General features: G+C 44.7%; 6 protein-coding genes and 2 pseudogenes across 10 annotated transcripts in view; 7 read left to right on the top strand and 1 right to left on the bottom strand.

Annotated features, from left to right (window-relative positions):
• The first annotated feature begins 14,552 nt into the window (after positions 1-14,552).
• LOC106606233 (GTPase IMAP family member 9) lies at positions 14,553-19,800 on the top strand. Its single transcript, XM_014202381.2, has 2 exons — positions 14,553-15,921; positions 17,509-19,800. Exons 1-2 carry the CDS (start codon positions 15,701-15,703, stop codon positions 18,296-18,298), a joined length of 1,011 nt encoding a protein of 336 aa, XP_014057856.1. The 5' UTR covers positions 14,553-15,700; the 3' UTR covers positions 18,299-19,800.
• Positions 19,801-25,773: 5,973 nt separating this feature from the next.
• Positions 25,774-29,508, top strand: LOC106601838 (GTPase IMAP family member 9). The gene is made up of 4 exons (XM_014194239.2): positions 25,774-26,046; positions 26,343-26,374; positions 27,488-27,538; positions 27,672-29,508. Exons 2-4 carry the CDS (start codon positions 26,359-26,361, stop codon positions 28,658-28,660), a joined length of 1,056 nt encoding a protein of 351 aa, XP_014049714.1. The 5' UTR covers positions 25,774-26,046; positions 26,343-26,358; the 3' UTR covers positions 28,661-29,508.
• Positions 29,509-31,174: 1,666 nt separating this feature from the next.
• On the top strand, positions 31,175-40,629 carry btr02 (bloodthirsty-related gene family, member 2). 2 transcript variants are annotated; one of them, XM_045719702.1, is made up of 10 exons: positions 31,175-31,523; positions 34,681-34,814; positions 35,115-35,265; positions 35,471-35,554; positions 36,559-36,678; positions 37,155-37,295; positions 37,939-38,086; positions 38,316-38,342; positions 38,914-39,073; positions 40,140-40,629. In XM_045719702.1, exons 2-10 carry the CDS (start codon positions 34,684-34,686, stop codon positions 40,522-40,524), a joined length of 1,347 nt encoding a protein of 448 aa, XP_045575658.1. In that variant the 5' UTR covers positions 31,175-31,523; positions 34,681-34,683; the 3' UTR covers positions 40,525-40,629. The 2 variants fall into 2 exon arrangements, with proteins under 2 accessions (XP_045575658.1, XP_045575657.1); XM_045719701.1 differs by having other exon boundaries at positions 31,187-31,523; positions 38,911-39,073.
• A 2,885-nt stretch (positions 40,630-43,514) lies between these two features.
• On the top strand, positions 43,515-47,685 carry cld6 (Claudin-6). The gene is given in 2 exon segments (NM_001140452.1): positions 43,515-43,761; positions 45,608-47,685. A coding segment is annotated over 1 exon segment (645 nt). The 5' UTR covers positions 43,515-43,761; positions 45,608-45,906; the 3' UTR covers positions 46,552-47,685.
• Positions 47,686-49,977: 2,292 nt separating this feature from the next.
• Positions 49,978-93,164, top strand: LOC106606314 (hepatocyte growth factor-regulated tyrosine kinase substrate-like; annotated as a pseudogene).
• A 3,252-nt stretch (positions 93,165-96,416) lies between these two features.
• Positions 96,417-104,966, bottom strand: LOC106593308 (methyltransferase-like 26 B; annotated as a pseudogene).
• Positions 104,967-105,029: 63 nt separating this feature from the next.
• Positions 105,030-123,387, top strand: LOC106591238 (39S ribosomal protein L12, mitochondrial). 2 transcript variants are annotated; one of them, XM_045719699.1, is made up of 5 exons: positions 105,030-105,233; positions 112,790-112,982; positions 118,385-118,459; positions 119,657-119,794; positions 121,150-123,387. In XM_045719699.1, the coding sequence occupies exons 1-5, from the start codon at positions 105,175-105,177 to the stop codon at positions 121,264-121,266; spliced, it is 582 nt and encodes a 193-aa protein (XP_045575655.1). In that variant the 5' UTR covers positions 105,030-105,174; the 3' UTR covers positions 121,267-123,387. The 2 variants fall into 2 exon arrangements, with proteins under 2 accessions (XP_045575655.1, XP_045575656.1); XM_045719700.1 differs by lacking the exon at positions 121,150-123,387 and adding an exon at positions 120,134-120,175.
• A 7,637-nt stretch (positions 123,388-131,024) lies between these two features.
• The window catches only part of LOC106606247 (mitochondrial dicarboxylate carrier), a 15,393-nt gene continuing 2,238 nt past the window's right edge, over positions 131,025-144,179 (top strand). For 2 of the 3 annotated variants that reach the window (XM_045719698.1, XM_045719697.1), the window contains exons 1-10: positions 131,654-132,602; positions 134,430-134,549; positions 136,943-137,057; positions 137,480-137,528; positions 139,537-139,578; positions 139,694-139,737; positions 139,839-139,909; positions 140,011-140,103; positions 140,434-140,511; positions 143,785-143,841. In XM_045719698.1, the coding sequence (XP_045575654.1) occupies positions 132,513-132,602; positions 134,430-134,549; positions 136,943-137,057; positions 137,480-137,528; positions 139,537-139,578; positions 139,694-139,737; positions 139,839-139,909; positions 140,011-140,103; positions 140,434-140,511; positions 143,785-143,841 (759 nt within the window). In that variant the 5' untranslated portion in view covers positions 131,654-132,512. The other variant, XM_045719696.1, reaches the window with a different exon arrangement.

The following is a 144,179-nucleotide window of genomic DNA, read 5'->3' as shown; positions in this document are numbered from 1 at the left end:
CTTTATGTAGAGATGTGACCACTGAGCACCATATACAGCTGGCTAATCTCATCTCTAACCATATTGTAGATCGGGAAATGTCAGATGTCTCCAGGCAACAGGTCTGAAATGTAAGAGAAATAGAGCCGTAGCAGGAGTTTGACTATCTAGACGATGTGGATGTGTTCACATGGACCAAACATCATGTTTGGAATCTGAGACGACAAGAGCTACATGGCATTTAAAAAAAATATATATTTCACCTTTATTTAACCAGGTAGGCTGGTTGAGAACAAGTTCTCATTTACAACTGTGGCCAAGATAAAATAAAGCAGTGCAACAAAAACAACAACAGAGTTACAACATGGAATAAACAAACATACAGTCAATAATACAATAGAAAAAGTCTATATACAGTGTGTGCAAATGAGGTAAGATTAGGGAGGTAAGGCAATAAATAGGCCGTAGTGGCAAAATAATTACAATTTAGCAATTAAACACAAGTGATAGATGTGCAGAAGATGAATGTGGGCCAGGCTAGAGTCCCACCTCCAAAAAACACAGAGGTGATCCTGAAGATGAGAGAGACATGGAGAGAGAGAAAGAGAGAGAGAGGGGGGGAGACAGAGAGAGAGACAGAGAGAGAGAGTTAGAAAGAGACATGGAGAGAGAGAGAGACAGGGAGAGAGACAGGGAGAGAGAGAGAGAGACAGGGAGACAGAGAGAGAGAGACAGGGAGACAGAGATACTGGGGTGCAAAGGAGCAAAAATAAATAAATAACAATATGGGGATGAGGTAGTTGGATGGGCTATTTACAGATAGGCTATGTACAGGTGCCATGATCTGTAAGCTGCTCTGACAGCTGATGCTTAAAGTTAGTGAGGGAGATATGAGTCTCCAGCTTTAGTGATTTTTGCAATTTGTTCCAGTCATTGGCAGCAGAGAACTGGAAGGAAAGGCGGCCAAAAGAGGAATTGGCGGTGACCAGTGAAATATACCTGCTGGAGCGCGTGCTACGTGTGGGTGCTGCTAAGGTGACCAGTGAGCTGAGATAAGGCGGCGCTTTACCTACCAAAGACTTATAGATGACCTGGAGCCAGTGGGTTTGGTGACGAATATGTAGCGAGGACCAGCCAACGAGAGCATACAGGTCGCAATGGTGGGTAATATATGGGGCTTTGGTGACAAAACGGATGGCACTGTGATAGACTGCATCCAATTTGCTGAGTAGAGTATTGGAGGCTATTTTGTAAATGACATTGCCGAAGTCAAGGATCGGTAGGATAGTCAGTATGTTTGGCAGCATGAGTGAAGGATGCTTTGTTGCGATATATGGAAGCCGATTCTAGATTTAATTTTGTAGACTAATGGAAATGGAAACATCTGTTTCTATGGAAATAAATGGAAACATATATTTCAATGGAAACAACTATTTCTATGGAAACAACTATTTGTATGGAAACATCTACTTCCATGGAACCAAATGGAAAATCTATTTCTATGGAAACAAATGGAAACAGCTATTTCTATGGAAACAAAGGGAAACATCTATTTCTATGGAAACAAAGGAAACATCTATTTCTATGGAAACAAAGGGAAACATCTATTTCTATGGAAACAAAGGAAACATCTATTTCTATGGAAACAAAGGGAAACATCTATTTCTATGGAAACAAAGGGAAACATCTATTTCTATGGAAACAAAGGGAAACATCTATTTCTATGGAAACAAATGGAAACATCTATTTCTATTTCCACATACTTTTAGAACACACTAAAGGCACCCGTCAACATTGTTGAGAAAGGTCTGTCAATCAATAGAGACAGGCATATCATTTATGACCCTGTTCTTCTCACAGGATCAAACATAGTTTGCGTCACAAATGACACCCTATTCCCAATCAAGTGTACTACTTTTGACCAGGACCCATTGGCTACCATTTAGGACAATGGGTCCTGGTCAAAAGTAGTGCACTATATAGGGAATAGGGTAGAATTTATGACTTGTCCATAGGCTACGGCTACAGTAGATAATAAGTTATTGATCTGTCACTCCTGATGTAGAACTGTCTGCTGTTCTGTTCACTGACCTGTTCTGTTAGTCTGGATAACCTGGCTAAATGACTACCGCCCCGTAGCACTCACGTCGGTAGCCATGAAGGAACAACTATGAGCTATTGATCTGTCGCTCCTGATGTAGAACTGTCTGCTGTTCTGTTCACTGACCTGTTCTGTTAGTCTGGATAACCTGGCTAAATGACTACCGCCTCGTAGCACTCATGTCGGTGGCCATGAAGTGCTTTGAAAGGCTGGTGTCACAGGCCGGCTCATAGCCTGTGGCAAAAATGAGGGGACATCAACAACAGGTATAGGCCAATTCAAAAGGTTCTTTATTGTAAAACAAAACTATTAACTTTAAACAAAGAAAAAGGAATGAGGTGTGGAAATGTCATAATGTAGGGTGTATGTAAGGTGCATGGATGCGTGAATATGTGTGTGTGAACATGACTGAGTGGAAACTAGATAAACCAACAAAGGAACAAACAAAACAGGATCATACCTGGAGGAGCAGAGAGAGAGAAAGAGAGAGGTTAGTGGAGCAGTTTTATACCCTGAGCCCAGGTGGCTCCAATCACGCCAGCTCCAATCACTAATGACCCTCCTCTGCCTGCAGGAGGAACCGCCGATGCACTGCAGAGGAGGAGCCGTGACACCCCCCTCCTTAAAATGAGGGTCCCACCCTCAATCCAAATTACGACCCAACATACTCAAAACAATCCAAACCCCCCCCCCAAAAAAACCAGATACCAGTCCCAGCTCCTAGTAGTAGCCCCGTGTCCCCTAGCTGACTGTCCGTCCTCAAACTCAGCAGCCCTGGTACCTGGGGAGCAAATTAAGAGGAAAGAGGCGCAGACAGCCCGCAGGGGTCAGCAGAGAGAAAATACAAACTAGGCTAATGGAGCACGGGACAGAGCATCAGCAATAATATTATCCTTACCCCAAATGTGTCTAATATTGAGGTTGAATGGTTGCAAGAACAAAACCCAATGCATCAGGCGCTGGTTGGGATTTTGCAGGGACTTAGAAAAGTAAGTGGGTTGTGGTCATTGAACACAGTTAAAGGGGTTAAACCAGAACCAACATAGACCTCAAAGTGCTGTAAAGCCCAAATGAGACCTAAAGCCTCCTTTTCAATTACAGAATAGTTTTGCTGATACTTCTTAAATTTCCGGGAAAAGAAACTGACTGGACACTCAACATTGTTATCATTTTCCTGGAGAAGCACAGCCCCAGCACCGATTTGACTGGCGTCTACCTGCAATTTGAAAGGTTTCCCAAAATTTGGTGCTGCCAACACAGGTGCCAAACACAAAAGAGCCTTAACTGCATCAAATGCCTCTTGACACTGGGTGGACCAGATAAATTCAGCCTTGGCCTTCAGATTGGTCAGGGGGGACACTACTACCAAAAAGTTTTTCAAAAAGCACGGTAGTACCCTGGCATTCCCAGGAAGCGCATCAGTTCTTTCTTTGTGGAGGGCTGTGGGAACAGCTTCACAGCCTGAACCTTGGCTTCCACGGGACAGACAACACCCTGACCAACAACCTTGCCTAGGTATGTGACTGTAGCTTTGGCAAACTCACACTTGGCCAAATTGATAGTCAACCTGGCCCACACCAGTCTTTCGAACAGGGCTTGCACTCTACAGACATGCTCCTCCCAAGAGTCTGAGTAGACGACCACGTCGTCCAAGTACACGGCACACCCTTCCAGACCTGAGACCACCCGATTCATCAGCCTCTGGAAGGAGGCTGGAGCATTCCGCAACCCGAAAGGCATCACTGTATAAGAGAACAAACCAGATGGAGTTATAAAGGCAGCAATCTCACAAGCTCTTTTGGAAGGGGTACTTGCCAATATCCCTTTAAAAGATCAAATTTGCTAACATACTTTGCTGACCCAACTTGATCAATACAGTCCTCCATCCTAGGAAGAGGGTAAAGGTCTGCTTTAGTAACATTGTTAACTTTTCTATAATCAGTGCAAGGTCTGAAAGTGGAATCAGACTTTTTGACCAGAAGACAGGGTGAAGCCCAATTTGAATAACATGGCTCCGCAATACCATTGTCCAACATATACTACACCTCTGTTTCCAATTGGTCTCTTCTCCTGAGATACGATAAAATCTCTGTTTGATAGGCTTAGCATCTCCGATGTCTATGTCATGCTCAATTAAATGGGTTTTCGATAGTGTCAGAAAACAAAACATGGTAGCTTCTAATAAGAGCTACCAATTCATCACATTTCTCAGAGTCTAAATGATCTACCAAAACCCCAAGGTTTTGCAAAGTCTATGAGTTTTTGAACCGACCTTGTAAGATCTCATCCGAAACCCTAACTACCTCCTCTTCTCCCCCCTCCACAAAGTTAAAGCCACAAGATGCAGTGACTGGAGCAGCAGTCAACGCTGACCTCACCACTGGAGTGCCTTCCACTTTGCTTCGATCACGGGAGTGATAACATTTTAACAGGTTCACATGGCATAATTTAGAGGACTTCCTATGACCAGGGGTTTCAATAAGAGTTCAAATCTGACACTTTGCGCAACACAGTGAAAGGACCACAGTATTTTGCCTGAAAAGGTGAACTTACAAGAGGCAAAAGAGCAAGTACACGATCACCGGGACTAAACTCACGTAGCTCAGCCTGTCCGTCATATTTCAGTTTCATTTTCTGTTGAGAACATTTTAGTTTTTCTTTTGCCAGTTCACCAGCCCTATACAACTTCAACCTAAAACCATTTACATAGTCAATAAGGTTCCGAGGTGGTTCCTCAGGCAAACAACCATCCTGCAGCACTGCTAAAGGCCCACGCATCTTATGACCAAACACTAAGTCATTTGGGCTAAACCCTGTGCTTTCCTGCACTACTTCACGAGCAGCTAGTAACAGCCAAGGTAACCCCTCCTCCCAATCTGCAGACAGTTCTGTACAATATACACGAAGCAAGGATTTCAAAGTTTGATGAAAACGTTCCAAAGCTCCCTGACTCTGAGCATGGTACGCAGTAGACTTATTGTGTTTAACTTTAAGCTGTTTGAGAACCTGAGCAAATAAATGGGAGAGGTCCCGGGTTCAAATCCCGGATGAGCCCCCACTTGTCACAGGCCGGCTCATAGCCTGTGGCAAAAATGAGGGGACATCAACAACAGGTTTAGGCCAATTCAAAAGGTTCTTTATTGTAAAACAAAACTATTAACTCTAAACAAAGAAAAAGGAATGAGGTGTGGAAATGTCATAATGTAGGGTGTATGTAAGGTGCATGGATGCGTGAATATGTGTGTGTGAACATGACTGAGTGGAAACTAAATAAACCAACAAAGGAACAAACAAAACAGGATCATACCTGGAGGAGCAGAGAGAGAGAAAGAGAGAGGTTAGTGGAGCAGTTTTATACCCTGAGCCCAGGTGGCTCCAATCACGCCAGCTCCAATCACTAATGACCCTCTGCCTGCAGGAGGAACCGCCCCTGCACTGCAGAGGAGGAGCCGTGACACTGGTCGGAAACCCTAGACCCACTCCAATTCGCATACCGCTCCAACAGATCCACAGATGACGCAATCTCAATCGCACTCCACACTGCCCTTTCACACCTGGACAAAAGGAACTATGTGAGAATGCTGTTCATTGACTACAGCTCAGCGTTCAACACCATAGTGCCCTTAAAGCTCATCACTAAGCTAAGGACCATGGGACTAAAAACCTCCCTCTGCAACTGGATCCTGGACTTTCTGACGGGTTGCCCCCAGGCGGTGAAGGTAGGCAACAACACATCTGCCATGCTGATCCTCAACACGGGGGCCCCTCAGGGGTGGGTGCTTAGTCCCCTCCTGTACTCCCTGTTCACCCACAACTGCGTGGCCAAGCACGACTCCAACACCATCATTAAGTTTGCAGACGACACAATGGTGGTAGCCCTGATTACCGACATCAATGAAACAGCCTGTAGGAAAGGAGGTCAGAGCCCTGTCAGTGTGGTGCCAGGACAACAACCTCTCCCTCAGCGTGAGCAAGACAAAGGAGATGATCGTGGACTACAGGAAAAGGAGGGCCGAAGACACCCCCATTCACATCGACGGGGCTCTAGTGGAGCGGGTCGAGAGTTTCACGTTCCTTGGTGTACACATCACCAAAATCTATCATGATCCAAACACACCAAGAAAGTTGTGAAGAGGGCACAACAACGCCTTTTCCCTCTCAGGAGACTAAAAAGATTTGGCATAGGTCCCCAGATCTTCAACAAGTTCTACAGCTGCACCATCGAGAGTATCTTGACCAGTTGCATCATGGCCTGGTATGGCAACTGTTTTGCATCTGACCGTAGGCACTACAGAGGGTTGTGCGTACGACCCTGTACATCACTGGGGCCAAGCTTCCTGCCATCCAGGATATATATACCAGGCGGTGTCAAAGGAAGGCCAAAAAAATTCCAGTCACCCAAGTCATAGACTGTTCTCTCTGCTACCACATGGCAAGCGGTACCGAAGCACCAAGTCTGAGTCCAAAAGGTTCCTTAACAGCTTCTACCCCCAAGCCATAACACTGCTGAACAATTCATCAAATGGCCACCTGGACTATTTGCATTTACAGACCCCCCCCCCCCCCTTTGTTTTTACACTGCTGCTATTCGCTGTTTATTATCTATGCATAGTCACTTTACCCTTACCTACATGTACAAATTACCTCGACTATTGACTCGGTACCGGTACCCCCTCTATATAGCCTCATTATTGTTATTTTATTGTGTTAGTTAAAAAAAATATATTTACTTTAGTTTATTTAGTAAATATATTTTCTTAAAACTGCATTGTTGGTTAAGGGCTTGTAAGTAAGCATTTCATTTTGATTTAATTTGATACTGGTACAGTTCAACTGAATGATCTCTAGAGGAGTTTACTGATCTAAGCTGCTATACTGTTCAACTGAATGACCTCTAGAGGAGTTTACTGATCTAAGCTGCTATACTGTTTAACTGAATGACCTGTAGAAGAGTTTACTGATCTAAGCTGCTATACTGTTTAACTGAATGACCTCAAGAGGAGTTTACTGATCTAAGCTGCTATACGTTTAACTGAATGACCTCAAGAGGAGTTTACTGATCTAAGCTGCTATACTGTTTAACTGAATGACCTCAAGAGGAGTTTACTGATCTAAGCTGCTATACTGTTCAACTGAATGACCTGTAGAAGAGTTTACTGATCTAAGCTGCTATACGTTTAACTGAATGACCTCAAGAGGAGTTTACTGATCTAAGCTGCTATACTGTTTAACTGAATGACCTCAAGAGGAGTTTACTGATCTAAGCTGCTATACTGTTTAACTGAATGACCTCTAGAGGAGTTTACTGATCTAAGCTGCTATACAGTTTTTATTTTTGATTTGACCTTTATTTAACTAGGCAAGTCAGTTAAGAACAAATTCTTATTTTCAATGACGGCCTAGGAACAGTGGGTTAACTGCCTTGTTCAGGGGCAGAATGACATTTTTACCTTGTCAGCTCGGGGATTCGATCTTGCAACCTTTCTGTTTAACTGAATGACCTCTAGAGGAGTTTACTGATCTAAGCTGCTATACTGTATAAAGATGTTATGTACAGTAGGTCACACTTTAAACAAGCAACAAACTGTACAGGCTTCATAGAGCATTCATAAAGGCTTCATAGAACATTCATAAAGGCCTCATGGAGCATTCATAAAGCTACTGTGCATCTGTATCTGCAATGCTTTCTCTTTGGGGGTTTAGGCTGGGTATCTGTAAAGGTCTGTGTGACAACTGCTGATGTAAAAAGTGCTTTAAAAAATACATTTGATTTATTGATTGAGCACTACATAGATTTGTAAGCAAAATCATACTACGTAAAGGGTGATAAAATCCTACTACTACTATGTAAAGGTTGATACAATTATACTACTTGTCAATGGTGTGCGTACTGGGAGCGGAGTCAGGTGCAGGAGAGCAGAGAGTTGTGAACAGGCGCACACTTTATTTAGGCAGGAAAAACCAACAGACGGGCGCCACTGCGTCGAAACCTCCATCCAATATGCCAAAGTGCAAAAACGCGCAAACAGTCACAATAATAAAGTACAAACAAATAAACATACCTCGTGATATAAAACACGGAATAAATGCACACCAGAAATAGCACGTCAAAAATGACACGTAACACGAAACAATCACACACAAAGATATGTGGGGGAACAGAGGAATAAATACATGTAGTGTGATTGGGAAATACAAACCAGGTGTGCAAGGAACAAGACAAAACGAATGGATAAATGAAAAATGGAGCGGCGATGGCTAGAATGCCGGTGACGCCGACCGCCGAACGCCGCCCGAACAAGGAGAGGAGCCGACTTCGGCGGAAGTCGTGACACTACTACTACTAAAGAGTAATACAATCATACTACTACTACATAAAGAGTAATACAATCATACTACTACTACATAAAGAGTAATACAATCATACTACTACTACATAAAGAGTAATACAATCATACTACTACTACATAAAGAGTAATACAATCATACTACTACTACATAAAGAGTAATACAATCATACTACTACTACATAAAGACTAATACAATCATACTACTATTACATAAAGAGTAATACAATCATACTACTACTACATAAAGAGTAATACAATCATACTACTACTACATAAAGAGTAATACAATCATACTACTACTACTAAAGAGTAATACAATCATACTACTACTACATAAAGAGTAATACAATCATACTACTACTACATAAAGAGTAATACAATCATACTACTACTACATAAAGAGTAAGTAATACAATCATACTACTACTACATAAAGAGTAATACAATCATACTACTACTACATAAAGAGTAAGTAATACAATCATACTACTACTACATAAAGAGTGATAAAATTATACTACTACTACGTAAATGGTGATAAAATTATACTACTACAACGTAAAGAGTAATACAATCATACTACTACTACATAAAGAGTAATACAATCATACTACTTCTACATAAAGAGTAACACAATCATACTACTATTACATAAAGAGTAATACAATCATACTACTACTACATAAAGAGTGATAAAATTATACTACTGTAACGCCCTGGCCATAGAGAGGGGTTTTTGTTCTTTATTTTGGTTAGGCCAGGGTGTTACATTGGGTGGGCGTTCTATGTGCATTTTTCTATGTTGGTTTGTTTCATTGATTTTGGCCGTGTGGCTTCCAATCAGGCACAGCTGTAGAGTGTTGTTGCTGATTGGGAGTCACACATAAGTGCCTGTTTTTCCGTTGGGGTTTTGTGGGTAATTGTTTCTGTTAGTGTTTTGCACCTGACAGGACTGTTTGGCTGTCTTATTTTTGTATAGTGTTCTTTAGTACATTAAACTTCTATGATGAACACTAACTCCGCTGCGTATTGGTCCACTTTCTCAGACGATGACTTCTCTGTTTCGTCTAACGACGAAGACAGCCGTTACAACTACAAGTACATAAGAGTGATAAAAGCCTAAATCGGGTGTGCTGAATTAATGTTTGGTTTAAAGTAGGACAATGACATATAACATTGCATAAGCCAGACATAATCAGGCCATCATTCTCCCTCACGCTACCATCTTTTTAGCCGTCGATATCGGATATGACAACATGCATATGTGTCACAGGTGAATTCAGTCATGCAAACCAAATGCTCTCCTGACATAACATTGATCTCTGAATGAACCACACTCTGGCTCTATGGAGGATGCTCCATAGAAACACTACTTACTGTAGACCCAGTGACTTTGGATATAACAACATGTCACTGGTGAATTCAGTCATGCAAACCAATCAAGCTGTTCCCAAAATGCTCCTTTCCTTAACTCTGACCCTTGCACTCTGATTGCAGATCTGTAGGGTCTGGAGTGTTTCTATAGAACCACACATGCGGAGATCATCCGTTCACCTACTCTGCATCTCACAAAGACACGGCGGTTGGAACCAAAAATCAAAAATCTGGACTCATTAGTCCAAAGGAAAGATTTCCACCTGCCTAATGTCCATTGCTCGTGTTTCTTGGCCCAAGCAAATCTCTCCCTCTTATTGGTGTCCTTTAGTAGTAGTTTCTTTGCAGCAATTTGACCATGAAAGGCCTGATTCACACAGTCTCCTCTGAACAGTTAATGTTGAGATGTGTCTGTTACTTGAACTCTGTGAAGCATTTATCTGGGCTGCAATTTGAGGTGCAGTTAACTCTAATTAACTTATCCTCTTCAGCAGAGGTAACTCTGGCTCTTCCTTTCCTGTGGCGGTCCTCATCACAACCAGTTTCATCATAGCGCTTGATGGTTTTTGCAACTGCACTTGACGAAACTTGAAATATTCTTGAAATGTTACGGATTGACTGACCTTCATGTCTTAAGTAATGATGGACTGTCATTTCTCTTTGCTTATTTGAGCTGTTCTTGTCATAATATGGACTTGGTCTGTTACCAAATAGGGCTATCTTCTGTATACAACCCCTACCTTGTCACAACACAACTGATGGGCTCAAACGCATTAAGAAGGAAAGAAATTCCACAAATTAACTTTTAACAAGGCACACCTGTTAATTGAAATGCATACCTGAAGTTGATTGAGAGAATGCCAAGAGTGGGAAAAGCTGTCTTCAAGGCAAAGGGTGGCTACTTTGAAGAATCTCAAATAGAAAATATATTTTGGTTTGTTTAACACTTTTTTGGTTACTACATGATTCCATATGTGTAATTTCATAGTTTCGATGTCTTCACTATTATTCTACAATGTAGAATATAGTAAAAATAAGGAAAAACCCTGAGTAGATGTGTACAAACTTTTGACTGGTACTGTACATATATTTACTGTAGACTCAGTGACAGTGCCATATATATTTACTGTAGACTCAGTGACAGTGCCATATATATTTACTGTAGACTCAGTGGCAGTGCCATATATATTTACTGTAGACTCAGTGACAGTTCCAAATAGATTTACTGTAGACTCAGTGACAGTGCCATATAGATTTACTGTAGACTCAGTGACAGTGCCATATAGATTTACTGTAGACTCAGTGACAGTGCCATATATATCTACTGTAGACTCAGTGACAGTGCCATATATATTTACTGTAGACTCAGTGACAGTGCCATATAGATTTACTGTAGACTCAGTGACAGTGCCATATATATTTACTGTAGACTCAGTGACAGTGCCATATAGATTTACTGTAGACTCAGTGACAGTGCCATATAGATTTACTGTAGACACAGTGACAGTGACATATAGATTTACTGTTGACTCAGTGACAGTGCCATATAGATTTACTGTAGACTCAGTGACAGTGCCATATATATCTACTGTAGACTCAGTGACAGTGCCATATATATCTACTGTAGACTCAGTGACAGTGCCATATAGATTTACTGTTGACTCAGTGACAGTGCCAAATAGATTTACTGTAGACTCAGTGACAGTGCCATATATATCTACTGTAGACTCAGTGACAGTGCCATATAGATTTACTGTAGACTCAGTGGCAGTGCCATATATATTTACTGTAGACTCAGTGACAGTGCCATATATATCTACTGTAGACTCAGTGACAGTGCCATATATATCTACTGTAGACTCAGTGACAGTGCCATATATATCTACTGTAGACTCAGTGACAGTGCCATATAGATTTACTGTAGACTCAGTGACAGTGCCATATATATTTACTTTAGACTCAGTGACAGTGCCATATAGATTTACTGTAGACTCAGTGACAGTGCCATATATATCTACTGTAGACTCAGTGACAGTGCCATATATATCTACTGTAGACTCAGTTACAGTGCCATATATATCTACTGTAGACTCAGTTACAGTGCCATATATATTTACTTTAGACTCAGTGACAGTGCCATATATATTTACTGTAGACTCAGTGACAGTGCCATATATATCTACTGTAGACTCAGTGACAGTGCCATATATATTTACTGTAGACTCAGTGACAGTGCCATATATATCTACTGTAGACTCAGTGACAGTGCCATATATATCTACTGTAGACTCAGTGACAGTGCCATATATATCTACTGTAGACTCAGTGACAGTGCCATATATATATGAAGAAAATGAATAAACATTCTGATTCAGTACACTGTGTGTTGACTAATCTGAGTTAATTGGCTGAGTCATTATCCACCCACTGTTACATTGACATAAAGAGACACGTTTTCTACTGTTTTCACTCACTGGGACTACATGACGTAGCTTTTCATTTAAACTGAGACTCAGCTATAAGACAGGTTCTCTTGTGTCTCCTGCAGCAACGTGACAGCTGATGCTGACTTATGCAGCAGCCTCTCAGTACATACGCTACGTGTTCCCAATGGCACCCTAATCCCTTCATAGTGCAATACTTTTAACCAGAAAGGCACCCTATTCCATATATAGTGCACTACTTTTAACCAAAATGCCACCCTATCCCCTATATAGTGCACTACTTTTGACTAGAGACCTATGGGCCCTGGTCAAAATAAGTGAACACTCTTTTCACACTACTTTTCACACACTCTTCTAAAGGCTCCTTAGTGCTGAGTCTACCTTTAAATTTGACACTAAGGCGAAATAAAAAAAGGGACGAGTAAATTTGTGCTGCAGTGTGTGTGTGTGTGTGTGTGTGTGTGTGTGTGTGTGTGTGTGTGTGTGTGTGTGTGTGTGTGTGTTTGACAGTACTGTTCTTATTTTAGCTGGCTCCTGACCTGAGGGCATTTTCCACCTAATATGAAATCGGCTGAGAGGACAATCAATGAGGACAGTGGGAGAGAAGCGAGGGAAAGAGAGGAAGAGAAAGAGGGAGAGAAAGGAGGGATGATGTACAGTATCTATCCAAATCCATGGAGCCAAAAGGGGGGGGGAGAAAGAGAGAGATGAGTGAGATGAGAGAGAGATGAGAGAGAGAGAGGTACTGTGCAGCACAGTATCAGTAGGTTCTGCAGCCAGAGATCCAGTAGTCATCGTGGAAGGCTGGACACCAGAGCCCTGCTAGAGTGGATTAGTGCAGCTGTGTAGGAGTTTAGCTGTGTAGCCGTGAAGGAGTGCAGAAGGGAGTGCATCTCTGCAGAGCTACAACCTGGCCTGTGGAAGAGCTGTCCTGGAGTGTTTCTCTGTCTGTACCATTAACAGCCTGGGAGAGATGGACAGTCACAACCACAGACACAGGAGGCAGGAGGGTGAGTTTGGAACAGAATAATGTATGTATCCTTTTTGATTGTCATATAGTAGGCAGTTAATCCAAGGGTGAGTTTTCAGTGGAATGTACAGTATGTATGAACCCTTTCTACTGTGACCCCAGCGTCCTGTCCAGGGGGTGTCCAGGGGGTGTCCAGGGGGTGTCCAGGGGGTGTCCAGGGGGTGTCCAGGGGTCCATCAAGCTGCCTCACGCTACAGAAACAGAGGAAACAGCCCTGTAGGTTGTTCTGGCTGGGACAAGGCTTCCTTACTCGACTGTAATGCTGCTGTGAGCCGTAAGCGTGTTAAATGTCAGGGTATAAACATGTATAAAAGGTCCATGTTTGACCTAAACACTAAGCTATACTTTTGTGTTGTTGGTAACCTATATGGATGGGTTTCTATGTTGATCTCTGGCTACGTCCCAAATGGTAACTTATTCCCTATGCAGATGTAAAGGAGAGTACATTAAGTGATAAATACACTATTTTGGGCATCTTTGTTTTTTGTAACTTTTTATTTTTCATACATATTCATTATAAGGTTGAATTATTGTACAGTATTGCATTGATTCATGATCGTTCTTGTTTGTTGTTCCAGCAGCATCCCACTGATATGTGGTCTGAATGTTCTTTTTAGCTGTTAAACAGGGTTGGGGTCAATTAGAATGTTCTTTTTAGCTGTTAAACAGGGTTGGGGTCAATTAGAATGTTATTTTTAGCTGTTAAACAAGGTTAGGGTCAATTAGAATGGTGTTCTTTTGCTGTTAAACAAGGTTGGGGTCAATTAGAATGTTCTTTTTAGCTGTAAAACAGGGTTGGGGTCAATTAGAATGTTCTTTTTAGCTGTAAAACAGGGTTGGGGTCAATTAGAATGTTATTTTTAGCTGTTAAACAGGGTTGGAGTCAATTCGAATGGTGTTGTTTGCTGTTAAACAGGGTTGGGGTCAATTAGAATGGTGTTGTTTTCTGTTAAACAGGGTTGGGGTCAATTAGAATGGTATTTTTTGCCGTTAAACAAGATTGGGGTCAATTAAAATGGTCTTTTTAGCTGTTAAACCGGGTTGGAGTCAATTAGAATGGTGTTTTTTGCTGTTTAACAGGGTTGGGGTCAAGTAGAATGGTCTTTTTAGCTGTTAAACAGGGTTGGAGTCAATTAGAATGGTGTTTTTTTGCTGTTAAACAGGGTTGGGGTCAATTAGAATGTTCTTTTTTATCTGTAAAACAGGGTTGGGGTCAATTAGAATGGTGTTTTTTGCTGTTAAACAGGGTTGGGGTCAATTAGAATGTTCTTTTTTATCTGTAAAACAAGGTTGGGGTCAATTAGAATGTTCTTTTTAGCTGTTAAACAGGGTTGGGGTCAATTAGAATGGTATTGTTTGCTCTTAAACAGGGTTGGGGTCAATTAAAATGTTATTTTTAGCTGTTAAACAGGGTTAGGGTCAATAAGAATGGTATTGTTTGCTCTTAAACAGGGTTGGGGTCAATTAGAATGGTGTCTTTTGCTGTTAAACAAGGTTAGGGTCAATTAGAATGTTCTTTTTAGCTGTTAAACAGGGTTGGGGTCAATTAGAATGTTCTTTTTAGCTGTTAAACAGGGTTGGGGTCAATTAGAATGGTGTTGTTTGCTCTTAAACAGGGTTGGGGTCAATTAGAATGTTCTTTTTAGCTGTTAAACAGGGTTGGAGTCAATTAGAATGTTATTTTTAGCTGTTAAACAGGGTTGGGGTCAATTAGAATGGTATTGTTTGCTCTTAAACAGGGTTGGGGTCAATTAGAATGGTGTCTTTTGCTGTTAAACAAGGTTAGGGTCAATTAGAATGGTCTTTTTAGCTGTTAAACAGGGTTGGGGTTAATTAGAATGTTCTTTTTGCTGTTAAACAGGGTTGGGGTCAATTAGACTGGTCTTTTTAGCTGTTAAACAGGTTTGGGGTCAATTAGAATGGAAGGCAGTCAATTCAGGTGATTTGAATTTAAAATAAATACATTTGAACTTTTTAAGTAAATAGCTTCTACTTGTTAGTTTATTGATGTCATTGAAAATAGATGCCCTTTCTTTATTATTGAATTGTAATTTCAGTTTACTTCCTGAGTTGACTGCCTTCAATTTGAATTGACCACAACCCTGTTGGTAAGGATCTAATGGTCTTTATCCAACTTTTTTGTTTCTCAATAAAGAGACGTCAACATAGCTGTGATAGTGATAATAGTTGATGAAAGGTAAAGGAATCTTTTGTTGGTCTTTGTTGTCCTGATAACAAGTGCTAATATGAGGTCTGACTTACCTTTCCATAGCTGTTGATGATCAAATGGTCTTAGCATGATGAAAACATCACGATCTTCTCCGGACACTGATACGTGGTTAGACTGATCTTTAACTGACCTTAGTAAACCTTTCCATAACATCAAACGGTCTTTGTTGTCCGGGAAGCTCAGTCCACTGACATGGAGTTGAGGATCCTGGTGGTGGGGTCCAGTGGACCGTCTCAGTTCTCCCTGACCAACTCTATCCTGGGGAGGGAGGAGTTCTCCAAGGACGTCACCAGCATCGTCCAGAGCAGGAAGAACCTGGGGGACCTGGCCGGGACGCGTGTTGCTCTGGTCAACGGACCCAACCTCTACGGGAAGCACCTGTCCCGCACCAAGATGAAGACAGAGATGAAGAGGTGGCCGTAATGCTGTATTTCGGTTCTGTGTCTATACTCTTCTGTCATGTATTCTGTAGTGTTAACGTCTGTACGCATAAGAAGAGGTGACTTTAACTTTATCATGATTGATTCTTGCTCACAGTTCACAGAAATTGAAGAAATGCTAAATGTAATATAATAATAATACATGCCATTTAGCAGACACTTTTATCCAAAGCCATTTACAGTCATGTATGCATACATCTCACATATGGGTGGTCCTGGGAATCTAACAATTCTGGCGTTGCAAGAGCCATGCTCTACCAACTGAGCTACAGAGGTCCAGAAGTCCATCATAAATAGTGACATGTTAGACAAAAATACAACAAAATACAATACAACACAATACAACACAGGACTATACAACACAACACACAATACTATACAACACAATACAACATTATACAACACAACGCAACAATATACAACACAACACAATACAGCACAACACAACACAATACAATACAATACAACACAGGACTATACAACACAACACACAACACTATACAACACAATACAACATTATACAACACAACGCAACAATATACAACACAATACAGCACAACACAATACAGCACAACACAACACAATACAATACAATACAACACAGGACTATACAACACAACACACAACACTATACAACACAATACAACATTATACAACACAACGCAACAATATACAACACAATACAGCACAACACAATACAAAACAATACAATACAACACAACACTATACAACACAACACAATACAACACAACAATATACAACACAACACTATACAACACAACACTATACAACACAACACAACAATATACAACACAACACTATACAACACAACACAACACTATACAACACAATACAATACAACACAACACAGTACAATACGATACAATACAACACAATACAACACTATACAACACAATACAGTACAATACAACACAATACAATACAACACAACACAATACAACACAACACAGTACATTACAACACAACACAATACAATGCAACACAGTACATTACAACACAACACAATACAATGCAACACAATACAATACAACACAACACAATACAATACAACACAACACAATACAATGCAACACAATACAATACAACACAACACAATACAATACAACACAATATAATACAACACAATACAACACAGTACAATACAACACAATACAACACAACACTATACAACACACCACTATACAACACAACACAATACAACACTATACAACACAACACAATACAACACAGTACAATACAACACAATATAACACAATACAATACAACACAATACAACACAGTACAATACAACACAACACAACATAACACAATACAATACAACACAATACAACACAACACAATACAACACAGTACAACACAGTACAATACAACACAATACAACACAACACAATAAAAAGATATTGTTCTTTCTTGATTGAAGTCACTGTATTGTCTCCCTGCAGGTGAAATTGTAAGCGTTTAGGCTGCACCTTTTCTGTAAGGTGTTTTGCAGCCTTTTCATGTGATATAACACTGTAAATAACATTTGATTTTATTTAGGTGCAAGTGTCTGTCAGCCCCCGGCCCTCACGCCCTGCTCATGGCCTTTGACTTGGAGCAGATCTGCCCCAACGACGTCAAGACGCCTAAGCTGATGGTGAAGCGTTTCGGTGAAGATGCACTTTCCCACACCATAGTCCTCCTGGCCTACGAGGGGGACGTAGACATTCTGGCCCTGGAGAACCGGGTCAGCACCGACTGGCACCTCCGGGAGCTCATCGAGCAGTGCGGCGGGCGCTACCACGTCTTCAACAAGAACTGGAGGGACCGTTCTCGAGACAAGGAGCTCCTCCAGAAGATTGAACGGATGCTGGCGACCCTGGGCGGGCAGCACTACACCAGCCGCTCTTACGGGCAGGCGGAGGAGAGCGTGAGGAAGGAAGAGAGGAAGCTGCTGAAGAAGAGGACGGCGGAGACGGAGGAGGCGTGGAGGGAGCTGGAGCAGCAGTACCGGGGGGAGGCGCTGCGCTGGCAGATGGACGCCTACAACAACAGCGTGGGAGCAGAGATCAGGGCTAAAGCCGAGATGGACAACGGATGGTTGAGGACGTCGCTCGCCGTAGGGGCGGGGTTGGGGCTGGCCGCGGGGGCCGCCATGGGGATGGCGATGGGGGCGGTGGCGGGGGCTATGGGGATGACGATGGGAGGCGCTATCGGAGGGTTGATGGGCGGGTCGGCGGGTGGGACGGCCCAGGTAGCGATAGAACACCTGGAGGACAGAGTGGGACCACACGCTACTAACTTCAACACTGTTTTCATCAACCGCTTCTTCAGACCACCACGTTCATGACATGGAGGAAGTGTTTATGACTGGAACCAGGAAAAATACATAGGTAGTAGTTCAAATGAAAACGTGGTGAAAGGTATATTTAATTATTGGAACTGGTAGTGATTGTGTGATAGATAGTCTCTCTATCTGACTCAACTCTAAACCACTGCTATAAATACGCTGCATTCGTGACGGAAACTCGGAACCTAGGAGCGAAAATTAACCTAAGTTATTTGCATAGAGCTTCCTATTGGTTAATTCTGATACTTTCCATGTGGGAAACTCAGGTGTCATCTCTCTACGAGTTTTCAAGTACTAGTTACCTAGCAACAATATGTGTGTGTACCTGTATAGAGAATATCCTCTTAACGCTTATCGCAAGTTGAGGTAGTATTTTAGGATTATACTGAGTAGATATAGGTTCACTTGAAATAGTTATACATTACCATGAGGATATTTATTCAGTAGACTGCTATTTGGACAGGTTGAGGCTATTTATTCAGTAGGCTGCTATACTGCCTTCAGAAAGTATTCACACCCCTTGACTTTTTCCACATTTTGTTGTGTAATAAGGTGGGATTAAAATTGATTTAATTGTAATTTATTGTCAACGATCTACACAAAATACTCTGTAATGTTAAAGTGGAAGAAAAATCTAACAATTGTAAAGAAATTATGGAAAAGGAAACACTAATAGATCTTGATTATTTAAGTGTTCAACCCCCTGAGTCAATACATGTTAGAATCACCTTTGGCAGCGATTACAGCTGTGAGTCTTTCTGGGTAAGTCTCTAAGAGCTTTACACACCTGGATTGTACAATATTTGCACATTATTCTTTCTAAAATTCTTCAAGATCTGTCAAGTTGGTTGTTGATCATTGCTAGACAGTCATTTTGGTCATAGATTTTCAAGAAGATTTAAGTCAAAACTATAACTAGGCCACTCAGGAACATTCTATGTAATTTTGGTAAACAACTCCAGTGATTTTTTTGGCCTTGTTTTTAAGGCTATTGTCCTGCTGAAAGGTGAATTTTTCTCTCAGTGTCTGTTGGAAAGCAAACTGAACAAGGGTTTCCTCTAAGATTGTACCTGTGCTTAGCTCTATTCCATTTATTTTTATCCTAAAACAAAACTCCCTAGTCCTTGCTGATGACAAGCATACTCTTAACATGATTCAGCCACCACCATGCTTTAAAATATGAAGAGTGGTACTCAGTGATGTGTTGGAGTTTCCCCAAACATAACGCTTTGTATTCAGGACATAAAGTACATTTCTTTGCAACGTTTTTTGCATTTTTACCTTAGTGCCTTATTGCAAACAGGATGCATGTTTTGGAATATTTTTATTCTTTACAGGCAACCTTATTTTCACTCTGTCCTTTAGGTTAGTATGGTGGAGTACTACAATGTTGTTGTTTGTTTATTTATTTGTTGGGGGGGGGGGGTAGATCATCTTTAATATTGTAGATAGATTGTAGGTTCTATCAATTTAATTGTTTGCATAATTTCCAATCCCCCTTATTTATTTTTTATTTTTTTGCTCACATCTGCGGTACCTGTAGTTAAATAATTATACATATATTCCTAATTTCCAGTAACTGCTCATAGTGTGGAACTGAGAAAAATTGCTTTTATTTCCCTTGGTTTCACAGTAATCTAGTACAGTTACTGCTGACATGACCCCCATTTTCTCCATAACACAATACAATAGAGGCAGGATACTCGTCCACATGATTAAGCATGTATTTACTGTAGAAAATATGACATTAACAAATTTTCGACCAAATGAGCAGTTATTGCCTTTTGCTTGGAAGGGCAGCATATATTGAGCATTCTTTTTGTAGCAAGTATTTTACTGTATATAATAGCTTCAATTGAAATGAACAGATCGATGTGTCAATTGTTGTTTAAAATGTCTGTTCATAGAGTCGTTCAAAAACCTATTCCCAATGTACTTGAATTTTTTATAGTATTGCTGTCAAACACGTTTGACTTTCCTGCTAGAGCCATGATTAAATATATAAACTGCAATATCACTACATAATAAATCAGCAACTCTTCCCATAAATGGATAGGTGTTTCCCTTTCCACAGTTTCAAGATTCTATCTATTTTGCTAAGTTTTCAATCAAAGTTAATAGTTGCAAGATCTCTGAACTATTCCGGGATATGTACATCAAGCACATGGACTTCACCATCTGCCTATTTAATCGGGAGACCTCGTCAAATCAAATCAAATGTTATTGGTCACATGCACGTGTTCAACAGATGTTATTGCGGGTGTAGCGAAATACTTGTGATGACAATTTAAAGTTTGTATCTTTTAGAGACTATATCCATAATATAGTATACTCATCAGAGTTGGGTTTTAGAGAAACTGGAGACATTATCCAGGTCCTCAATGAGTCCCTTCAAGGTTGAAGATTGAGGAATCAAGAGAAATCTTGAATCACCGGCATACATTGATACTTTTGTCTCTAATGCCTTAATTTTTTGGCTCTGAATGTTATCATTAGACCTTACTGTTATCATTAGACCTTAATGTTATCATTAGACCTTAATGTTATCATTAGACCTTAATGTTATCATTAGACCTTAATGTTATCATTAGACCTTAATGTTATCATTAGACCTTAATGTTATCATTAGACCTTAATGTTATCATTAGACCTTAATGTTATCATTAGACCTTACTGTTATCATTAGACCTTAATGTTATCATTAGACCTTAATGTTATCATTAGACCTTAATGTTATTATTAGACCTTACTGTTATCATTAGACCTTAATGTTATCATTAGACCTTAATGTTATCATTAGACCTTACTGTTATCATTAGACCTTAATGTTATCATTAGACCTTAATGTTATCATTAGACCTTAATGTTATTAGACAGTTCTACTACAGTGTTGTTGATCCATCCTCAGTTTCCTCCTATCACAGCCATTAAACTCTGTAACTGTTTTAAAGTCATCATTGACCTCAAGGTGAAATCCTTGAGCGGTTTCCTTTCTCCTCCGGCAACTGAGTTGGGAAGGACGCCTGTATCTTTGTAGTGACTGGGTGTATTGATACACCATCCAAAGTGTAATTAATAACTTCACCATGCTCAAAGGGAAATTTTGTCTTTTTTTTTTTTACCCATCTACCAATAGGTGCCCTTCTTTGCGAGGCTTTGGAAAACCTCCCTGGTCTTTGTGGTTGAATCTCTGAAATTCACTGCTCGACTTAAGGACCTTATAGATAATTGTATGTGTTGTGTACAGAGATGATGTAGTCATCCAAAAAGCATATTAACCACTATTACGGCACACAGTGACTTATACAACTTATTATGTGAATTGTTAAGCAAATATTTACTGCTGAACTTATTTAGGCTTGCCATAACAAAGGGTTTGAATAATTATTGACTCAAGACATTTCAGCTTTTCAATTTTGTATTAATTTGTGAAAATCTGGAAAAACATAATTCCACTCTGACATTATGGGGTATTGTGTATAGGCCAGCGACACAACATCTCAACTGAATCCATTCTAAATTCAGACTGTAACACAACAACATGTAGAAACATTCAAGGGGTGTAAATACTTTCTGAAGGCACTGTATTTGGACAAGTTGGCTTTGCGATTCACACAGGTACGTTTATGTCATACCAATAGATGTCACACCAAGTCGTAGGTAGCTACAACAATGTCATACCAAACAATGCATACAATCCGTCAAAAATGTACATATTTAGGAGTATTTTTGTAAGATGCGAAACTGTAAGATCCCTATGGGTTTCTGTTATGGATCTCCATTCAAATCCTAATAAACTGCCTGACCATTTGTTGTACTATATTTATTGTGTTGAAGCACAGATCTGATCTTCCACATACTAAACTATACAGTCTCACAGACAGGTCAACCAGGAAAGACAATCTATCACAGACGTTGGAGTCTGTCTCTCCTGGTTGACCTGTCTGTGAGACTGACTCCCTAGCAACGAAGGAGTCTGTCTCTCCTGGTTGACCTGTCTGTGAGACTGACTCCCTAGCAACGAAGGAGTCTGTCTCTCCTGGTTGACCTGTCTGTGAGACTGACTCCCTAGTAACGTTGGTGATAAGAGATAGTCTCATATATTAACTTTGAAATTGTCTGTCATGGGTTCTGCCCAATGATGTGTAAAAACATAACTGGTTCTGCCACACGGTGTGCACAGTTATTTCTGCCTGTAATATTACTATGTTTTATTTAACTAGGCAAGTCAGTTAAGAACAAATTATTATTTACAATGACGGCCTACCCTGGACGACGCTGGGCCAATTGTACGCCGCCCTATGAGACTCCCAATCACAGCCGGATGTGATACTGCCTGGATTCAAACCAGGGACTGTAATGATGCCTCCTGCACTGAGATGCAGTGCCTTAGACCGCTGGGCCACTCTGGGGCCCTGAAGGAGTAAACAAGGTGTCAAACGTTTGGTGAGTTACCTTTTGCTTGAGTGTAGATTGAACCCAGGGGCGGAAATCCCGGGGGGTACGGGGGGGACACGACCCCCCCATCCTGGGAAAAATATGATTTGTCCTCCCCAATATATCACTGAAACATAACCTCTTACATCTAGACGTTCCGCTAGCGGAACACCTGCTCCAATATCCAATGATAGGCATGGCGCGAATTACAAATTCCTCAAAAATACAAAAACTTCAATTTTTCAAACATATGACTATTTCACAGCATTTTAAAGACAAGACTCTCCTTTATCTAACCACACTGTCCGATTTCAAAAAGGCTTTACAGCGAACATTAGATTATGTCAGCAGAGTACCCAGCCAGAAATAATCAGACACCCATTTTTCAAGCTAGCATATAATGTCACAAAAAACAAAACCACAGCTAAATGCAGCACTAACCTTTGATGATCTTCATCAGATGACACACCTAGGACATTATGTTATACAATACATGCATGTTTTGTTCAATCAAGTTCATATTTATATCAAAAAACAGCTTTTTACATTAGCATGTGACGTTCAGAACTAGCATACCCCCCGCAAACCTCCGGTGAATTTACTAAATTACTCACGATAAACGTTCACAAAAAACATAACAATTATTTTAAGAATTATAGATACAGAACTCCTTTGTGCAATCGAGGTGTCCGATTTTAAAATAGCTTTTCGGTGAAAGCACATTTTGCAATATTCTGAGTAGATAGCCCAGCCATCACGGCTAGCTATTTAGACACCCACCAAGTTTAGCCCTGACCAAACTCCGATTTACTATTACAAAAGTTTGATTACCTTTGGTGTTCTTCGTCAGAATGCACTCCCAGGACTGCTACTTCAATAACAAATGTTGGTTTGGTTCAAAATAATCCATTGTTATATCCAAATAGCGGCATTTTGTTTGTGCGTTCAAGACACTATCCGAAGTGTAAATAAGGGTCACGAGCATGGCGCATTTTGTGACAAAATATTCCATTACCGTACTTCGAAGCATGTCAACCGCTGTTTAAAATCAATTTTTATGCCATTTTTCTCGTAAAAAAGCGATAATATTCCAACCGGGAATCTGCGTTTAAGTAAAAAGACGAAAGAAAATAAAGCATGGGGTCGACTCGGGCACGAGCCTGAGTCTCACAGTACTGTGACCAGCCACTATCCAAACGCGCTACTTTTTTCAGCCAGAGCCTGTAAAGCCACGATTCAGCTTTTTGCCGCCTTCTGAGAGCCCATGGGAGCCGTAGGAAGTGTCACGTAACAGCAGAGATCCCCTGTAATGGATAGAGATAATCAAGAAGGGCAAGAAATTGTCAGACAGGGCACTTTCTGCATGGAATCTTCTCAGGTTTTGGCCTGCCAAATGAGTTCTGTTATACTCACAGACACCATTCAAACAGTTTTCGAAACTTTGGAGTGTTTTCTATCCAAAGCTAATAATTATATGCATATTCTAGTTTCTGGGCAGGAGTAATAATCAGATTAAATCGGGTACGTTTTTTATCCGGCCGTGAAAATACTGCCCCCTAGCCATAACAGGTTAACTATGTCATTTAAATAATATTAATAATACGCAATGAAAGCAATTGTGCTGATTATAGACACTTAATAGCGCATTTTTAAGTTTCAAAAGATTGCGACCCCCCCGCCCTTTGCCTCACAATGGTTTGATCCACTGCCAGTTCCTTAGTTTGCACGTAACTGCCGTGAGGTTAATCCAGTCAATCGCGCACACACACACTAGCTGAATATGCAGAGCTAGCGCGCAAATATTAACTATTAAGCTAGCTTGTACCTATTCCATTTGTGGCGTCGTCAAAGATGGAATCTTTGCTATCGTCAATGTATTCCAAGATCAGCACGCAGATGATGTAAGTTAGTGCTTCAAAGTCCCTGTGATAAGGTTAGCGATAAACTGATGTCCAAACTGAACAGAACTACACTCTTCTACCATTGTCTTAAATATATTTTATGGTCTCGTTGCAAAAGCTAAATTGTCGCAAGGGAACTTTTATTTATTTTATTTCACCTTTATTTAACCCGGATAGCAAAGATTATAGCAAACACCACTGAAACTGAATTGGTGCTCGCTAGCTTTGCAAATTCAGCTATTGTTGGAAGCCAGCCAATATGAAACAAACTATTAAAATTACAAAAGGTTGCAGCATATGTTGTGTAAATGGTGAACTCATACAGCTGTCAACTCTTGTCATTTTAATCCGTTTCACATTTGCTAGCTACCTTTTAGATCGAAGCCCAAATAGAATGATTGAAGATGATAGAAGCCCATCTCCTACTGTAAATAACCTACACACTGTGTGTGTGTGTAGCCAGCCAGCCAGCCAGGTAGAAAAATGGCAGAAAAATAAAAGACGGACATCAGAGTATTTTTCAATACACCAAAACGCATAGTAAGAACCCTAGTAGCCTAATATCTCAAAGACTAGTTGATAAAATGTTCATAAGAAAGAAATGAAATTCTAATGGAAATGTTTCACAATGATGTCATTAGGCAGAGCAGGCAACAGATGGCACACAGACAGCAGAGTTGGGGACAGATATGCAGGGACAGACTGGCAGAGACAGGGATTCTCAGGTAAGTTTGTTGAGTCTTTGTTTGGCAACATTATGAAAGGTTCTCAATTTTTTGGACTTGTAAAATAGGAACATAATTGTAAAATGCCATGGATACCCCCCACTCTCAACTTAAACTGGTGACTGAACTAAGATTTGTTAAAGGCAATGGTATTGCTGTTGTGATTAGTTGTGTAGTTTTGGGTACCGGTAGTTAGGAGTACGGCAAACACCTTATTTCTTTGGTTCCTCAATATACATTTACCATATTACAATGTAGGCTATGTGTTACAGCACTACTTTTGGTGTCCCCCTCAGGAATTGCTCTTGAGAAAATTTAATGTAATTGTCCCCTCCAAACTTGATATCAGATTTTCGCACCTGATTGAACCAATGGAATGGTCTGAAATTAGTAAAGTATGCATATCCGGGGCACCGGATGCTTTGCTCTAGCCATGGATATCACTTTCGATTTGACTCTAAATTCTAAAGTAAACATTCTAGCCTACAGTTCAAACAGATTTGATCAGATTTGTATATTCCTATATCTTCTAATTTAAATTCTATCGTGAACTGGATTATTATGCAACGATAAACGATATAGTTTGTTATTTTAGCATGTGTGAATAAATAAAGTTTCGGAGCGCTCGACCGAACGACATCGTCGACAGAAATTAAGACATTGAATTCTCCAGTCGGCAAATTCCGTAAGTAATGGACGTACATGATTCCTGCGGTAAAACAGTTCTTTATATTGGTTGAATATTCCTGTCCGCTTTATTATAATTATCCTATGTACAGTATATTGTTATACGTCATGTTTTCCTTCTGTGAAGTACTTGTGATTGTTTCGGTGTACAGTAACTGTACAAAGCAGTTACTTCGTGCGCTTATAGGCCTGTACCCAGCCTTTTGAGAAATGCAAATATAAGTTCTGACCACACCAATTATCAGGCTACTAATTTCCTCCACATTAACCATATACACACTGTTGTTTTAATAGGTTAAGCTGCACAATTATGGCATCCAATGAGAGTGAGTATCATTTCTTATTTTATACATTGTTGGATCCCATTGTGCACAGACGTCAATTCAACGCCTAATCCAGCTTGGTTCAATGTCATTTAATTGAAATAACGTGGGAAACAACGTTGATTCAACCAGTGTGTGCCCAGTGGGATATTGCAATTGTTATTGCTGAGTAGGCCTGTATGTAGTATACAGGTATTATAGTATACTGTATTATAGTCATAAACGTCGTAATGATCGGACCAAACTGCAGCGGGTATGTGAAACATCTTGATTTATTAAAGAAATGAACACTGAACAAAAGCACGCCGAACACCAGTCCTGTAAGGTACTAAGACTATACATGGAACAACCACCCACAAACACAAGAGAACATAAACCCACTTAAATATGGCCTCCAATTAGAAGCAACGACAACCAGCTGCTTCTAATTGGAGGTCATTCCCAAAACTAACATAGAAATAGCCAAACTAGAAAACCCACATAGAAATAGAAAACATAGAACACAAACCAAAAACCCCGAAACACACTAAACAAACACACCCCTGCCACGTCCTGACCAAACTACAATAACAAATAACCCCTTTTACTGGTCAGGACGTGACAATTATAGTGTGTTGTGTTTGTGTACGCTAACTTCTCAAAATTAATTTCCATGTAAATAACAATAAAGTATATTTAAGCAATAAGACCAGAGGGTGTAATATACTACAGCTAAGGGCTGTTCTTCTGCACGACACAACACGGAGTACCTGGACACAGCCCTAGCAGTGGTATATTGGCCATATACCACAAACCTCCGAGGTGCCTTATTGCTATTATAAACTGGTTACCAACGTAATTAGAGCAGTAAAAATAAATGTTTTGTCATACCCGTGGTACACGCCCTGATATACCACGGCTGTCAGCCAATCAGCATTAAGGGCTCGAACCAACCAGTTTATAATATACTTTATATTATACTGTATTATAGTGTGTTGTGTTCGTGTATTTGTATGCTGACTTCTCTAAATGAATTTTCCATGGAAATGGACAGTAAAGTATATTGTATGGTATGTCAGGAAGGGATATGGGTTTACAGTATATTTAGTAGGCCTATAACTTAACATGTTTTCATAGGTTCTAAACCGAAAAGGAGGAGGAAGAGCAGCATGGACGAGCCTCCTTATTGTGAGTTCTATAGATTTTAGTTGTGTATTCATCTGTATATAAATAAATACTTGTGATGGCCAAGAGAATGGTGCATGCTGGTCTAATTGTGTACTTTTGTTGACTGTTGGTTTTGTGTGTGTTTGTTTGTCAGTGTCAGGCGATGCAGAGTTTAGAGTCCTTCTCTTTGGGAGAAGTGGCCGAAGTCAATTTTCTCTGGCAAACTCCATTCTGCGGACAGATGTGTTCAATGATGAGCTCTGCAACATTACAGAGAGTCAGAGACACAGGAGTGAGGCGTTTGAGAGGAAACTAGCTGTGGTCAACACTCCAAACCTCTCTGAGTATGAGGCATCCCAGAAAGAGCTGAAACGGGTGTTCAAGATGTCTGTGTGTATGTCCTCTCCTGGTCCCTACGTCGTTCTCTTTGCATTCGACCTGAACAACATCTCACCAAGTGCCGTAAGCATCCTGGAACTCGTCACAAAGCATTTTGGGGACAGCATCTTGAACCACATGATGGTTGTGGTGTGCCATGAAGAGGAGAAGGAGGATTCAGCTCTTGAGGAGAAAGTCAAGACTAACAGAGACTTCAGGGAGCTCATTGAGAAGTGTGGCCAAAGGTATCACCTCTTCAATGAGAGGAAGGCCCGGAGAGATGAGAAGGTTTCCAGACAGCTCCTGGAGAAGATGGACGACATGGTGAGGGATAACGGATGCAGATTCTACTCCAATCACCAATACCAGGAAGCAGAGGAGAGAATCCAGAAAGAGGAGCGTTTCATGATGAAAGGGAGAGAGAAAGAGATGCTGACAAAGAGGAAGGAGCTGGAGAGCAGGTACACAGGTGAAGGTCTTGAGGAGGAGCTGCTGCAGTTTGAGACAAGGATAAGAGTAGAGAACCGAGAGAAGGCTGAGAGGAAGATCTCAGAGGTACTGGGATTTACTCTAACAGCAGTTGACTATGCTGCTGCAGTAGGTAAAGGGGCAGCTCTAGGGGCTTTATGTGGAGCGGTCATGGGGTTTGAGGGTATGGCGGTGGGAGCCGCTGTAGGTGCCGTTGTCGGGGGTGTCATAGGAGGTGCTGCCAGTGCGGCATGGGGTTACGTCACAAACGCTGCTGCACAAATGAATAGACGTTGAGACGATGGTGCCTACATCGATGATGCATTGCACAGTTTAACAGGTTGTGTCATATTGATGCCGTTCCTGCACAGTTTAACACCACTGTCAGATTTGTAGAGGTTTGAGGCCAATCAGTTCAGTAATGAAACTTATTTGTCATTGAGAAAATATTCAGAGATGTATGTTTTGTAGATAACAGACGCTGTTGATTTTTGGCTGCTGATCTGGTGATGCTACTAGTAGGTTATTTTACCCAGATGTAACGATCATCTGAAAGAGGGGACCAAGATGCAGCGTGGTGAGTGTTCATATTGAATTTTAATAATACAAAACACTTGAACATAAGACACAAACGAACGCCAACAGTTCTGTCAGTGCAAACCACACAACAGAAACAACTACCCACAAAACCCCAAAGGAAAACAGGCTGCCTAAGTATGATTCCTAATCAGAGACAACGATAGACAGCTGCCTCTGATCAGGAACCCTACTCGGCCCAAAACAAAGAAATACAAAAACATAGAAAAAGGAACATAGAACGCCCACCCAATGTAACACCCTGGCCTAACCAAAATAAAGAACAAAAACCCCTCTCTATGGCCAGGGCGTTACACCAGATTCATTGTTGAAATACGTAATCATGAATAAAGGGAGATCCTTTAACGATGGAATATTTAAACACATTCTAAATGTACTGTTGTTTTTGCTGTCTTTGGAATTCCCAATACATCTGTGTACATTTAAATAGGTAAAATGTAAATATACATTCTACATCCATTTATGAAGAACATAGTTATTTGTAATTTTAAATTACTGCTGTACGTGTCTCTATTTTGCCTAATAAATTCCCTGATTTTGAAAACAAATCCCTGTTTTGTTTCCCTGTGTTATTTGTATTGTGTTAAAGCACATATCTGATCTTCCATTGCATACTGTACTGAAACAGTCTCACAGACCGTTCAATCAGGAGAGACCAGTCTTTCTCCCTAGGTTCACTTGCTCTTTCAGCTTCAACACTTCCATCTCAAAAACATTTCACTTAACCTTTCCACCAGCCGTCCCTCCAGCACTCTTTAACGGCTACACAGCTAAACTCCTACACTGCTGCACTAATCCACTCTAGCAGGGCTCTGGTGTCCAGCCTTCCACGATGACTACTGGATCTCTGGCTGCAGAACCTACTGATACTGTACTGTACAATATCTCTCTCATCTATCTCTGTCTCTGTGTCCGTCTGTGTCTGTTTGTGGCAGTTGAGGCTGGGGACGAGGCTAGCCACCACATAGCCTCATCCACAGTCTCAACTGATACAGTACAGAGAGACAGCGCTGGCTAGTGGACGAGACTAGCTACTACAGGGTGTTAGTGAACCTTCAGGGAGGCTCAGCGTTAGCAAGCCACTCTAACACCCTGGACCAGAGCTACTGCTGGGCCTGGTGCTGCTGTTTGACAGCTCTAACACCCTGGACCAGAGCTACTGCAGGGCCTGGTGCTGCTGTTTGACAGCTCTAACACCCTGGACCAGAGCTACTGCTGGGCCTGGTGCTGCTGTTTGACAGCTCTAACACCCTGGACCAGAGCTACTGCAGGGCCTGGTGCTGCTGTTTGACAGCTCTAACACCCTGGACCAGAGCTACTGCTGGGCCTGGTGCTGCTGTTTGACAGCTCTAACACCCTGGACCAGAGCTACTGCAGGGCCTGGTGCTGCTGTTTGACAGCTCTAACACCCTGGACCAGAGCTACTGCAGGGCCTGGTGCTGCTGTTTGACAGCTCTAACACCCTGGACCAGAGCTACTGCTGGGCCTGGTGCTGCTGTTTGACAGCTCTAACACCCTGGACCAGAGCTACTGCAGGGCCTGGTGCTGCTGTTTGACAGCTCTAACACCCTGGACCAGAGCTACTGCTGGGCCTGGTGCTGCTGTTTGACAGCTCTAACACCCTGGACCAGAGCTACTGCAGGGCCTGGTGCTGCTGTTTGACAGCTCTAACACCCTGGACCAGAGCTACTGCTGGGCCTGGTGCTGCTGTTTGACAGCTCTAACACCCTGGACCAGAGCTACTGCAGGGCCTGGTGCTGCTGTTTGACAGCTCTAACACCCTGGACCAGAGCTACTGCAGGGCCTGGTGCTGCTGTTTGACAGCTCTAACACCCTGGACCAGAGCTACTGCAGGGCCTGGTGCTGCTGTTTGACAGCTCTAACATCCTGGACCAGAGCTACTGCAGGGCCTGGTGCTGCTGTTTGACAGCTCTAACAGGGTGGGGCCTTACCTAAGACTGCCCCTTCTCCCCAAGTGTGCATTTGTTTACTTCACTTTACATATTTGAAATTAATATAGGAAATATGGAAACTTCCTCTAGCCTATAGTCCATGGCTCCACCAATCAAATGCTTTTACATTTGTGGGGAGTAGTGAAGTGCACACTTCAGGAAGAAGGAGAGATAATTGGGACGTAGCCAATGTGTAAGGTTACAGCCTCCTCCCAAAGCAAACGCCTGATTGACTGACAACAGCTGAACACACCTGGATTAAACCCCACCCACAGCACCTTTCTAGGAACTCACACCTGTCTCCTGGCCTCTGAATACAGGAAGAGAGACAGACTGACTAGCTACCGAAGCTCTGAGCACCTGGCCTCTGAATACAGGAAGAGAGACAGACTGACTAGCTACCGAAGCTCTGAGCACCTGGCCTCTGAATACAGGAAGAGAGACAGACTGACTAGCTACCGAAGCTCTGAGCACCTGGCCTCTGAATACAGGAAGAGAGACAGACTGACTAGCTACCGAAGCTCTGAGCACCTGGCCTCTGAATACAGGAAGAGAGACAGACTGACTAGCGGCAGAAGCTCTGAGCACCTGGCCAGCAACAAGTGGGACAGGTAGGTTTAACTTGTTAATAGTGGCTTTTCTTAACTCAACAACATTCTGAACATAGGTTGTAAATATTGAACACAGCCTGGGAACACTAAAGCTTATTCTAATCTATCCTCCTTGTCAGGATGTCGGCTCTCTGTTCAGAACAGTATGTGAAACGTCCATTTTTTTTTTTTACATGTTTACGACTGAACAGGTCAGGACGTCACTCTTCTCAGTTGAGGAAGTCACAACTTTATAGGTACTACGCTGTTTGTTTTCAACAGGTAAAAGAGAGAAAATACAATACCGCTTTGAGGTAAAACAAACGGTTATGATTCTAGGGAGAATAATATCTTGAAGAGCTCATGCAGGTATTGAGTGTTGTGTTGGTTCCTTGATTATGTAACAGAATATTTGGTGTTACCTGTTCTACTGCATACCAAGGAATTTTACGCTCTCTTGTCTCTCAAACACACAGACAGACAGACAGACAGACAGACATAGACTGACACACTTTTCATTGAATGACACAGATGATCACATAACTGACTTGGCTCTGAGACACACGCAGAAACATTAGGTGAGTTCAGGTGAATCTGTGACCCTGAAAGAGTTCCAGTAGTGAAATATCCAAACGTGAGCATTCCGCTGCTTGACAAAGAAACATGTTTGACCGTGGAGTTGATAATAACAATCTCCACATCCTGTCTTTCGTCCAATCAGATCGGATGAGCTGGAACGTGACTCTGCTCGCTGCAGTGATGTCAAGGACGTCACTGTGTTGGGAGTCTGTTGGCTGCGCCAAGTATCGATGGCATCCTCCAACCAATACTGCAAAAAAAGCACCCTATTCCCTTTTATAGTGCACTACCTTTGACCCAGGGCCCCATAGGGAATAGGGTGCCATTTAGGACGCACACTATATTTAAGACAAAATATGTTCCCTCTAGTCAGCGTTAACATCTTCACTTCAGTGGCCCTCCGCTGTCCCTGGGTTTCAGATGAGTTTTATAAACCTGTGTCCTCCTTCAGTTTGTTATTTATCAGCAAATGGGGAAAGATGAATTCAATGAATCAGTCTTTGTTATTTCACCTTGGAAAGTACAATTGTATTATATTCCCTGCTGAGAGAAAACGGTCACGAACACTGCCTTCGGAAAGTATTCAGACCCCTTGACTTTTTCCACATTTTGTTAAGTTACAGCCTTATTCTAAAATGGATGAAATAAATAAAAATCCTCAGCAATTTACACACAATGCCCCATAATGACAAAGCAAAAAACTTTTTTTTGGGGGGGGGCGGGCAAATTTAAAAAATCCTATAAACAGAAATACCCTTTGCTATGAGACTTAAAATTGAGCTCAGGTGCATCCTGTTTCCATTGATCATCCTTGAGATGTTTCTACAACTTGATTGGAGTCCACCTGTGGTAAATTCAATTGATTGGACATGATTTGGTAAGGTACACACCTGTCTATATAAGGTCCCACAGTTGACAGTGTATGTCAGAGCAAAAATCAAGCCATGAGGTCAAAGGAATTGTCCGTAGAGCTCAGAGACAGGATTGTGTTGAGGCACAGATCTGGTGAAGGGTACCAAAACATTTCTGCAGGTCCCCAAGAACACAGTGGCCTCCATCATTCTTAAATGGAAGAAGTTTGGAACCACCAAGACTCTTCCTAGAGCTGGCCGCTCGGCCAAACTGAGCAATCGGGGTAGAAGGGCCTTGGTCAGGGAGGTGATCAAGAACCCGATGGTCACTCTGACAGACCTCCAGAGTTCCTCTGTGAAGATGGGTGAACCTTCCAGAAGGACAACCATCTCTGCAACACTCCACAAATCAGGCCTTTCTGGCCAGATGGAAACCACTCCTCAGTAAAAGACGCATGACAGCCCGCTTGGAGTTTGCCAAAAGGCACCTAAAGACTCTCAGACCATGAGAAACAAGATTCTCTGGTCTGATGAAACCAAGATTGAACTCTTTGGCCTGAATGCCAAATTTCACGTCTGGAGGAAACCTGGCACCATCCCTACGGTGAAGCATGGTGGTGGCAGTATCATGCTGTGGGGATGTTTTTCATCGGCAGGGACTGGGAGACTAGTCAGGATCGAGGGAAAGATGAACGGAGCAAAGTACAGAGAGAAAAATGATGAAAACCTGCTCCAGAGTGCTCAGGGCCTCAGACTGGGGAGACGGTTCACCTTCCAACAGGACAACCACCCTAAGCACACAGCCAAGACAACGCAGGAGTGGATTCGTGAGCTTGAGGATCTGCAGAGAAGAATGGGATAAACTCCCCAAATACAGGTGTGCAAAGTTTGTAGCGTCATACCCAAGAAGACTCAAGGCTGTAATCGCTGGGGTCTGAATACCAATATTACTACTGGCTACCAAGTTTTTTTATTTTTCATAAATTTGCAAAAAATGTCTAAACCTGTTTTGCTTTGCTTTTCATTATTTAATCAATTTTAGAATAAGGCTGTAATCTAACAAAATGTGGAAAAAGTCAAGGGGTCTGAATACTTTACGAAGGCAGTGTAACCCAACTTTTTCACTTTGACTAGTTGATTAAGTTTAACCTTGAAGCGAGTGAATACTGTGGCTTTTTACGCATGCTCTTCTTCCATTGGAAACAATAACTTGTAAACAAATAACTTGTAAAAGAAAAACTGTACCCTTGAACTCTGTCTGGCCTATCAAATGGAAGTATTACATGACAAGAACATGAAGGTATTTAGAGAGACTTGACATTACATTTCATCTATATATTGATATATAATGGGGCACAACTTTGGTTTTTAGAAGTGGGGGGACGACAATGATTAAACTGGTGGGGACATAATATCTATTTTCAAACAGTCTCCACGACCGTTTGGAGGCGTCCGCATGGTCCTAAAGCATACCGTTGCCTCGTTTAGTATCAAATTACAATGGTAATGGGGGGAGATAAATGTCCCCCCCTCGTCCCCAGTGAAAGTTGCTTCCCTGTTAATGAGAGACGGTACACTACAAGTATCTGATACTACAAAGTGTTTAATGCTCAATCTCGTAATATATTGAACTTGGACCTTTTTAGAAAAGGGGGAATTGTAAATGGTGGAGAGATGGATTAGAGGGACAGCGAGAAAAGAAGGGTATAGAAAGGATGAATTTATTGATTTCTATGGCGTCCTTCCAGGGCATGGCATCTACCATCTCTACCATCAGCCTCGTCTCCGAGAGGCACTTCCTGTGCCCGCTGTGTAAGGACATCTTCAGCAGTCCCGTGACTACTCCGTGTGGCCACAGTTTCTGTCAGGCCTGCCTGTGTGGGTACGTCCCCTCTTTATCTTACGATTAGAAGAAATGGAGGTCGGAGGTGTCTGATATCATTTGTTGAACTTTATTGAAAGCATTGCAGAGGATCCGTACGTTGTTGTTCACTAGCTCTGTAGCTCAAATAGTGCATGAGGCGAACATGGAATGGAGTGCTGAGTGTATTAGTTATCAGCATAATGAAAACATGGACTGGAGTGCTGAGTATATTAGTTATCAGCATAATGAAAACATGGAATGGAGTGCTGAGTGTATTAGTTATCAGCATAATGAAAACATGGACTGGGCTCATTACAGGTACTGGACCCGGCACCGTTCAGACTACTGTCCCCTCTGCAAGAGGTTGTTCCATTCCAGGCCAGACCTTAGTGTCAACCGCATCCTGGCTGACGTCTGTGACAACTACAGGAAGACACGGCCTGAGAGCCCTGAGGAGAGCCACGACACGGTATTCTAGTGACCTTAGTACAACATCTTGTGACATTAAGAGGTTCAAGACGCTACGGTGTACCTGTAAAAGATACCTCGATGTCATGATACCTTGGTGTAATCCTCTAGATGTCATGATACCTTGGTGTAATCCTCTTGGTGTCATGATACCTTGGTGTAATCCTCTTGATGTCATGATACCTTGGTGTAATCTTTTTCTGCAGCCACAGGTTGTAGACATTGACCAGATGATCCAGGAGAGACTGAAGAAAGTTGATAGACTCAGACACTCTCTGCAGCTCCTCAAAGTGAGTCCCGATCCCAAATTGGCCCCTAGCCCCTACACCAGGGCTCTCCAAGCCTGTTCCTGGAGAGCTACCTTCCTGTAGGTTTTCGATCCAACTCCAGTTATGACTAACCTTGTTCAGTTTATCAACCAGCTAATTATTAGAAACAGGGGCGCTAGATTAGGGTTGTAGTGAAAACCTAGGATGGTAGCTCTACAGGTACAGGGTTAGAGAGGTCCTACAGGGTGGTAGATCTCCAGGTACAGGGTTAGAGAGGTCCTACAGGATGGTAGATCTCCAGGTACAGGGTTAGAGAGGTCCTACAGGGTGGTATCTCTCCAGGTACAGGGTTGGAGAGGTCCTACAGGGTGGTAGATCTCCAGGTACAGGGTTGGAGAGGTCCTACAGGGTGGTAGATCTCCAGGTACAGGGTTAGAGAGGTCCTACAGGGTGGTAGATCTCCAGGTACAGGGTTAGAGAGGTCCTACAGGGTGGTAGCTCTACAGGTACAGGGTTAGAGAGGTCCTACAGGGTGGTAGATCTCCAGGTACAGGGTTAGAGAGGTCCTACAGGGTGGTAGATCTCCAGGTACAAGGTTAGAGAGGTCCTACAGGGTGGTAGATCTCCAGGTACAGGGTTAGAGAGGTCCTACAGGATGGTAGCTGTCCAGGTACAGGGTTAGAGAGGCCTACAGGGTGGTAGATCTCCAGGTACAGGGTTAGAGAGGTCCTACAGGATGGTAGATCTCCAGGTACAGGGTTAGAGAGGTCCTACAAGATGGTAGCTCTCCAGGTACAGGGTAAGAGAGGTCCTACACTCTATGCCCTTGTGTAGATCTAGATGAGTTAGACAAATCCACCACCCTTACCACATACATGTTTTGTCCAATCACACCTTATCATCTTAAAGTGATGTGAGATACAGACATGTTTTTTATCCAATCAGAACTTATGTCTGAGATATCGACAGTCTCTTGTCCAATTAGAACTCGTGTCTGGGATATTGACAGTCTCTTTTCCAATCAGAACTCGTGTGTGAGGGAGGTGCGTGAGAGCCAGAAGGTGTTCTCTGGCCTCGTCAGTTCCATGGAGAAGAGCCACAAGGCCGTGGTGACAGCCATTGAGGAGAGACAGGGGGAGGAGGAGGTCTGTAATGTACAGTAATACTCTGATTTATTTATGAACTTATAAACTTGGAATAAAAATAATAACGGATTGGATTTATTTAGCACCTTTCTCGTAAATGAGGTACACAAAGCGCTTTACATGGTAAGGGGAAAACTCATCTCATCCACCACCTTAGTTTAGTTTCGTTTATTAATTTGACCATTTCAAAAAACAAGCACACATAAAACTTAAAAGCCATACATGCACATGAATAAAATCATTGAGGATAACACACAATAAAGTCTGGACTTATTTCCATTGTGGTCCTCCTGACACAAGATGGCTAGACAAGATCAAACACAGTATGGCATTGAAATAATAAAACAAAAACATCTATCTCATCATTCCAGTTACATCATAGGGGTCATAGGGGTTATGGGGGTCATAGGGGTTATGACAGAATACACTGTGATTATCAATATACCAAATGTAACAATGTTTATGTGTTTCTTTAGAGGATTGTTGAGAAGCTGGTGAAGGAGCTGGAACAGGAGATTCAACAGCTGAGGAATGGAGACACTGACCTGGGGCCTTGTCATTCTCAGCAGAGCCATGATGAGCTCTGTGGTGGTGGTGGTCAGAAGAGTGTTGCAGTGGTAAGCATGGAGTAGGGTGAAGTCGCCCCTAGACGCTCGTCTTGGGTCAGTTTAGCATTTTCTCCACTAATGGTTAAGGTTTAGATTGAGGGAAAGGAAGCTGATCCTAGATCTGTGCCTAGGGGAAACTTCACCCCAGAGCGATAAGCATATACTTAAGCAATAAGGCCCGAGGAGGTGTGGCATATACCCAATATACCAGAACCAAGGGCTGTTCCTATGCACGTCGCAAAGCAGAGTACAGCCTGGATACACACCTTAAAACTGGTTACCAACGTAATTAGAACAGTAAAAATAAATGTTTTTTCATACCCGTGGTATACCACGGCATTCAGCCAATCAGCATTCAGGGCTCGAACCACCCAGTTTATAATGTCTGATATACCTCGGCTTTCAGCCAATCAGAATCCAGGACCCAAACTACCCGGTTTATAATGTAGATTAGGACACAGTGGGTCTACATGTGTACCTTTGCTTCATCATGTCTCAATTTCCAAAAACAGTTTGTAAAACACAGTTTCTTAACAGTTTCTATCATGACCACAGAAGAAAAGGCTTGAACCCTGAAATTAGTCCCCCAACCATCTATAATAATCTTAAAATATAACATTGTTTGTTTGTTTGTCCTCTATGAACGTTGCAGAGCACCACTTCCACCACGGGCTACTCTGAGAGGAGGGACTGGTCCAAGGTTTCCGTGGAGACAGACCCCTGTATGGGCGTGACCAGGAGAGCAGTGTCAGACCTGATGGACATGGTTAAGGGAGAGCTCCGTAGACTCTCTAAAGCTGGTGAGTATTATACTACGGATACTATCTTTCATATCGTACTGGATCCACCTCTTACAGTTCTACATCCACCCTCAAAACATTTGTAGCCTACATGTTTTGTGTTGATTAGACATCTGTCAGCATCTGATAAATGGTTACAGTATTATTCTACTGCATATCTTTAGGGTGAGTGAAATGTCAGATCTGTTTGTCTGGGAAGGATTCTTACTGGAACTGTTATCTTTTGCAGAGCTGAAGAAAATACAGAAATACACAGGTATGTCTCCACCTGCCGAAGAGTTAGATACGCCATAATATCTCTTTTTTTGTTGTTCTTAAAGGCCCATGCAGTCAAAATGCAGTTTGTATGTGTTTTATATCATATTGTACAACAGCTGATGAAACTAACACTGTAAAAGTGTGGGAAAGTGTTATTTCCTTATAGTTGGTGGTTGAAAATACAATCTACACAGGACCTTCTAATCAGCAGGTTTGCGTGGGCGGGAGTTTAGGCTTTCCATGATGACATCACAATGTGGTAAATTGGTTAATAGACTAATAACAAAGAGAGTTCCAAACCACTCTGCCAATAACAGCTAGTCTTCAGTTTTCCACTCCACCCTCAGACCACTCCCAGACAGTCCTAGCAAAAATCTTGCTTGAGAAATACTTTTCATATTTTTGCCCATTTTAATGGAAATCTATTAGAGTAAGGTACTTAATATATAATTTGATATTGATATAAGAAAGGCAGCATTGGGCCTTTAATAAAGTACTTGTTTAACCAAGGTGAGTTTTCTGTTGCAATGGCACTTATATGTTTCTCTCTCCTTCCTCTACCCTAGTAGACATCTCCCTGAGTCCCAAGACGGCCCACGCCTTCCTCTCGGTCTCAGACGACCGGAAACAGGTGCGACACACAGACAAACACCAGGAGGTCCCAGACAACCCCAAGAGGTTTGACCGCGTGGCCAACGTCCTGGGAAGAGAATCCTTCAGCAGCGGCAGGTACTGTAATGTCCCTCTTTATACTGTTTGCCTATATAATAGCATTCTATATCTATATTATCATGAAGATCTATGATCATATATCTATGGTTCTAAGAACGGATGTCAGGCCGTCTGATATAGTTTGTTTGTTTAACTTTACTGAAACTATTGCGGTGATACATACTTAAGTAGAAGTTAGGATTCACTCCTGGCTCTTTACCTTAACTAGTGCTGTAGTAAAACATGGACTGGACTTCAATACTGTTCATCAGTTATAATGATGAAAACATGGACTGGACTTGAATACAAAGTTAATCAGTTGTATTGATGACAACTAGGACTGGACTTGAATACAAAGTTCATCAGTTATAATCTTGAAAACTTGGACTGGACTTGAATACAAAGTTCATCAGTTGTAATGACGAAAACATGGACTCCATTCCATTCAACCTGGACTAATGCTGACTCCATTCCTGATACTACTGGACTAATGTTGACTCCATTCCTGATACTACTGGACTAATGTTGACTCCATTCCAGATACTACTGGACTAATGTTGACTTCATTCCAGGTACTACTGGACTAATGTTGACTCCATTCCAGGTACTACTGGACTAATGTTGACTCCATTCCAGGTACTACTGGACTAATGTTGACTCCATTCCAGGTACTACTGGACTAATGTTGACTCCATTCCAGATACTACTGGACTAATGTTGACTCCATTCCAGATACTACTGGACTAATGTTGACTCCATTCCAGGTACTACTGGACTAATGCTGACTCCATTCCAGGTACTACTGGACTAATGCTGACTCCATTCCAGGTACTACTGGACTAATGCTGACTCCATTCCAGGTACTACTGGACTAATGTTGACTCCATTCCAGGTACTACTGGACTAATGCTGACTCCATTTCAGGTACTACTGGACTAATGCTGACTCCATTCCAGGTACTACTGGACTAATGTTGACTCCATTCCAGGTACTACTGGATTAATGTTGACTCCATTCTAGGTACTATTGGACTAATGTTGACTCCATTCTAGGTACTATTGGACTAATGTTGACTCCATTCCAGGTACTACTGGGAGGTGGAGGTGGGAGAGAAGATAGAGTGGAACCTGGGCGTGGCCAGACAGTCCATCAACAGGAAAGGGAAGTTTACAGTCAGCCCAGCCAATGGCTTCTGGACACTGAGCCTAAAGAGCGGGGGTCAATACGTAGCTAACACCTCCCCCGCTGTCACCCCCGTGGGCCTGGAGCAGAAGCCCAGGAAGGTGGGGGTGTTTCTGGACTACGTGGAGGGCCGAGTGTCCTTCTACTGCACGGAGAATGGGGTTCACATCCATACGTTTACAGATAGCTTCACTGATAGACTACATCCGCTCTTTAGTCCTGGGAGGCAACATGGAGGCAGGAATATCGCTCCTCTGATTATTAGTACTAGCTTCTGTAGCATCTGAGCCCCCTGACTTAACCCCACACCTGGAATAGTAATTTAATAATGTCATTATGTAACCTAATGTAGAATAAAGCTCACTCAGTCGTCTCTCACGTCTGCATTTTAAGTTGGATAAACTACCTTCCTTCCTAATATTGAGTAAATGCAGTGTCTGTGTTATCAGGGAATGAGCTGGGTAATCAATAGTAATGCTATAATTTATTTGAATTATAATTTATGACAGTATATATGAACCCTCAAATATATATTTTTTACAGTGTTGAATTTTTTTTTCTGTGCATTATTAAAATATCTGTAAATTATTCACATACATTCTAGTTCTAGAATGACTAATGTGAGTAATTTCATAAACCATGCCGCAGGCCCTAACTATTTGTTTGATAACAAGCAACCTTGACCATTCATGTATCAACCTTGTCTAGTCATGCTACCTAGCTGGCTAACATCTGGCTAACATCTGGCTAACATCTGGCTAACAGCTGGCTAACTTGCCCAGTATGGTTTCAGATGGAAATATGGACTCCTGGATAGATACTCCAGGTGATGTGCTTGAAAGGTAGGATTGATCATCTCTTTTTCTGGTTCCCCTATGACTGTCTGGTGCTCCTAACTTCTTAAAGGTCCAATGCAGACATTTTATTTAAATGTCAAATCATTTCTGGGTATCAATGAAGTGCCTTACTGTGATTGTTTTCAATTGAAATGGTCAAAAAGAAACCAAAATGAGCTTCTTAAAAAAATAGCAAATTCTCAAACAAGAATGTAGCTAGGACTGTCTGGGAGTGGTCTGAGTAGGGGAGGGGGAACTGAAAATGAGCTGTTATTGGCTGAGAGGTTTGGAACTCTCTTTCTTATTGGTCTACTACCAATTTATGACCTGGTGATGTCACCAGGCAGGCCAAAACTCCATCCCACCAAAACAGGCTTTAATTTCAGGTGGCCTTTTTAAACAGCTCTTACACTACAAGGGCATTATCATAAATTTTACAATTGCACAGATTTATTCCAATATCATAGTGTGGAAATATATATATAAACACAGGAAGGTCTAGATTTTTATTGAACTGGGCCTTTAAAGTTGTCAGCACCACTAGTGCTCCCATCCACTGCAAGGCTATCCACTATAAGACCATCCATCCACTATTAGACCATCTATCCACTACAAGACCATCTATCCACTACAAGACCATCTATCCACTACAAGACCATCTATCCACTACAAGACCATCCATCCACTATAAGACCATCCATCCACTATAAGACCATCTATCCACTACAAGACCATCTATCCACTACAAGACCATCTATCCACTACAAGACCATCTATCCACTACAAGACCATCTATCCACTACAAGACCATCCATCCACTACAAGACCATCCATCCACTACAAGACCATCCATCCACTACAAGACCATCTATCCACTACAAGACCATCTATCCACTACAAGACCATCTATCCACTACAAGACCATCTATCCACTACAAGACCATCTATCCACTACAAGACCATCCATCCACTACAAGACCATCTATCCACTACAAGACCATCTATCCACTACAAGACCATCTATCCACTATAAGTCCATCTATCCACTATAAGACCATGGTGTTTACCTACGGAGCAGCAAGGGGAACTGCCCCTCCCTGCCTTCAGGCTATGCTCAAATCCTACACCCCAACCTCCCGAGTGGGGCAGCAGCCTAAGGCACTGCATCTCAGTGCTAGAGGCGTCACTACAGAACCTGGTTTGATTCCAGGCTGTATCACAACCGGCCGTGATTGGGAGTCCCATAGGGTGGCGCACAATTTGCTCAGCGTTGTCCGGGTTAGGGTTTGGCCGGGGTAGGCCGTCATTGTAAATAAGAATTTGTTCTTAACTGACTTGCCTAGTTAAATAAAAGTTAAATAAAAAAACCTGAGTACTCTGTTCTGGTCTCTTGGTCCTCCCACCCTTACGGGAGGGCAGCTCCCACTCAGCCCAGTCAAAGCACTCCTCTGTCCTGGCACCCCAATGGTGGAACGAGCTTCCTCATGAAGCTAGGACAGCAGAGTCCCTGCCCATCTTCTGAAAACGTGTGTACCTCTTCAAAGAGTATCTTAAATAAGACATCCCAGTCTTTTTCCCCCTCCATACAACTTAAATTGTACTTCTCTTTTCCTCCAAGCACTGACTTTGCTAATAACTTCTTTATTGAGTTAAAAAGGAACTTACTACGACTGTAATACGTGGTTGTCCCAGCTAGCTATCTTAAGATGAATGCACTAACTGTAAGTCACTCTGGATAAGAGCATCTACTAAATGACTTAAATGTAAAACGTAAAAAGTTCATTTTGATCCCCGTCTGTTCTCCCAGTACTTCCTGTTTCTCTCGTTTGGATAGTTGAATTCTCGTCATTGATTAGCATGGTTAACAGGTTGATGGTTGATTACCACAGCTACAACGGTCCTTTTGTAACTCCTAAAGTTCAAGTTAAAGGCAGGTCTTTAGGAGACATGATTTTCCTCTTTATTTTTCTCTTTCCTTCATGTGAACAGGAGGTAGAATAAGGGAAAGAACTAAACTAGAGCCCTCTGTGACCCGCCTCAGTCACCAACTTCAGTTGAACCCATAAAACATTAGAAACAGGGGGATGAAAAGAACGGCGCACATCAAAGAACAAGAGAACAAAAATATGAAAAAGAAGACAGAATGGGTTGTTGGCCTGGATGGATGGAGGAATGAATGGATGATGGTGTGGGGGGGTCGGAGAGAGAGAACAGCAGTGGAGAACAGCGTGTCATTGTACTTGAACACCAGGCACTGGGAGACACACACACACACACACACACACACACACACACACACACACACACACACACACGCTTAAAACAGACACACTGACAGACACATAAGCGTATGCTTCTACCCACTACCACACAGACTTGCGCTAGCTGGCATCTTAGAGGGCAGCCCTCTCTCCAGTCCTGTCCTGTCCTGGGTGTTGAAGCTAGCTGGATGTTGAAGCTCTTCACCCCTCTGCAGAAGCCAACCTGACCTCTCAGGTCCTCGTTCGTACCTGTGGACTGAGCTGAACCTTCAAGGCCTCTGTCTCTGCCTCCCCCTCAACCAGCCAACCGGCTAACTACATCCACCTCTGACCTATACAACCACAGCACCACAGGACTGCTGAAGAACACGCTGCTTTTCCAACGACTGCTTGGAAGAGGAGGGGAGATCATCACACTACATCTGAGGTGACTAATGTACTCTAATGTATTGTTGGTTGTGTATTGAAAATACTATGGTGTTGGTACAGTCAACAAAAACATATTGGTATTGAAACATTCCACCTCAAGGATAAGAATGTGTATTCCATAGCTTGTTGGACCTGTCTGTGTCAGGATCTCACTGTCTATAAAACTAATCTGTTTATTCTCTTTTAGGATCTCACTGTCTATTATACTAATCTGTTTATTCTCTTTTAGGATCTCACTGTCTATTATACTAATCTGTTAATTCTCTTTTAAGATCTCACTGTCTATAATACTAATCTGTTAATTCTCTTTTAAGATCTCACTGTCTATAATACTAATCTGTTTATTCTCTTTTAGGATCTCACTGTCTATTATACTAATCTGTTTATTCTCTTTTAGGATCTCACTGTCTATAATACTAATCTGTTAATTCTCTTTTAAGATCTCACTGTCTATAATACTAATCTGTTTATTCTCTTTTAAGATCTCACTGTCTATAATACTAATCTGTTTATTCTCTTTTACGATCTCACTGTCAATTACACTAATGTGTTTATTCTCTTTTAGGATCTCACTGTCAATTATACTAATGTGTTCATTCTCTTTTATCATTAGTATGATACTGTAATTTATAAACTGGGTGGTTCGAGCCCTGAATGCTGATTGGCTGAGAGCCATGGTATACCGTATACCACGGTTACGACAAATCATTTATTTTTACTGCTCTAATTACGTTGGTAACAAGTTTATAATAGCAATAAGGCACCTTGGGGGGGGGGATATGGCCAATATACCACGGCTAAGGGCTGTATCCAGGCACTCTGCGTTGCGTTGTGCTTAAGAACAGCCCTTAGCTGGAGTATATAACACCCTCTGGTCTTATTGCTTAAGTATCTGATGCCTGTTCATTTTTTAAACAATGTGGCATGAAACTAGAGAGGGGAATCAAACGTTAAAGGTCCATCCCCTGTTAGACAATATCTTATCCTAATCTTATTTCATCATCCCACTGTGAAGTTTGGATTTACATTTGGTTGAGTTGTCAACTAACCGTGAATTCAACTTGAAATGAACAACAAATGTCACCATGTCATTGGATTTAGGTTAAAAGTTAGGTGGAAAAAGACGAAATGCCCTCACGTTGATGACTTTTTGATCCGATAAGTTTTCCACGTTGATTCAACGTCATCACGTAGATTTTTGGTTGTTGTTGAAATGACATGGAAACAATGTTGATTCAGCCAATTTTTGCCCAGTGGGTTAATCTCTATTCAGTTTTGCCGATACAAGTACTGATTGATCAATCTATTGTATTAGTCCAGCTGTTATTTCTTCCAGTGTCATTAAGACAGTCCAGAACAGAGTTAAACCGAGCTGGGTCCTCAGTCAACAGAGCCTAGGCCCACTGTACCAGTCCTGTATGAAAGCCCTGCTGTGTTCTGATCCTCCTCATGTTTTTCTGAGATAATCCAGTGTTCCGGCCAGGCAGGCATAGCATCTCGTAGCTCCAACACCCACAGCAGCACAGTCAATGGAAACCATTCTCTCTGCTCCTTCGGGTCCACACTGGAATCCAGTCACTCTCAGGCCCTCCCTGCCTGTTTACAAATAGTTATGATAAACATAAGTTACAGTAGCTAAGCACTGTGATTATTTTGACTTTTAAATGTTTATTAATGCTATGTTAATCTGTGTAGGATTCAATAGGATGAATGTTATTTACAGTGATTCATATGATATGCTATTATTCTGGTGGTTTAGAAGTTCATTTGCATAAGTACAGTTCAGAAGTGTCCTCAACTGGATCATTATACTAACCACTGCTTTTATTTCATCTGGTTCTTAGGACGTTTGGCCTTGTCTGTCCCCAGTTGGCCTCAGCATCAACCAGAGAGAAGGAGAGGGGCAAGAAGAAGAAGAGGAGGAAGAGGAAGACATCTGTTTTTCAAGATTTCGGAGGTGCATAGACTTTCCACAGCTTGGGACTATTTTAGTGAGACAAAGAGAAAGGACTTTAACATCCCAGTAACAACCAACGTGGTACAAATACTGACGAAAATCCAGCCAAATACCGGTAGACATCGTCAACCGTCACCACAACCGTTACTACTACCACAACAACAACAACAGCCTTACACCTTTACCATGGCGACCACCGGCATGCAGCTCCTGGGCCTGGTCTTGTCCCTGGTTGGCTGGGTGGGCGGATTCCTGGTATGCTCTGTTCCGCTGTGGCGCGTCACCGCCTTCATCGGCAACAACATCGTGACGGCTCAGATCATCTGGGAGGGGCTGTGGATGACCTGCATCGTCCAATCAACGGGCCAGATCCAGTGCAAGGTGTACGACAGTCTCTTGGCCCTTCCCAGCGACATGCAGGCGGCCCGGGGTCTCACCGTGCTCTCCGTCCTCCTCTGTGGCCTGGCCCTGGCTCTAGGTGTGGTGGGGGTAAAGTGCACCAAGTGTATTGGTCAGAATAGTCTGAAGGCTCGTATTGCAAGGATATCCGGCTTTCTGTTTGGCATCGCTGGGTTTCTCTACCTGGTTCCTATCTGCTGGACGGCCCACTCCATTATCAGGGACTTCTATGATCCCCACGTGGCCGCGCCGCACAAGAGAGAGCTAGGCCCCGCCCTATACCTGGGCTGGGGGGCGTCGGCCTTGCTCCTGATTGGTGGGTCGCTGTTGTATGCGGGGTCGAGTCCTCCCGGCATCCCCGGGTCTCCGACCTTCAGCAGCGAAAGCAGCCCCCGTAGAGGACCTGCCGCTCAGGTCAAAGGTTACGTCTGATCGGAATGCCACAAAACACACAACACCCCATGATTCCGAGAATCTATGTCTATGATTCCATGATTCCGCCCTGACAACATGAAAAACCCTCCTCTTTTAGTATTTATACTTTTTAATACTTTGGAATGTTCATGTTATTATTATTCGGTGGTGCTTTTCCTCATTCTTTCAAAAGATGCACTAGGAGGTTATGAAGGGAATTGTGAAATCATTTTGTTATTTCATGTGTCCCTGTTGTCCTCCGATAACCCTATTATCCGTCAGTCTGTCTGTCAGTGTAAAACCCAATAAAATCACCTGTCTTTCAATTCCTCTCTGGGAAACTCCTCTGTGTGAGTTCATCTATTCTAGGATACAGTAGCCTATATTCGCTTCAAACCAAAGGATTAGAAATGATGGTCACCAAGAGTAAATGTCTTGGCATTGTAGTGCGCCAATGGAACATGTTGTCATGTACCATTGTGCACTGTGAGTGGTGGTGCAGATTGGAACGGAACAATAGAACAATGGGGAACTGTGTACGTGTGTACGTCTGTGAGTGTGTGGTGTAGCGCTGATGGAGAGAGCACCAGCGAATGGTCTTTTTCCCAACCAGCTACCACTCATCCTCCCATCAGGCCATCACTACAGACTGTACAATTATCTCCATGTTTCAATGTCTCCAGTCCAGTCTAGATATCAAAACCGGGGTCCTGTCCTCAGTTCTTAGGGGACGCTGCCCGCGTCTCAAATACCACCCTATTCCCTATACAGTTCAATGCTTTTGATGGAAGCATAGAGCTCTGGTTTAAAACTAGTGCACTACAATGGGCTCTGATCAAACGAAGTGCACTATATAGGGAATAGGGTTCAATTTAAGACTCAGACTGGGTCCAGTCCAGCAGAACCAGGCTCCTCACAAATGATTGGCCATACACCGTAAGACAGGGTTCGTCAACTAGGTTTTTGCCTCGGGACCAAAAAGTTTTCTGAGCTAATAGGTGGCGGGCCGGAACCTAATTAGCATATAATACGAGCAAAGTTAAAAGGCTACACTACAAATGGAACAACATTGTTTTTGAACACATGATTAATACGGAATACATTTAATGACAATAACATACTCGTTTTGAATTGATTAAACTCGTAAAATCACCAGTGTCTTCTTATTCAGTTATTATTTTGTGTATTTCTCTGTGCATTGATTGGTGGGAAAAACAGCTCTACATAGTCTACTGTAGTCTACACTAGTTTTATTTATGTCAACATTCGTTCAGAACAATTACCTTCCATATACTGGAAGATCTGATGTCAAATCTCCAAACTGTTGATTGAGTACATTACAAGAAATTACAAACATCTCTCCATTCAAACGGTAAGCGTGTGTGTTTTGTCGAAGCATGTCATGTGGGATGTGTTGAGCCCCAGTAATAAATATTGTATTCATGAGACATAGTTGACATCCTTCAGATTCTACAGTGCAGCGCTGTTATAGCTACTTTAATTTGATAAGCCATTTCATAAGATCTATCCATCTTACAAATATGCCAACCCACATCACTGGCAGGAATAATGACTATCAATGTATTATATATAAATGCAGATTTCATTAACTGTACAGCAGCAGATACGCATCACAGTGCATAGCATGTAGCCTCTTAGTGTAGGTATATAAGTAAATCAAGTAACATATTTTAAACACACACATTCTACTTTTAATTAAAGTAGAACGTCTGCACACAAAATGGTATCCATCTCATTAAATGAAACACATGTTGTCATCTGCTATAAGCAGTTGTTTATACATGATCTTGTTTCTTTGACTGGTGGGTGGTGAGGACTCTCTTGGCAGCTTGTCTCTCTCTGTGTCTAGCCTTACCAGCTAATAGTAGAGGCTAGTAGACAGCAGTGGTGGAAAAAGTACCCAATTGTCATACTTGAGTAAAAGTAAAGATACCTTAAAAGAAAATGACTCAAGTAAAAGTGAAAGTCAACCAGTAAAAGACTACTTGAGTAAAAGTGTAAAAGTATTTGTTTTTAAATGTATTTAAGCATCAAAAGTAAAAGTATAAATCATTTAAAATTCCTCATATTAAGCAAACCATACGACACCATTTTCTTTTTTTTTTTTTAATTTACGGATATCCAGGAGCACAGTTCAACACTCAGACATAATTTACAAATGAAGCATTTGTGTTTAGTGAGTCTGCCAGATCAGAGGCAGTAGGGATGACCAGGGATGTTCTCTTGATAAGTGCGTGAATTAGACAATTTTCCTGTCCTGCTAAGCATTAAAAATGTGACGAGTACTTTCGGGTGTCAGGGAAAATGTAAGGAGTAAAAAGTATATTATTTTATTTAGGAATGTAGTGGTAAAAGTTGTAAAAAATATTAATAGTAAAGTACAGATACCCCCAAAAAACTACTTAGGTAGTACTTTAAAGTATTTTTACTTAAGTACTTTACACCACTAGTAGACAGCCTTCCTCTCTCTGTGTCCAGCCCTACTAGCTAACAGTAGAGGCTAGTAGAGACGGAGACACAATGCCACTGTATGGAGCATCAGGAGCACAGCCACAACAATGGCCTCCAGTGTTGTGAGTGCCAGGTAGTGACTCATACATAGAAATATAATCCACAGAAAAGGGCTTGGAACCTCTAACCCTGGCAATTTGACTGGTAAACTCATGGGTACACTCACATTGGCTGCCAGTCCACCCATAATGCCATCATTGACTTGAATGGGGTGGGTCGTTCTATGCATTCTGCTTCTATGTACTCATCTATGACCCAAGTAGACCTATGTATACCAGTGTAGGGAGGAGGAGAGTGTGATGAAATATAGCAAGGCAGTTCCCATTATTCCTCATAACAATGTGATGGAATGGATAGATGGCTGGAGAGGGCCTGATCACACTTGATGACGTAGGCCTATACCACAGGAGGCTGCTTACTGGAGGATGGCTCATAATAATGGCCGGAATTGCACAAACGGAATGGCATCAACCACATGGAAACCATGTGTTTTATGTATTTGCTACCAGTCCTCCCCAATTAAAGTGCCACCAACCTCCTGTGGCCTAGACACATAGAAGGTTGCAGCTCCACCACCCACCAACACTTAATGATCCCTCTCTTCTCTTGAACAATTTCATGTCAATTAAATTGGCTCACACAGGTAGACTGTGATGGGCCTCTGATTTGTTCTCTAAATTAAATGTCTCCCTATATTTCACTTTATCAAACTGAGTAGAATTTAGGCGAACTGATCAGAAAACCGCCATTGGTGAGGATTTATTGAGTACCCAGTAGGGTTAGCTTGTTGCACCGTCTTAAATGTTCCTCGGTCAAACGTAATGTTATGGAACCCATGTCCACTTGAATAAACTGTACACAACCATGTCCCCATGTACAATCACCTCTTCAGACTCTAGGGGGCAACGTCGCAATACTTTTAGGAATAGACGGACTTCACCGAACCACAGAGTTTCTAAACCCGACACGGGAAGTAGGAATAACTTTGCAGCTGGCTAGCGAGCTTTACAGTGGATGTGTCAAATACTTTTTGATTGACCAAAAAATAACGTCTCGACAGCTAGCCTGAATCATTGGATCAGCCATGGGAAAGGGTGGTGGTACATTTGAGAGGCTTCTTGGTAAGATATGAGTATCTAAACATTTTACACCGGTGATTGTTTTTGCGTATTGTTTTGGCAGTCGTTTGAGGCTGTGACACAGCCCTGCTAACATTAGCTAGCTACCTAGCTAAACTTAGCATTGTCTGTGTTCAGTTTGACGATAGGCCGAGGCCTCTAATCGAGAATCGTCTTTTCTATCGAGTATTTCAGTGTAACTGCTTATCAATAACATGTCATTTAATCTACCAAAAGCTATGCTTACATGCCTCGCATTTTGCTCTGTACCCGGAAAGTGTCTAGCCTAGGTTAGCTTGGCTAGCTAGCATGCTAACAACGCAATCAGAAGATGTGTGGGTTCGCTGCGCCCTGTGTTGGTATAATAAACTAAGGCCGAAGGTTTGTGTCGATCATAATAACATACAGGCTCATTCCCGGTCACCAACGTTTCCTCTTAGTTTTGCAACAGCCGCAAGCTAGTTAGTTACTGTGTAGAAATGCATTCCACAACAACACACCTTGATCCACTCCCTAGTAATCACTAACTAGGCCTACCCCACCCCCATCATTTACTGTATGGAGAAATCCGCTGTTTCATACCTACAGTGATCGTATAATATGATCAGTTACATTTGTATAGGCCCACACGCCATCCCTGGACATGTTCATATTGTAGTCGGAACTCTGAATTGAAATGTGATGTGGGAAAGGCTGCTTTCTCAGTCATTAATGATTTCGATTAGGCCCTAGTCACATTAATCAATATCACCTGCTCACAAGCAAACACACAATTCTACTGTTTAGAGAAATAGCCTATGCTTTCAGGTGTAAGGTTTTGTCTTATTCACCCTGGTTAAAAGACCCTCACACTTCTCTTTTCTTACTAACACTGACTTAGCTGATAATTACTTTATTGAGGAAAAATGAACTTGCTACGACTGTGATATGTGGTTGTCCCACCTAGCTATCTTAAGATGAATGCACTGACTGTAAGTCGCTCTGGATAACGTTGTCTGCTGAATGACGTAAATGTTGATGATGATCTTGAATGAAAGACATGTGAGACAGTGAACCCTCTTCTCTCTGTCTGCAGATAAAGCAACCAGTCAGCTGCTGCTGGAGACAGACTGGGAGTCCATCCTGCAGATCTGTGATCTCATTCGTCAAGGAGACACACAGTGAGTAGTAGAGTGCCGAGTACACCACAGCCCTGATCAAATACTTAGTATCCTTCCTTCCTTCCTTCCTTCTGGTAATCACTAGCCTAATCTCTGTGATTGGATAATTGCAGTGGAGAGGTCCTTAAGTGTTTCCATGACAAGGCCTAGGAAGGAAGGAACCATTTGAAAATAATTGGAACTAGCCCCATGTTTCTCCACACGATAGAAGTGTGTCTGGTCTGATCAAAGTCTTTCTCTTCCTGCAGGGCGAAGTATGCCATCGGAGCCATTAAGAAGAAGCTGATGGATAAGAACCCGCATGTGGCCCTCTATGGTCTTGAGGTGGGTTACTAGACTGACCAGTGCTGCGTGGATCTACGCTGAACCGCTTGTAATGACACAGTCATAACCTTCTAGTGCTCCTTAAAGGATGGCTTGATCAATTATTCAAATTGGGCCATATTGAGACGTTTTGAATAATAAATGCGTTGATGAAATGATATCCAGATTTATACCCCTCGATCACAGCGACAGCGTCATTCCATTTTGGTACACCAGAGGTACGTTCGTTTCCAATGGAAGTGCTTTCTGTGTGGTGTATGGTCGTCAGACTGTATGCCGTAGACGGTTTGACAGAAATGGTAGCAGAAGGTGAATGTTGAACTTTTGTTGCACACCTATCCAGATGATGCTGCGGAACATTTTGCGCAGTGACGCTGTCGGTGTAACCAAGGTGATAGGCTAGTTCCATAGTAAAAAGTCTGACGTGAGGCTTAATTAGGCTCCTGTGTTGTGAAGTGTGATTATGAGTGTTTCTTCCACCTGTCAGGTGTTGGAGTCAGTAGTGAAGAACTGTGGTCAGACGGTCCATGATGAGGTGGCCTGTAAAACCACCATGGAGGAGCTGAAGGATCTATTGAAGGTGACCCTGTCTTGATTCACCCCTTCTTCACCACCTCCACCCCCTCTACACCACCTCCACCCCATCTACACCACCCCCTCTACACCACCTCCACCCCCTCTACACCACCCCTTCTACACCACCTCCACCCCATCTACACCACCCCCTCTACACCACCCCCACCCCTCACCACTCACACCACCTCCACCCCATCTACACCACCCCTCTACACCACCTCCACTTACACCACCCCTTCTACACCACCTCCACCATCTACACCACCCCCTCTACACCACCTCCCACCCCTCTACACCACCCCCTCTACACCACCTCCACCCCATCTACACCACCCCCTCTACACCACCTCCACCCCCTCTACACCTTCCATTCAGCTCTGCCATGCCCCATCTTTCTTAGCGTCATAGCAGTCTTTCACTTCCATTGTTTTCCAGCTGGGCGCACAAAGGTTCACAGGTCAACATCAAGGGCCTCTTAAACCAAACGTTTCAATTGTAACCAACTGAAGCCAAATCATTTTAAGCAGGTTACTCAGATGATTCTCTCTCTTACCCTCCCACTCTCCACTTGCTCAGTTCCAGGGAAGCTCCATTGAGACCTGGATGACCCCATTCTGATGGGTCATTCCTTAAAACAAGTGATGGAGTCAGGCCTAATGGTGTCATGTCCTTACCCTTACCTCCATTCCTTGTTGTATAGGAGTGTTACTCTAGAGTGGACTAGTCTGCTGTGGTCTTCTACAGGCCTATATCCCATCCATCTCCTCCTTGGGTTACTTCCATTCACACAGCTCTCATAGGGCCAGTTATGTTTGTGCTGAGCCAAGAGGATGAAGGGACAGGAACAGTTATGTTTGTGCTGAGCCAAGAGGATGAAGGGACAGGAACAGTTATGTTTGTGCTGAGCCAAGAGGATGAAGGGACAGGAACAGTTATGTTTGTGGTGAGCCAAGAGATGATGAAGGGACAGGAACAGTTATGTTTGTGCTGAGCCAAGAGAGGATGAAGGGACAGGAACAGTTATGTTTGTGCTGAGCCAAGAGGATGAAGGGACAGGAACAGTTATGTTTGTGCTGAGCCAAGAGGATGAAGGGACAGGAACAGTTATGTTTGTGCTGAGCCAAGAGAGATGAAGGGACAGGAACAGTTATGTTTGTGCTGAGCCAAGAGGATGAAGGGACAGGAACAGTTATGTTTGTGCTGAGCCAAGAGATGATGAAGGGACAGGAACAGTTATGTTTGTGCTGAGCCAAGAGATGATGAAGGGACAGGAACAGTTATGTTTGTGCTGAGCCAAGAGATGATGAAGGGACAGGAACAGTTATGTTTGTGCTGAGCCAAGAGGATGAAGGGACAGGAACAGTTATGTTTGTGGTGAGCCAAGAGATGATGAAGGGACAGGAACAGTTATGTTTGTGCTGAGCCAAGAGGATGAAGGGACAGGAACAGTTATGTTTGTGGTGAGCCAAGAGGATGAAGGGACAGGAACAGTTATGTTTGTGCTGAGCCAAGAGGATGAAGGGACAGGAACAGTTATGTTTGTGGTGAGCCAAGAGGATGAAGGGACAGGAACAGTTATGTTTGTGCTGAGCCAAGAGGATGAAGGGACAGGAACAGTTATGTTTGTGGTGAGCCAAGAGATGATGAAGGGACAGGAACAGTTATGTTTGTGCTGAGCCAAGAGATGATGAAGGGACAGGAACAGTTATGTTTGTGGTGAGCCAAGAGGATGAAGGGACAGGAACAGTTATGTTTGTGCTGAGCCAATTGAATGAAGGGACAGGAACAGTTATGTTTGTGGTGAGCCAAGAGATGATGAAGGGACAGGAACAGTTATGTTTGTGGTGAGCCAAGAGGATGAAGGGACAGGAACAGTTATGTTTGTGCTGAGCCAAGAGATGATGAAGGGACAGGAACAGTTATGTTTGTGGTGAGCCAAGAGGATGAAGGGACAGGAACAGTTATGTTTGTGCTGAGCCAAGAGGATGAAGGGACAGGAACAGTTATGTTTGTGGTGAGCCAAGAGGATGAAGGGACAGGAACAGTTATGTTTGTGCTGAGCCAAGAGAATGAAGGGACAGGAACAGTTATGTTTGTGCTGAGCCAAGAGATATGAAGGGACAGGAACAGTTATGTTTGTGCTGAGCCAATTGAATGAAGGGACAGGAATCAAACTACACATTAGAATAATAAAAAAGTTAGCATTTCAAATGTATGTCAGAAAAGGAATGTCTTGGTTTTATGTCGGCTGTCAGTTTTACAAGATACAACTTATTCTGATCTCAGTGTAGAAACTGGGAGTGTTAGGCTGCAGCACTGAAGTACTAATCCAATCACGTGAGGGTTTCTTGTGGACGAGGCTGAAGTTCTCCCTAGACACTGATCTTGGGTCAGTTTTGCATCCCCCCCCACTAACGGTTAAGGATTGAAGTGGGGGAGGGGAAGCTGACCCTAGATCTGAACCTAGAGGTAACTTCACCCCGGAGTGCTCCTTGTGGAAGGAATGCCCTCCCTGGCTCTTGAACTCTTGTGGTTTAGTTGGTTAAGGAGGGAGGCTAAGACTAGGCCGTGACCCAGTCAGCTGACATGGACTTGCTTCCCAAATTACACTTTCCCCTTGTGCACTACTTTTGACCAGGGCCCATATAGGACTCTGGTATAAAGTAGTGCACTATGTAGGGAATAGGGTGCTGTTTGGGACCAGAACAGCTGTAATAACACAAGACACCTCTCCCTCTGCTCTGCTTTCTCCACCGTGTCTAGATAGCAGACGTGTTCATGGTCCCTCTATACTGAAATCAGCTTCATGGCCAGCTACAGTTTGTACTAGTTTTCACACACACAGTGTGATCTGTCTGGGGGATATGTCTGAGCCTTGTGCTGTTGACTCCAATCCTTATGACCTTCTCACCCTGCGTCTTAGCCTGATAATCACCCACTGGTGCTGTAGTGAACTGCAGACCTGGGTTCAAATAGGGTTAGAAGTCTTTCAAATATTTCTGGTGTTTTGCATAAACCTGTCTGGAGTGCCAGAATCTGCAGGGTTTGCCATTTTCAGACTATTCTATTGGTTCCATTGCTCCAGGTGAGCTAAGTCAAGCCTTGATCAAATCTATGAAAGGATTTTCAAATAGTATTTGAACCCAAGTCTGCTGTAGTCTGACAGCCTGGGAGCTGGCCAGAGGTCATTCAGTGTTCCACATAGAAATGTAGCCTAATGAGTGGAGTTGACACGATTCCTTACATTACTGTCAATTGTATGTTCTACACAATGCATTTCTATCTGCAATGTTCAGAATAAGATACATTTTATGAATAAAACTGAAATCAGTCTCTATTTTTATTTTAAAAAAATATTAAACCGTTATTTAACTAGGCAAGTCAGTTAAGAACAAATTCTTATTTTCAATGACGGCCTAGGAACAGTACCTGTTCTACACAACGCATATCTATCTGATTGTGAATGGTATGTTAAGGGTGCACCCTCTTGAACAGTTCATTTGCATACACTATACAGCATGACATTGCAGTCTTTTGATTGGCTCCCCACCCTTGTCAGGTGACCTTCTGTTGACTTCCTGATGGTGATGTCATAGCTTGGTCACATGCTGATTCAGGTCAGACAGACTGAGGGACTTCCCAGCACAAGTCTCTCCTCTCTGTGAGAGAACACAGCAAGACACTGAACATTTAGTCTCTGAAGTGACGTATGGAATGGGATTATTTAGGGGGAAAAGGACTGAAGGAAACCTTTTTTAGTTTGAAGTATTTCTCTAGAGACTTATTGGTCTGGTAAAACAAGTCTCTCTAGCCAGGTTAGAACCTTGTTTCAGTCTAGATGCATTCATATCGTATTATTATTATTATTATGGTATACCTTAGTATTGTCTTCTATTTTGGAAGAAGGAAGTGTTGTGTTTGTAAGGGGACTGAGGTGCCCAATTAAAATAAATAATAATGTTTCACTTAATATAGAGAAATGTTTTTAAATGCAGTGTATCTGTCTATAAAATATGTACTTGTGAAGTTGTACTCAGTGAATGGTGATGTGTATCTGTACTGTGACTGTAACTCAGTGAGTGGTGATGTACTACAGTGTATCTGTACTGTAACTGTAACTCAGTGAGTGGTGATGTACTACAGTGTATCTGTACTGTGACTGTAACTCAGTGAGTGGTGATGTACTACAGTGTATCTGTACTGTGACTGCAACTCAGTGAGTGGTGATGTACTACAGTGTATCTCTACTGTAACTGTAACTCAGTGAGTGGTGATGTACTACAGTGTATCTGTACTGTAACTGTAACTCAGTGAGTGGTGATATACTACAGTGTATCTGTACTGTGACTGTAACTCAGTGAGTGGTGATGTGTTACAGTGTATCTGTACTGTGACTGTAACTCAGTGAGTGGTGATGTACTACAGTGTATCTGTACTGTGACTGTAACTCAGTGAGTGGTGATGTGTTACAGTGTATCTGTACTGTAACTGTAACTCAGTGAGTGGTGATATACTACAGTGTATCTGTACTGTAACTGTAACTCAGTGAGTGGTGATGTACTACAGTGTATCTGTACTGTGACTGTAACTCAGTGAGTGGTGATGTGTTACAGTGTATCTGTACTGTGACTGTAACTCAGTGAGTGGTGATGTGTTACAGTGTATCTGTACTGTAACTGTAACTTAGTGAGTGGTGATGTACTACAGTGTATCTGTACTGTGACTGTAACTCAGTGAGTGGTGATGTGTATCTGTACTGTAACTGTAACTCAGTGAGTGGTGATGTACTGCCCCTTGAAACAGACGGAGCCCAACGTGAGGAATAAGATCCTTTACCTGATCCAGGCCTGGGCCCACGCCTTCCGCAACGAGCCCAAATACAAGGTGGTTCAGGACACGTACCAGATCATGAAGGTGGAGGGTAAGTCAGATCCCAGATCAGCCCCTAGCCCCCTAGACACTCCTGAAGACCTGAGAAGATTGGCTCGGTGGAAGTAACATAGTGGCAGCTCTTTGGCATTTTGCTCTCATCCCTTCCTCTCAGGTGTCCTCAGGTGTTCCATAGGGTCTGGAGGTTGGCTATGATCTGGGATTCAGACACACAGTCACTAACACACAGCAAACAGAAATGAGCAGTGTCACAGTAAATATTAATCTTGTATTAATAAACCTTTATCATGTATTGTTGGACATCCTGTATCTCCTGTTGTTCCAGGTCACGTGTTTCCGGAGTTCAAGGAGAGTGATGCCATGTTTGCTGCAGAGAGAGTAAGTCTTCCTCTCACTGATGTTATTCTGGTTTGATACATCCTTACTACTGAATGTTCTCAGCTTGTTAGGAGGATCTCTAATGTCTCTCTCTCTCTGTGTGTCCAGGCTCCAGATTGGGTGGATGCGGAGGAGTGTCATCGCTGCCGGGTTCAGTTTGGAGTGATGACTAGAAAGGTAAGGCAACATGGCAGTCTGGCGGAATGACGGACTGGCGGACTCCTGTTGCATCACCACTGCAGAGCCTGTGGTCAGATCTTCTGTCTGTCTGACATTCTCTCCCTCCTGTTGCATCACCACTGCAGAGCCTGTGGTCAGATCTTCTGTCTGTCTGACATTCTCTCCCTCCTGTTGCAGCACCACTGTAGAGCCTGTGGTCAGATCTTCTGTCTGACATTCTCTCCCTCCTGTTGCAGCACCACTGTAGAGCCTGTGGTCAGATCTTCTGTCTGACATTCTCTCCCTCCTGTTGCAGCACCACTGTAGAGCCTGTGGTCAGATCTTCTGTCTGTCTGACATTCTCTCCCTCCTGTTGCAGCACCACTGTAGAGCCTGTGGTCAGATCTTCTGTGGGAAATGTTCCTCCAAGTACTCCACCATCCCCAAGTTTGGCATCGAGAAGGAAGTGCGTGTGTGTGAGCCCTGCCACGAGCTGCTCAACAAGTGAGTTACCGGGCTAGAGAGAGAGAGAGTTACCGGGCTAGAGAGAGAGAGAGTTACCGGGCTAGAGAGAGAGAGAGTTACCGGGCTAGAGAGAGAGAGAGTTACCGGGCTAGAGAGAGAGAGAGTTACCGGGCTAGAGAGAGAGAGAGTTACCGGGCTAGAGAGAGAGAGAGTTACCGGGCTAGAGAGAGTGAGTGAGGGAGAGTTACCGGGCTAGTGAGGGAGAGTTACCGGGCTAGAGAGAGTGAGTGAGGGAGAGTTACCGGGCTAGAGAGAGTGAGTGAGGGAGAGTTACCGGGCTAGAGAGAGAGCGTGAGGGAGAGTTACCGGGCTAGAGAGAGAGCGTGAGGGAGAGTTACCGGGCTAGAGAGAGAGCGTGAGGGAGAGTTACCGGGCTAGAGAGAGAGCGTGAGGGAGAGTTACCGGGCTAGAGAGAGAGCGTGAGGGAGAGTTACCGGGCTAGAGAGAGAGCGTGAGGGAGAGTTACCGGGCTAGAGAGAGAGCGTGAGGGAGAGTTACCGGGCTAGAGAGAGAGCGTGAGGGAGAGTTACCGGGCTAGAGAGAGAGCGTGAGGGAGAGTTACCGGGCTAGAGAGAGAGCGTGAGGGAGAGTTACCGGGCTAGCGTGAGGGAGAGTTACCGGGCTAGAGTGAGGGAGAGTTACCGGGCTAGAGTGAGGGAGAGTTACCGGGCTAGAGTGAGGGAGAGTTACCGGGCTAGAGAGAGAGCGTGAGGGAGAGTTACCGGGCTAGAGAGAGAGAGAGATACCGGGCTAGAGAGAGAGAGAGATACCGGGCTAGAGAGAGAGAGAGAGAGAGAGAGAGAGTTAGTTACCGGGCTAGAGAGAGAGAGAGAGATACCGGGCTAGAGAGAGAGAGAGATACCGGGCTAGAGAGAGAGAGAGAGAGAGAGAGAGAGTTAGTTACCGGGCTAGAGAGAGAGAGAGAGAGACTCAGCCAAAACCACCCTAAATTCCATTTCGTCAGCCTGTATATTTAAAATGTCCCACTTCAGCCTTCATAGAGCATTTGGTCAGCCTGTAGAAGTTGTTGTTCTAGTGGTATAATTTCATGTGGTGGGTAGGTACAGTTAATGAATGATCTGTATACGTGGGATCTTCTACTGTAAATACCATTCTGCTGCTCAGTACCCGTCGGTATCCATCCATCCAGTTTATTGTCCAACGACCTCTGACTCACCAAGTTGTGTGTCTGACCCCTGACCTCCCTTCTGACCCCTCTCCTCACCAGCCACCCTTCCCTCTCTCCCCCGCCTAGGAAAGCTGAAGGGGGTAAACCAGTTGGGACATCCACCTCCGTGGCCCCAGGCCCGGCAGAGCTGCCGCCGGAGTACCTGACCAGCCCCCTGTCCCAGCAGTCTCAGGTAGTGGTCCAGGAAACAGTAAGTGAATGTGTGGCCTAAGAGATGACCCCCTGGTGGTGATAGCCAGGGTCAAGCTGCCTTAATCCCAAATGGCACCCTATTCCCTACATAGTGCACTACTTTGGGCTGTGACCACCAGAGCTCTATGGTAGTGCACTATATAGGGAGTAGGGTTTCATTTCAAGTGCAGACCCAGACAGTCTCATCCTCCCCAATAGAGACGATGTATGGGATCAGTTTAACATGCCATAAACTACAACATGGGAGTTGTAGTTTGATGAGCTTTTTTGGGGGGGTTGTACTTTGACGTGATAAAATGATTCCCAATGATCACCAATCATCTCCCTCCCCCTCGAACACACAGAAAACAAGTCTTTGTTATTAGATTCTTATAAGGCCCACCTGCTATCTCCCGTTTGTCTTTCTCCTAACTCTCCCTGCCTCCTTGACCACGGTGGGATCCCAGGTTGTTAGTGTTTACAGTGAGGCTGCTCCTACATACATGCCCCTTGGTTGGAGAGCGAGGTAGCAGCAGTGTTCCCTTCCTCTGCAGTCTGGGGGTTTAGATGTCTGTAGGACTGTTTTAACCTTAACCATCAATCCTGGAACTGCAATAATATGATAAAGCAATATTCTGAAAAGTGAAGCACAACTGCAATGAACACCACCTGGAATGCAGCCATTGGCTTGGCTTATTACCCAATGCCCACCCTGCTTTACCTTCCCTGGTGTTTCTCCTCATACTTCTCCTCCCTGGCCCTCTCCCCTGGGGGCCTCCCTGTTCCTCCCTGGCCCTCTCCCCTGGGGGCCTCCCTGTTCCTCCCTGGCCCTCTCCCCTGGGGGCCTCCCTGTTCCTCCCTGGCCCTCTCCCCTGGGGGCCTCCCTGTTCCTCCCTGGCCCTCTCGCCTCGGGGCCTCCCTGTTCCTCCCTGGCCCTCTCGCCTCGGGGCCTCCCTGTTCCTCCCTGGCCCTCTCCCCTGGGGGCCTCCCTGTTCCTCCCTGGCCCTCTCGCCTCGGGGCCTCCCTGTTCCTCCCTGGCCCTCTCGCCTCGGGGCCTCCCTGTTCCTCCCTGGCCCTCTCCCCTGGGGGCCTCCCTGTTCCTCCCTGGCCCTCTCGCCTCGGGGCCTCCCTGTTCCTCCCTGGCCCTCTCCCCTGGGGGCCTCCCTGTTCCTCCCTGGCCCTCTCCCCTGGGGGCCTCCCTGTTCCTCCCTGGCCCTCTCCCCTGGGGGCCTCCCTGTTCCTCCCTGGCCCTCTTGCCTCGGGGCCTCCCTCCCCTGGGGGTTTCATTTCCCTTCCCTGTCTCACCAGGTGCCCCCCAAACGGGACGAGGCGGCCCTGCAGGAGGAGGAGGAGCTTCAGCTGGCCATCGCCCTATCACAGAGCGAGGCTGAGGAGAAGGAGAGGATGGTGGGTAGTGCTGTATATAAATAAAGGGACTGTAGCTCCACAGTGGGAATGGAAAGACACTGATACATGTTGTGTGTCTACAGAGACAGAAGAACTCGTACGGGGTCTACCCCAAAGCTGACCCCGCCCCAGTCACCTCCTCAGCCCCCCCTGTCAACTCACTCTACTCCTCTCCTGTGGTAAGACTTTCTCTCATCCACTCCCTCATCCTGTCTCTCTATAGATGTACTCTGTGTTAACACCATCCTCTCTCTCTATAGATGTACTCTGTGTTAACACCATCCTATGTCTATAGATGTACTCTGTGTTAACACCATCCTATGTCTATAGATGTACTCTGTGTTAACACCATCCTCTCTCTCTATAGATGTACTGTGTTAACACCATCCTCTCTCTCTATAGATGTACCTGTGTTAACACCATCCTCTCTCTCTATAGATGTACTCTGTGTTAACACCATCCTCTCTCTCTATAGATGTACTGTTTTAACACCATCCTCCCTGTCTATAGATGTACTCTGTGTTAACACCATCCTCTCTCTCTATAGATGTACTCTGTTTTCTACACTAAGTCTTGGTGCCCCACTAAGTCTCTTGTGAAGTAGTACTTAGTAACTGGTACATTATGACGGCTCCATATTATACTGAAATGCTGCACATCTTTTTATCTGAATATTTATTTAGACCCGTAAGTCATCTTTTACAATAACCAGCTAGCTGGTCAAGAGGTGAACAATGAGACATGTACTCTGTCTGTATGTGTTGGTATGTATGGTAACGTGTATATTCAAGTACCACTATACACCTGTAATGACTATGCAGGTACCACTATACGCCTGTAATGACTATGCAGGTACCACTATACGCCTGTAATGACTATGCAGGTACCACTATACGCCTGTAATGACTATGCAGGTACCACTATACGCCTGTAAATGACTATGCAGGTACCACTATACGCCTGTAAATGACTATGCAGGTACCACTATACGCCTGTAAATGACTATGCAGGTACCACTATACGCCTGTAATGACTATGCAGGTACCACTATACGCCTGTAATGACTATGCAGGTACCACTATACGCCTGTAATGACTATGCAGGTACCACTATACGCCTGTAATGACTATGCAGGTACCACTATACGCCTGTAAATGACTATGCAGGTACCACTATACACCTGTAATGACTATGCAGGTACCACTATACGCCTGTAATGACTATGCAGGTACCACTATACGCCTGTAAATGACTATGCAGGTACCACTATACACCTGTAATGACTATGCAGGTACCACTATACGCCTGTAATGACTATGCAGGTACCACTATACGCCTGTAATGACTATGCAGGTACCACTATACGCCTGTAATGACTATGCAGGTACCACTATACGCCTGTAATGACTATGCAGGTACCACTATACGCCTGTAAATGACTATGCAGGTACCACTATACGCCTGTAAATGACTTTGCAGGTACCACTATACGCCTGTAATGACTATGCAGGTACCACTATACGCCTGTAATGACTATGCAGGTACCACTATACGCCTGTAAATGACTATGCAGGTACCACTATACGCCTGTAAATGACTATGCAGGTACCACTATGCGCCTGTAATGACTATGCAGGTACCACTATACGCCTGTAATGACTATGCAGGTACCACTATGCGCCTGTAATGACTATGCAGGTACCACTATGCGCCTGTAATGACTATGCAGGTACCACTATGCGCCTGTAAATGACTATGCAGGTACCACTATACGCCTGTAAATGACTATGCAGGTACCACTATACGCCTGTAATGACTATGCAGGTACCACTATGCGCCTGTAATGACTATGCAGGTACCACTATGCGCCTGTAATGACTATGCAGGTACCACTATGCGCCTGTAATGACTATGCAGGTACCACTATGCGCCTGTAATGACTATGCAGGTACCACTATGCGCCTGTAATGACTATGCAGGTACCACTATACGCCTGTAATGACTATGCAGGTACCACTATACGCCTGTAATGACTATGCAGGTACCACTATACGCCTGTAATGACTATGCAGGTACCACTATACGCCTGTAATGACTATGCAGGTACCACTATACGCCTGTAATGACTATGCAGGTACTTAACCATGTATAGGGTCTGTTGTTGTAATGTATAATGTGTGTTTCTCCCCAGAACTCCTCTGCTCCCTCAGCTGAAGATGTAGACCCTGAGGTAAGACACATGTCAACTCTGAGCTGTCTCTGAGCTGTCTCTGAGCTGTCTCTGAGCTGTCTCTGTGCTGTCTCTGTGCTGTCTCTGAGCTGTCTCTGAGCTGTCTCTGTCACAGCTGTCTCTGTGACAGCTGTCTCTGAGCTGTCTCTGAGCTGTCTCTGTGCTGTCGCTGAGCTGTCTCTGTGCTCTCATTGTGACAGCTGTCTCTGTGCTCTCTCTGTGACAACTGTCTCTGAGCTGTCTCTGAGCTGTCTCTGAGCTGTCTCTGTGCTGTCTCTGAGCTCTCTCTGTGCTGTGCTGTCGCTGAGCTGTCACTGAGCTGTCGCTGAGCTGTCGCTGAGCTCTCTCTGAGCTGTCTCTGTGCTGTCTCTGTGCTGTCTCTGAGCTGTCTCTGAGCTGTCTCTGAGCTTGTCTCTGTGCTGTCGCTGAGCTGTCTCTGTGCTCTCTCTGTGACAGCTGTCTCTGTGCTCTCTCTGTGACAGCTGTCTCTGTGCTCTCTCTGTGACAGCTGTCTCTGAGCTGTCTCTGAGCTGTCTCTGTGCTGTCTCTGAGCTCTCTCTGTGCTGTGCTGTCGCTGAGCTGTCGCTGAGCTCTCTCTGAGCTGTCTCTGAGCTGTCTCTGTGCTGTCTCTGAGCTCTCTCTGTGCTCTCTCTGTGACAGCTGTCTCTGAGCTGTCTCTGAGCTGTCTCTGAGCTGTCTCTGAGCTGTCTCTGTGCTGTCTCTGTGCTGTCGCTGAGCTGTCTCTGTGCTGTCGCTGAGCTGTCTCTGTGCTCTCTCTGTGACAGCTGTCTCTGTGCTCTCTCTGTGACAGCTGTCTCTGTGCTCTCTCTGTGACAGCTGTCTCTGAGCTGTCTCTGAGCTGTCTCTGTGCTGTCTCTGAGCTCTCTCTGTGCTGTGCTGTCGCTGAGCTGTCGCTGAGCTGTCGTGAGCTCTCTCTGAGCTGTCTCTGAGCTGTCTAGAATTAAACCTATGTCTCATTTGATACGGTTACATTTACAGCTCTGACTGCACTGTAGTGTAAATTAACTATATACTGGGGTGAGTTTCCCAGAAACATAAAGTTGATTACTAGGTCATTGGTCGTCCATTGCCCACATATGGATGTATGATCTTACTGCTAAAGACCATCTTTATGTGTTTGGGAAACTGGTCCCAGGTCAGTATGTCTAGTCATGTTTTGGTTGAGAGGACATTCCTGAACTATAATGGTCTTCCTTCCAGCTGGCTCGCTACCTGAACAGAACGTACTGGGAGAAGAAACAGGAAGAGGCACGCAAGAGTCCCACCCCCTCTGCCCCTGCCCCCGTACCGTTGGCTACTGAGCCCCTGCCAATCAGCCAGCCCCAGCCAGTGGAAACTGTTGCACCAGTCCCAGCACAAGTCGTCATGGCCCCGCCTCCAGTCAACATAGTGGAGGTTAGTTGTACACTGCTGTGTTATGAGAGATGGAAGACAAATGGATTTTCTTATTCGTTCAGGTGAAAATTCATGCATAGCAGCAGAGATTGAAGTAGACTTAGATTAGAAATGACTACATGCTCTTTGTCCTTATCGGTTTGTTCCTCCTGAATGACTCTCCACTTTCCCTCCTCTCCTTTCTCTTCCTCTACTCCCTCCTCTTCCTCCCCGTCCTCCCTTTCACCTCTCCCCTTCCTCCCTTTCACCTCTCCTCTTCCTCCCTTTCACCTCTCCTCTTCCTCCCTTTCTCCTCTCCTCTTCCTCCCCGTCCTCCCTTTCACCTCTCCTCTTCCTCCCTTTCACCTCTCCTCTTCCTCCCTTTCACCTCTCCTCTTCCTCCCTTTCCTCTCCTCTTCCTCCCCCGTCCTCCCTTTCTCCTCTCTCCTCTTCTTCCCCCCCCCAGCAGCAGTATCAGAACGGTGAGTCGGAGGAGAACCACGATGCATTCCTGAAGGCTCTGCAGAACGCGGTCACCACCTTCCTGAACCGTATGAAGAGTAACCACATGCGTGGTCGGAGCATCACCAACGACAGCGCCGTGCTCTCCCTCTTCCAGTCCATCAACACCATGCATCCCCAGCTACTGGACATCCTCAATCAGCTGGACGAGAAGAGACGTGAGTTAGGGGGGGTTCTCTGTGTGGGGGTTCTGTGTGTGTGTGTGGGGAGGGGGGGTTCTGTGTGTGTGTGGGGGGGGGGTTCTGTGTGGGGGGTTCTGTGTGTGTGTGTGGGGGGGGGGTTCTGTGTGGGGTGATTCTGTGTGTGTGTGTGTGGGGGGGGGTTCTGTGTGGGGGGGGTTCTGTGTGTGTGTGTGACTTTGTTTCAGTGTTTGTAATTGTAAGAGAGATTCTCTGAAGCCCGGATTCAATCTGATCGCGCTTTGTCTACAATGCATGTTTTAAACACTCTGTTCCCATGTTCGTGGAGACCACATTCACTGTAAACAATGTCTCAATAAGGAATGTCCTATAAATGGCATATTGTCCAAATCTGTGATTGGATTGAATCCCGGCCTAACACTTGCTGAAACCGTGAGCAAGTCTGTCTGCTTGTTGGTTTACCATGTCTGTTGTCTTGGTCCTGTAACGTTTAACCGCTGTCTAACTAAACATCCCCATGTCTGTCTGCTTGTTGGTTTACCATGTCTGTTGTCTTGGTCCTGTAACGTTTAACCGCTGTCTAACTAAACATCCCCATGTCTGTCTGCTTGTTGGTTTACCATGTCTGTTGTCTTGGTCCTGTAACGTTTAACCGCTGTCTAACTAAACATCCCCAAGTCTGTCTGCTTGTTGGTTTACCATGTCTGTTGTCTTGGTCCTGTAACGTTTAACCGCTGTCTAACTAAACATCCCCATGTCTGTCTGCTTGTTGGTTTACCATGTTTGTTGTCTTGGTCCTGTAACGTTTAACCGCTGTCTAACTAAACATCCCCATGTCTGTCTGCTTGTTGGTTTACCATGTCTGTTGTCTTGGTCCTGTAACGTTTAACCGCTGTCTAACTAAACATCCCCATGTCTGTCTGCTTGTTGGTTTACCATGTCTGTTGTCTTGGTCCTGTAACGTTTAACCGCTGTCTAACTAAACATCCCCATGTCTGTCTGCTTGTTGGTTTACCATGTCTGTTGTCTTGGTCCGGTAACGTTTAACCGCTGTCTAACTAAACATCCCCATGTCTGTCTGCTTGTTGGTTTCCCATGTCTGTTGTCTTGGTCCTGTAACGTTTAACCGCTGTCTAACTAAACATCCCCATGTCTGTCTGCTTGTTGGTTTCCCATGTCTGTTGTCTTGGTCCTGTAACGTTTAACCGCTGTCTAACTAAACATCCCCATGTCTGTCTGTCTGCCAGTGTACTACGAGGGTCTGCAGGACAAGCTGGCCCAGGTGCGTGATGCGAGAGCCGCCCTGAACGCCCTACGAGACGAGCACAGAGAGAAGCTGCGTCGTGCTGCCGAGGAGGCAGAGCGACAGAGACAGATCCAGCTGGCCCAGAAACTAGAGATCATGAGACAGAAGAAACAGGTGACAGACTGGAGAACAACAGGGCTGGGAGTCTGTTTAGGAGGGGTACTATTACAGATAGTAACAGACTGGAGAACAACAGGGCTGGGAGTCTGTTTAGGAGGGGTACTATTACAGATAGTAACAGACTGGAGAACAACAGGGCTGGGAGTCTGTTTAGGAGGGGTGCTATTACAGATAGTAACAGGTAACAGACTGGGGAACAACAGGGCTGGGAGTCTGTTTAGGAGGGGTGCTATTACAGATAGTAACAGGTAACAGACTGGGGAACAACAGGGCTGGGAGTCTGTTTAGGAGGGGTGCTATTACAGATAGTAACAGGTAACAGACTGGGGAACAACAGGGCTGGGAGTCTGTTTAGGAGGGGTACTATTACAGATAGTAACAGGTAACAGACTGGGGAACAACAGGGCTGGGAGTCTGTTTAGGAGGGGTGCTATTACAGATAGTAACAGGTAACAGACTGGAGAACAACAGGGCTGGGAGTCTGTTTAGGAGGGGTACTATTACAGATAGTAACAGGTAACAGACTGGGGAACAACAGGGCTGGGAGTCTGTTTAGGAGGGGTACTATTACAGATAGTAACAGGTAACAGACTGGGGAACAACAGGGCTGGGAGTCTGTTTAGGAGGGGTACTATTACAGATAGTAACAGGTAACAGACTGGGGAACAACAGGGCTGGGAGTCTGTTTAGGAGGGGTGCTATTACAGATAGTAACAGGTAACAGACTGGGGAACAACAGGGCTGGGAGTCTGTTTAGGAGGGGTGCTATTACAGATAGTAACAGGTAACAGACTGGGGAACAACAGGGCTGGGAGTCTGTTTAGGAGGGGTGCTATTACAGATAGTAACAGGTAACAGACTGGGGAACAACAGGGCTGGGAGTCTGTTTAGGAGGGGTGCTATTACAGATAGTAACAGGTAACAGACTGGGGAACAACAGGGCTGGGAGTCTGTTTAGGAGGGGTACTATTACAGATAGTAACAGGTGACAGACTGGAGAACAACAGGGCTGGGAGTCTGTTTAGGAGGGGTACTATTACAGATAGTAACAGGTGACAGACTGGGGAACAACAGGGCTGGGAGTCTGTTTAGGAGGGGTACTATTACAGATAGTAACAGGTAACAGACTGGGGAACAACAGGGCTGGGAGTCTGTTTAGGAGGGGTACTATTACAGATAGTAACAGGTGACAGACTGGGGAACAACAGGGCTGGGAGTCTGTTTAGGAGGGGTACTATTACAGATAGTAACAGGTAACAGACTGGGGAACAACAGGGCTGGGAGTCTGTTTAGGAGGGGTGCTATTACAGATAGTAACAGGTGACAGACTGGGGAACAACAGGGCTGGGAGTCTGTTTAGGAGGGGTACTATTACAGATAGTAACAGGTGACAGACTGGGGAACAACAGGGCTGGGAGTCTGTTTAGGAGGGGTACTATTACAGATAGTAACAGGTGACAGACTGGGGAACAACAGGGCTGGGAGTCTGTTTAGGAGGGGTACTATTACAGATAGTAACAGGTGACAGACTGGAGAACAACAGGGCTGGGAGTCTGTTTAGGAGGGGTACTATTACAGATAGTAACAGGTAACAGACTGGAGAACAACAGGGCTGGGAGTCTGTTTAGGAGGGGTACTATTACAGATAGTAACAGGTGACAGACTGGGGAACAACAGGGCTGGGAGTCTGTTTAGGAGGGGTGCTATTACAGATAGTAACAGGTAACAGACTGGGGAACAACAGGGCTGGGAGTCTGTTTAGGAGGGGTGCTATTACAGATAGTAACAGGTAACAGACTGGGGAACAACAGGGCTGGGAGTCTGTTTAGGAGGGGTGCTATTACAGATAGTAACAGGTAACAGACTGGGGAACAACAGGGCTGGGAGTCTGTTTAGGAGGGGTACTATTACAGATAGTAACAGGTAACAGACTGGGGAACAACAGGGCTGGGAGTCTGTTTAGGAGGGGTGCTATTACAGATAGTAACAGGTAACAGACTGGAGAACAACAGGGCTGGGAGTCTGTTTAGGAGGGGTGCTATTACAGATAGTAACAGGTAACAGACTGGGGAACAACAGGGCTGGGAGTCTGTTTAGGAGGGGTACTATTACAGATAGTAACAGGTAACAGACTGGGGAACAACAGGGCTGGGAGTCTGTTTAGGAGGGGTACTATTACAGATAGTAACAGGTAACAGACTGGGGAACAACAGGGCTGGGAGTCTGTTTAGGAGGGGTGCTATTACAGATAGTAACAGGTAACAGACTGGGGAACAACAGGGCTGGGAGTCTGTTTAGGAGGGGTGCTATTACAGATAGTAACAGGTGACAGACTGGGGAACAACAGGGCTGGGAGTCTGTTTAGGAGGGGTACTATTACAGATAGTAACAGGTAACAGACTGGGGAACAACAGGGCTGGGAGTCTGTTTAGGAGGGGTGCTATTACAGATAGTAACAGGTGACAGACTGGGGAACAACAGGGCTGGGAGTCTGTTTAGGAGGGGTACTATTACAGATAGTAACAGGTAACAGACTGGGGAACAACAGGGCTGGGAGTCTGTTTAGGAGGGGTGCTATTACAGATAGTAACAGGTGACAGACTGGGGAACAACAGGGCTGGGAGTCTGTTTAGGAGGGGTACTATTACAGATAGTAACAGGTGACAGACTGGGGAACAACAGGGCTGGGAGTCTGTTTAGGAGGGGTACTATTACAGATAGTAACAGGTAACAGACTGGGGAACAACAGGGCTGGGAGTCTGTTTAGGAGGGGTACTATTACAGATAGTAACAGGTGACAGACTGGAGAACAACAGGGCTGGGAGTCTGTTTAGGAGGGGTACTATTACAGATAGTAACAGGTAACAGACTGGGGAACAACAGGGCTGGGAGTCTGTTTAGGAGGGGTACTATTACAGATAGTAACAGGTAACAGACTGGGGAACAACAGGGCTGGGAGTCTGTTTAGGAGGGGTACTATTACAGATAGTAACAGGTGACAGACTGGAGAACAACAGGGCTGGGAGTCTGTTTAGGAGGGGTACTATTACAGATAGTAACAGGTAACAGACTGGGGAACAACAGGGCTGGGAGTCTGTTTAGGAGGGGTGCTATTACAGATAGTAACAGGTAACAGACTGGGGAACAACAGGGCTGGGAGTCTGTTTAGGAGGGGTGCTATTACAGATAGTAACAGGTAACAGACTGGGGAACAACAGGGCTGGGAGTCTGTTTAGGAGGGGTGCTATTACAGATAGTAACAGGTAACAGACTGGGGAACAACAGGGCTGGGAGTCTGTTTAGGAGGGGTGCTATTACAGATAGTAACAGGTGACAGACTGGGGAACAACAGGGCTGGGAGTCTGTTTAGGAGGGGTACTATTACAGATAGTAACAGGTAACAGACTGGGGAACAACAGGGCTGGGAGTCTGTTTAGGAGGGGTGCTATTACAGATAGTAACAGGTAACAGACTGGGGAACAACAGGGCTGGGAGTCTGTTTAGGAGGGGTACTATTACAGATAGTAACAGGTGACAGACTGGGGAACAACAGGGCTGGGAGTCTGTTTAGGAGGGGTACTATTACAGATAGTAACAGGTGACAGACTGGAGAACAACAGGGCTGGGAGTCTGTTTAGGAGGGGTGCTATTACAGATAGTAACAGGTAACAGACTGGGGAACAACAGGGCTGGGAGTCTGTTTAGGAGGGGTGCTATTACAGATAGTAACAGGTAACAGACTGGGGAACAACAGGGCTGGGAGTCTGTTTAGGAGGGGTGCTATTACAGATAGTAACAGGTGACAGACTGGGGAACAACAGGGCTGGGAGTCTGTTTAGGAGGGGTACTATTACAGATAGTAACAGGTAACAGACTGGGGAACAACAGGGCTGGGAGTCTGTTTAGGAGGGGTGCTATTACAGATAGTAACAGGTGACAGACTGGGGAACAACAGGGCTGGGAGTCTGTTTAGGAGGGGTACTATTACAGATAGTAACAGGTAACAGACTGGGGAACAACAGGGCTGGGAGTCTGTTTAGGAGGGGTACTATTACAGATAGTAACAGGTAACAGACTGGGGAACAACAGGGCTGGGAGTCTGTTTAGGAGGGGTGCTATTACAGATAGTAACAGGTAACAGACTGGGGAACAACAGGGCTGGGAGTCTGTTTAGGAGGGGTGCTATTACAGATAGTAACAGGTAACAGACTGGGGAACAACAGGGCTGGGAGTCTGTTTAGGAGGGGTACTATTACAGATAGTAACAGGTAACAGACTGGGGAACAACAGGGCTGGGAGTCTGTTTAGGAGGGGTACTATTACAGATAGTAACAGGTGACAGACTGGAGAACAACAGGGCTGGGAGTCTGTTTAGGAGGGGTGCTATTACAGATAGTAACAGGTAACAGACTGGGGAACAACAGGGCTGGGAGTCTGTTTAGGAGGGGTGCTATTACAGATAGTAACAGGTGACAGACTGGGGAACAACAGGGCTGGGAGTCTGTTTAGGAGGGGTACTATTACAGATAGTAACAGGTAACAGACTGGGGAACAACAGGGCTGGGAGTCTGTTTAGGAGGGGTACTATTACAGATAGTAACAGGTGACAGACTGGAGAACAACAGGGCTGGGAGTCTGTTTAGGAGGGGTACTATTACAGATAGTAACAGGTAACAGACTGGGGAACAACAGGGCTGGGAGTCTGTTTAGGAGGGGTGCTATTACAGATAGTAACAGGTAACAGACTGGGGAACAACAGGGCTGGGAGTCTGTTTAGGAGGGGTACTATTACAGATAGTAACAGGTAACAGACTGGGGAACAACAGGGCTGGGAGTCTGTTTAGGAGGGGTACTATTACAGATAGTAACAGGTAACAGACTGGGGAACAACAGGGCTGGGAGTCTGTTTAGGAGGGGTGCTATTACAGATAGTAACAGGTAACAGACTGGGGAACAACAGGGCTGGGAGTCTGTTTAGGAGGGGTGCTATTACAGATAGTAACAGGTGACAGACTGGGGAACAACAGGGCTGGGAGTCTGTTTAGGAGGGGTACTATTACAGATAGTAACAGGTAACAGACTGGGGAACAACAGGGCTGGGAGTCTGTTTAGGAGGGGTGCTATTACAGATAGTAACAGGTAACAGACTGGGGAACAACAGGGCTGGGAGTCTGTTTAGGAGGGGTGCTATTACAGATAGTAACAGGTAACAGACTGGGGAACAACAGGGCTGGGAGTCTGTTTAGGAGGGGTGCTATTACAGATAGTAACAGGTAACAGACTGGGGAACAACAGGGCTGGGAGTCTGTTTAGGAGGGGTGCTATTACAGATAGTAACAGGTAACAGACTGGGGAACAACAGGGCTGGGAGTCTGTTTAGGAGGGGTACTATTACAGATAGTAACAGGTAACAGACTGGGGAACAACAGGGCTGGGAGTCTGTTTAGGAGGGGTGCTATTACAGATAGTAACAGGTAACAGACTGGGGAACAACAGGGCTGGGAGTCTGTTTAGGAGGGGTGCTATTACAGATAGTAACAGGTGACAGACTGGGGAACAACAGGGCTGGGAGTCTGTTTAGGAGGGGTGCTATTACAGATAGTAACAGGTGACAGACTGGGGAACAACAGGGCTGGGAGTCTGTTTAGGAGGGGTACTATTACAGATAGTAACAGGTGACAGACTGGGGAACAACAGGGCTGGGAGTCTGTTTAGGAGGGGTGCTATTACAGATAGTAACAGGTGACAGACTGGGGAACAACAGGGCTGGGAGTCTGTTTAGGAGGGGTACTATTACAGATAGTAACAGGTAACAGACTGGAGAACAACAGGGCTGGGAGTCTGTTTAGGAGGGGTGCTATTACAGATAGTAACAGGTAACAGACTGGGGAACAACAGGGCTGGGAGTCTGTTTAGGAGGGGTGCTATTACAGATAGTAACAGGTGACAGACTGGGGAACAACAGGGCTGGGAGTCTGTTTAGGAGGGGTGCTATTACAGATAGTAACAGGTAACAGACTGGGGAACAACAGGGCTGGGAGTCTGTTTAGGAGGGGTACTATTACAGATAGTAACAGGTGACAGACTGGGGAACAACAGGGCTGGGAGTCTGTTTAGGAGGGGTACTATTACAGATAGTAACAGGTGACAGACTGGGGAACAACAGGGCTGGGAGTCTGTTTAGGAGGGGTGCTATTACAGATAGTAACAGGTAACAGACTGGGGAACAACAGGGCTGGGAGTCTGTTTAGGAGGGGTACTATTACAGATAGTAACAGGTGACAGACTGGGGAACAACAGGGCTGGGAGTCTGTTTAGGAGGGGTGCTATTACAGATAGTAACAGGTGACAGACTGGGGAACAACATGGCTGGGAGTCTGTTCAGATATATTGTGTAGAACAGATCAGCTGTGAATGTTTAAAAGCCCAGTGCAGTAAAAAACATGATTTCCCTGTGTTTTCTATATATGTCCACACTATGAGGTTGTCATTTCACACTATTATTCCAATGCCATTTTAGTGTAAAAGCTGTTTGGGAAAAAACTCCTGAAATTTCAGCCTGTTTTGGTGGGATGGCGTTTTGGCCTGCCTGGTGTCATCACCAGGCTGCAAATTCAGTTAATAGACCAATAAGAAAGACTTCAAAATCTCTCTGCCAATAGCAATTCTTGCTTTGCTAAGAAGCTATTTTTGTTTCTTTTTGACCATTTTAACTGAAAACAATCACGGTAAGGTACTTAATTGTTAACCAGAAAGGATTTGATGTTGAGATAAAAATGGCTGCATTGGACCTTTTTTAATAGAATCATTTGAACCCTGAGATTCAGTAGGGATTTAGTCACATGATGAGGAATGGGTTGTTCTGCAGTAGGGATTTAGTCACATGAGGTATGGGTTGTTCTGCAGCAGGAATTTAGTCAAATGATGAGGTATGGGTTGTTCTGCGGTAGGGGGTTAGTCACGTGATGAGGTATGGGTTATTCTGCGTGTAGGGGGTTAGTCACATGATGAGGTATGTGTTGTTCTGCGGTAGGAGGTTAGTCACATGATGAGGTATGGGTTGTTCTGCAGTAGGGGTTTAGTCACATGATGAGGTATGGGTTGTTCTGCAGTAGGGGTTTAGTCACATGATGAGGTATGGGTTGTTCTGCAGTAGGGGTTTAGTCACATGAGGTATGTGTGTTCTGCGGTAGGAGGTTAGTCACATGATGAGGTATGTGTTGTTCTGCGGTAGGAGGTTAGTCACATGATGAGGTATGTGTTGTTCTGCGGTAGGGAGTTAGTCACATGATGAGGTATGGGTTATTCTGCAGTAGGGGGTTAGTCACATGAGGTATGGGTTATTCTGCGGTAGGGGGTTAGTCACATGAGGTATGGGTTGTTCTGCGTGTAGGGGGTTAGTCACGTGATGAGGTATGGGTTGTTCTGCGGTAGGGGGTTAGTCACGTGATGAGGTATGGGTTGTTCTGCGTGTAGGGGGTTAGTCACATGATGAGGTATGGGTTGTTCTGCGTGTAGGGGGTTAGTCACATGATGAGGTATGGGTTATTCTGCAGTAGGGAGTTAGTCACATGAGGTATGGGTTGTTCTGCGGTAGGGGGTTAGTCACATGATGAGGTATGGGTTGTTCTGCGGTAGGGGGTTTAGTCACATGAGGTATGGGTTGTTCTGCGGTAGGGGGTTAGTCACGTGATGAGGTATGGGTTGTTCTGCAGTAGGGGGTTAGTCACATGAGGTATGGGTTGTTCTGCGGTAGGGGGTTAGTCACATGATGAGGTATGGGTTGTTCTGCGGTAGGGGGTTAGTCACATGATGAGGTATGGGTTGTTCTGCGGTAGGGGGTTAGTCACATGATGAGGTATGGGTTGTTCTGCGGTAGGGGGTTAGTCACGATGAGGTATGGGTTGTTCTGCGGTAGGGGGTTAGTCACATGATGTATGGGTTGTTCTGCGGTAGGGGGTTAGTCACATGATGAGGTATGGGTTGTTCTGCGGTAGGGGGTTAGTCACGTGATGAGGTATGGGTTGTTCTGCGGTAGGGGGTTAGTCACGTGATGAGGTATGGGTTGTTCTGCGGTAGGGGGTTAGTCACGTGATGAGGTATGGGTTGTTCTGCGGTAGGGGGTTAGTCACGTGATGAGGTATGGGTTGTTCTGCGGTAGGGGGTTAGTCACGTGATGAGGTATGGGTTGTTCTGCGGTAGGGGGTTAGTCACGATGAGGTATGGGTTGTTCTGCGGTAGGGGGTTAGTCACATGATGTATTGGTTGTTCTGCGGTAGGGGGTTAGTCACATGATGAGGTATGGGTTGTTCTGCGGTAGGGGGTTAGTCACATGATGAGGTATGGGTTGTTCTGCGGTAGGGGGTTAGTCACGTGATGAGGTATGGGTTGTTCTGCGGTAGGGGGTTAGTCACGTGATGAGGTATGGGTTGTTCTGCGGTAGGGGTTAGTCACGTGATGAGGTATGGGTTGTTCTGCGGTAGGGGGTTAGTCACGTGATGAGGTATGGGTTGTTCTGCGGTAGGGGGTTAGTCACGTGATGAGGTATGGGTTGTTCTGCGGTAGGGGGTTAGTCACAGGATGAGGTATGGGTTGTTCTGCGGTAGGGATTTAGTCACATGATGAGGTATGTGTTGTTCTGCAGTAGGGGTTTAGTCACATGAGGTATGGGTTGTTCTGCGGTAGGGGGTTAGTCACATGATGAGGTATGGGTTGTTCTGCGGTAGGGGGTTAGTCACATGATGAGGTATGGGTTGTTCTGCGGTAGGGGGTTAGGCACATGATGAGGTATGGGTTGTTCTGCGGTATTGGGTTAGTCACAGGATGAGGTATGGGTTGTTCTGCGGTAGGGATTTAGTCACATGATGAGGTATGGGTTGTTCTGCGGTAGGGGTTTAGTCACATGATGAGGTATGGGTTGTTCTGCAGTAGGGGGTTAGTCACATGAGGTATGTGTTGTTCTGCGGTAGGAGGTTAGTCACATGATGAGGTATGGGTTGTTCTGCAGTAGGGGTTTAGTCACATGAGGTATGGGTTGTTCTGCAGTAGGGGGTTAGTCACATGAGGTATGGGTTGTTCTGCGGTAGGGAGTTTGTCACATGATGAGGTATGTGTTGTTCTGCAGTAGGGGTTTAGTCACATGAGGTATGGGTTCTGCGGTAGGGGGTTAGTCACATGATGAGGTATGGGTTGTTCTGCGGTAGGGAGTTAGTCACATGATGAGGTAGGGAGTTAGTCACATGAGGAGGTATGGGTTGTTCTGCGGTAGGGGGTTAGTCACGTGATGAGGTATGGGTTGTTCTGCGGTAGGGAGTTAGTCACATGATGAGGTATGGGTTGTTCTGCGGTAGGGGGTTAGTCACATGAGGTATGGGTTGTTCTGCGGTAGGGGGTTAGTCACATGATGAGGTATGGGTTGTTCTGCAGTAGGGGTTTAGTCACATGAGGTATGGGTTGTTCTGCGGTAGGAGGTTAGTCACATGATGAGGTATGGGTTGTTCTGCAGTAGGGGGTTAGTCACATGAGGTATGGGTTGTTCTGCGGTAGGGGGTTAGTCACATGATGTATGGGTTGTTCTGCGGTAGGGGGTTAGTCACATGATGAGGTATGGGTTGTTCTGCGGTAGGGGGTTAGTCACGTGATGAGGTATGGGTTGTTCTGCGGTAGGGGGTTAGTCACGTGATGAGGTATGGGTTGTTCTGCGGTAGGGGGTTAGTCACGTGATGAGGTATTTGTTGTTCTGCGGTAGGAGGTTAGTCACATGATGAGGTATGGGTTGTTCTGCAGTAGGGGTTTAGTCACATGAGGTATGGGTTGTTCTGCAGTAGGGGGTTAGTCACATGAGGTATGGGTTGTTCTGCGGTAGGGAGTTTGTCACATGATGAGGTATGTGTTGTTCTGCAGTAGGGGTTTAGTCACATGAGGTATGGGTTGTTCTGCAGTAGGGGGTTAGTCACATGAGGTATGGGTTCTGCGGTAGGGGGTTAGTCACATGAGGTATGGGTTGTTCTGCGGTAGGGAGTTAGTCACATGATGAGGTATGGGTTGTTCTGCGGTAGGGGGTTAGTCACATGAGGTATGGGTTGTTCTGCAGTAGGGGGTTAGTCACATGAGGTATGGTTTGTTCTGCGGTAGGGAGTTAGTCACATGAGGAGGTATGGGTTGTTCTGCGGTAGGAGGTTAGTCACATGAGGTATGGGTTGTTCTGCGGTAGGGGGTTAGTCACGTGATGAGGTATGGGTTGTTCTGCGGTAGGGGGTTAGTCACATGATGAGGTATGGGTTGTTCTGCGGTAGGGGGTTAGTCACATGATGAGGTATGGGTTGTTCTGCAGTAGGGGGTTAGTCACATGAGGTATGGGTTGTTCTGCAGTAGGGGGTTAGTCACATGAGGTATGGGTTGTTCTGCGGTAGGGGGTTAGTCACATGATGAGGTAGGGAGTTAGTCACATGAGGAGGTATGGGTTGTTCTGCGGTAGGGGGTTAGTCACGTGATGAGGTATGGGTTGTTCTGCGGTAGGGGGTTAGTCACGTGATGAGGTATGGGTTGTTCTGCGGTAGGGGGTTAGTCACGTGATGAGGTATGGGTTGTTCTGCGTGTAGGGGGTTAGTCACGTGATGAGGTATGGGTTATTCTGCGGTAGGGGGTTAGTCACATGATGAGGTATGGGTTGTTCTGCTGTAGGGTTAGTCACATGATGAAGTTTAGGTTATTCTGAGGTAGGGGGTTAGTCACATGATGAGGTATGGGTTGTTCTGACTGTTATGGAGTTTCTTTACTCTGTTACAACTGTTCTTGGTTTCAGGAGGACCTAGAGATGGGCAGCGTCAACCTGTTGGATGGTATATGGTGTCTGATGTGGTGACTGTGTTTCAGGAGTACCTAGAGATGCAGCGTCAGCCTGTTAGGTGGTATATGGTGTCTGATGTGGTGACTGTGTTTCAGGAGTACCTAGAGATGCAGCGTCAGCCTGTTAGGTGGTATATGGTGTCTGATGTGGTGACTGTGTTTCAGGAGTACCTAGAGATGCAGCGTCAGCCTGTTAGGTGGTATATGGTGTCTGATGTGGTGACTGTTTCAGGAGTACCTAGAGATGGGCAGCGTCAGCCTGTTAGGTGGTATATGGTGTCTGATTTGGTGACTGTGTTTCAGGAGTACCTAGAGATGCAGCGTCAGCCTGTTAGGTGTTATATGGTGTCTGATTGGGTGACTGTGTTTCAGGAGTACCTAGAGATGCAGCGTCAGCCTGTTAGGTGGTATATGGTGTCTGATGTGGTGACTGTTTCAGGAGTACCTAGAGATGCAGCGTCAGCCTGTTAGGTGGTATATGGTGTCTGATGTGGTGACTGTTTCAGGAGTACCTAGAGATGCAGCGTCAGCCTGTTAGGTGGTATATGGTGTCTGATGTGGTGACTGTTTCAGGAGTACCTAGAGATGCAGCGTCAGCTGGCCATCCAGCGGCTCCAGGAGCAGGAGAAGGAGAGACAGATGAGGCTGGAGCAACAGAAACACACCATCCAGATGAGAGCCCAGATGCCTGCCTTCCCCATGTCCTACCCACAGGTAGACACTATACTATACCATGTCCTACCCACAGGTAGACACTATACTATACCATGTCCTACCCACAGGTAGACACTATACTATACCATGGCCTACCCACAGGTAGACACTATACTATACCATGTCCTACCCACAGGTAGACACTATACTATACCATGCCCTACCCACAGGTAGACACTATACTATACCATGACCTACCCACAGGTAGACACTATACTATACCATGACCTACCCACAGGTAGACACTATACTATACCATGCCCTACCCACAGGTAGACACTATACTATACCATGACCTACCCACAGGTAGACACTATACCATGTCCTACCCACAGGTAGACACTATACTATGCCCTACCCACAGGTAGACACTATACTATACCATGCCCTACCCACAGGTAGACACTATACTATACCATGTCCTACCCACAGGTAGACACTATACTATACCATGCCCTACCCACAGGTAGACACTACACTATACCATGCCCTACCCACAGGTAGACACTATACTATACCATGACCTACCCACAGGTAGACACTATACTATACCATGTCCTACCCACAGGTAGACACTATACTATACCATGTCCTACCCACAGGTAGACACTATACTATACCATGCCCTACCCACAGGTAGACACTATACTATACCATGTCCTACCCACAGGTAGACACTATACTATACCATGCCCTACCCACAGGTAGACACTATACTATACCATGTCCTACCCACAGGTAGACACTATACTATACCATGACCTACCCACAGGTAGACACTATACCAGGTCCTACCCACAGGTAGACACTATACTATACCATGACCTACCCACAGGTAGACACTATACCATGTCCTACCCACAGGTAGACACTATACTATACCATGTCCTACCCACAGGTAGACACTATACTATACCATGCCCTACCCACAGGTAGACACTATACCATGTCCTACCCACAGGTAGACACTATACTATACCATGTCCTACCCACAGGTAGACACTATACTATACCATGCCCTACCCACAGGTAGACTCTATACTATACCATGCCCTACCCAAAGGTAGACACTATACTATACCATGCCCTACCCACAGGTAGACACTATACTATACCCTACCCAAAGGTAGACACTATACTATACCATGTCCTACCCACAGGTAGACACTATACTATACCATGTCCTACCCACAGGTAGACACTATACTATGCCCTACCCACAGGTAGACACTATACTATACCATGCCCTACCCACAGGTAGACACTATACTATACCATGTCCTACCCACAGGTAGACACTATACTATACCATGCCCTACCCACAGGTAGACACTATACCATGCCCTACCCACAGGTAGACACTATACTATACCATGTCCTACCCACAGGTAGACACTATACTATACCATGCCCTACCCACAGGTAGACTCTATACTATACCATGCCCTACCCAAAGGTAGACACTATACTATACCATGCCCTACCCACAGGTAGACACTATACTATATCCTACCCACAGGTAGACACTATACCATGCCCTACCCACAGGTAGACACTATACCATGCCCTACCCACAGGTAGACACTATACCATGCCCTACCCACAGGTAGACACTATACTATACCATGACCTACCCACAGGTAGACACTATACTATATTATACCATGCCCTACCCACAGGTAAACACTATACCATGCCCTACCCACAGGTAGACACTATACTATACCATGACCTACCCACAGGTAGACACTATACTATATTATACCATGCCCTACCCACAGGTAAACACTATACCATGCCCTACCCACAGGTAGACACTATACTATACCATGCCCTACCCACAGGTAGACACTATACTATACCATGCCCTACCCACAGGTAGACACTATACTATACCATGCCCTACCCACAGGTAGACACTACACTATACCATGACCTACCCACAGGTAGACACTATACTATACCATGTCCTACCCACAGGTAGACACTATACTATACCATGTCCTACCCACAGGTAGACACTATACTATACCATGTCCTACCCACAGGTAGACACTATACTATACCATGCCCTACCCACAGGTAGACACTATACTATACCATGTCCTACCCACAGGTAGACACTATACTATACCATGTCCTACCCACAGGTAGACACTATACTATACCATGCCCTACCCACAGGTAGACACTATACTATACCATGACCTACCCACAGGTAGACACTATACCATGTCCTACCCACAGGTAGACACTATACTATACCATGACCTACCCACAGGTAGACACTATACCATGCCCTACCCACAGGTAGACACTATACTATACCATGTCCTACCCACAGGTAGACACTATACTATACCATGCCCTACCCACAGGTAGACACTATACCATGCCCTACCCACAGGTAGACACTATACTATACCATGTCCTACCCACAGGTAGACACTATACTATACCATGTCCTACCCACAGGTAGACACTATACTATACCATGCCCTACCCACAGGTAGACTCTATACTATACCATGCCCTACCCAAAGGTAGACACTATACTATACCATGCCCTACCCACAGGTAGACACTATACTATACCCTACCCACAGGTAGACACTATACCATGCCCTACCCACAGGTAGACACTATACTATACCATGACCTACCCACAGGTAGACACTATACTATATTATACCATGCCCTACCCACAGGTAAACACTATACCATGCCCTACCCACAGGTAGACACTATACTATACCATGACCTACCCACAGGTAGACACTATACTATATTATACCATGCCCTACCCACAGGTAGACACTATACCATGCCCTACCCACAGGTAGACACTATACTATACCATGTCCTACCCACAGGTAGACACTATACTATACCATGTCCTACCCACAGGTAGACACTATACTATACCATGCCCTACCCACAGGTAGACACTATACTATACCATGCCCTACCCACAGGTAGACACTATACCATGCCCTGCCCACAGGTTGACACTATACCATGTCCTACCCACAGGTAGACACTACACTATACCATGTCCTACCCACAGGTAGACACTATACTATACCATGCCCTACCCACAGGTAGACACTATACTATACCATGACCTACCCACAGGTAGACACTATACCATGCCCTGCCCACAGGTTGACACTATACCATGCCCTACCCACAGGTAGACACTACACTATACCATGCCCTACCCACAGGTAGACACTATACTATACCATGCCCTACCCACAGGTAAACACTATACCATGCCCTCCCCACAGGTAGACACTATACTATACCATGCCCTACCCACAGGTAGACACTATACTATACTATACCATGCCCTACCCACAGGTAGACACTATACTATACTATACCATGCCCTACCCACAGGTAGACACTATACTATACTATACCATGCCCTACCCACAGGTAGACACTACACTATACCATGCCCTACCCACAGTTAGACACTACACTATACCATGCCCTACCCACAGGTAGACAGTATACTATACCATGCCCTACCCACAGGTAGACACTATACTATACCATTACCTACCCACAGGTAGACACTATACCATGCCCTACCCACAGGTAGACACTATACTATACCATGACCTACCCACAGGTAGACACTATACTATACCATGACCTACCCACAGGTAGACACTATACCATGCCCTACCCACAGGTAGACACTATACTATACCATGACCTACCCACAGGTAGACACTATACTATACCATGACCTACCCACAGGTAGACACTATACTATACCATGCCCTACCCACAGGTAGACACTATACCATGCCCTACCCACAGGTAGACACTATACCATGCCCTACCCACAGGTAGACACTATACCATGCCCTACCCACAGGTAGACACTATACTATACCATGCCCTACCCACAGGTAGACACTATACTATACCATGCCCTACCCACAGGTAGACACTATACTATACCATGCCCTACCCACAGGTAGACACTATACTATACTATACCCTACCCACAGGTAGACACTATACTATACTATACCCTACCCACAGGTAGACACTATACTATACCATGAACTACCCACAGGTAGACACTATACTATACCATGAACTACCCACAGGTAGACACTATACTATACCATGCCCTACCCACAGGTAGACACTATACTATACCATGCCCTACCCACAGGTAGACACTATACTATACCATGCCCTACCCACAGGTAGACACTATACTATACCATGCCCTACCCACAGGTAGACACTATACTATACCATGCCCTACCCACAGGTAGACACTATACCATGCCCTACCCACAGGTAGACACTATACTATACCATGCCCTACCCACAGGTAGACACTATACTATACCATGCCCTACCCACAGGTAGACACTATACTATACCATGCCCTACCCACAGGTAGACACTATACTATACCATGGCCTACCCACAGGTAGACACTATACCATGTCCTACCCACAGGCAGACACTATACTATACCATGTCCTACCCACAGGTAGACACTATACCATGCCCTACCCACAGGTAGACACTATACTATACCATGCCCTACCCTCAGGTAGACACTATACTATACCATGCCCTACCCACAGGTAGACACTATACTATACCATGCCCTACCCACAGGTAGACACTATGCCCTACCCACAGTTAGACACTATACTATATTATACCATGGCCTACCCACAGATAGACACTATACTATACCATGCCCTACCCACAGGTAGACACTATACTATACCATGACCTACCCACAGGTAGACACTATACTATACCATGCCCTACCCACAGGTAGACACTATACTATACTATACCCTACCCACAGGTAGACACTATACTATACTATACCCTACCCACAGGTAGACACTATACTATACCATGAACTACCCACAGGTAGACACTATACTATACCATGAACTACCCACAGGTAGACACTATACTATACCATGCCCTACCCACAGGTAGACACTATACTATACCATGCCCTACCCACAGGTAGACACTATACTATACCATGCCCTACCCACAGGTAGACACTATACTATACCATGCCCTACCCACAGGTAGACACTATACCATGCAGGTACACTATACTATACCATGCCCTACCCACAGGTAGACACTATACTATACCATGCCCTACCCACAGGTAGACACTATACTATACCATGCCCTACCCACAGGTAGACACTATACTATACCATGCCCTACCCACAGGTAGACACTATACCATGTCCTACCCACAGGCAGACACTATACTATACCATGCCCTACCCACAGGTAGACACTATACCATGCCCTACCCACAGGTAGACACTATACTATACCATGCCCTACCCACAGGTAGACACTATACTATACCATGCCCTACCCACAGGTAGACACTATACTATACCATGCCCTACCCACAGGTAGACACTATGCCCTACCCACAGTTAGACACTATACTAATTATACCATGCCCTACCCACAGATAGACACTATACTATACCATGCCCTACCCACAGGTAGACACTATACTATACCATGCCCTACCCACAGGTAGACACTATACTATACCATGCCCTACCCACAGGTAGACACTATACCATGCCCTACCCACAGGTAGACACTATACCATGCCCTACCCACAGGTAGACACTATACTATACCATGCCCTACCCACAGGTAGACACTATACCATGCCCTACCCACAGGTAGACACTATACTATACCATGCTCTACCCACAGGTAGACACTATACTATACCATGTCCTACCCACAGGTAGACACTATACTATACTATACCATGCCCTACCCACAGGTAGACACTATACTATACTATACCATGCCCTACCCACAGGTAGACACTATACTATACCATCCCCTACCCACAGGTAGACACTATACTATATTATACCATGCCCTACCCACAGGTAGACACTATACCATGCCCTACCCACAGGTAGACACTATACTATACCATGCCCTACCCACAGGTAGACACTATACTATACCATGCCCTACCCACAGGTAGACACTATACTATACCATGCCCTACCCACAGGTAGACACTATACTATACCATGCCCTACCCACAGGTAGACACTATGCCCTACCCACAGGTAGACACTATACTATACCATGCCCTACCCACAGGTAGACACTATACTATGCCCTACCCACAGGTAGACACTATACTATATTATACCATGCCCTACCCACAGGTAGACACTATACTATACCATGCCCTACCCACAGGTAGACACTATACTATACCATGCCCTACCCACAGTTAGACACTATACTATACTATACCATGCCCTACCCACAGGTAGACACTATACTATACCATGCCCTACCCACAGGTAGACACTATACTATACCATGCCCTACCCACAGGTAGACACTATACTATACCATGCCCTACCCACAGGTAGACACTATACCATGTCCTACCCACAGGTAGACAAACTATACCATGCCCTACCCACAGGTAGACACTATACTATACCATGCCCTACCCACAGGTAGACACTATACTATACCATTCTCTACCCACAGGTAGACACTATACTATACCATGCCCTACCCACAGGTAGACACTATACCATGCCCTACCCACAGGTAGACACTATACCATGTCCTACCCACAGGTAGACACTATACTATACTATACCACGCCCTACCCACAGGTAGACACTATACTATACTATACCATGTCCTACCCACAGGTAGACACTATACTATATTATACCATGCCCTACCCACAGGTAGACACTATACCATGCCCTACCCACAGGTAGACACTATACTATACCATTCCCTACCCACAGGTAGACACTATACCAATTCCCTACCCACAGGTAGACACTATACTATACCATGTCCTACCCTCAGGTAGACACTATACTATACCATGCCCTACCCACAGGTAGACACTATACTATACCATGGCCTACCCACAGGTAGACACTATGCCCTACCCACAGGTAGACACTATACTATATTATACCATGCCCTACCCACAGGTAAACATTATACCATGCCCAACCCACAGGTAGACACTATACTATACCATGCCCTACCCACAGGTAGACACTATACTATACCATGCCCTACCCTCAGGTAGACACTATACTATACCATGCCCTACCCTCAGGTAGACACTATATTATACCATGCCCTACCCACAGGTAGACACTATACTATACCATCACCTACCCACAGGTAGACACTATACCATGTCCTACCCACAGGTAGACACTATACTATACCATGCCCTACCCACAGGTAGACACTATACTATACCATGTCCTACCCACAGGTAGACACTATGCCCTACCCACAGGTAGACACTATACTATATTATACCATGCCCTACCCAGAGGTAAACACTATACCATGCCCAACCCACAGGTAGACACTATACTATACCATGCCCTACCCACAGGTAGACACTATACTATACCATGCCCTACCCACAGGTAGACACTATACTATACCATGCCCTACCCACAGGTAGACACTATACTATACCATGCCCTACCCACAGGTAGACACTATACTATACCATGACCTACCCACAGGTAGACACTATACCATGCCCTACCCACAGGTAGACACTATACTATACCATCACCTACCCACAGGTAGACACTATACCATGTCCTACCCACAGGTAGACACTATACTATACCATGCCCTACCCACAGGTAGACACTATACTATACCATGTCCTACCCACAGGTAGACACTATGCCCTACCCACAGGTAGACACTATACTATATTATACCATGCCCTACCCACAGGTAAACACTATACCATGCCCAACCCACAGGTAGACACTATACTATACCATGCCCTACCCACAGGTAGACACTATACTATACCATGCCCTACCCTCAGGTAGACACTATACTATACCATGCCCTACCCACAGGTAGACACTATACTATACCATGCCCTACCCACAGGTAGACACTATACTATACCATGACCTACCCACAGGTAGACACTATACCATGCCCTACCCACAGGTAGACACTATACTATACCATGCCCTACCCACAGGTAGACACTATACTATACCATGCCCTACCCACAGGTAGACACTATACTATACCATGCCCTACCCTCAGGTAGACACTATACTATACCATGCCCTACCCACAGGTAGACACTATACTATACCATGCCCTACCCTCAGGTAGACACTATACTATACCATGCCCTACCCTCAGGTAGACACTATACTATACCATGCCCTACCCACAGGTAGACACTATACTATACCATGCCCTACCCACAGGTAGACACTATACTATACCATGCCCTACCCACAGGTAGACACTATACTATACCATGCCCTACCCACAGGTAGACACTATACTATACCATGCCCTACCCACAGGTAGACTCTATACTATACCATGCCCTACCCACAGGTAGACACTATACTATACCATGCCCTACCCACAGGTAGACACTATACTATACCATGCCCTACCCACAGGTAGACACTATACTATACCATGCCCTACCCACAGGTAGACACTATACTATACCATGCCCTACCCACAGGTAGACACTATACTATACCATGCCCTACCCACAGGTAGACACTATGCCCTACCCACAGTTAGACACTATACTATACCATGCCCTACCCACAGGTAGACACTATACTATACCATGCCCTACCCACAGGTAGACACTATACTATACCATGCCCTACCCACAGGTAGACACTATACTATACCATGCCCTACCCACAGGTAGACACTATACTATACCATGCCCTACCCACAGGTAGACACTATACTATACCATGTCCTACCCACAGGTAGACACTATACTATACCATGCCCTACCCACAGGTAGACACTATACCATGACCTACCCACAGGTAGACACTATACTATACCATGCCCTACCCTCAGGTAGACACTATACTATACCATGCCCTACCCACAGGTAGACACTATACTATGCCCTACCCACAGGTAGACACTATACTATACCATGCTCTACCCACAGGTAGACACTATACTATACCATGCCCTACCCACAGGTAGACACTATACCATGCCCTACCCACAGGTAGACACTACACTATACCATGCCCTACCCACAGGTAGACACTATACTATACCATGCCCTACCCACAGGTAGACACTATACTATACCATGCCCTACCCACAGGTAGACACTATACTATACCATGCCCTACCCACAGGTAGACACTACACTATACTCTTCTCTCTGGCCACCACACAGGGGAGGAGGCCTTCTCTCTGGCCACCACACAGGGGAGGAGGCCTTCTCTCTGGCCGCCACACAGGGGAGGAGGCCTTCTCTCTGGCCGCCACACAGGGGAGGAGGCCTTCTCTCTGGCCACCACACAGGGGAGGAGGCCTTCTCTCTGGCCACCACACAGGGGAGGAGGCCTTCTCTCTGGCCACCACACAGGGGAGGAGGCCTCTCTCTGGCCGCCACACAGGGAGGAGGCCTTCTCTCTGGCCACCACACGGGAGGAGGCCTTCTCTCTGGCCACCACACAGGGGAGGAGGCCTTCTCTCTGGCCGCCACACAGGGGAGGAGGCCTTCTCTCTGGCCACCACACAGGGGAGTTAGTCTTCGTACAGAGCCTTGGGGCAGGCGTTTCACGACACTGTTAGTCTATAGAGGTTCTGTGTAAATGGTTGCTGCAGGTGTTTTACCTGGCGTTTACCTAGTGGCTGTTCTTTTGGTCCAGCTCTTGTGTAAATTCCTCTCCTTTTCACCCTAGATGCAGTCTTTGCCCCCCAACGTGGCAGGAGGGGTGGGGTACGGGCAGCCGGGGGGACCCCCCAGTTACCCAGGCACCTTTAGCCCCTCAGGGTCAGTGGAGGGGTCGCCCATGCACAACGTCTACATGAACCAGCCTGGACCAGGACAGTACCAGGCCATGCCGCCAGGTTAGTACAGACCCCAATGAGTCAAATGCTTTCAAAAATGTTTGTCTTGTTGAATAGCATGGTAGTTAGTCTAGGGGCCAGCATGTCTTGTTGAATAGCATGGTAGTTAGCCTGGGGGCCAGCATGTCTTGTTGAATAGCATGGTAGTTAGTCTAGGGGCCAGCATGTCTTGTTGAATAGCATGGTAGTTAGCCTGGGGGCCAGCATGTCTTGTTGAATAGCGTGGTAGTTAGCCTGGGGGCCAGCATGTCTTGTTGAATAGCATGGTAGTTAGCCTGGGGGCCAGCATGTCTTGTTGAATAGCATGGTAGTTAGTCTGGGGGCCAGCATGTCTTGTTGAATAGCATGGTAGTTAGCCTGGGGGCCAGCATGTCTTGTTGAATAGCATGGTAGTTAGCCTGGGGGCCAGCATGTCTTGTTGTAGCATGGTAGTTAGCCTGGGGACCAGCATGTCTTGTTGTAGCATGGTAGTTAGCCTGGGGACCAGCATGTCTTGTTGAATAGCATGGTAGTTAGCCTGGGGGCCAGCATGTCTTGTTGAATAGCATGGTAGTTAGTCTGGGGGCCAGCATGTCTTGTTGAATAGCGTGGTAGTTAGCCTGGGGACCAGCATGTCTTGTTGAATAGCATGGTAGTTAGCCTGGGGGCCAGCATGTCTTGTTGAATAGCGTGGTAGTTAGTCTAGGGGCCAGCATGTCTTGTTGAATAGCGTGGTAGTTAGTCTAGGGGCCAGCATGTCTTGTTGAATAGCATGGTAGTTAGCCTGGGGGCCAGCATGTCTTGTTGAATAGCATGGTAGTTAGCCTGAGGGCCAGCATGTCTTGTTGAATAGCATGGTAGTTAGCCTGGGGACCAGCATGTCTTGTTGAATAGCATGGTAGTTAGCCTGGGGACCAGCATGTCTTGTTGAATAGCATGGTAGTTAGCCTGGGGGCCAGCATGTCTTGTTGAATAGCATGGTAGTTATCCTGGGGGCCAGCATGTCTTGTTGAATAGCATGGTAGTTAGCCTGGGGGCCAGCATGTCTTGTTGAATAGCATGGTAGTTAGCCTGGGGGCCAGCATGTCTTGTTGAATAGCGTGGTAGTTAGCCTAGGGGCCAGCATGTCTTGTTGAATAGCGTGGTAGTTAGTCTAGGGGCCAGCATGTCTTGTTGAATAGCATGGTAGTTAACCTGGGGGCCAGCATGTCTTGTTGAATAGCATGGTAGTTAGCCTGGGGGCCAGCATGTCTTGTTGAATAGCATGGTAGTTAGCCTGGGGGCCAGCATGTCTTGTTGAATAGCATGGTAGTTATCCTGGGGGCCAGCATGTCTTGTTGAATAGCATGGTAGTTAGCCTGGGGGCCAGCTTGTTTGATGTGGCAATTCATTACAAGGAGTGGCAAGATGGCACAAGCAGATCTGGGACCAGGATAAATGCTTGAGTGTCTCAGAATCAGGAGTGGAATCAGGGTTGTTCCTCCCCTTTGACGCTATAACAGCTTCCACTCTTCTGGGAAGGCTTTCCACTAGATGTTGGAACAAGGCTGCAGGGACTTGGTTCCAGGCTAGGTCGGCACTGATTTTGTGCGATTAGGCCGGGCTCTCAGTCAGCGTTCCAATTCATCCCAAAGGCGTTCGATGGGGTTGAGGTTAGTGCAGGCTAATCAAGTTCTTCCACATCGATCTCGACAAACCATTTCTGTATGGACCTGGCTTTGTGCTCGGGGGCATTGTCATGCCTTAACAGGAAAGGGCCTTCCCCAAACTGTTGCCACCATTATTCCTCCTTCATGAACCTTTACAGTTGGCACTATCCATTGAAACAGTTAGCATTCTCCTGGCATCCGCCAAACCCATTGCACATGGTGATCTTAGTCTTGTGTGCGGCTGCTCGGCCACGGAAACCCATTTCATGAAGTTCTTGTGCCGACGTTGCTTCCAGAGGCAGTTTGGAACTCGGTAGTGAGTCTTGCAATCGAGGACAGACGATTTTTACGTGCTTCAGCAGTCCCGTTCTGTGAGCTTGAGCTCCTAGACGTTTGCACTTCACAATAACAGCACTTACAGTTGACCGGGGCAGCTCTAGCAGGGCAGAAATGTGACAAACTGACTTGTTGGAAAGGTGACATCCTATGACGGTGTCACGTTGAAAGTCACTGAGTTCTTCAGTACAGGCCATTCCACTGCCAATGTTTGTCTATGGAGATTGTATGGCTGTCTGCTCGATTTTATACACCTGTCAGCAACGGGTGTGGCTGAAATAGCCAAATCCACTAATTTGAAGGGATGTCCACATACTTTTGTATATATTGTGTACATTGACCTTCTGTAACGTGACGCTCCTGTGTTTGTCTCCCTGCTCCAGACCCCAACATGTACATGTACCAGCCTGCAGGAACCAATGGGCAGCCTGCACCCCCTGGCCAGGCCCCGCCCACCACTAGCCCCGCCTACTCTAACTACCAGGCCACACCCACACAGGGATACCAGGTGAGAACAGAGGGGGAGTGTCATGCCTGTTACAATACTATTGGTGTTGAAATGGAAACGTGGTAGTGGACTTCCTCATACGGAGTTTGTCGTCTAGGTAACTAGGTTTCCTCCTTAATGTGAACTACATGATGTAATGCCTGATGTCACGTCCCAATGAGAGGCTCAGCAATACACCGTCAGATCAAATCAAATGTTATTTGTCACATGCGCCCAAATACAACAGGTGTAGACCTTACAGTGAAATGCTTATTTACAAGACCTTAACCGACAATGAAGTTTTAAGAAAATAATTAAGTGTTAAGTAAAACAATAGAAAATAAAAGTAACAAATAATTAAACAGCAGTAAAATAACAGTAGCGAGGCTATATACAGGGGGTACCGGTACAGAGTTAATGTACAGGGGCACCGGTTAGCTGAGGTAATATGTACATGTAGGTAGAGTTAAAGTGACTATGCATGGATGATAAACAGAGTAGCAGCAGTGTAAAAGAGGGGTCTGGGTAGCCCTTTGATTATCTGTTCAGGAGTCTCATGGCTTGGGGGTAGAAGCTGTTAAGGAGCCTTTTGGTCCTAGACTTGGTGCTCCGGTACCACTTACCTGGAGTCCTTTTAAAATGTGCTTCAGGTTTCATGTCACTCTTTCATTTTGTTTCTCAACGTGGCTCCTCCTTATTTAGCATCATAATGTGGTGTTTATAAAGGGAGTCAAACGGCTCATGACTAGTGTTATAATAGATTATAACCACATCATAATACATTCTACATGTAGGTTTTAAATCATCCGTTAGCCACGTCTGTAATGTTAATATTTTCCTGTGTCATCGGTCTCAGCAGAACGTGGTGTCCCAGGCCCAGTCTCTGCCCCCATGTCCCAGCCTCCCCCCACTAACGGTATGTCCTACGTGGCCTACCCTCCACCCTACACCATGCAGAATATGATGGCAGCCCTACCTGGGCAGGACCCCAACATGCCCCCACAACAACCCTACATGCAGGGCCCAGGACAACAGCCCATGTACCAACAGGTAGGAGTCCTCGGTTTCTCTCTTCCCCCTCTCTTCTACTCTCTTCTACTCTCTTCCTCCCTCTCTCTCTTCCTCCCTCTCTCTCTTCCTCCCTCTCTCTCTTCCTCCCTCTCTCTCTTCCTCCCTCTCTCTCTTCCTCCCTCTCTCTCTTCCTCCCTCCCTCCCTCCTCTCTTGCCCTCCTCTCTCTCTCTCTCGCCCTCCTCTCTCTCTCTCTCTCGCCCTCCTCTCTCTCTCTCTCGCCCTCCTCTCTCTCTCTCTCTTGCCCTCCTCTCTCTCTCTCTCTCTCGCCTCCCCTCCTCTCTCTCTCGCCTCCTCTCTCTCTCTCTCTCTCGCCCTCCTCTCTCTCTCTCTCTCGCCCTCCTCTCTCTCTCTCTCTCTCTCGCCCTCCTCTCTCTCTCTCTCTCTCGCCCTCCTCTCTCTCTCTCTCTCTCTCTCTCGCCCTCCTCTCTCTCTCTCTCTCGCCCTCCTCTCTCTCTCTCTCTCGCCCTCCTCTCTCTCTCTCTCGCGCCCTCCTCTCTCTCTCTCTCGCCCTCCTCTCTCTCTCTCTCGCGCCCTCCTCTCTCTCTCTCTCGCGCCCTCCTCTCTCTCTCTCGCGCCCTCCTCTCTCTCTCTCGCCCTCCTCTCTCTCTCTCGCGCCCTCCTCTCTCTCTCTCGCGCCCTCCTCTCTCTCTCTCGCGCCCTCCTCTCTCTCTCTCTCGCGCCTCCTCTCTCTCTCTCTCTCGCGCCCTCCTCTCTCTCTCTCGCCCTCCTCTCTCTCTCTCTCTCTCTCTCTCGCCCTCCTCTCTCTCTCTCGCCCGCCCTCCTCTCTCGCCCTCCTCTCTCTCTCTCTCGCCCTCCTCTTGCCCACCTCTCTCGCCCTCCTCTCTCTCTCTCTCTCGCTCTCCTCTTGCCCACCTCTCTCTCTCTCTCTCTCTCTCTCTCTCTCTCTCTCTCTCTCTCTCTCTCTCTCTCTCTCTCTCTCTCTCTCTCGCCCGCCCTCCTCTCTCTCTCTTCCTCTCTCTTCTCTTCTCTTCTCTCCTCTCTCTCTCTACCAGCATAGTGTTGCCTGTCTATAGGGGGACTTCTGATTCCGTATGTCAGAGGCTTGTTTGTTCTATGTAGTGGAAGTTGCAGTGAGGGATTGATGGTAATCTCTCTCACACTACTTCTGTCTCTCTCTGTGTAGATGGCTCCCCCTGGTGGCCCCCAGCAGCAGGTTCACAGCAGCAGCAGCCTCCGCAGGTCCATCCAGGCAGCGAGGCACAGCTCATCTCCTTCGACTGATCCATCCACCTGGCTAGCTCAGCTTAACGTTACCTCCTGCTGCTGGCAGGGTTCAAAACACTACACCCCCTCTCTTCTCTTCTGTCTTCACCTCTCTCCTCTTCTCACCTCTCCTCTTCTGTCCTCACCTCTCTCCTCTTCTGTCCTCACCTCTCTCCTCTTCTCTTCTGTCCTCACCTCTCTCCTCTTCTCTTCTGTCCTCACCTCTCTTCTCTTCTGTCCTCACCTCTCTCCTCTTCTCTTCTGTCCTCACCTCTCTTCTCTTCTGTCCTCACCTCTCTCCTCTTCTCTTCTGTCCTCACCTCTCTCCTCTTCTGTTCTCAACTCTCTCCTCTTCTGTTCTCAACTCTCTCCTCTTCTTTCTCAACTCTCTCCTCTTCTGTCCTCACCTCTCTTCTCTTCTGTCCTCACCTCTCTTCTCTTCTGTCCTCACCTCTCTCCTCTTCTCTTCTGTCCTCACCTCTCCTCTTCTGTCCTCACCTCTCTCCTCTTCTGTTCTCAACTCTCTCCTCTTCTGTCCTCACCTCTCTCTTCTTCTGTCCTCACCTCTCTCCTCTTCTGTCCTCAACTCTCTCCTCAACTCTCTCCTCTTCTCTCTCCTCTTCTGTCCTCAACTCTCTCCTTCTGTCCTCAACTCTCTCCTCTTCTGTTCTCAACTCTCTCCTCTTCTCACCTCTCCTCTTCTGTCCTCACCTCTGTCCCCACCTCTCTCCTCTTCTGTCCTCACCTCTCTTCTCTTCTGTCCTCACCTCTCTCCTCTTCTCTTCTGTCCTCACCTCTCTCCTCTTCTCTTCTGTCCTCAACTCTCTCCTCTTCTGTCCTCACCTCTCTCCTCTTCTCTTCTGTCCTCACCTCTCTCCTCTTCTGTTCTCAACTCTCTCCTCTTCTGTCCTCACCTCTCTCCTCTTCTGTTCTCACCTCTCTCCTCTTCTGTTCTCACCTCTCTCCTCTTCTGTCCTCAACTCTCTCCTCTTCTGTCCTCAACTCTCTCCTCTTCTGTCCTCAACTCTCTCCTCTTCTGTCCTCAACTCTCTCCTCTTCTGTTCTCACCTCTCTCCTCTTCTGTCCTCAACTCTCTCCTCTTCTGTTCTCAACTCTCTCCTCTTCTGGCCTCACCTCTCTCTCTCTTCTGGCCTCATGGCCTGGATACCCCAACAAACACACGTTTCTTACAATGTTTCTGTTTTGTTACGGCAATGTTGTGAAATGTTATTGTGACTTAACAGACATGTTACCTCTCCTCCTAGCCATCCTCTCCCCCACCTGACATGGAGGATGAGAGGAGTGAGGAAGGGGTTAAGTAGGGTTACTATGCACCATGCATACCCCAGGGTTGTATTCACTAGGAACCTAGATGGGGAGGGACTACCTGAACTTAGAAGAAACACTTTCCCTTTTAATGCATTTTGCTACAGTGTTCTCTCTCTCTCTCTCTCTCTCTCTCTCTCTCTCTCTCTGATAATGTATGTAGTCTTTCTCTTCTGAAACGAATATCTGAAGCTCATCTAGTCAGCGGTATAATAAAGGAACAAATCAAATATGATAGGAATTAATGGAATCTAAGACAAGACCATAACCATCCTTTCTCATATTTGTGTAAGCTAGTTTGCATGTTAAAGTCCTTATTTCCATGGACATGGCAGATGTGTTACAGCAGTAACTCTTCTGGAGTCATATTGTGGTGATTGGACATGTTTCATATGTCTGCTTGGTTGACAGGGGCTGTGAGAGTTAATGGAGATGGGGGATGAGTGAAGAAAGATGTAGGATGGAGCACAGAAAGCACCAACCGGTTCCAGGGTTCTAGGGAGGGAGGGAGGGAGGGAGGGAGGGAGGGAGGGAGGGAGGAATGGAGGGAGGGATGCACTAACCCACCTCTCCTAACCTCCTGAGTTTACGTTCAAGTGTAATTTTCCACACACACAGAGCTCATTTTAGAGTATAGATGGGCCGTCTTATGTTGGTAAGGCTTGGTAGTGTTTTTCACTATAGCTTTTTGAGTTGATGGAGAACATGGGAGAAAGTACCTTTTTATTCGTTTTTACACTTCTGATAGTTATCTTCTCACCAATCAGACTGGCTGAGGGGAAGCAGTATGGGACTACAATAGAACACTTACATCCAGTGTGGAACTACAATTCCCAATATTCACAGCTCCAGAGACAGATTACCACCATCACTCTCGCAAGGTGTCCTGTGTCACAACTGTTGACATAATGGGTCTCTCCCAACAACTCCATTAACCACAATGCCTTGCGTCACACTCCAGGAGGAACTAGTGTGAATATAAGTTAAGATTACAAATGTAGTTCCATTGCCAAATATTAACTAGCAGTTATCCAGAGGGGTGCAGTCAGGTCTATATGGCTGTTTACACAGGCAGCCCCATTCTGATCTTTTGACCAATTAGTGGTAAAAGATCAGTTAGTGGCAAAACCCCCAGAATGGGTCTGCCTGTGTAAACACAGCCTATGAGAGAGTAGAGACCCTCTGACTTTGTGTGTGTCCTATATAGTGCACTACTTTTGACCAGAGCCCTATAGGTGTGTATCTGTGGGTGCTGAGATGTAGACAGGGCTGAGGTGGCGTTATCTGATCTGTAGAGGGGGACTCTACATTAGATGGGCATCCATTTTGTTTCTGGTGCTAGATTCAGTCAAATTTGGTTTAATCACAAAACTATTTCCTTAATTCCTCGTTTCCTTTCCTTGGTTCTTCAATTCTTTGCCCGCTTCCGTCTGATGTTTTGAGGAGGAGGAGAGAGGACGTAGGGGAGGGAATCAGGAAAATACTTTTGAGATCCACCCTTTCAGAGTGTCTTTCAGAACCCTGTGGGTTGGGAGTGGAGAGGTGGTGGTAGTCAGTTCTTCAGGGTATGTACATGTGTTGTGCATGTGTTGTGCATGGATGTAACCTACACCCAATCAGTGACTTCTTCTGTAACCCCTTTGATTTTCTTTACTTCATCATTAATGATCTTCTGTCCGACTTCTTTAAAGTAATTTTAAGATTATATTTAATAAATATCTTCTTCTCTTGTCCACCTGCTTTGTGTGTTTCTGTCATATTATCTTTGGAATCTGAAGTAGGCTGAGTGCCAGTCTGTTGTCATGCCAACTCCTTGTCACTCATTGCCATGCCATGCAGTTGGCTATACAGCACAAACAGATCTGGGACCAGTCTAGATCCAGTGTCATGGAGTTGGCTATACAGCACAAACAGATCTGGGACCAGTCTAGATCCAGTGTCATGGAGTTGGCTATACAGCACAAACAGATCTGGGACCAGTCTAGATCCAGTGTCATGGAGTTGGCTATACAGCACAAACAGATCTGGGACCAGTCTAGATGCATTGTCATGGAGTTGGCTATATAGCACAAACAGATCTGGGACCAGATCTAGATCCAGTGTCATTTAGGAGCTGAAAATGAAAGGGCACACATTTTATTTTGCATAATGTACTTTATTTACATAAATAGATGTTTAAAATGTGGGTCATCAGGATGTTTGTTCAGATGCAGAAGAAGCCCTGTTTTCATGTCAACGTTTCCTGAAGACCAGGCATTTATTATACTGTTCCATCTCTATCTGGGAAAACAAATGAAGACTTGATCCTAAACATCCTTTTAGAAGGACTGAGCTAGCAGCAGACATACCTTCTATGTGTACAGTATAGTCCACCCTTAAAGATCCATTAGTTTATACATACACACAAGCAGACTCGTTAAAGAGGCTCACCATCCTCTCCATACGCATCCCGTTCCCAAACGCCAGCTGTCTCAGAACGTCGATGTCTGGTAGACCCCACCCTGGGTTCCTGTAGGGGAACAGAACTGACATGGTAAAACAGTATGATAGTTTGGATTCATGGATATAACCCTCACCCTGAGTGAACTAATGGCTAGAAGCTATATGGTAGTAGCTCCACATTGGCCAGCTCTCTCTATGATGTAATAACTCACATCTCTCGTAGTTCCTGGTCCAAGTCCTCCAGACAGCTGGGGGTGATGGTGCCGTTGATGGCGTAGGGCTGGGGAGCGAGAGAGAGAGGTGTCTGACGTTAAAAAACACTTAAATGTACAGTATTAATGTCCTCTTTATCTCCCCCCCCCCTCTCCATCCATGATACCTACCCCATGTGTGATCAGGAGACCATTTTGTCTGAGGATCTGGCCTGATCCTTTGACTACGCCCTGGGAATAAAAACAGAAACACAGACTGTCACTTCACACTGGCTATAAGTGACTATACTAACACATCTTCACTCATGCAATCATAAAACTTCACAGCCAAAGATGAGACGTATAATGATGATCATGGGATGATCTGACGTGTAAGGCCTACCTCGACAGTTTGGAAAGAGCTGTACTGAAGCTGTACTGGCCACGATGACATCACAGGCCCCGCGTGGAAGGCCTGCCCACTTCTCATAGGGTTCGCTGGCGTCCAGGTGCACAGGCTGCAGCACAGTCTTCACTTTGGTTGCCGCTATGTAGGCTCTGATACTGCAAAATAACATCACACCCACTGGAGCCATAACCCCATATCATCCATAGACAGTATGAAATGTTTGAGCAAGTGCAGCTCGGCAAAATATGACATCTTATGTGTTGACGCTCATGGTAAGACAATAGCCTTGTTATTACATTGTAATTACCTTATTGAAAATGTAATTACAATGTGAGCCTATTTAGTGTGTCGGGAAATAAGATGGATATGAGAAATGCATACAAGAAAGCATCTGCCAACAACCAACGTTGATATAGAATCAGAGAGGTGAGATAACAAGAAGGTCCAGACTAATGTACTGTTACACACACACATATATATATATATATATATATATATATATATATATGTGTGTGTGTGTGTGTGTGTGTAACAGTACATTACACACATATATATATATATATATATTAGACTTTATATAGTTCTAGTATCTAACTTTATATCATGTATCTATATACAGCTGAAGTTGGAAGTTTACATACACCTTAGCCAAATACATTTAAACTCAGTTTTTAACAATTTCTGACATTTAATCCTAGTAAAGATTCCCTGTTTTAGGTCAGTTAGGATCACCACTTTATTTTAAGAATGTGAAATGTCAGAATAATAGTAGAGAGAATGATTTATTTCAGCTTTTATTGCTTTCATCACATTCCCAGTGGGTCAGAAGTTTACAATTAGTATTTGGTAGCATTGCCTTTAAATTGTTTAACTTGGGTCAAACGTTTAGGGTAGCCTTACACAAGCTCCCCACAATAAGTTGGGTGAATTTTGGCCCATTCCTCCTGACAGAGCTGGTGTAACTGAGTCAGGTTTGTAGGCCTCCTTGCTCACACTCGCTTTTTCAGTTCTGCCCACAAATTTTCTATGGGATTGAGGTCAGGGCTTTGTGATGGCAACTCCAATACCTTGACTTTGTTGTCCTTAAGCCATTTTGCCACAACTTTGGAAGTATGCTTGGGGTCATTGTCCATTTGGAAGACCCATTTGCGACCAAGCTTTAACTTCCTGACTGATGTCTTGAGATGTTGCTTTAATATATCCACATAATTTTCCGTCCCCATGATGCCATCTATTTTGTGAAGTGCACCAGTCCCTCCTGCAGCAAAGCACCCCCACAACATGATGCTGCCACCCCCGTGCTTCACGGTTGGGATGGTGTTCTTCGACTTGCAAGCCTCCCCCTTTTCCTTCCAAACATAACAATGGTCATTATGGTCAAACAGTTAAATTTTTGTTTCATCGGACCAGAGGACATTTCTCCAAAAAGTACGATCTTTGTCCCCATGTGCAGTTGCAAACCGTAGTCTGGCTTTTTTTATGGCGGTTTTGGAGCAGTGGCTTCTTCCTCGCTGAGCAGCTTTTCAGGTTATGTCAATATAGGACTCGTTTTACTGTGGATATAGATACTTTTGTACCTGTTTCCTCCAGCATCTTCACAAGGTCCTTTGCTGTTGTGCTGGGATTGATTTGCACTTTTCACAACAAAGTATGTTCATCTCTAGGAGACAGAAAGTGTCTCCTTCCTGAGCGGTATGACGGCTGCGTGGTCCCATGGTGTTTATACTTGCGTACTATTGTTTGTACAGATGAACGTGGTACCTTCAGGCGTTTGGAAATTGCTCCCAAGGATGAACCAGACTTGTGGAGGTCTACAATTTTTTTCTGAGGTCTTGGCTGATTTCTTTTGATTTTCCAATGATGTCAAGCAAAGAGGCACTGAGTTTGAAGGTAGGCCTTGAAATACATCCACAGGTACACCTCCAATTGACTCAAATGATGTCAGTTAGCCTATCAGAAGCTTCTAAAGCCATGACATCATTTTCTGGAATTTTCCAAGCTGTTAAAAGGCACAGTCAACTTGGTGAATGTAAACTTCTATGATACAGTGAATTATAAGTGAAATTATCTGTCTGTAAACAATTGTTGGAAAAATGACTTGTGTCACGCACAAAGTAGATGTCTTAACCGACTTGCCAAAACTATAGTTTGTTAACAAGAAATTTGTGGAGTGGCTGAAAAACTAGTTTTAATGACTCCAACCTAAGTGTATGTAAACTTCGGACTTCAACTGTATATTATACTTTATATAGTCCTAGTATCTACCTCTATATCATGGTATATATTTATTAGACTTTATATAGTTCTAGTATCTACCTCTATATCATGGTATATAATATATATATATATATATATATACACACTGCTCAAAAAAATAAAGGGAACACTTAAACAACACAATGTAACTCCAAGTCAATCACATTTCTGTGAAATCAAACTGTCCACTTAGGAAGCAACACTGATTGACAATAAATTTCACATGCTGTTGTGCAAATGGAATAGACAACAGGTGGAAATCATAGGTAATTAGCAAGACATCCCCCAATAAAGGAGTGGTTCTGCAGGTGGGGACCACAGACCACTTCTCAGTTCCTATGCTTCCTGGCTGATGTTTTGGTCACTTTTGAATGCTGGCAGTGCTTTCACTCTAGTGGTAGCATGAGACGGAGTCTACAACCCACACAAGTGGCTCAGGTAGTGCAGCTCATCCAGGATGGCACATCAATGCGAGCTGTGGCAAGAAGGTTTGCTGTGTCTGTCAGCGTAGTGTCCAGAGCATGGAGGCGCTACCAGGAGACAGGCCAGTACATCAGGAGACGTGGAGGAGGCCGTAGGAGGGCAACAACCCAGCAGCAGGACCGCTACCTCCGCCTTTGTGCAAGGAGGAGCAGGAGAAGCACTGCCAGAGCCCTGCAAAATGACCTCCAGCAGGCCACAAATGTGCATGGATCTGCTCAAATGGTCAGAAACAGACTCCATGAGGGTGGTATGAGGGCCCGACGTCCACAGGTGGGGGTTGTGCTTACAGCCCAACACCGTGCAGGACGTTTGGCATTTGCCAGAGAACACCAAGATTGGCAAATTCGCCACTGGCGCCCTGTGCTCTTCACAGATGAAAGCAGGTTCACACTGAGCACGTGACAGACGTGACAGAGTCTGGAGACGCCGTGGAGAACGTTCTGCTGCCTGCAACATCCTCCAGCATGACCGGTTTGGCGGTGGGTCAGTCATGGTGTGGGGTGGCGTTTCTTTGGGGGGGCCACACAGCCCTCCATGTGCTCGCCAGAGGTAGCCTGACTGCCATTAGGTACCGAGATGAGATCCTCAGACCCCTTGTGAGACCATATGCTGGTGCGGTTGGCCCTGGGTTCCTCCTAATGCAAGACAATGCTAGACCTCATGTGGCTGGAGTGTGTCAGCAGTTCGTGCAAGAGGAAGGCATTGATGCTATGGACTGGCCCGCCCGTTCCCCAGACCTGAATCCAATTGAGCACATCTGGGACATCATGTCTCGCTCCATCCACCAACGCCACGTTGCACCACAGACTGTCCAGGAGTTGGCGGATGCTTTAGTCCAGGTCTGGGAGGAGATCCCTCAGGAGACCATCCGCCACCTCATCAGGAGCATGCCCAGGCGTTGTAGGGAGTTCATACAGGCACGTGGAGGCCACACACACTACTGAGCCTCATTTTGACTTGTTTTAAGGACATTACATCAAAGTTGGATCAGCCTGTAGTGTGGTTTTCCACTTTAATTTTGAGTGTGACTCCAAATCCAGACCTCCATTGGTTGATAAAATGGATTTCCATTGATTATTTTTGTGTGATTTTGTTGTCAGCACATTCAACTATGTAAAGAAAAAAGTATTTAATAAGATTATTTCTTTAATTCAGATCTAGGATGTGTTGTTTAAGTGTTCCCTTTATTTTTTTGAGCAGTATATTAGACTTTATATAGTTATAATATCTACCTCTATATCATGGTATATATACATATTAGACTTTATATAGTTATAATATCTACCTCTACTAAATTTTATATAGTTCTAGTATCTACAGTGGCAAGAAAAGTATGTGAACCCTTTGGAATTACCTTAAACCTGTTGGGGCTAGGGGGCAGTATTTTCACGGCTGGATAAAAAAACGTACCCGATTTCATCTGGTTACTAATCCTACCCAGTAACTATAATATGCATATACTTATTATATATGGATAGAAAACACCCTAAAGTTTCTAAAACTGTTTCAATGGTGTCTGTGAGTATAACAGAACTGATTTGGCAGGCAAAACCCTGAGACATTTTCTGACAGGAAGTGGATACCTGATGTGTTGAATTACCTTTAAGCCATTGCCATTGAAACACACAGGGGTTGATTAATGTTTTGGCACTTCCTATTGCTTCCACTAGATGTCACCAGCCTTTACAAAGTGTTTTGAGTCTTCTGGAGGGAGATCTGACCGAACAAGAGCCATGGAACGGTGATGGCCGATTAGACTCTGGCGTGCGAGTTCATGTTGGGTACCCTCTTTCCAATACGTTATAAAAGAGAATGCATTCGTCCACCTTGAATATTATTTATGTTCTGGTTAAAAAAGGCACTAATGATTTATGCTATACAACGTTTGACATGTTTGAACGAACGTAAATATATTTTTTCCCCTCGTTCATGACGAGAAGTCCGGCTGGCTTAGATCATGTGCTAACAACACGGAGCTTTTTGGATATAAATGATGAGCTTTTTTGAACAAAACTACATTCGTTATGGACCTGGGATTCCTGGAAGTGACATCTGATGAAGAGAATCAAAGGTAATGGATTATTTACATAGTATTTTCGATTTTAGATCTCTCCAACATGGCCGTTAGTCTGTATAGCAAAGCGTATTTTTCTGGGCGCAGTGCTCAGATTATTGCAAAGTGTGATTTCCCAGTAAGGTTATTTTTAAATCTGGCAAGTTGATTGCGTTCAAGAGATGTAAATCTATAATTCTTTAAATGACAATATAATATTTTACCAATGTTTTCTAATTTTAATTATTTAATTTGTGGTGCTGACTTGACTGCCGGTTATTGGAGGGAAACGATTTCCTCAACATCAATGCCATAGTAAAACGCTGTTTTTGGATATAAATATGAACTTGATAGAACTAAAAATGCATGCATTGTCTAACATAATGTCCTAGGAGTGTCATCTGATGGAGATTGTAAAAGGTTAGTGCATCATTTTAGCTGGTTTTATGGTTTTGGTGACGCCCGTCTTTGAATTGACAAAACATTACACACAGCTATTGTCAATGTACTCTCCTAACATAATCTAACTTTATGCTTTCGCCGTAAAACCTTTTTGAAATCGGACAACGTGGTTAGATTAAGGAGATGTTAATCTTTCAAAGGGTGTAAGATAGTTGTATGTTTGAAAAATTTGAATTTTGACATTTATTTGGTTTCAAATTTGCCGCTCTTGAAATGCACCTGCTGTTGATAGGGTGCACCACGGGTGGCACGCTAGCGTCCCACATAGCCCCATAAATTGGTCATAAAATTTGATCTTTTCTTCATCTAAGTCACAACAATAGACAAACACAGTCTGCTTAAACTAATAACACACAAACAATTATATGTTTTCATGTCTTTATTGAACACACCGTGTAAAGTCACAGGGCAGGGTGGAAAAAGTATGTGAACCCTTTGATTTAATAACTGGTTGATCCTCCTTTGGCAGCAATAACCTCAACCAAACGTGTTCTGTAGTTGTGGATCAGACCTGCACAACGGTCAGGAGGGATTTTGGACCATTGCTCTTTACAAAACTGTTTCAGTTCAGCAATATACTTGGGAGGTCTGGTGTGAACTGCTCTCTTGAGGTCATGCCACAGCATCTCAATCGGGTTGAGGTCAGGACCTGACTGGGACACTCCAGAAGGCGTATTGTCTTCTGTTGAAACCATTCTGTTGTTGATTTACTTCTGTGTTTTGGGTCGTTGTCCTGCTGCAACTTCTGTTGAGCTTCAATTGGCGGACAGATAGCTTTACTTTCTCCTGCAAAATGTCTTGATAAACTTGGGAATTAATTTTTCCGTTGATGATGGCAAGCTGTCCAGGCCCTGAGGCAGCAATGCAGCTCCAAACCATGATGCTCCCTCCACTATACTTTACAGTTGGGATGAGGTTTTGATGTTGGTGTGCTGTGCCTTTTTTTTCTCCACTCACAGTATTGTGTGTTCCTTCCAAACAACTCAACTGTAGTTTCATCTGTCCTCATAATATTTGCAAGTAGTGCTGTGTAACATTCCCTCACGACGCCAGGACAGCGGAGTCAATCACCACCTTCCGTAGACACCTGAAACCCCACCTCTTTAAGGAATACCTGGGATAGGATAAAGTAATCCTTCTAACCCCCCCCCACCCCCCCCAAAAAAAGATATAGATGTACTATTGTAAAGTGGTTGTTCCACTGGATATCATAAGGTGAATGCACCAATTTGTAAGTCGCTCTGGATAAGAGCGTCTGCTAAATGATGTAAATGTAAACATCCAGATGCTCTTTTGCGAACTTCAGATGTGCAGCATTGTTTTTTTTGGCAGCATTGGCTTCTTCCATGGTGTCCTCCCATGACCTTCATTCTTGTTTAGTGTTTTACGTATTGCAGACTCGTCAGCAGAGATGTTAGCATGTTCCAGAGATTTCTGTAAGTCTTTAGCTGACACTAGGATTCTTCTTAACCTCATTGAGCATTCTGCTCTGTGCTCTTGCAGTAGTCATCTTTGCAGGACGGCCACTCCTAGGGAGAGTAGCAACAGTGCTGAACTTTCTCCATTTATAGACAATTTGTCTTACCATGGTCTGATGAACATCAAGGCTTTTAGAGATACTTTTGTAACCCTTTCCAGCTTTATGCAAGTCAATAATTCTTCATCTTAGGTCTTCTGAGATCTATTTTGTTTGAGGCATGGTTCACATCAGGCAATGCTTCTTGTGAATAGCAAACTCAAATTGTGTGAGTGTTTTTTATAGGGCAGGGCAGCTCTAACTAACATCTCCAATCTCATCTCATTGATTGGACTCCAGGTTAGCTGACTCCTGACTCCAATTAGCTTTTAGAGAAGTCATTAGCCAAGGGGTTCACATACTTATATGCTAGGACCAAATATATACTGTATTTGGTCCTAGCAGGGCCCACCTGTCACGGGACTCCTCTTTGATGTCTGACAGTTGCCAGGTGATGAAGGGCATGGCCATGGCGAAGTTGACCACATGCTGTCCTGTGCCAGAGCCCAGCTCTAAGGCAAACAGTTCCCTGTGAGACTGCTCCTCCAACACATCACACAACACTGAACACAACTCCTTCTGGTTCCTGTCTGCTAGAGGAGAGATTAGCATGGTCTGGAGGGGGGAGAGAGCGAGACAGGGAGAGGAAGGGAGAGAGAGAGAAAGTCTATGCATTATAACCTATCAACCACACAGTCCAATCTGTGCTACATGAGCGAGAGAGGAAGGGAGAGAGAACCTACAACAATTACAGACTCATGTATATCATCATTCTGGTGTAAATAGTACTGTTTTACACTCACCTTTTCTTGAGCTGCTCTGAAGAGGCTAAGGACATGACATATTGGTGTAGGCTGGGACTGGGAGGTGGCTGATGGGTAATAGCCTATAGGGCAGATGGGTCATGTGATTACTTGGTAGAGAGAGAGAGAGAACTCGTGTGTGGCGCAATGCATTGTGGGTAAGTCAGCAACAGAGTGGAGGACGCCATGTGCTGTTGAGGGAGAAGGACCAGGACTGACAGGCTACACTGTGAATTGGAAGTATCTATAGGAGATCCGGGGGTCACAAATAATAAACATGTACTGCACAAGACATTGCATTCGGACCGCACTGCGAATCGCCGCAAAGACGCATCGGTAAGCGGGTGTCATAACCGGGGATCGTAGCTGCTTGTGTAAACTCTATACGTGGGACACGGGAGCTAGATGGTTTGCTAACGCTAAAAGCGTCAAGGGCAGAGATTTGCTATCTAATTTGCCATGCATTAACCATTTATGTGCCCCAAATAGTCTGAGTCACATAGAGCTGTTAACATAATAACCCTGGGCTCATTCATTTTCTTTGTGAACGGATTTTATGATCAGCCGGCTAGCTAGCCAACCGCAATGCCACCAATTCCTCGTTTAGCTAGCTAGGGAGGAACAATCTTGCAGCCAAATGGATTAATCTGTCACGGGGGATGTGTTGCAAAACCGATAACTAATTTGTAATCTAGAGCGAGTAGGCTCAGTTAGCAGTAAATAACGTTAGCCAGTTCCATGGACCTAATGCACCCTGTTCCTTCCTTATGAGATGTGCAAGTCAAGGTCATGTGTTTCTTGTATGGCATTTGTGTTTAACTTTGACAAATGGTTGTCATATCCTGTACCTTGCTAGAGCTTCCCTCCTGGTTCTGATTGCTGATTTGTATAGGTTTTCACCATTGTATAATGATCTTGTCAACCTTACTGTGGCAGTTGTACAACTGATTCAGAGGGGTTGGGCTAAAATAATTGTTAATTTTATTACTTTTATTATGAACACAACAAATACAAACAAAAAAAAGAAGAAATACAAACAAGAGTACAAAACCTAACAGACAGGGGTATTACATATCAAGATTCATTTTCAATTTGGTAAATACTTTTATGGTGCGTATTGCTTTTTTGTTTTTACATTTACTGATCATTTCAAAATAATATTTCAATTCTATCTTAAATAATGTGAAAAGGGGTTTGTTCTCTGCCCACTTAATTTTATGGACAAAGAATCTTCCATGAAAGATAAACAAATGAACAATGAAAGTTAAATCAGGGTCCATATAATTTGGTTTAAAATAAAACATAATATCAGAGTCTTTCAGATTAACATTAATAGTTGTTTCTTTTAAAATCAAATCTTCTAACTCAATCCAAAATCTTCTGACATTTGTCCCAAAATAAAATGGTCAAGAGTCTGGGTCACAATCACAAAATACACATTTGTTATCAATAGCTATTTTAAATCTGTGTATAATAAAGGTCTTTACAGGGTAGATTCTATGAATGAGTTTGTATGATACTTCTTTCACCTTATTAGATATACAATATTTACCAGACAACAACAAAACTTTCTTCCAGTTCACTTGTCCTAGGGCTGCGTTCCAGTACATTTTAGCAGAGGGCATAGTAACATATTGACATAGTTTCCTTATATACATGTTATTACATTTATAGTTTAAAATGTCAATTCCTTCTAATTGTATTGAGGCTACAAAATCCTCAACAGTTGCACTTGGAGTATTGTTATATTCTCCTAAAAGAAGAAGAGCACCTTTAGGGACGGCTCTAACAACAATGTGATACTCCTCAGGAGTGAATGTAATTGTGTGTTCTCATAAATTCAGGATAATCATATAGTTGGCCATCATTGTTCACTAATTGTTTAACCCAAATAATGTTGTTGTCAAACCAGTTCTGGAAAAACAAAGACTTGTTTTTGTATTTTATGTCTTTATTATTCCAGATTGTATACCTATGAGGGGAAAACATTTTGTACATGAGGTTCCAAGTTAGAAGTACTTGTTTATGAAAGTTTGCAAGCTTAATAGGGATTTTACCCACATCAAAGTTGCATTTGAGTAAGAATTCTAGACCACCAATTTGTTGGAATATTAAATTAGGGATGATATTCCAGATGCAATCCTTATTTCTTAAATAGTTTTGCATCCATTTAATTTTAAATATTACATTAGAGGTTTTAAAATCCAGAAGGTTCAACCCTCCCTCACCTTGGGTGCTACATATTACCGCTTTTCTTAAATAATGTGGTTTATTCCTCCATATGAAGTTAAATCATTTTGTATCAACCATTTTAGTTACTGACAGAGGAACATCCAAGGCAAGGGAGGTATAAACTAATCTGGACAGACCTTCAGATTTTGATAAAAGTACACGTCCAGATAAAGAAAGATCTCTTAATAACCAGGAGTTAAATCTCTTTCCAATTTTCTCTACAATAGGAGAGAAATTGAAGTTGGCCCTTTCTTTCAGATCTTTGCTAACTGTAATACCAAGATATGTGATCACATCTTTTACAGGGATATTACATACTGAGTTTAAGTCACATCTTTTCAATGCAAATAAATAGAGCTGTTAATATTATTGTAAAGTGTCTTAATTACATTTTGAAAATATTGACCAAAATCGAAGAGTCTCAAAAATAAAATAATGTTCAACTGTATCAAATGCCTTGTAAAAGTCTACAAATAAAATAAAGCTATCTTCCATAATGTGCTCATTGTAGTCTATCAAGTCCAATACTAGTGGAATATTATTACATATATGTCTGCCCTTCATGAAACCAGACTGGGTATCGTCAATGATTTGGTCAAGACCTTTTTTAAGTCTTTCTGCAAAGATGGATGCAAGTATCTTTCCATCATTGTTCATTAATGTGATTGGTCTCCAATTTTCTAACATCATAGAATCTTTGTTTTGTTTGGGTATTACAGAAATTAGGCCCTGTGTCATAGAAACAGGCAGGACCCCTAAATCAATTGCCTCCTTAAGAACATGAAATATAAATTCAATAATATCCTCCTGAAAATAGTTAGAGAATTCACTGATAATGCCATCGTTCCCTGGAGATTTGTTCTCTTTTAACTTGCTGACACATTTTTTTATTTCATTAATAGAAATAATTTCATCACAAGACTTTTGGAAGTCTTCATCTATGAATTTTGCACAGTCTTAGACAGAGTCTAGAAAGGCAGATATGTCACTAGTAGGACAGGCATTACTGGTATAAAGATTACCATAGAATTACTAAACATATTTTGAAATATCTTTGGGGGTTTCATTTTAATTGGCATCTATATTGAGCTTATGAATAGATGTAAATTCAGAATTCTTTCTTTCTAAATTGTAAAAGTATTTTGTATTTTTTCACCTTCCTCCAACCATCTCCTTCTTGACCTTACAAATGCCCCTTTTGCTCTCTCTTCATACATTCGGTCCATTTCTAGTTGTAAAGAGAATAACTGACCCTTTCCTTCATCAAGGTCCTCCATAGAGACTAGAGAAAGTATTTCCTTAACAAGTTTATCTTCCCTCAATCTTTTAAGTTCAGCAATTTCTTTACCTCTCTTCATGGCTGTTTGTCCTATTCATACTTCATTAATTCCCAATATTTCCCATAAGACTTAAATAGTTGAGCTTTCCTCCAATTGTCTTGTATAATATCTTTGGCATCCATCTTGAAATGATCATCTTCCAACAGTCTACTATTGTGTTTCCAATAACTCCGATTCGGTTTAACTTCAGATCCATTAATATTTAAAGATAAGAATATAACTTTATGATGGTTCAATTGATACCTTGACTACATAATTATCTAATGAATTAGAAATCAACCAGAAGTCAATTCTTGACTGTCTGGACATGTCCTTGTTACTCCAAGTGAATTCCTTTTTATCAGGATATTTAGATCTCTAAATATCGACTATTCCAAGACCAGGACATAGGTTATTAAACTCAGGATTAACTATGCAGGATCTGTTAGGAGGGGGATATCTGTCAATCATCACATTAGATACAGAATTAAAATCTCCACCTAAAATAATTTTGATATCCTGAAATAACTCTATTAATGTCTTCTTCAAATTCTTGAAATAATATCCTGTTGTTTGGTTTGTTGTTGGATGCATAAATATTCCCTAATAAAAACATTTCACTGTTGAAATTTACTGTTAAAATGAACCAACGCCCAGAGTGGTGAGTCTTACTACTGATGACCTTCCCTTTAAATGCACCTCTTAAAACTGCTACACCTGCAGAGTGGTTGTTGCCATATGATAACCAGACATCGTTACCCCATTGATTTTTCCAAAAAGCTAGATCGGAAGAACAAGCATGAGTCTCTTGTAAAAAGTAAAAGTCTGCATTAAACCATTTGCAATACAGGAAAATAGCCTTACGCTTGAGTAAATTACGAATACCCCTGACATGAATTGAACAAAGAGATAAAGACATAAACTTCAACCAACAACCTTGTTATGCTAATATAAGCTTTTCCTAAGGATATGTAACTCAAAAGGATTTCCATCCCATTATTAACCTCTCAAAAAATAAATAATAATATTGGTCATAAAATTACCAAAGTATTGTTACTCCCACAAAGGGGAGACATTGTGTAGACTTTACAATAAACAGTTATTCACCTATAGTTAGTGTTTAGTTTACCAGTTCTCAGGTCAGCCTTTTCTCATTCAAGTGTTTGTACATTTTTATAATAAAAGGCTGCTTTTCACCTGGTAATCAGTTTTTGGCCTGACAGTTCTGTCCGAGTTAGACTCTGGCTCTCACTCAAATGTTCTGATTTGGCCGCATTTCTTTCCCATCGATGATCACTCTTGCACCGATTAAAAAATGCAGTTTTCCCTGCCTTTCGAGCTGCAGCCACCATCGGCCACAGTTTCTCTCTTGTCACTTTGTCTGCTGAGGTCAGATCCTCCGTGAACCTCAATTTTTGTTTGAGGAATTCGCAATTCTTTGCTCGCCTCCAAAGAAGATCCCATGTAGATCTGTTGGTGAACCGGATGATGGTTGTCCTCGATCTCGTCTTGATCCTTAAGTCTTCCCAAACGATGGACGATGTCTACATTTTCCTGAAGTTTGGCTTTTGATTCGGGAATGACAGCTCCACAGATGTCAACAACTCTGCATTTGATGTCCTCACCCGCCTGTTCTGGAATTCCATGGAGCCTCAGGTTCCACCTACGCTGGTATCTCTCCGCCTCATTCACCTTTTGCTCGAGTTCAGCCACCTTCTTTTCATTTTCCTGGCAGATAACTTCCACTTTCTTCATGTCACTTTTGAGGGTTTTCACTTCTCCAAAGATAATAGTCAACAGATTTTTTTTAATGGCCTCAATTTACATCGTATTCTCCCTAACCATGACCTCCAAGCCATTTGCCCTTTCATCTATCTTTGCTGTCAAAAGCATTACAATATTGTTTTGCATCTCAAGAAGTGACATACCCTCTTGGCCTCTCATCTTTTTCCCCTGGGGCTTGACTGGAGTGCCGGGGTCGTAAGCTAAAGGCCTGAGCTGGGGACTGGAGGGGCGCAAGATGTGAGCATTGTTGTCCGTGCTCACCACATTTTCATCACCCATTGCAGTATTTCCCCCCCACAGTTACATTCTGAAGAGGAGGACCCAAAATCATACTCTTTTGTGGTTAATTGTCCATCTGACGATCTCTCCATTTCTTTCCTTTTGGTTCTGGTCGTGGCCGTTTCCATGTACGTTCGACAAGCTAGTTTTTGAGCTAGCTAGCTTATCAGGCTATCTAGTGTTATCGGAAACTTCGTTTTAGAGGTGAATAACTTGCAAAAAGTAATCAATTACTTTGGTAAATAAATTAAACCATATTCATACAGAGTTTTATGACTGTAGAAATAATCCAATGGTCATAATTGGGTAAGGAAATCCAATAATTCCTTCAGCTACCAAAACAAATGATCTGCACTGACCGCCATCTTGCGCGCCATCCGCGGAAGACACATTTTGGTTGAACGCATTCAGTTGTGCAACTGACTAGGTATTCCCTTTCCCAACTGAACCAGGCGGGAAATTAGGATGAAGAATAGCAGCTACTGCTAGATTACTAGCTGGTGGTGGATTTGAAGAATCTTTGAGAGATCTATGACAACATTGAATCAGTCATTCTCCTAGGCCTAGAGGTTTTTCAAGATGGGACTCAAAAGGCCCCTAAAGCAACATCCAGGAGCCTAAATCTAATTAATTAGTGCATAGTTGTAAATTAATTTGCACCAAAACTGTCAATTTAAACCATTAGAACCCAAACTATCTTAGGTGGACGGGTTGCCCGCTCTATAGAGGAAACACTGGATTGAATGTAGAGGTCGACCGATTATGATTTTTCAACGCCGATACCGATTATTGGAGGACCAAAAAAAGCAGATACCGATTTAATCGGCTGATTTTCATATATATATTTGTAAAAATGACAATTACAACAATACTGAATGAACACTTTTATTTTAACTTAATACATAAATAAAATTTATTTAGTCTCAAATAAATAATGAAACATGTTCAATTTGGTTTAAATAATGCAAAAACAAAGTGTTGGAGAAGAAAGTAAAGTGCAATATGTGCCATGTAAGAAAGCTAACGTTTAAGTTCCTTGCTCAGAACATGAGAACATTTGAAAGCTGGTGGTTCCTTTTAACATGAGTCTTCAATATTCCCAGGTTTAGGTTGTAGTTATTATAGGAATTATAGGACTATTTCTCTCTATACCATTTGTATTTCATGTACCTTTGACTATTGGATGTTCTTATAGGCACTATAGTATTGCCAGCCTAATCTCGGGAGTTGATAGGCTTGAAGTCATAAACAGCGCAACGCTTGAAGCACAGCGAAGAGCTGCTGGCAAACACAGGAAAGTGCTGTTTGAATGAATGCTTACGAGCCTGCTGCTGCCTACCACTGCTCAGTCAGACTGCTCTATCAAATATCAAATCATAGACTTAATTATAATATAATAAACACACAGAAATACGAGCCTTAGAGCATTAATTTGGTCAAATCCGGAAACTCATTTAGAAAACAAAACGTTTATTCTTTCAGTGAAATACGGAACAGTTCCGTATTTTATCTATCTGCTTGCACAGAACGCAAGAGAAGTGACACAATTTCCCTAGTTAAAAGAAATTCATTTTAGCAGGCAATATTAACTAAATATGCAGGTTTAAAAATATATATTTGTGTATTGATTTTCAGAAAGGCTTTGATGTTTATGGTTAGGTACATTGGTGCAACGACAGCGCTTTTTTTCGCGAATGCGCTTGTTAAATCACCACCCGTTTGGCGAAGTAGGCTGTGATTCGATGATAAATTAACAGGCACCGCATCAATTATATGCAACGCAGGATAAACTAGTAATATCATCAACCATGTGTAGTTAACTAGTGATTATGTTAAGATTGATTGTTTTTTATAAGATACGTTTAATGCTAGCTAGCAACTTACCTTGGCTCCTTGCTGCACTCGCGTAACAGGTAGTCAGCCTGCCACGCAGTCTCCTCGTGGAGTGCAATGTAATCGGCCATAGTCGGCGTCCAAAAATGCTGATTACCGATTTGTTATAACTTGAAATCGGCTCTAATTAATCGGTCGACCTCTAATTGAATGATACATAAGTCTCTGCTCCCGAGTGGCGCAGGGGTCCAAGAGGCGTCACTGCAGTATCTGGTTCGAATCCAGGCTGCATCACATCCGGCTGTGATTGGGAGTCCCATAGGACGACGCACAATTGGCCCAGCGTCATCCGGGTTTGGAAATAAGAATTTGTTCTTAACTGACCTGCCTAGTTAAATAAAGGTTAAATAAAAAATACATTAACTGTATGATTTGTTTCCACAGGCAGGAGCTCCAGGCACCAACGCTATATGCCCTCCGAACTCTCGGGACCAGCCCAGCTAGCCTTTCTGATGTCATCACCGCCCCCCCTCTGGATGGAGCCCCCAAACAGTACCCCCCCAAAATCACCCAGCTGGTACACGACATCACCAGCCTCACCTTGTTAGAGGTGTCAGACCTCAATGAGCTACTCAAGGTATGGAACTGGAACATGTAGACTGTGTAGATTAACATAAGGCGACATGTACATTTGAGTCATTTAGCAGACGCTCGTATCCAGTGCCACCCAGTCAGTGCTATAAGTTATAGCACATTGTCCTATATATAACACATAGTATATAGCCATGCACATTGTCCTATATATAACACATAGTATATAGCCATAGCACATTGTCCTATATATAAAACACATAGTACATAGCCATAGCACATTGTCCTATATATAAAACACATAGTACATAGCCATGCACATTGGCCTATATATAACACATAGTACATAGCCATGCACATTGGCCTATATATAACACATAGTATATAGCCATAGCACATTGTCCTATATATAACACATAGTACATAGCCATAGCACATTGTCCAATATATAACACACAGTACATAGCACATTGTCCTATATATAACACATAGTACATAGCCATAGCACACTGGCCTATATATAACACATAGTATATAGCCATAGCACATTGGTCTATATATAACACATAGTACATAGCCATGCACATTGGCCTATATATAACACATAGCCATGCACATTGTCCTATATATCACACATAGTACATAGCCATAGCACAATGTCCTATATATAACACATAGCCATGCACATTGGCCTATATATAACACATAGTATATAGCCATAGCACATTGTCCAATATATAACACATAGTACATAGCCATGCACATTGGCCTATATATAACACATAGTACATAGCACAATGTCCTATATATATAACACATAGTATATAGCCATAGCACATTGTCCAATATATAACACATAGTACATAGCCATGCACATTGTCCTATATATAACACATAGCCATGCACATTGGCCTATATATAACACATAGTACATAGCACATTGTCCTATATATAACACATAGTATATAGCCTGGAATATAGCACATTGGCCTGTACTTGAGTATAATTACATATATAAATATATATTTTTTCATTTACCAGATGTTGTTATCCAGAGCGACTTACAGGAGCAATTAGGGTCAAGTGCCTTGTTCAAGGGCACGTCGGCAGATTTTTCACGTAGTCAGCATGGGGATTCGAACCAGCGACCTTTCGGTTACTGGCCCGGCACTGTTAACTGCTAGGCTACCTGCTACCTGTACAATAGGCTACAACTTAATTTGTCCAACTATTACATAGAAAATTTGAGGAGACAAACTAGAGACAAAACTCCAGGCCACCTTAACTCCACCAACAGGCTCTCCCTCACCCTCCATTTGGCAAATCTGACCATAACTCTATCCTCCTGATTCCTGCTTACAATCAAAAACTCAAACGGGATGTACCCAATGATGCGCTCAATACGGAAGTGGTCCCATGAAGCGGATGCTGAGCTACAAGACTGTTTCACTAGACCACTAGCCCAGGGATTCATCCAATGGCATTGAGAAGTTTCCCACATCAGTCACCGGTTTCATTAATAAGTGCATTGACGATGTTGTCCACACAGTGACCATACGTACATATCCCAACCAGAAGCCATGGATGACAGGCAACATACACACTGAGCTAAAGGCAAAGTGTCAATACAGGACTAAAATCGAATCCTACTACGCCAGCTCTGACACTCGTCGGATGTGGTAGGGCTTGCATACTATCACGGATTACAAAGGGAAACCTTGCCGCAAGCCTACCAGACGAGCTAAGCTTCGAGGTAAGCAACACTGAACCATTCATGAGAGCACCAGCTGTTCTGGATGACTGTATGATCATGCTCTCTGTAGGCGACGTGCGTAAGACCTTCAAACAGGTTAACATTCACAGACGGATTACCAGGACGTGTACTCAGAGCATGCACTGACCTGCTGGCAAGTTTCTTCACGAGAAATATTCAACCTCTCCCTGACCTAGTATGTAATACCTATATGTTTTAAGCAGACCACCATAGTCCCTGTGCCCAAGAACGCCAAGGTAACCTGTGTAAATGTCTATCGCCCTGTAGCACTCCCATCTGTAGCCATGAAATGCTTTGAAAGGCTGGTCATGGTTCACATTAACACCGTCATCTCAGATGCCCTGGACAACTCCGATTTGCAAACCGCCCCAACAGATCCACAGATGATGCAATCTCTATTGCAGTCCACACTAGGGTTGGACTTTTCATATGGTCATATCGTCCTTCTCTCACCCTGGGATTTACAGTAATACCGGCGTAGTACACAGGGAGGCACCGAAAACACCCGCAAAACACCCGTTGGGCGTCTATTACCAGAATGCTAACAAAATTAGCACAAGTAATAGCAGACCAACTAGGTACTACCAAATGTCATTTTTGATGAGATTGGACATTTTACAGGTGAATGTTGCACGAAAGACGTTGTGCAAATGAACAAAGTTTTGATGCATGCAGTACTGGCTCTCCAGCAGAGACCTGGCAGTGTGGTGCCAAGACAACAACATCTCCCTCAGTGTCAGCAAGACAAAGAAGCTGATTGTGGAGTACAGGAAACGGAGGGCTGAGCACGCCCCCATTTACATCGACGGGGCTGTAGTGGAGCGGGTCGAGAGCTTCAAGTTCCTCGGTGTCTGCATCACTAAAGATCATGGTCCACACACCAACACAGTTGTGAAGAGGGCATGACCACGCCTCTTCCCACTCAGGAGTCTGAAAAGATTTGTCATGGGCCCTCAGACCCTCAAAAAGTTCTACAGCTGCACCATTGAGAGCATCTTGACTGGCTCCATGCTTTGCATCCGACCACAAGGCGCTACAGAGGGTAGTGCGTACAGCCCAGTACATCACTGTGGCCGAACTCCTTGCCATCCAAGACCTCTATACCAGGCGGTGTCAGAGGAAGGCCCAGAAAAATGGTCAGACTCCAGCCACCCCAGTCATAGACTGTTCTCTCTGTTACCACACGGCAAGCGGTACCGGAGTGCCAAGTCTGGAACCAACAGGACCCTGAACAGCTTCCACCCCCAAGTAATAAGACTGCTGAATAGTTAGTCAGTTCAATAGTTACCCAAATAGCTACCCTATCTGCATTGACCTTTTTTGCACCAACTCTTTTGACTCATCACATTTTTTTTTTGTATTATTATTTTTTATTTAACTAGGCAAGTCAGTTAAGAACACATTCTTATTTACAATGACGGCCTAGGAACAGTGTGTTAACTGCCTTGTTCAGGGGCAGAATGACAGATTTTTACCTTGTTGGCTCGGGGATTCGATTGAGCAACCTTTCGGTTACAGGGCCAACGCTCTAACCACTAGGCTACCTGCCGCCCCTACACTCTAACCACTAGGCTACCTGCCGCCCCTACACTCTAACCGCTAGGCTACCTGCCGCCCCTACACTCTAACCGCTAGGCTACCTGCCGCCCCTACACTCTAACCGCTAGGCTACCTGCCGCCCCTACACTCTAACCGCTAGGCTACCTGCCGCCCCTACACTCTAACCGCTAGGCTACCTGCCGCCCCTACACTCTAACCGCTAGGCTACCTGCCGCCCCTACACTCTAACCGCTAGGCTACCTGCCGCCCCTACACTCTAACCGCTAGGCTACCTGCCGCCCTACACTCTAACCGCTAGGCTACCTGCCGCCCCTACACTCTAACCGCTAGGCTACCTGCCGCCCCTACACTCTAACCGCTAGGCTACCTGCCGCCCCTACACTCTAACCGCTAGGCTACCTGCCGCCCCTACACTCTAACCGCTAGGCTACCTGCCGCCCCTACACTCTAACCGCTAGGCTACCTGCCGCCCCTACACTCTAACCGCTAGGCTACCTGCCGCCCCTACACTCTAACCGCTAGGCTACCTGCCGCCCCTACACTCTAACCGCTAGGCTACCTGCCGCCCCTACACTCTAACCGCTAGGCTAGCTGCCGCCCCTACACTCTAACCGCTAGGCCACCTGCCGTCCCCACACTCTAACCGCTAGGCCACCTGCCGTCCCCACACTCTAACCGCTAGGCCACCTGCCGTCCCCACACTCTAACCACTAGACTACCTGCCGCCCCTACACTCTAACCACTAGACTACCTGCCGCCCCTACACTCTAACCACTAGACTACCTGCCGCCCCTACACTCTAACCACTAGACTACCTGCCGCCCCTACACTCTAACCACTAGGCCACCTGCCGTCCCCACACTCTAACCGCTAGGCTACCTGCCGCCCCTACACTCTAACCACTAGACTACCTGCCGCCCCTACACTCTAACCACTAGGCCACCTGCCGTCCCTACACTCTAACCACTAGGCTACCTGCCGCCCCTACACTCTAACCGCTAGGCTACCTGCCGCCCCTACACTCTAACCACTAGACTACCTGCCGCCCCTACACTCTAACCACTAGACTACCTGCCGCCCTACACTCTAACCGCTAGGCCACCTGCCGCCCCTACACTCTAACCACTAGACTACCTGCCGCCCCTACACTCTAACCACTAGGCCACCTGCCGTCCCCACACTCTAACCGCTAGACTACCTGCCGCCCCTACACTCTAACCACTAGGCCACCTGCCGCCCCTACACTCTAACCACTAGACTACCTGCCGCCCCTACACTCTAACCACTAGACTACCTGCCGCCCCTACACTCTAACCGCTAGGCCACCTGCCGCCCCTACACTCTAACCACTAGACTACCTGCCGCCCCTACACTCTAACCACTAGGCCACCTGCCACCCCTACACTCTAACCACTAGACTACCTGCCGCCCCTACACTCTAACCACTAGGCCACCTGCCGTCCCTACACTCTAACCACTAGACTACCTGCCGCCCCTACACTCTAACCACTAGGCCACCTGCCGTCCCTACACTCTAACCACTAGACTACCTGCCGCCCCTACACTCTAACCACTAGGCTACCTGCCGCCCCTACACTCTAACCACTAGACTACCTGCCGTCCCTACACTCTAACCACTAGACTACCTGCCGTCCCCACACTCTAACCACTAGGCTACCTGCCGCCCCTACACTCTAACCACTAGACTACCTGCCGTCCCTACACTCTAACCACTAGGCTACCTGCCGCCCCTACACTCTAACCACTAGACTACCTGCCGTCCCTACACTCTAACCACTAGACTACCTGCCGTCCCCACACTCTAACCACTAGACTACCTGCCGTCCCAGCACTGCTGCAACTGTTTATTATCTGTCACTTTGTTCCTAGTTATATGTACTGGTAACCCATGTATAAAGCCATGTTATCATTACTCATTGTGTATTTATTATTACTTATTTTACTTTCTCTGTTTTCTTTCTCTCTGTATTGTTGGGAAGGTCTAAGTAAGCATTTCACTGTTGGTCGACACCTGTTGTTAATGAAGCATGTGATGAATAACATTTCACTTGCTCAATGACTTCTCAATAAAGTATGTTTCATTTTTGTCCCAGAAAACCCTGAATATCCAGGATGTTGGGATGATGCCAATGGGAGCCATGACTGCAGCAGCAGCACCTGCAGCTCTGGTAAGACAGGGATTGTTTCAGTGTGTTTCTGTGTTTTATTCAATACCTTTATCAAGCTTCTTTACCTGTATTGGTTAGCCTGCCCTTACATGATGCCCTGTGGTGACCCCTTACACGATGCCCCGTGGTGACCCCTTACACGATGCCCCGTGGTTACCCCCCCGTGGTTACCCCTTACATGATGCCCCGTGGTTACCCCCCCGTGGTTACCCCTTACATGATGCCCTGTGGTTACCCCTTACATGATGCCCTGTGGTGACCCCCCCGTGGTTACCCCTTACATGATGCCCTGTGGTTACCCCTTACATGATGCCCCGTGGTTACCCCCCCGTGGTTACCCCTTACACGATGCCCCGTGGTTACCCCTTACACGATGCCCCGTGGTTACCCCTTACACGATGCCCCGTGGTTACCCCTTACACGATGCCCCGTGGTGACCCCTTACACGATGCCCCGTGGTGACCCCTTACACGATGCCCCGTGGTGACCCCTTACACGATGCCCCGTGGTGACCCCTTACACGATGCCCCGTGGTTACCCCCCCGTGGTGACCCCTTACACGATGCCCCGTGGTGACCCCCCGTGGTGACCCCTTACACAATGCCCCGTGGTGACCCCCCCGTGGTGACCCCTTACACGATGCCCCGTGGTGACCCCCCCGTGGTGACCCCTTACACGATGCCCCGTGGTGACCCCCCCGTGGTGACCCCTTACACGATGCCCCGTGGTGACCCCCCCGTGGTGACCCCTTACACGATGCCCCGTGGTTACCCCTTACACGATGCCCCGTGGTGACCCCTTACACGATGCCCCGTGGTGACCCCTTACACGATGCCCCGTGGTGACCCCTTACACGATGCCCCGTGGTGACCCCTTACACGATGCCCCGTGGTGACCCCTTACACGATGCCCCGTGGTGACCCCTTACACGATGCCCCGTGGTGACCCCTTCACGATGCCCCGTGGTGACCCCTTACCCCACCCTACATGACTTGATCTAGGAGGTACCTCTGCAGAGCTCATTGGCCTTCTATCTATAAATGCTTTAACCTCATTTAGTTTCAATGCCCAATGTAAGCTTCTTTACTGCAATGCAATCGTTCTCCTTGACTGTACACACAAACATGCCATGTAGTGTCCTCGGGGCATACATAGAGCATGTTCTGACCTTGCATTGTATTCATTCTGCTCCTATAGGCAGTGGAAGAGGACATGGCACCAGTCAAGAAAGAGAAGACACACTTCACAGTAAAACTGACAGAACTGAAGGCAGCAGAGAAAGTGAAACTCATTAAAGAAGTGAAGAACTGCATCCAAGGCTTGAACCTGGTGCAGGTCAGATGCTCTTTCTGTTTTTCTCTGTGTGATGTCACAGCTAGACCATGATTCTTTACTTCTTTCCTGTCTTTGTAATCATTTGTCCATTCCATCTGTGACCACACATCCTCCGGTGTCCACGCTTAAAGAACACACAGTCAAATCACTGAGACATAGGATAGCTTTGGGTTGGAGGCCTTTCACTCTATGGTACTGCTCTCTTTATGTATGTAGTAGGTTAAGAAGTTGGTTGACTTCTCTGTATAATCCTCCTTCTGTTTCTTACTCTGAAAGACATACGGTCATGTCCGTCTAGGAGGTTGCTTTGTGTTAATGTAACTATAGATCCTCTACCAGGCTAAGAAGTTGGTTGCTTTGTGTTAATGTTACTATAGATCCTCTACCAGGCTAAGAAGTTGGTTGCTTTGTGTTAATGTTACTATAGATCCTCTACCGGGCTAAGAAGTTGGTTGCTTTGTGTTAATGTTACTATAGATCCTCTACCAGGCTAAGTAGTTGGTTGCTTTGTGTTAATGTTACTATAGATCCTCTACCAGGCTAAGTAGTTGGTTGCTTTGTGTTAATGTTACTATAGATCCTCTACCGGGCTAAGAAGTTGGTTGCTTTGTGTTAATGTTACTATAGATCCTCTACCGGGCTAAGAAGTTGGTTGCTTTGTGTTAATGTTACTATAGATCCTCTACCAGGCTAAGAAGTTGGTTGCTTTGTGTTAATGTTACTATAGATCCTCTACCAGGCTAAGAAGTTGGTTGCTTTGTGTTAATGTTACTATAGATCCTCTACCAGGCTAAGTAGTTGGTTGCTTTGTGTTAATGTTACTATAGATCCTCTACCAGGCTAAGTAGTTGGTTGCTTTGTGTTAATGTTACTATAGATCCTCTACCAGGCTAAGAAGTTGGTTGCTTTGTGTTAATGTTACTATAGATCCTCTACCGGGCTAAGAAGTTGGTTGCTTTGTGTTAATGTTACTATAGATCCTCTACCGGGCTAAGAAGTTGGTTGCTTTGTGTTAATGTTACTATAGATCCTCTACCAGGCTAAGAAGTTGGTTGCTTTGTGTTAATGTTACTATAGATCCTCTACCAGGCTAAGAAGTTGGTTGCTTTGTGTTAATGTTACTATAGATCCTCTACCAGGCTAAGAAGTTGGTTGCTTTGTGTTAATGTTACTATAGATCCTCTACCAGGCTAAGAAGTTGGTTGCTTTGTGTTAATGTTACTATAGATCCTCTACCAGGCTAAGTAGTTGGTTGCTTTGTGTTAATGTTACTATAGATCCTCTACCAGGCTAAGAAGTTGGTTGCTTTGTGTTAATGTTACTGTAGATCACTGATCTCCTCTGTCCTCTACCAGGCTAAGAAGTTGGTTGAGTCCCTCCCCCAGGAGATCAGAGCCAATGTGTCCAAAGAGGAGGCGGAGAAGCTGAAGACAGCCCTGGAGACAGCAGGAGGCACTGTGGTGCTGGAGTAGAACGCCCCTCTCTCCATCCCTGCCTCCAGCCGACTGACCACACCCATCCACCGTCTGGCTGCGGTTACTCCCGTCTTCTGACTATCTTTCTGTTTTCTACAGCAGTAAAACAACAAAGGAACCAGTACCTTGGAAACTGAAATATTGCCTTTTGACAACGTTGCTGTACTAGCTACCAACTGGACGGTGTGAGGCGGGAGAAACTAACTCAGACTGAACTCCTCAGGCTCAGAGCCTGAACACCCGCCCGCCCGCCGCCCGGCCGCTCCTAAATTTACTCTCCCATTTGTCTTGTTTGTTCGTCTGTCTGGCTGGCTCTGTCCCGATTCTCCATCCTTCTCCCGAAGTGTGCACTTCTCTTGCGTTCCTTCTCGCATTGATTTAACAGTGGTGGAAACTCAAACTCCCTCAAGCCAATGTTTATATCAGCCCGATGTTTAAAAGTCCATGACTGGGAATATGAGGGTACAGGAGAAGGGTTGATAATGGGTACTTTTGCCCATCTATCAGACTGGTACTTTTGCCCATCTATCAGTCTAGCACTTTTGCCCATTGGGCTGCAGTCAAGCTGGCCCTGGGCCTCCTATCTGTGTGTGTATTCGTCTGGTGGTGAGTTGCCCTGAAAGCCTCGTAGCTAACGTGGCATGTTATTTCTCCTGACAACCCAGCCTCCACAGTGACCATTGAAATACCTACGTTTGACTGTCTGTATTCTCCAGAGGAGGCTGGTGGGAGGAGCTATAGGAGGACAGGCTCATTGTAATGGCTGGAATGGAATTATGGAACGGAGTCGAACAGGTGGTTTCCATTTGATACCATTCCATTAATTCCATGTCAGCCATTACAATAAGCCTGTCCTCCTATAGCTCCTCCCACCAGCCTCCGCTGGTATCTTATGTGCGTTAATGAACCAAATTCGTCAAATCAACACTTTGCTGGTTGTTCTATGAGTGGTGTGAGTCTGGGTCATCAAGAGGACTGAGGTGCCACGTTCGCAACAAATATTTTTTAGAAACCCTCCCCCTGACTGGTAGGGAGACATGGTTACCGTGTTATCTAGAACCAGGAGAACGGAGCTGTGTCCTCATGGGTTGGAACCGGTTCAGGAACAGAACCGAAAAATCCGGAAAATGACGACATTTTTCAAGTAGCAGAAACGGAACCTGGAACGAAAGTGAGCCATACTGTTCCGGAACAGAACCATTATTTTAAAAGCATAGGAACCGGTTAATAACGTTCTTTTACATTCCCGACGTTGTTTCTACTCTCACAAAAAACGCAACAAAGTGCCTAGGCAAAGCCCTCACTCTGTCACTCAGAAACATATTCCAGTATCTGCCTGTAAGCTGAAAATCTTTATCAGTGTGTGTGTGCATGTTTAGGCTACCTGCCCCCCCCCAGAAGCTAGGCTACTGTACTGACTTAGGGGGAGAGATTTTTAATTAGCTAGAGAAGAATATTTGAACTTTTTTGACGCTAGTTAAGGATACTATAGGCCTAGTTATCACGTTTCACATTGGGTTTATTAACTACAAAAAGGTAAGACGTGTTTTTTAGGTCTGGTGCCGCTCTGCACACACAAGCTTGTTGGCTAGCTAGCTCAAAGGACATTCAAAGTTCCTCCATAGAAGCCACTCCTCCTAGGCATAATTCTGTGGACATAAATCAGATAACGCATGTCATAACGATGCCCAGCGCTTCAAGCCTCCTTCTCAACCCTCTCTTGTTCTCTCCCCACCCGCAAAATGTCAGTCGCATCTTGTGCCATAAGCTACACTTGTCTGTCCATCACGCATGTAAACAACCAGCTTGCCTGCTCTATCCACACTGATTGGTGAAGTCATTTAATCGGCTAAATATTTAGGGGGGAAGAAACTGATTTTAAAGGTTAAAAAAGGAACAGAAAGGAACGCTATAAACCGGTACTTTTGTTTGGTTTGAACCGGTTCAGAACTTTATTTTGCTGGTCGGAACAGTGGAACGGAACAATTTGGGTTTTTTTTTCTGTTCAGAACGAAACGATTGGGAAAATAATGTTGGTTCCAACCCCTGGTCTTTATACTGTATGGATGATATAGGATCAATGATGAAGTGATTCAAATAAAATACAAGTTACATTTCTTTGGTTGGTTGAATATAATCTTATATTGGATCACATTTGACAGATTAAATTGTGCTGTAATGACTATGAAGGGTTATTAAATAGTTTTATGTGAAATGTATTCATAATGATGTGATAAAATATGTAATGTAAAGCTTTGTTTGGTGTTAGACATCCATATTTTGGATTCATTAGAATTTGAAACAAAGTGTAATGTGTAAAAGAGCCACTAGGTGGCAGAAGAGAGCTGTGCTGATTCTCCCAGACCAGAGCAACTGGCAGCCCTGCCTGGTTTTCTAGGTCCACGGATCAATCCCCCCCAAAAGGTAAATTCTATGGGATCTCCACTTACTGTTGAGAGTTATAATAGTAGAATACACAAGGTGCAATTTAGAAATGTGGTTTTGCATCAGTAGTTTTTCTCTTATGTCAGTCACTGACAGTCACTCAATTAGCCATGTCAACTAAACATTTTTTAGATTGGTAAATTCGTTTAGAGGTCAGCTAGCAATCATGGTCAAATGACCGACTGGGGGATGGCAAACATTTCTCTCCACCCTATGGCAAAATGTGTAGAATTGCAGGAAATTAGCTTTTAAAACTGCATGTTCTTCACTCCAGCTAGGGCTGTTGCGTTGACCATATTACCGCCACACCAGCAGTCATGAGTCAACAAGACCACAGTCAAATTCTATGTGAGTTACAGTAATCTCCTCTTATGCACTCAAGACATGCCTTGGTAGTACCCAAAACATGGTCCTTGTCCATGTTGTTTCAAAGCCTTAATACAGCAAAATGGACAGCACTTTCTAGGGTGATGATTCATTTAAAACACCCATAAGCATATTAGATCTTATGGATATGCCTATATAGCCCCTACACAAAAAAACTGAATTAAAATAATGATTTATACAAAGCCTACTGCACTGCATAATTACTCAAGGCAGAAAAACATTAGAAAACATTCATGTAAAATGTATTTGCTACATCATTGGCTGAGTCTATACAAATTCTAGTAATGGCCTTTTTAGTGTGGACTGTATTATGATGCATACTGGATGGACTGGTTACCTTATGTTACACTCCAGACTGTCTATCCATTAGTCTGGGAGAGAACGTATAGGCCATGCTGTTGGATGGACTGGTTACCTTATGTTACACTCCAGACTGTCTATCCATTAGTCTGGGAGAGAACGTATAGACCATGCTGTTGGATGGACTGGTTACCTTATGTTACACTCCAGACTGTCTATCCATTAGTCTGGGAGAGAACATATAGGCCATGCTGTTGGATGGACTGGTTACCTTATGTTACACTCCAGACTGTCTATCCATTAGTCTGGGAGAGAACGTATAGGCCATGCTGTTGGATGGACTGGTTACCTTATGTTACACTCCAGACTGTCTATCCATTAGTCTGGGAGAGAACGTATAGGTCATGCTGTTGGATGGACTGGTTACCTTATGCTACACTCCAGACTGTCTATCCATTAGTCTGGGAGAGAACGTATAGGCCATGCTGTTGGATGGACTGGTTACCTTATGTTACACTCCAGACTGTCTATCCATTAGTCTGGGAGAGAACGTATAGGCCATGCTGTTGGATGGACTGGTTACCTTATGTTACACTCCAGACTGTCTATCCATTAGTCTGGGAGAGAACGTATAGGCCATGCTGTTGGATGGACTGGTTACCTTATGTTACACTCCAGACTGTCTATCCATTAGTCTGGGAGAGAACGTATAGGCCATGCTGTTGTATGGACTGGTTACCTTATGCTACACTCCAGACTGTCTATCCATTAGTCTGGGAGAGAACGTATAGGCCATGCTGTTGGATGGACTGGTTACCTTATGTTACACTCCAGACTGTCTATCCATTAGTCTGGGAGAGAACGTATAGACCATGCTGTTGGATGGACTGGTTACCTTATGTTACACTCCAGACTGTCTATCCATTAGTCTGGGAGAGAACGTATAGGCCATGCTGTTGGATGGACTGGTTACCTTATGTTACACTCCAGACTGTCTATCCATTAGTCTGGGAGAGAACGTATAGGCCATGCTGTTATTCATTAATTGTGCAGGCTGGCTTACAGAGTTAGCCTACAATTATTGTGAATTTCTATTTGATTTTATAATAGCCTAGTAATAGGGCATTTTTTTTCTCCCATAATTAATAGGCTGACTTCATTCCTTTTTTGAGCGTGCAGAGAGTCAACAGTTTCATTCATTATGTTTTGTGAAAACATTTTACTTATCGATGTTCCTGAACAGATTCCACTTGGTTTTCCAAATTAAGCACTGGGTAGTTGCAGGAACATGGTTAGAGAGCCCATGGTATACAGAACACTGGGTAGTTGTAGGAACATGGTTAGAGAGCCCATGGTATACAGAACACTGGGTAGTTGCAGGAACATGGTTAGAGAGCCCATGGTATACAGAACACTGGGTAGTTGTAGGAACATGGTTAGAGAGCCCATGGTATACAGAACACTGGGTAGTTGTAGGAACATGGTTAGAGAGCCCATGGTATACAGAACACTGGGTAGTTGTAGGAACATGGTTAGAGAGCCCATGGTATACAGAACACTGGGTAGTTGTAGGAACATGGTTAGAGAGCCCATGGTATACAGAACACTGGGTAGTTGTAGGAACATGGTTAGAGAGCCCATGGTATACAGAACACTGGGTAGTTGTAGGAACATGGTTAGAGAGCCCATGGTATACAGAACACTGGGTAGTTGTAGGAACATGGTTAGAGAGCCCATGGTATACAGAACACTGGGTAGTTGCAGGAACATGGTTAGAGAGCCCATGGTATACAGAACACTGGGTAGTTGTAGGAACATGGTTAGAGAGCCCATGGTATACAGAACACTGGGTAGTTGTAGGAACATGGTTAGAGAGCCCATGGTATACAGAACACTGGGTAGTTGCAGGAACATGGTTAGAGAGCCCATGGTATACAGAACACTGGGTAGTTGTAGGAACATGGTTAGAGAGCCCATGGTATACAGAACACTGGGTAGTTGTAGGAACATGGTTAGAGAGCCCATGGTATACAGAACACTGGGTAGTTGTAGGAACATGGTTAGAGAGCCCATGGTATACAGAACACTGGGTAGTTGTAGGAACATGGTTAGAGAGCCCATGGTATACAGAACACTGGGTAGTTGTAGGAACATGGTTAGAGAGCCCATGGTATACAGAACACTGGGTAGTTGTAGGAACATGGTTAGAGAGCCCATGGTATACAGAACACTGGGTAGTTGTAGGAACATGGTTAGAGAGCCCATGGTATACAGAACACTGGGTAGTTGCAGGAACATGGTTAGAGAGCCCATGGTATACAGAACACTGGGTAGTTGCAGGAACATGGTTAGAGAGCCCATGGTATACAGAACACTGGGTAGTTGTAGGAACATGGTTAGAGAGCCCATGGTATACAGAACACTGGGTAGTTGCAGGAACATGGTTAGAGAGCCCATGGTATACAGAACACTGGGTAGTTGCAGGAACATGGTTAGAGAGCCCATGGTATACAGAACACTGGGTAGTTGTAGGAACATGGTTAGAGAGCCCATGGTATACAGAACACTGGGTAGTTGTAGGAACATGGTTAGAGAGCCCATGGTATACAGAACACTGGGTAGTTGTAGGAACATGGTTAGAGAGCCCATGGTATACAGAACACTGGGTAGTTGTAGGAACATGGTTAGAGAGCCCATGGAGGTTGATGCATGGAGTGACCTAACTGGAGTAGCTTACCAGGCATGATTAAAAACGAACCAGCGGGAAAGCGGCCTCCCATCTAGCTATTCCTGTGCATAAAGATGACATGTATTTCCCCTGTTCCTGCCCATTTGATAATGGGAAATTCTAAATCAAAACTAATTTGAAATATTAGCAAAAGCAAGATTAAATTGAGAATAGTCTGATGGGTGAAAATATGATGACTTGATTAGAGAAGAGGGTGTGTACAGCCTGATACAAGGAACTGAGCGCAAGCTTTAAAAAAAAAAAAATACTTTCTCAAATCGTCAGTAGTCTATAGTCGCATCATGCAGCCCTTGTGTGTTGATTTCTAACACATTCTAAGGTTTGTATCATTCACAACTAAAGTTGCCAAATAACTCTAAATCTAGCATATTATAGGACCTGTTTCAAATGATCAGTTTTATGCTCAACATAGACACTTCATATGTGCACTTCCTCTGAAATGGAAAATCATTTTTACTATAAAATCATATAATATAAAACAATGACATGGGCCTTATAAGCCTATGGCATGAAGTATAGCCAGATAACATACAGTAAGCGACTCATATTCTGTTCTTCTGAAATACATTTTCTTCATATCCATGTTTATTTAGACCTGCCTAAAATAAATAATGGATTTTAATGTAATGGGGTATATTAAATTCATTTATTAGACTTAAAATGTAGATGTTCCAAGGTCGCGCATCAGCGACTTGTATGTGTGGAGACCTGGAATGTTGCTTAGGGCCCCTAAAGGCTGGAGCTGGTACTGACCATGTGTGGAGACCTGGAATGTTGCTTAGGGCCCCCTAAAGGTACTGACCATGTGTGGAGACCTAGAATGTTGCTTAGGGCCCCCAGATTTTTTTGTGGCCCCCACCCCTATCAAAGTTGCCCATCCCTGTCCCAGACTAATAGTTTTTAAAGTCTGCATACAGAAGAAGCTCCCTGCAGTTCTAGGCCAACACTTCCTTCTCTCTATGGAGCTGGGTGTAGTATTTACTTGTGGTGATGGGGTTCATCATCCGTCTCGTCATCCGTCCTATTTTTCATGCCAAGTGACTGGAAATGGCATGAAAGTTAAATGTTATCATTTTTTATAAAAAAATATATAATTTTTGTGAACACGTAAAATTTGTGCTCAGCCATCATTTACAAAATCGAGACCACTGGTGATGCAACGTCAGATTTTAACTGTCGTCAGTTGGTCCCGTGTGGATCAGTTGGTAGAGCATGGTGCTTACAACGCCAGGGTTGTGGGTCCAGTGTGGATCAGCTGGTAGAGCATGGTGCTTACAACGCCAGGGTTGTGGGTCCAGTGTGGATCAGCTGGTAGAGCATGGTGCTTACAACGCCAGGGTTGTGGGTCCCGTGTGGATCAGTTGGTAGAGCATGGCACTTGCAACGCCAGGGTTGTGGGTTTTTAATTCACACGGAGGACCAGTATGCTCTGGATAAGAGCATCTGCTAAATGACTCAAATGTAAAATAATATTTCAGATTTTGTGTTACTACTCTCATTGTGCACGTGCACCCCCAACAGAGCTCTCCAGCTAGAGGGAGGCGGTGTTTAACTGTCTGGTTAACGGCTCAGGTAGAACACCCTCCTGTAGGATCCTCTGTCACCCAGCCTTTCTCTCTGTCAGGTAGAACACCGTCCTGTAGGATCCTCTGTCACCCACACAGAGAGCCCTAGCCTTTCTCTCTGTCAGGTAGAACACCGTCCTGTAGGATCCTCTGTCACCCACACAGAGAGCCCCAGCCTTTCTCTCTGTCAGGTAGAACACCGTCCTGTAGGATCCTCTGTCACCCACACAGAGAGCCCCAGCCTTTCTGTCAGGTAGAACACCGTCCTGTAGGATCCTCTGTCACCCACACAGAGAGCCCCAGCCTTTCTGTCAGGTAGAACACCGTCCTGTAGGATCCTCTGTCACCCACACAGAGAGCCCCAGCCTTTCTGTCAGGTAGAACACCGTCCTGTAGGATCCTCTGTCACCCACACAGAGAGCCCCAGCCTTTCTCTCTGTCAGGTAGAACACCCTCCTGTAGGATCCTCTGTCACCCAGCCTTTCTCTCTGTCAGGTAGAACACCCTCCTGTAGGATCCTCTGTCACCCAGCCTTTCTCTCTGTCAGGTAGAACACCGTCCTGTAGGATCCTCTGTCACCCACAGAGAGCCCCAGCCTTTCTCTCTGTCAGGTAGAACACCCTCCTGTAGGATCCTCTGTCACCCACACAGAGAGCCCCAGCCTTTCTCTCTGTCAGGTGGAACACCCTCCTGTAGGATCCTCTGTCACCCAGCCTTTCTCTCTCTCTCTCTCTCTCAGGTAGAACACCCTCCTGTAGGATCCTCTGTCACCCAGCCTTTCTCTCTCTCTCTCTCTCTCTCAGGTAGAACACTGTCCTGTAGGATCCTCTGTCACCCAGCCTCTCTCCCAGGCCAGGCTAGGGGGGAGGAGTGGTGGTGTGTCGCTGCTCTTCATGCAGTGACAGTCAGGGGTGGGAGAGAAGGAGTGGGTGTCTAGTTACTATTTCTTGCACCATGTGTTTCTGTGTATCTTCTCTGTCTGCTGCCCTGCTGCCATGTTACCTCATACCACTGACAGCTTATGAAAACCATGCTGTTCTTAACCAGGTGGGCCCCAAGGCCAGTTCAACACAGATCCATGACATGTTGCACCTGTATTATATCTAAACACAATATGATCATAGCTGTGTAAGAATGTGAGAAATGACCTTGTTGTTTGTGAAAACCTTTGTCCATGTCCATTTGACCTCTGTCAAGCCGGGTTCAGAATGTTTTTCTGAACCCTCGACATCTTTGGGTCCACTGTCTGCCAGTCTGACCGGAAACCAAAATTGGTTACTAGGTTTAAGTTCTGTTGAAGCCCTCTTACAGGTCAGAACCCAGTACCGTAGGTCAGCTACAGCTATGTAGAGGTCAGCTGTATTCCACAACACTACAGTAGCAGGGAGGGTCTCTGCTACTATTTTTACATCAGTCACGTAGGCCACACTTCCACTCAGTATGGAACCAGCTGCATCCAGTCTTGGCACGAGATGGTAGAGCAACGTAGAATTCTCTCCCACCCTCAAGACACATGGGTAATGTTTGACCAGCAGACTGATCCTCCTGCACAGTAAAGAACATTCTGATCTAATGTCCATTCTAACAAGTATTTGTACAGAGGAATATTTATTACAGAGTAGTTGAGAAAACCTCCAGCTACTCATATAACCTTGGCTACTGAATAGGATCAGAACTGGTCATTGGCCATCATGAGGCACAACATGTTCAGTGACGTGCACTTGTTTTCCATGCTGGGAAGATTGGCACAAAACAAAAGCCAATTTTCTGGTCATTTTTACAGTGTAGGCTGGGCCCATGCTGTATATCAAAGTTGTGGAAAGACTACTTGCCTATGTCGATCATGTTTCCAGTGCGCGCTAGTTTCTAAAAAGAGCACACCCATTTGAACACCAGCTGACAAGGCAAATTAGACTGCTATTACACAGGCAGCCCAATTCTGATCGTTTTACAATTATTTGCATATTTGATGCCTATCTAATATCTACCCTAATGTGTAAACAGCAACAAAACACATGGGATCTGATCTTTTGACTTCCGATTTATACCTGCGTTTACTCAAGCAGCCCAAATTCGGACACTTTTTTTCCTACTAATTGGTCTTTTGACTAATCAGATAAGCCTGGAAAAAGATCTGATGTGATTGGTCAAAAGACCAATTAGTGGGCCTCCCGAGTGGCGCAGCGGTCACTACAGCCTGGGGTTCGATCCCAGGCTGTGTCATTACCAGCTGTGACCGGGAGTCCTATAGGGCGGTGCACAATTGGCCCAGCGTCGTCTGGGTTTGGGGAGAGTTTGGCCGGGGGGGCTTTACTTGGCTCATCGCGCTCTAGCGACTCCATGTTGCGGGCCGGGCATCTGCAGGCTGATTTTGATCATCAGCTGTACATGTTTCCTCCGACATATTGGTGCAGCTGGCTTCTGGGTTAAGCAAGCGGGTGTTAAGAGGCACAGTCAGTGCTAGAGGCGTCACTACAGACACCCTGGTTCGAAACCCAGGCTGTATCACAACCGGCCATGATTGGGACTTAAATGACTTGTCAAGTTAAATAAAGGTTACACGTGTTTTGGAGGACGGATAACTTGACCTTCTCCTCTCAAGAGTCCGTTTGGGAGTTGCAGCGATGAGACAAGATCGTTTTCACGAAATTGGGGAGAAAAAGGGGGTATTTTTTTTGTTGGACCAATTAGTGGAAAAAAAGATTCAGAATTGAGCTGCCAGTTTGAACACAGCCTACAAACCCTATCCTCCATATGTGATCTCTGTCTGGATGCTCAGATCAGATTTTTTTGTTGCCCGTTTTGTTTTCTCACGGCCGGCCATTACCATGACAACCACCAACATTTAAGAACGGTGACTTGAAATGAGCATGGCATCTGTTTGTTACGTCAGAGGCTACATCAGTGAAAATCTGATATGGGTAAGATGTAAAAACTGAGTGTGGACAGTCGCTTAAAAAATAGCAGATATAGAAAGAAAATCCGATGTTTTAGTTGTGTAACTAGGGAGGCTTTTGAATGGCTACTTCAACACAGCTGTTGCGAAACGAGATACCGGGCGGATTCGATTATGCTGAGCCGCGGGGCACCGGTTCTATGGCAGTAATCTGCACAGCTCGATCATGTCCACAATGCAGCATTTAGAATCATCTAGAAACATACATGCCTTTTCCATGAAATATATGTTAGAATTTTCGGAAGCCAGATTAAACGTTTTTTCAAAAGCAATCACTTTTGCATGTGAAAATACAGAATCGCACTCATAACTCCACGTGCTAAATACGTCACTTTTGTTTTGAGCCGATTTAGTCGTGGGTTTTGAACAGGGCACCTGGCTCAGCCCAGTTCCAAAAGGAATGCAATCAACTTTCTCCCGGTGGAAAACACGCTTACCCGGGCCAGATTAATCGAATCGAATCGAATCGCCTCATTGGTCTAGACGTATGTTCGTTCCATAGTAGGTCCATACTAGTTTGAAAGACTTTGGTGCAGCCTACTAACACTAAACTCGTGAGTTGCGTCAACCAGGCTAGCAGTCTTCATATATAATAGAGGCAACGTTTTGCCATGCGCTTTGTATGAAATGCCGCGGAAAGAACGGTGCAAGAACCGGGAAACATTTTCCACTAATCGTCAGTCACCCGTTTTGGACATTGTCTGACACATGCCAATAATTCTCTAGCTAGGGAGTTGAAAGAAGGTAGTGTGTGTCCAAGCAGGTGTCACTGGGTAGGCTAACACAAGACGACCCAGACGAGCTTTCTCCGGTTTGATTAACCAACAGGACACTTAGAAACATGTCGGAGAATCGCCGGTCGCGATGGTATTTCGGTGGACTATCCTCAAGTGCAGCTGCCTGTATTACACACCCCTTAGATCTGATCAAGGTAAGATATGTAGAGGGGATCTGATCAAGGTAAGATATGTAGAGTGGATCTGATCAAGGTAAGATATGTAGAGTGGATCTGATCAATGTAAGATATGTAGAGTGGATCTGATCAATGTAAGATATGTAGAGTGGATCTGATCAATGTAAGATATGTAGAGTGGATCTGATCAATGTAAGATATGTAGAGTGGATCTGATCAAGGTAAGATATGTAGAGTGGATCTGATCAAGCTAAGATATGTAGAGTGGATCTGATCAAGCTAAGATATGTAGAGTGGATCTGATCAAGGTAAGATATGTAGAGGGGATCTGATCAACCTCTCAGATTTGAACATGCTAATTAGCATAAAAGTAGACATCATGCAAGACTACAAATCCCTACAAGCTCCTGGATGTCATCTCTAGCTGACACCTTTGCTGACAGGTTTTGTGTCAATTTAAAACTTGCACAAGACAGTTCACAGAATTGTCCATTTAAAGAAATGTAGCCAATTTTCATTACTACATTTAGCTTACATTAGATAGGTAATCCAGAGATTCTTACCTTTGCCTCGATTCGGCAGTCTCGTCCAGATCATCATGGTATTTGTAGTTCGTTATGATAGCCACATTAGCAGCTAATAAGCATATTCATTTTTTGGGGGTCGGTAAATACAGGTGAATGATATGATTATTCATTGACTGTTTTTGATAAAGCTGCGTTTGAATGCCAGAGCATGTAACTGGGCCAACGAGCTATCAGTTTTACCAATTTCACTTCAGATTCTGACGCTTATCCACGTTTCTCCAAACATTTCAAAGTGTTTTTGACAGCCTGGGTTGCTCCTCCTGCTCAGCATCATTCTTCATTAATTCTAAATGGTTAAGGTTTTGGATAGTGTTAAAACATGAGATATATTTAAATGTGTCTACCACTGGGATTGAATACACAACCTCCTATGCTGAGCACTAGGAGCAACCCCAGATGTCGAAAACATATAGTTTGGAGCAACGTCAGTAAACATCAAAAGCTGAAGTAAAATTTGTAAAATCGAGAGATTTTGTTGACTCACTTACATGCTCTGGCATTCAAAAGCAGCCCTGATTTAGGCTATCAAATAACTGTTGATAAATAATCATATCAATGGATGGAATCAGTAAATGAATGGCTGCAACAACGGTCTGACGAGCACAACTGACAACTGGCGCTGCATAACAAATGAGGCCTAATTAGACAAAAGAACAAGTCATTTGAAAAATAGTAAGTTGTTCAAACGACTCAGTATCTCATTTTAATGACTTAGTATCAGGTTTGAACGACTTAGTAAAAAAAATATATAATAACTAACTTGTTAAAACTAGGTACTAAGTCATTCAGGTGAGATTATTCTAAGACTACGTTTTTTTTCTTCTTCCTTGGCCATCAGGGCTTCTGTAAATAACAAATGGGCTGAATTGTACCAATGGTATGATGTTTCTAGGAATTAGGCCTAATAGTTGACTTCATCGGCTCTCCTACTAGCCTAATATTTAATACTAGTGAATTATACAGTTCATTTTACTGGTTGTAATATTTTTGGAGTCTTCTTGATAGTTCCTTATCTTGGTGGTGGAGGAAGTGGGAGTTGTGACTCTGACATCACATCCACCAGTTGTCATGTAAACATTTAGACCTTGGTCTTTGACTGTTGTTCTGTGTGTACTTTGACTTCCATTTAAATGCATTATCAACATCGCACACAATGTAGGTATTTATTCATTTAAAAAAAGTAATACTGAAACTTTACATTGACATTACTCCTCTCTACTGTGTCTCTTCCTGGTATTTGATATCTGTTCTCCTCCAGGTGCACCTCCAGACACAGCACGAGGTGAGGATGAGGATGATGGGAATGACTATGAGTGTGGTGCAAAGAGAAGGTGTTCTGGCTCTCTACAGCGGCCTCAGCGCCTCCCTCTGCAGACAGGTGGGTAGATACGCACACCGCCATCGCTTCCAAGAGCAAGAGTATTATGTTAAATACACTTCTTGTCCTATTCTGTACGTTCTAATGTCTCTATGATCATTAGTCAGTGGCGTACTGTGCTAGCATCGAATAGTCCCCGCGATATGCAACTTTTCAGGGAAGCCAGGAACCAATACACACAGTCAATTAAGAAAGCAAAGGCTAGCTTTTTCAAACAGAAATTTGCATCCTGTAGCTCTAACTCCAAAACGTTTTGGGACACTGGAAAGTCCATGGAGAATAAGAGCACCTCCTCCCAGCTGCCCACTGCACTGAGGCTAGGAAACACTGTCACCACCGATAAATCGAGAATTTCAATAAGCATTTCTCTACGGCTGGCTGTGCTTTCCTCCTGGCTACCCCAAACCCGGCCAACAGCTCCGCACCCCCCGTAGCTACTTGCCCAAGCCTCCCCAGCTTCTCCTTCACCCAAATCCAGATAGCAGATGTTCTGAAAGAGCTGCAAAACCTGGACCCGTACACATCAGTTGGGCTAGACAATCTGGACCCTCTCTTTCTAAAATTATCTGCCGCCATTGTTGCAACCTCTATTACCAGTCTGTTCAACCTCTCTATCGTATCGTCCGAGATCTCTAAAGATTGGAAAGCTGCCGCGGTCATCCCCCTCTTCAAAGGGGGTGACACTCTAGACCCAAACTGTTACAGACCTATATCCATCCTGCCCTGCCTTTCTAAAGTCTTCGAAAGCCAAGTTAACAAACAGATCACTGACCATTTCGAATCCCACCGTACCTTCTCCGCTGTGCAATCCAGTTTCCGAGCTGGTAACGGGTGCACATCAGCCACCCTCAAGGTACTAAACGATATCATAACCGCCATCGATAAAAGACAGTACTGTGCAGCCGTCTTCATCGACCTGGCCAAGGCTTTCGACTCTGTCAATCACCGTATTCTTATCGGCAGACTCAACAGCCTTGGTTTCTCAAATGACTGCCTCGCCTGGTTCACCAACTACTTCTCAGACACAGTTCAGTGTTTCAAATCGGAGGGCCTGTTGTCCGGACCTCTGGCAGTCTCTATGGGGGTCAATTCTCGGGCCGACTCTTTTCTCTGTATATATCAACGATGTCGCTCTTGCTTTGGGTGATTCCTTGATCCACCTCTACGCAGACCACACCATTCTGTATACATCTGGCCCTTCTTTGGACACTGTGTTAACAAACCTCCAAAACGAGCTTCAATGCCATACAACACTCCTTCCGTGGCCTCCAACTGCTCTTAAACGCCAGTAAAACCAAATGCATGCTCTTCAACCGATCGGTGCCCTCCCGACTAGCATCACTACTCTGGACGGTTCTGACTTAGAATATGTGGACAACTACCTAGGTGTCTGGCTAGACTGTAAACTCTCCTTCAAAGACTCATATTAAACATCTCCAATCCAAAATTAAATCTAGAATCAGCTTCCTATTTCGCAACAAAGCCTCCTTCACTCAGGCTGCCAAACATACCCTCGTAAAACTGACCATCCTACCGATCCTTGACTTCGGCGATGTCATTTACAAAATAGCCTCCAACACTCTACTCAGCAAATTGGATGTAGTCTATCACAGTGCCATCCGTTTTGTCACCAAAGCCCCATATACCACCAACCACTGCGACCTGTATGCTCTCGTCGGCTGGTCCTCGCTTCATATTCGTCGCCAGACCCACTGGCTCCAGGTCATCTATAAGTCTTTGCTAGGTAAAGCTCTGCCTTATCTCAGCTCACTGGTCACCATAACACCCACCCGTAGCACTCACTCCAGCAGGTATATCTCACTGGTCATCCCCAAAGCCAACACTTCCTTTGGCCGCCTTTCCTTCCACTTCTCTGCTGCCAATGACTGGAACGAATTGCAAAAATCACTGAAGTTGGAGACTTATATCTCCCTCACTAACTTTAAGCATTAGCTATCTGAGCAGCTTACCGATCGCTGCAGCTGTACATAGTCCATCTGTAAATAGCCCATCCAACTACCTACCTCATCCCCATATTGTTTTCATTTACTTTTTTGCTCTTTTGCACACCAGTATCTCTACTTCCACATCATCTGCACATCTATCATTCCAGTGTTATTTTGCTAAATTGTAATTACTTCACTACTATGGCCTATTTATTGCCTTACCTCCTTACGCCATTTGCACACACTGTATATAGACTTTTTCTATTGTATTATTGACTGTATGTTTGTTTATTCCATGTGTAAATCTGTGTTGTTGTTTGTGTCGCACTGCTTTGCTTTATCTTGGCCAGATCGCAGTTGTAAATGAGAACTTGTTCTCAACTGGCCTACCTGGTTAAATAAAGGTGAAATAAAAAAATTATTCTCTGTCGTCCCCCCCTCCCCCAGATGACATATTCTTTGTCCCGCTTCGCCATCTATGAGACAGTGAGTGATCAGATGAAGGACAGGACCCATGGTCCTATGCCCTTCTACCAGAAGGTCCTCCTGGGGTTGGTTGGAGGTACACACTGTGTTTTAACCACAATATTATCTGTTGCTACACAGACCTAAACCTGGCTGGCTCTAATGACAACATGATTAGCTCTGTCATACACTTTTCACACTACCGAACTGGGCCAAGATTACACATCCACTATAGTTGCTGGAACAGTGCTGGATGGAACGGATCACAGGAGGCTGCTGAGGGGAGGACGACTCATAATAAAGTCTGGAACGGAGTAAATGGAATGGTATAAAACACCTGGAAATGGTTTGATATAATTTCACTAATTCCGCTCCAGCCATTACCACGAGCCCATCCTCCCCAATTAAGGTGCCAGCACTGTACAGGTCACCACACTACTGTGTATAAGTCTTACCTTTCTGCAGGTGGATTCATTGGGACCCCAGCAGCATGGTTCATGTCTGTCTGTCTCTCTGTAGGATTTGCAGGTGGATTCATTGGGACCCCAGCAGACATGGTTAATGTGAGGTAAGTCATATCTAGAAATAAGATTACTGAATTGTATTGCAGTGGTCCATGGTTGATAATATCCACTAGATGTCAGTGATGACATGCAGACTACAGTGGCTTGTGAAAGTATTCACCACCTTGGCATTTTTCTTATTTTGTTGCCTCACAACCTGGAATTAAAATAGATTTTTGAGAGGTTTGTATCATTTCATTTACACAACATGCCTACCACCTTGAAGATGCAAGATATTTTTTGTGAAACAAACAAGAAATAAGACAAAAAACAGAACTTGAGCGTGCATAACTATTCACCCCCCCAAAGTCAATACTTTGTAGAGCCACGTTTTGCAGCAATTACAACTGCAAGTCTCTTGGGGTATGTTTCTATAAGCTTGCCACGTCTAGCCACTGGGATTTTTGCCCATTCTTCAAGGCAAAACTGCTCCAGCTTCTTCAAGTTGGATGGGTTCTACTGGTGTACAGCAATCTTTAAGTCATACCACAGATTCTCAATTGGATTGAGGTCTGGGCTTTGACTAGGCCATTCCAATACATTTTAAATGTTTCCCCTTAAACCATTTGAGTGTTGCTTTAGCAGTATGCTTAGGGTCATTGGCCTGCTGGAAGGTGAACCTCCATCCCAGTCTCAAATCTCTTGAAGACTGAAACAGGTTTCCCTCAAGAATTTCCCTGTATTTAGCGCCATCCATCATTCCTTCAATTCTGACCAGTTTCCCAGTCCCTGCCAATGAAAGACATACCCACAGCATGATCCTGCCACCACCATGCTTCACTGTGGGGATGGTGTTCTTAGGTTGATGAGAGGTGTTGGGTTTGCGCCAGACATAGCATTTTCCTTGATGGCCAAAAATCTCAATTTTAGTCTCATCTAACCAGAGTACCTTCTTCCATATGTGTGGGAAGTCTCCTACATGCCTTTTGGTGAACATCAAATGTGTTTGCTTTTTTTCTGGCCACTCTTCCGTGAAGCCCAGCTCTGTGGAGTGTACGGCTTAGTGGTCCTATGGACAGATACTCCAATCTCCGCTGTGGAGTTTTGCAGCTCCTTCAGGATATCTTTGGTCTCTTTGTTGCCCCTCTGAATAATGCCCTCCTTGCCTGGTCCATGAGTTTTGGCAGGTTTGTTGTGGTGCCATATTCTTTCCATTTTAATAATGGATTTAATGGTGCTCCGTGGGATGTTCAAAGTTTCGGATATTTCTTTATAACTCAACCCTGATCTGTACTTCTCCACAACTTTTTCCCTGACCTGTTTGGAGAGCTCCTTGGACTTTATGGTGCCGCTTGCTTGGTGGCCCCTTGCTTTGTGGTGTTGCAGACTCTGGGGCCTTTCAGAACAGGTGTATATATACTGAGATCATGTGACAGATCATGTGACACTTAGACTGCACACAGATGGACTTTATGTAACTAATTATGTGACTTGTGAAGGTAATTGGTTGCAACAGATCTTATTTAGGGGCTTCATAGCGAAGGGGGTGATACATATGGATACATATGGATACATACACCACCACTTTTCACCATTTATTTTTTTGTTGTTGATTTTATTTTTTTAAACAAAACATTTTTTTTCACTTCATTTCACCAATTTGGACTATTTTGTGTATGCCCATTAAATGAAATCCAAATAAAAATAAATTTAAATTACAGGTTATAATGCAACAAAATAGGAAAAATGCCAAGGGGGTTGAATACTTTTGCAAGGCACTGTATTGCTTTCCTCAACCATTCAATAGATCAGGAATGGACAACAGCCCTCAGGGGGACTGGAGTGGCATCACACTGTTCCCCATCATCCCTAGCAAACACAGCTGATTAAACTCATTGCGTTCTAAACTGAAGATCATGATCAGTTGATTATTGGAGTCAGGTGTGTTAGCTGGGGCCAAAGTGGGACTTCAATCAGGCCCCTGAGGACTGGAGATGCCCGTCCTTTCAATTCCGTAAACAAATGTATAGGGCAAAACATTCATACTTGACACATTTTTTCCCCCCAATCCAGAATGCAGAATGATGTTAAAGTACCGCTAGAACTCAGGAGAAAGTGAGTATGTGAGTTAAGTATAGTTAAATAATATGATAACTTACATAATGCTGTTAAGTATCATCTTTGGAGAGATGTTGACCTTCATAAGTGTTGTTTTCTCCATCTCTTCCAGTTATGCTCATGCACTAGATGGACTGTTCCGGGTATGGAAAGAGGGTAAGTAAGGTTGATTGATGGTGGATCGTTGGGATCAGGGTGAAGTCACTGGATGATTTGAAGGGACACAGTTGCACTAATGACACAGTATTTCTCCATAGAGGGAATGAAGAAGCTGTTCTCTGGAGCCACAATGGCATCCTCTAGAGGAGCACTGGTCACTGTTGGACAGGTGAGGTCCTATGGTGGGTTTGTGTCTGTGGGGGTGTTAATGTGTGTGTCTTTGTCCAAAATGTATCAGCTAGATTTAACTTCTATTTTATTTCTCTGTAGCTGGCCTGTTATGATCAGGCCAAGCAGCTGGTTCTGGGGACTGGAGCCATGCAAGACAACATTCTAACACACTTCCTGGCCAGCCTCATCGCAGTGAGTGTCCAGTTTACACATTAGAAAAGCGGGAGCTGTGGGTTAGTGGTGTGGAGACGGGAGCTGTGGGATAGCGGTGTGGAGACGGGAGCTGTGGGTTAGCGGTGTGGAGACGGGAGCTGTGGGTTAGCGGTGTGGAGACGGGAGCTGTGGGTTAGCGGTGTGGAGACGGGAGCTGTGGGTTAGCGGTGTGGAGACGGGAGCTGTGGGTTAGCGGTGTGGAGACGGGAGCTGTGGGTTAGCGGTGTGGAGACGGGAGCTGTGGGTTAGCGGTGCGGAGACGGGAGCTGTGGGTTAGCGGTGTATAATGCTCTCTGCTTTTCTGTGTAGGGAGGCTGTGCCACTGTCCTGTGCCAACCACTGGATGTCTTGAAGACCAGGCTGATGAACTCAAAAGGGGAATATGTGGTAAGTTTGTGTGTGTGTGTGTGTGTGTGTGTGTGTGTACTGTAGATCAGGGTTTGTCAGTTCTAGTCCTAGGTATTTGCAGGACTATAGCCTAACACCATACCACCCCTGATACAGCTAGTTAAGGGCTAGATGATTCATTGATTCAGGTGTGTTGCTACAGGGATAGAGTTAACATGTGCGTTCACGGTGGGTTCTGACTCCCCAGGAGATGTTGTCTAGGGATATCACTGTGAACTGGTATGACTTTTTTTACCTCAGTAAATCTAACCCTTCTCCACCCCTCTCCACCTCTGGCAGCCTCTGTGTTGCTGTTCTGATGTCGTCAAGTCCATGGAGGCTTTATCTGTCACACTGCTGCTTGTCATTGCTCTGACAGTTCTGTTGTTGATGGTCAGGGAGGGAGGGCAAATGAGGGATGGAGGGCAAATGAGGGATGGAGGGCAAATGAGGGATGGAGGGCAAATGAGGGATGGAGGGCAAATGAGGGATGGAGGGCAAATGAGGGATGGAGGGCAAATGAGGGATGGAGGGCAAATGAGGGATGGAGGGCAAATGAGGGATGGAGGGCAAATGAGGGATGGAGGGCAAAGGAGGGATGGAGGGAGGGAAGGTATATGAGGGATGGAGGGTAAATGAGGGATGGAGGGAGGGAAGGTAAAGGAGGGATGGAGGGTAAATGAGGGAGGGAGGTATTGGGATGGAAGGTAAATGAGGGATGGAGGTATTGGGATGGAGGGAGGGAAGGTAAATGAGGGATGGAGGTATTGGGATGGAGGGATGGAGGGTAAATGAGGGATGGAGGTATTGGGATGGAGGGATGGAAGGTAAATGAGGGATGGAGGTATTGGGATGGAGGGATGGAAGGTAAATGAGGGATGGAGGTATTGGGATGGAGGGATGGAAGGTAAATGAGGGATGGAGGTATTGGGATGGAGGGTAAATGAGGGATGGATGTATTGGGATGGAGGGAGGGAAGGTAAATGAGGGATGGAGGGAGGAAGGATGGATGGAGGGAAGGTATATGAGGGATGGAGGGTAAATGAGGGATGGAGGGAGGGAAGGTAAAGGAGGGATGGAGGGAGGAAGGATGGATGGATGGAGGGAAGGTATATGAGGGATGGAGGGTAAATGAGGGATGGAGGGAGGGAAGGTAAAGGAGGGATGGAGGGTAAATGAGGGAGGGAGGTATTGGGATGGAAGGTAAATGAGGGATGGAGGTATTGGGATGGAGGGAGGGAAGGTAAATGAGGGATGGAGGTATTGGGATGGAGGGTAAATGAGGGATGGAGGTATTGGGATGGAGGGAGGGAAGGTAAATGAGGGATGGAGGTATTGGGATGGAGGGAGGGAAGGTAAATGAGGGATGGAGGTATTGGGATGGAGGGAGGGAAGGTAAATGAGGGATGGAGGTATTGGGATGGAGGGAGGGAAGGTAAATGAGGGACAGAGGTATTGGGATGGAGGGAGGGAAGGTAAATGAGGGATGGAGGTATTGGGATGGAGGGAGGGAAGGTAAATGAGGGATGGAGGTATTGGGATGGAGGGATGGAAGGTAAATGAGGGATGGAGGTATTGGGATGGATGGAGGTATTGGGATGGAGGGAGGGAAGGTAAATGAGGGATGGAGGTATTGGGATGGAGGGAGGGAAGGTAAATGAGGGATGGAGGTATTGGGATGGATGGAGGTATTGGGATGGAGGGAAGGAAGGTAAATGAGGGATGGAGGTATTGGGATGGAGGGATGGAAGGTAAATGAGGGACAGAGGTATTGGGATGGAGGGAGGGAAGGTAAATGAGGGATGGAGGTATTGGGATGGAGGGAGGGAAGGTAAATGAGGGATGGAGGTATTGGGATGGAGGGATAGAAGGTAAATGAGGGACGGAGGTATTGGGATGGAGGGAGGGAAGGTAAATGAGGGATGGAGGTATTGGGATGGATGGAGGTATTGGGATGGAGGGAGGGAAGGTAAATGAGGGATGGAGGTATTGGGATGGAGGGAGGGAAGGTAAATGAGGGATGGAGGTATTGGGATGGATGGAGGTATTGGGATGGAGGGAGGGAAGGTAAATGAGGGATGGAGGTATTGGGATGGAGGGATAGAAGGTAAATGAGGGACGGAGGTATTGGGATGGAGGGAGGGAAGGTAAATGAGGGATGGAGGTATTGGGATGGATGGAGGTATTGGGATGGAGGGAGGGAAGGTAAATGAGGGATGGAGGTATTGGGATGGAGGGAGGGAAGGTAAATGAGGGATGGAGGTATTGGGATGGATGGAGGTATTGGGATGGAGGGAAGGAAGGTAAATGAGGGATGGAGGTATTGGGATGGATGGAGGTATTGGGATGGAGGGAGGGAAGGTAAATGAGGGACAGAGGTATTGGGATGGAGGGAGGGAAGGTAAATGAGGGATGGAGGTATTGGGATGGAGGGAGGGAAGGTAAATGAGGGATGGAGGTATTGGGATGGAGGGATAGAAGGTAAATGAGGGATGGAGGTATTGGGATGGAGGGATAGAAGGTAAATGAGGGACGGAGGTATTGGGATGGAAGGTAAATGAGGGACAGAGGTATTGGGATGGAAGGTAAATGAGGGATGGAGGTATTGGGATGGAGTGATGGAAGGTAAATGAGGGACAGAGGTATTGGGATGGAGGGAGGGAAGGTAAATGAGGGACAGAGGTATTGGGATGGAAGGTAAATGAGGGATGGAGGTATTGGGATGGAGTGATGGAAGGTAAATGAGGGACAGAGGTATTGGGATGGTAAATGAGGGATGGAGGTATTGGTATTGGGATGGTAAATGAGGGACGGAGGTATTGGGATGGAGGGATGGAAGGTAAATGAGGGACAGAGGTATTGGGATGGAGGGATGGAAGGTAAATGAGGGACAGAGGTATTGGGATGGAAGGTAAATGAGGGATGGAGGTATTGGGATGGAGGGAAGGTAAATGAGGGACAGAGGTATTGGGATGGAGGGATGGAAGGTAAATGAGGGATGGAGGTATTGGGATGGATGGAGGTATTGGGATGGAGGGATGGAAGGTAAATGAGGGATGGAGGTATTGGGATGGAGGGAGGGAAGGTAAATGAGGGACGGAGGTATTGGGATGGAGGGAGGGAAGGTAAATGAGGGACGGAGGTATTGGGATGGAGGGAGGGAAGGTAAATGAGGGATGGAGGGAGTTGGGCATGGGTTGTTTTCACCCATCAACCATGAGCTGCATTAAGAAGTGTCGTTTGTTGTCTTGGATTGTGTTTCTTCTGTTCCAGGGCCTGCTACACTGTGTGAGAGATACAGCTAAACTGGGACCCAATGCCTTTTACAAGGTAACTGCTATTATATATCATTGACAATAAAGTAGCATAGTTAACATTGCCTTAAACCAGCGGTGTTCAACCCCTTCTCCTTGAGAGCCATCCTCCTGCAGGATGTTGTTCTTTTGTTAATTTAACACCTGGTTCTGCTTGCCAGCTGGAGTTTAAAGGGATAATACAAATCAGGAAACTTCTGTCAGTTTGGTAAAAGCCTGTATTCTCTAAGTGGGTAAAATAACTATTTTCACCATGACTTGACTTCAAAGTGGTCCGTCTGTGAAATCAGGCGATTTTACAGCTAACTAGCGACTTCACGTGCTGATATTGACTTTGGTATTATTGTGTGTGTA

Source organism: Salmo salar, chromosome ssa06, assembly GCF_905237065.1.
Source record: "Salmo salar chromosome ssa06, Ssal_v3.1, whole genome shotgun sequence".
Classification (NCBI taxonomy): domain Eukaryota; kingdom Metazoa; phylum Chordata; class Actinopteri; order Salmoniformes; family Salmonidae; genus Salmo; species Salmo salar.
The sequence above is the reverse complement of the archived record's forward strand: the minus strand, read 5'-3'. Positions and strand labels throughout refer to the sequence as shown.

Coding starts and splice junctions, on each gene's coding strand:
- LOC106606233 (XM_014202381.2), top strand. CDS start 15,701: ATGGAGTTGAGGATCCTGGTGGTGGGGTCCAGTGGACCGTCTCAGTTC. Junction 15,922..17,508: donor ATGAAGACAGAGATGAAGAG/GTGGCCGTAATG, acceptor GATTTTATTTAG/GTGCAAGTGTCTGTCAGCCC.
- LOC106601838 (XM_014194239.2), top strand. Junction 27,539..27,671: donor CATGGACGAGCCTCCTTATT/GTGAGTTCTATA, acceptor TTTGTTTGTCAG/TGTCAGGCGATGCAGAGTTT.
- btr02 (XM_045719701.1), top strand. CDS start 34,684: ATGGCATCTACCATCTCTACCATCAGCCTCGTCTCCGAGAGGCACTTC. Junction 35,266..35,470: donor CTGAGGAGAGCCACGACACG/GTATTCTAGTGA, acceptor CTTTTTCTGCAG/CCACAGGTTGTAGACATTGA. Junction 36,679..37,154: donor AGAGACAGGGGGAGGAGGAG/GTCTGTAATGTA, acceptor GTGTTTCTTTAG/AGGATTGTTGAGAAGCTGGT.
- LOC106591238 (XM_045719699.1), top strand. CDS start 105,175: ATGTACTGCACAAGACATTGCATTCGGACCGCACTGCGAATCGCCGCA. Junction 112,983..118,384: donor ACCTCAATGAGCTACTCAAG/GTATGGAACTGG, acceptor TTTTTGTCCCAG/AAAACCCTGAATATCCAGGA. Junction 118,460..119,656: donor CAGCAGCACCTGCAGCTCTG/GTAAGACAGGGA, acceptor CTGCTCCTATAG/GCAGTGGAAGAGGACATGGC.